Source organism: Sinohyriopsis cumingii, chromosome 7 (assembly GCF_028554795.1).
Source record: "Sinohyriopsis cumingii isolate HCF-2022 chromosome 7, ASM2855479v2, whole genome shotgun sequence".
NCBI classification, from domain to species: domain Eukaryota; kingdom Metazoa; phylum Mollusca; class Bivalvia; order Unionida; family Unionidae; genus Sinohyriopsis; species Sinohyriopsis cumingii.
This window is the reverse complement of record NC_142967.1, coordinates 32,830,066-32,953,419: the sequence shown is the minus strand read 5'-3', so window position 1 is coordinate 32,953,419 and position 123,354 is coordinate 32,830,066. Positions and strand designations below refer to the sequence as shown.

Sequence of the window (123,354 nt, the reverse complement as noted above, 5' to 3'; positions counted from 1 at the left end):
GTTGTTCGGTACGCATGTTGTCGGGGTCGTAATAGTGAGCCTCAGGCAAATGGGGTAGAACGGCGTGTTGATTGGCTTCCGTATTGAAAAAGTGAGGAAAGTACCCTTTAGCCATTTCTGTCATTCCAAACGTTTTAGGCATTCGGCTCAAAGGCATGGCCAAGTAGCTCATCGAATCTTTAAACTGTACTTGTCCCACTTGCATGAAAATGATTTTGGCTCCGTTCAAAGTCACTTTAGGACGCTCGGTGCCTTGTTCTGTATAGTACCTCAAAAGAAACTGTCCATCGTATCCGGAGAAATTGTGAGCCATCACCGTGGCATGACGATGACAATCTCCGTAACGTTCGATGTCCTCTTGGCTCCACGTCTTGTCGATGGGGTCTAAGACCCATTGGGCAAAATCGGCTAACGTCTTCGGTCCCCGAAAGATTTTTTCACGTCCTCCAGGAATCTTGCTGCAGTGAGGGCAATGACTGAAGATAGGTTCTTGAATGCACTTCTCGCACGCTCTATGAGCCACGCAGAAATTAGGAATGTGAATGCCAGTCTCTTGCATGCATTCGAAATCGAAAAAGATGAAATTGCCTTTCTTCTTGTGACCGTCCTCTTTCTCTGGTGGGGGTTGGTATTTTTACACGTAGCATTGGTGTTCCAAGTCCACGATGTGGTGACAAATGTGACATTTTTTCTTTCCTCGACATACGTGTGCCTTGGCATTATTGGTAAGTATGCCTTGTCCACAGGTAGGGCACAGTCTCAGGAGTTGACAAGCACATTTCTTCTGTGAACCTTGCGTCTTCAGATGTTGTTGGTAACAGGTAGGACTGACAAACGTGCGCAGACAAGTTGAACAAGGCACTGGTTCTTCGCTCAGACAGGGTGGAGAGGCCAAACATCCTGGGCATTTCCATCCACAATGCTTGTGTTGCTCTCGATTGTTATAACCATAATCACATTTCTCACAGTAATATCTGTATCCCAGGAATCCAGTGATAGTGGTAATGGTATCGAAATGGTCATCGTGATAATAAACATGAATGTATTTTCCGTCCTTAAAATCTTGACCTCGAAACAACAGAGGTCCGCGCATTTCTTGAGGGTGCACTTTCAAGGTGTATCGTGGAGCTAGGACATCTTGCAATTTCTGCATCTCAGGAATGCCACAGGGTGTGTCTTTGGACAGGCCAGCTTGTTGCAACAGGAGTTCTGCTTCGTTTCGTTGTTTGGCTCAGTCCGATTGTCGAATAGTTTTCCAGGCTCTTTTCCATTCTGTCGTGTCGTTCTTGTTGGCATAGGTTCGTCCCACCACGATGGCACGGGCTAAACACATCTGGTCTTGAGGGTTGTGAATTCGGACGAGACTCTTTTTGGTGCTGCGAAGGTCGTTCACCAATAAGACCTTTTTGCGTCGTGTCCCTTGAGGAAGAGAAACGTGAGCCATTTTAAGTGTGGCTTTACCATCGGTGATGTCAAACTGGTCATTAGATTGTTGTACGTGTTGAATCTTGTCCATGACTTTGGAAGGGGTTAGTTCTGCGGGTCTGCTAAACTCGATCCAAACAGGGGATTTCAAACCGTCGTGATCTATGGATAGTGTCAAGCGATCGTCTTCTTTGGGTTGACATTGTCGCTTGAGTGCGGTGAGCAAAGAATCCCACACCCCAGTGATGAACCCTTCTGCTTTCTCCAAGGGTACGTCGGCCTTGAAATCTTTAAACTTCACCGTGTAGGTGTAAGCCGTGGTTCTAAATTTTCTAGAGGAGCGCTTTTCCGTCTCTCGAATGGAATAGTATTTTTCAGGGTTGACTAAGGGTGGTGAACTTGGTTTAGAGGGTTCGGATTCTGGTTCACTCATGTCCTCTTCAAAATCACTGGCATGAATTTGTGCCAAGATTTCAGCCCTGGTACGAGGCGATAGATCACGTTTCTGCCTCTTACTTTCTTCTTTCTTCTCGAATGAATGGGATCGTTTCATCTTGAGTGCAAAACGTCAAATGACTCAAGTTTAAACACCATAGACTAATTTATAGTCATGGCAGACCAGCGTATATAAAAGGGTGTGTGTCTTGTTCTTTCACTATTCATTTCACCCTCAAGCCGAGCACAACGATGGAAGAGACTAACCAAATCGAACGTTTCGTCAGAGCTTTGCGAGGGGTCATTAGAAAATTCTCTTCAGACCAGCCGACGGACTACTCTTCTTCCTTTCGAGATAAAAGTCAAGATACTTGCTATATCTGTAAGAAGAAAGGGCATTGGTCTTCAGAGTGTCCAGACCGTCAAAAAAGAAAAAAAAAACAGGGGCTAAAAAAGACAAAAGTCAAGATACCTGTTATTATTGTAAAGAAAAAGGACATTGGTCTCCAGATTGCCCAAAAAAGAAACAAGAGGAATCAGAAGAAAAGAGGAATTCTTCAGAAGAAGAGAGAGATTCTTCAGAGGAAGAGAGGGATTCTTCAGAGGAAGAAAGAAGACAATTCTATTTACAAGAGGCAAAGAAACAGGAGAAGAAAAGAAGAAGGGAAGAAAGTGAGGAGGAAGAAGAGGAAAAGACGGTGAAGAAATTGAAAAAACAGAGACTAAATAAGGAGACAGAAGAAGTCAATGAACTTTTAATTAAAGTGTTGTGTTGTGAATTGTGAATTGGATTGTAAAAAAATGGAGAAAAGAATAAATTAATGATATAAGGTAAGTGTCTTTGAGTTATGATTTTAAAATAAGAACGTAAACTCACGCACTCATACACAGACACGTACTATAAGGGTAAAATGGGCTGTTTACTATTTTTTTTTTGAGTTATTGGCAAATTGAAATTGTATTTCTTTTCGAGAAATGTGGGTGGCCCTGAAAAGGGCCTTTTTTATTTTGGTGTAAGGGGTGAGTTTAAGCAATCAACTTTAACTGCCTTAAGCCTTTGCCACGGCCAAGGCCTACTTCTGGACTGCGTAATGTTGATGATGATTGGGTTGAAATCACTAAGGGTGGTACGGTAGGCTTAGTCACAGGGTTGACGTGTTTAGCTCGGGAAGGTCGTATTCTCTTCGGTCGTAATAAAGAAATCTGATACATTTGTTTCAGACTTCTTAACTCTGCTAAACTGTCCAACAGTACCGTGACCGTTTGATTTTCACCCTCTTGTTTCTTTGCTGCTACTTCTTCTTGCTGTTGTTGCTGTTGTTTTTTTCTTACCTCTTCTTCTTGCTGTTGCTGTAGGAGAAAAGCTTGTTCCGCTTCCTTTTGTCGTTGCATAAATTTCTCCAATTCTTCTTTCTGTCTCTGTCTAAAATTCTCCACTTGCGGTAATGAAGAAGGTAACGAAGGTTCCGGAACAAATTCTTGCGAGGAGAGAAAATCCACAAAATCCCAATTCACCTCTTCTGAAAGTATGTCCGGGTTCCCTTGGACAGTCTCCCCTGTTGGTGCACCCCAATGGATCGTTTTCTGAGTTTCCGTCATGTTGAATCACTGTCGCATAGACTGACTGCACACAAGCGCTAACGAATCTATATAGACCACGTGACGTCACAGACTGTTCTCTTCGGATTGGATGCGAGCTGACTGAATTTTGTAACGCGTGTTTGGATTGGTGAATGAACTCAATCCGTTTCAATCCTACCTGTACCTATAAATAAGCGCAGTTCACTGCAATGATTCACCTGTTCTCGTCGCTTCAAGATGTGGACCACAGTTGAGTCATCCACCCTTGTGTCTTCCATGATGTTTAGGACGGACATGCTCATGTATGTCCGATCCAAGTGGACCGTTGTTCACAGGACAAACACCAGCCTGTGGATACGTAGGATCTACGTTGAAAGACAAGGATGCCTGAAAAGAGTGCTGATTTACGGGCCAACAGTGAGACGCAGCCTAAGGACAAGAAGAAGACCAATGCGGTGCCATTTATGTTAATGAATACATTAACATAAACCCAAAGGCCCTTTTCAGGGCCAGCCATATTTCTCGAAAAGAGAATGACTTTTCAATTGCCTACCCTTTTTTAAATTTAAATTTAAATTTAAATTTAAAAAAATTTTAAAAAAATCCCATGTTCAATTCCCCTTGAGGCTAGAGTGGCCCAAGACTTTTTCTCCATGTTAAATTCCCTTGAGGCTATAGTGGCCCACGATTTTTCTCCATGTTAATTTTCCATTGAGGCTATAGTGGCCCAGGGGTCTCTGCAATGCTAATTCCCATTGAGGCTATGGTGGCCCACTTCACTACTTATGAGTAGTTGCTATGTTCTCATGCAATAATTGTTTTTTCTATGGAAATTTTAACAAGTTAAAAATCTGTACATCAAACAAATTTCCTTTAGAACTTCTTAGCTGCACATATAATTAATAAAATATGTAAGTCATTTTATCTTTCTGTTATTGCTCTTGCATTCGGGCCTCGTTTTTGCCACCACGGTATCTTTGCGATTCTCTTTGCTTTATTTGTCACTGTAGTTAAAATGTCTCGTCTGCCGAAATTGCTTCCTCTGGTCGTGCTTTGCGTTTATTGTATTTTAAGAAATTCCTAAACAAAGTTTCTTTTTGTTTCGAAGCTTTTGATCTCCATGACTGCACTGGCACAAAAGTTGTTAAAGTTTGCTGAAGGTCTAAATATAAAATGGTCCCATCTCTAGCAATATACAGGCCCGACAATGATAAGATTCAGTTATCTCTTCAAGAAATTTGAAGGTTTCTCTTGGCAAATATTCACAGGTGTAATAAAAGCATTTCTGGCAGGCCTCACACACAACGGTATTAATTACTGCATACTCATTTTATCCTCCACGTGGCTAGCTTGATACTCTTGATCGTTTGGACTAAAATTTCTACATATGGAATATATAAGTGATTTATTACTGTCCAAACAAAATAAATAAATAACTAATGAAATACGTAAAACTCATTAACAAGATATGCGAAAAGCGAATACGATCAGAATTCGCAAGTTATTCGGAGGTGAAAAACATGCGCCAATCAGAATTCGCGTCACAACAAGAAATTAAGGCTTCACTGAGAATACTTCGCTCATTGACAACAACAAGTTCTATAGAAGTTAGGTATTCATCCAGACAACTAATTCATCTTCCAGCTAAGTGTTTAAGTCCGAATATTGAGGTTAGTTAGTTTTCTGAGACTTTTACTCGGTACTAAAAAACCTATGCTTTAGTGTTTTAATTGTATTACTTGCATGATGTTATATCATCACTTGATTAAAAAAGAAAGAAAACTTAATTACAATATGCTTAAGATGTTAAGTTAGTCCAACTCAAAGATTTCATTACTTGCAATTATTATTCTAAACTAATAAACTCTCCTTTATATTCCTTATATGTTTCAAATAAGGTGCATTAAAAAAGTTTTCCTTCCAATTTAGTCTTCTGTATGCCATTTACAGAAACAACGAGTGTCCAGTCCATTTTGAATGGTTAATTAGATGTTATTTTCTTGTAGTCATTGATAGAGTGGAGAACATTCATGTCATCCGTAACAAAGAAACTTGATGTTTAAAGTGGTTACATTAATCAACTATCAATTAAAAACTTTTCTGCGTATATAAAAATAGCTTGTCACATGTACTTCATGGGTCAATTTTGAGTATAGTTGAGCAAAAACGAAAAAAAGAAAAAAAAAGTGCCTGTATTAGAGAACTATAGGACTCAAGGTACTATTTATGTTGATTAACAGGAATCAGTCAGGAAATGAAGGAGGAGACATAAAAATAGATTATATATAGGTTTCGCTATCCAGGACTGATCGATCATAAAAATATGATTTTAGGAAAAATAATCTTTTGAAAGCTTATCTTAGTTGTAACTGGAATAAAATAGAGGCAATGTTTTATTGATAAAATGTCAGTCCTTTTAAAGACTTGAGTTTGGAAAACGCATTACCGAAATTAGTACCCGACTCTTTGGTGCGGAATTGAAATTATGTTTCAGATAGCTGTATAACCAGAAAATGCTACGGCTCATATTGTTTTCTCTACAAAGAAGCTTTCATGAAGGCTGTCAATACTGATAAATAATGTTATTTAATTTTTAATGTGGTGTTTGCATATGTTTACTTTTAGAGCTGAATTAGTACCGTGAGTCTTGTTTTAGTAAATATACACAAAGATGTCTTAGATTTCCAGAGTAGATAATTATTTATCTCACTTTTTGGAGATATTCTTTTCCACGTAATATTTATAAAAATTTTTTTTATTTCACACGTACCTTTTATCAACACACATCTCTAGTTAACTATTTTGTATGTGCCTTGTATGCATATAAAGTACAAGTCGTGCAGGTTATGTAGGCGTCAAATACCGACTGTTTCACTAATGGATGCAAATTTTAGGGGGCGTGTGTCTGATTATACATACTTTAAATGGCGAATCTTTACTTAATTTTCATCTCCATTCTCCAGTTTTCTTTAAAGGTTATTATATACACCCTCCGTAAAAATGCATACGGGAAAATCCATGTTAAAGTACTTAACATTTTGGACTAGGTCAATCTGATGGTGTGATTTCGTACAAACCGGATTTAATGTCGCGCGCTGAGAGGTCATAACGATTGCTGCGTGTGTTGGAGAAGAAGGTACAATGTACTACCTCGTTATTTGTCGATTTGACCCGACATTCTTTTTTTGACCTATTTTAGTACCTGGCCATGTGGGCGCCCACCCAATTTCACCTCTAAACATGTTTTGGCCTACATCCATAATCTCGGGTAGAATGTGTGTACAATTTGTATCATGCATTCATTCACAGACCGATTTATTCGATATGGATTGCATTGTCGTTAGCATTTTGTAATATTTAGATGGTTAGCATACCTTTTAGCATAATAATACATTTAACAGTAATGCCGATAACTTACAATTTCACTTGATTGGCAACTTTTAAATACAATGCTGTCGAGCATTTCTGCGCACCTAAGGTTTCCGTCTCCAATATTGAAGCAAAACGCTTACCGAATTTGATCGTTTGACGAAAATAAAATACTGCAATGCTTACTATTTGAAAAGAGGCATTTTTCACCAGAATATTCTGTTCAAAATAATATTAATTTTGGACACACGGAATACCACTCCTGTGTTTTCATGACTCGCGATATGTCGGCCTATTCTGCAGACGGCTTTGAAAAGATGTAATGTTCATCCACCGGGCTATAGAAATGAAATATATTACTGTAGACTGTTTCTGTCGGCATTTCAGTCGAGTAATTAGGTCAGGTTTATAGCTAGTTTTACACAATTCAACGTAACAATGCCAATAAATGGCGAGAGATATTAAGCAAACTAAACCGATATTTAAATTTTTTTAATAGTAAAGTTCAACATGTCATAAAAAAAGAAGCTGTTATGTGGAAGAGGAGCAACAATGAAAAGGATATAATGCGTTTTTATGGGGAAGCATTAATAAAAAGTTAGAAACAGACTATAAGCTGGAGAATTTCTTGAGAATGCCGTTGGGTAGCAGACGATATTGCATGTGTGGGGCAACTTGCAAAATCGGAAACTTGGATTAAGATGCAGAATCTTTTTAAGGTATACATTTCCATCTTTTATATAATGTATTTATTTGTATGATTTAAAAAGATACATAATAAATAGGATTTTCTGGGTTACAGGTTTAAGAATGTCATGGAGTGAGTCTTCAAGTTGACATTTAGAAATCATATTTTCATATGCCTTTCGAGTGGAAATGTGGGATATTTTTGTACACTTTATGAATATCACTTTTCTTAATTAAAGTGCGATCATTTTTTTCTCAATACAAAATGGATTTTTCACCCAGAATAGCACGTGATCCAATGTTTATAGAAATGACGTATCGTTGCGCAGAATTACCCGACGCGCAGAATTTGGCCGACATGATGGTGTTATATGTAAATTTTGTAATCATAAAATTCCACACCTGGATGAAATCAACTGTTACTTACAGCGGTCAGTAGGTCAGAGTTTAAGAGTCTGGTAAGCAATTTTGAATGGTCCTGATGTTTTAGCAGACGAGTCATCGTTTGGCACGCTCGACGATAAAGGTAAACATTACTCTTGTAAAAGTGAAGTTTTTATTTTGTATTTTGTACACTGTCTTCATTACATTTCTTAAACAGATACAGTTTGATATAGTGTGTTATATTAGTCAAACTTCGGCACACTGTATTATGGTTTGTGAAAACTTTATAATTCGAAACTAAGTTTTGCATATTATTTTATACAATGTATTGATTATACTCTAAATACAGCGTTTTTGCACGCTAAAACACATAAAGTGGCGTACGTAACACGGCTGGAATTCCTGAAGATAACCTGTAACATGGTACAACAAGATTTTGTCTCTCGTAATTATCCTGACCACTGTTATTAGCTTGTCCAACTACTAACTGCAGAAGAGAACAAAGGCAAACGATAGCAGGATACCTATGACGCAATAAAGATTATGCGCTTATCAGCACGTAAACGGTGCGCGCGTGGTGTGATGTTACGATCCGCACAAAAACGGCACAGTGTTACCTCTCTTGGTTTTGATCATGGTCCAATCAAACTCAAGGATGAGTCATGTGACCATGACGCAAGGTAAATAAACTGAAAACGACAACAAAGTATTCTTGCCATTATTTGACGGGGAACTGCGTCACAGGTTGAGTCCCAACTACAGAAGACGGAATGGCTTCTACCCGCACAGGAGAACAGAGAGACGAACTGCAGGGTAAGAAATTACTGAGAAAAATGTGACATCAAAATCGCACGCAGATGAGAGTAATTGCTCATGCAGATGGAATGAATGAACTGGGTTATACGTCTTCGTCAACATAAAAAGTCGGTCAAACGTGTAAATATCTGGTTTTCATTGTTTCGTTTTGCCACCTTTTTTTCGAAAGTGAAAATGCAGTGTATGACGATAAAAGATTTTGGATGAATTTATGGAGCGTTATGGTTACACAAGTGTGTTATTTCACAGACTAGGCATTTCATGTAGCTTTATAAATTAGCATGGAAGTGGTATTTCCTTATGGCTGTTTTTGTCGGGATAATTAATGTGTTACAATTTTTGGCCTCAAACATTCCAAATAAAGAGTTTTAGAATACATGTACTGTATGTGTATACATAGTTAAACGCAATTTTTACTTAAGTTTTGAAATGTAACATCTTGCTGAAACTTGTAAGAAGATATTGTTAATTTGAAAATTACAACATATTCTTTAAAGTTTAATTGGGAATAATACTTTAGATAGATAATTTTATAATTAGTGGGGTGTGTGTGTGTGTGTGTTAAAAACAAATGGGACAGTGTTCGAATACTATTGCTCCTTGGCCCCCAGTTTGTCATGTTAAACAATTGAACATACTGTGCAAAGTTATCATACTTTAGGAGACTGAGTTGTGTAAAAACTGTGCTAGGATACATTTATCAGGCACTATCTAATTAAATCCATAAACAAGGAAATTCAAATGATTTAAATGGGACCCTTTTATTTGCCCATGATAACAAACATACTCATAAAAGAGCATTAACATGTCTTGCTTTTTGCACATACCCTCTCTTGTTTGAATCTGGAATGCATAATAACTTGATTATTAAAGAACCTTTAATTTAAGTTACCATGAAAATGTTAAAACAACTTTTTCATAGGTATATGAGTTATATGTCAGCATGAGGCAGACCTTCTTTGCAGAAATCAGTTTTATTTTTGCTTCATTTGAATAGGGAAATGCAAAACCATTACTGTGCACCACTCTTTTGAGAGTACTGTAGTATCACGTGGCAGATTTATTGTCTTTTTTGACCTAACAGTGTCAGTTTATAGAAAATATATTCAATATTGACATTGACCTTTTTACCTATATATTTTCTGTTGTATACCTTTAGAAATGTTTAATTATTTTCATCTTCTTTTGTAATACTACATATATACATTAGAAGGATTTATCTTCGTGATACTTTTTGTGGTGGTGAGGTAGAGGGACAATTTTACTGTTATGAAGTAGATGTAAGCTATTGTACTTCACAAGGCATTGACATTCGCACAGACACATGCATATGTATACCCTCAATGAATGTGAACCATTGTTTCTTCCTATATCCTAGGCGACAGCAGGGTTTTCAATAGATGTGTACCCTAGAGTTTTGATATGTGGAATTTAAAAATGATCCATTTTTGATGCACAGAAATTTTGACATGTAGGTTTTGGCTGGAACATCAATCTTAATTACCCATGATTTGTTTCCAGCTTAGTTTCTTACCAAGAGTATGCTGTCCATAACAAATTTAATGTAGGTGGCACTAATTGACATCTGCTTGATGATAGTCTAGATCTTGACGGCCAATACTATTGTACCGGTGGAAGATATACATGAACTGGGCAGAGCTAACAATTCACTGAACTCCGGATTCAACTGATGTAGGTTCGATTGTTTTGAGATTGCATTTGAAGTTTATGATTGAGGAAGAGGAAATAATTATTACACAAATGGACAGCCTTTTGATAAAATATCAGCATTGGTATGTTTGAACATCAAATTATAATCAACTAATCAAAACTGGAGCATATTATTATGGCAGCTTGCAAAGCTGGTTATCAATGGAAGTTGACCAATTTTAATTGTTTTATTGGCAAGTTGCTTTATTTAGCAGGATGTTTAAAAGTTCAGACTGATTTATGACTTCACTTGATTCATTTCTGATAAAATATCAGCATTTGCTTGATTGTGCTTTGAACTAGAATCAGTTAGACAAAATGGGAATTATATGGCTTCTTGCTTAGCCAGTTTTAGGCATGGGTTTGTTTTATTGGCGATTAATTTGTTTAAATCAACAAATGTTAGGATCTCAAAGGTTTTAATTTTATTCAGAAAAAATTGAATGGGCATAACACTCAGTGCATACATCTGAACTTTACGATCACAGTGGCACACTGAAGTATATTTTCTTTTCTGTCTGTGTCTTGGAAATGACCTTTTGGTGATGAATTTTTCTACTCTGAGACTCCAAATTAACAGAAAAATAGTGTCAGCTCTGAGGATTTTGAGAGTCAAATCTCTGAAATTTGGTCCAGAATTTAAGAAAGAGTGGAAAAGTGAACTGACAATTCTGTGATGTACATCTTTGATATTTGAATAATATTTAGACCTTCATAGTTGTATCGGTATATTTTTTGCATATAAAATGATTTGAGCAGTTGACAATAGAATATGTTCAAAAGTTGAAAATATAATAACATATAAAATAATCCTCTGTCTGTGCTAAGGTCGGTCATGAAAAATAGATGGTTGGCTGGCTGGAAACACCTTTTTTTCTCTAATTATGGTGCTCGTTACCTGATGCCAAAAACTGAAAGCCAAGCGATGTGATCAAGCTGTGGCATGCTGTTTGACCAAGAAACAGCCAATCAGAGTCTGGGCCTTATGGACTTGACTCTTTTATAACTAGATCTGGTGGTTAATCAGAAAATTAATCTGAACTTTTAACGTTCAGAGTCTTTTGTTAAATACAGTTGGTATTGTTTTGATTTAATGAATAATAAATGTTGAATTATAAATTGAACTGACATCAATTTAAGTTTGGCAGGATCAGTGAAATTTTGGCAGGATCAGTTAAAAAAACATGGTGATCCTGTGGATTGGGGAATAACATCATTTCATGACCTGCATATACATTAGTTGTACATTCTTTTTCTTGTCTTGTTTAGCTCTGGTGTTTGGCACACTTTATAAATCATGTTTTCCAGGAATTGTGCTACTTGGTGAGGGCAGGTGATGCATCTTGAAGAGTTCTACATTCTTGTGACATTTGTAGATATCTGTGACCTATATTTTATACCCAACTGACTAGATTGTATTTCTTGTTTAATTCTCATGCTCAGTTCATGATAGTATCATCATATTATATGATTTTATGTATCTGAGTACCCCGATGATACCACAACAGAAGATCACTGTGACCTACATGCATTTCACATTTTACTGGCTTGCATTAAGTTTTTGCATTCATCTCATAAAGAACTTGCTTTTTTGGCACTCTGCATACCCAGATTCATGAATCTTATTGGGTAATACGCCCTTAACACCAACTTAGGTCACTATGACCTATATAAATGACTTTGGTTAATTTCTTTGTTTTAAGTCAGTTTCTAAAGTTTTGTTCATGGTAGATTTATCATACTGGATCAGGGCTTCTAGTAACCTGAGCTTCCAGGTCAAGTACTTCTGAAATTCTCTGAGGAATGCATCTCCATAGTGCACTTCATTTTTTCCCCATGATGCTCACATATTATTTTTGGTCAGCCATGGCCTATCTTCAGGATAGCTAATATATCTAGACTTGGGTACAAAGGCATGGAGCCAGTTAGATTAAAATTTTATCCTTTTCTTATGTGATATCTTGAATGTATGCGTAACTACCTGCAATTGTAAAACAAATAAATGATATCCTTTGTTGTTTCTGTTGTTGTTGATGACGTATATGAATCATGAAATTAATCAAGACTCTCAGAATGTTAGTTGGACAACAGTCTTGTCAATAATAATAATGATGATGATGATGATGATAATTAATACTTCCATAAACGTGATTTAGGCTTAGGCACTACGGTAGAAGTAGACACTTTTTAAAACATTTGACTCATAAAAATGATTCAGCAGAATCTGTTTTTCTTTTTTCATGAAACAGATTGTGATGAAAATGATATTGATTCCAATAAAAGGAATAGCCAGACAAAAGTGAGAGCATAAGAGAAGAAAACAAAAAGAATTTAAACTCAATATGTATATTTAAAGCTGATCATTTTGAAGGACGCTGATATCAATGTCGGAGAAGCAGTTCTCATGGCTTAAAAAAGTGGAATCTGATGGTACATCATAAACAATTTGGGGGTGTTGAACGACTGCTGAAAGCAAAATCCTTTCACTTGAAATGGAAATAGAAGTTTGCATTTATCAGCCTTTAGCCCTTATGAATTTAAGCTGGATCAGTTGTTGAGGGTTGCCATGCTATGTAAACAAGTCATACAATGCAAAGCTCACACAATTGGTATGATAAATGATGACTGCAAAGTGCACAGTACCATACAGTTAAACTATGAATGAATAAATCAGAATAACGGAGGAATGTCCTTTACTTGAGGATTTTGATAACTTGTTTGGTCAAGGAACAGTAAAATGTTAGGAAACTAACTGATCTGAAAAGTTAGTTTGCAAAATAGTATACATTTTTGGGATAATTACTGAAATTTAGTTTCAGCCTTGTGTGATCTTGTGAGACTGAGAACTGAATCCACTTACTGTATGTGATCAAATAATGATCACATACTTTTTCAGTTTTCCTTTCTCTCCTCATCATGTAACTACTAAATATCTTGTTTATAAGAGGTCAGTCCAACTGCAGGCTGCAAACACCAAGATCTGCCATCACATAATTTGCCAGCAGATCTGGGTCTATGCAGTTTGTTAGGAGTAATCAGTAAAAATCCCCAAAAAACAGCATATACCTGATCAGCAGATGTATTATGCTACAGCGGATCAGGATCTTTGTTGTTTACTGTTTGACTCGACTTATAAGCAAAGTATAGATGGTCTGTTGAGAGCCCCATAGATGAATATATGCATCTGTATTAGTACCATGTCCTGACCATGAAAGATTGTGACTGACCTACATTTCACATTTTACTGGCTCAGGTTACATTTTCCATTCAGCTCCTGAACAAATAGGTTTTAACATCCTATATACATGCTTCTGTAACTTGATTCATGAAACTTGGTGAGTGAGTGCATCACTGTGACCAGCATTTCATGCTTCACTGACTGTTTAAAAGTTGTTTCATGTTTATTCTTGGGATCTGTTCATGCTAGAATGTAAAATTAGATGATTGTATGCATCTCTATTAGTACTACATCCATACCACAGCAGAATGTCGCTGTGACCATAATTTCACAGTCAGTGGCCTAGTGGTCTAAGTCACTTTTTTCTTACAGATCACTGACATCTCACCTCTGCATGGGTTTGAATCTCAGGCTTAGCCAGTGTGGGGATTGGAGAAAGCTTGATAGCTTCCTGTGTGCTAGTGGTTCTTGGGTTTTACATGGGTTCTTCCTCCACCAGATACTCTGACCACCATGTATACCGCATGATTGCATTGAAAAAGGGTGTTAAATCCATGACATTAAGATATCACTATTTACTAACTTCAGTTTTGCATCTATCTCATGACCATATATAATTTGGCATCCTGTATATTTATACTGTTACACCTGGTACACAAATGTTGCTTGGGTGCACCTTGATGTATACTATGCCTACATAGCAGAAGTAGGTCACTGTATCCTGTATTTTATGATCATCAACTTTGGTAAACTTGTGTATTTTAAGTTCATTTCTCAAACTCTGCTTATGCTAGAAACACCACACAAGATGATTGTATGCATCTCTCTTAGTATCACAGCCTTACTACCACAGAATGCCTATGAGACCTACATTTTACAGGTTTAATTTGTGTGCTTAGCTCATGACCGAATAGTTTAGCATGAAAATTAATGAGAGAATTTATCTTGGCGAGTACTATATTCTTATCATAAACCAAGAATAAATTCTTTTATATTGGAATATTTTAGTGAAGGGCTCAGTTTTACCTTGTTTTCTTAATGGATTGATACTTACATTTTATTGTTCAGTTGAACTTTTAAGTGTTAACACAGATACAGCAAAAATCTTTTTATATATGAAAACATAATTAAAATTACATTAACACAGTTCTGTTCATGGCTGTTGCAATTTCAGTTTAAGCTTATAGTCTTTTACATATGGTAAATGCCTCACTCTCCCTTAAAAACCTAGACATTTCCAAAACCATTATCTAACTCTCCATTGATCTATTTCTGCATATGTACATGTATATATCTGCATTCTGTCTCTTCCTTCCTTTCTACCACTGTCCATTGTGGTTAAAGCATCTGCTTCAGATGATGGAAGTCACAGGTTTGAACTCCAGCTGGTTCGTACCAAAGACTTATAAAAATGGTACTTACTAGTACCTGCCTTGGCTCAGCATTAAGAGGTTATTGTTAAGACTGGTCAGACTGGTTTCAGGATAATGCGACTGGATGGGACATCATGCTACATGTCTGCGGCATGATGCTCCAGTGCTAGACATCACTATAAACTACCACACTGCAGACATCGTAGTGATATGACTACAATTGTTAAAGCTACATTTAAAATCTAACGCACATGTACTTATTTCTTCCGCATCTGGATATCTATCTGCATGCTTTATGCACATTATCTTTTTTGATGACTAACATAATCGACATATAGTTTAAAGGTGAAAACAAAGATAAAATGAAAATGTGTCATGTATTGTAAAAAAAATTGCAATTTCTTTAAATATCCTGTACTTAGTCATGTTTTGGAGCAGGATCAAATACGGCCAGTATTGCAGTACTAAAAGTGTAAAATAACTTCAGACGACTTCTTTTCACAACACATGAACAGAATTTGATACAAGTTGAAAGAAAGCACCCTGACAGGAAGACAGATGATAATGTACATTATCAAATACAACCATCATTGCTAACAATAGAACAGCCTTTGTTGCTAAGAATAGAAAAAACTTGAAACAACTTTTCTCTGTAGCAACTGATAAGAATCATATCAGAATTATGCTTAAACCTCACCTAATCAAATATGGCCCCAGTTGCTCCCCAGATCTGACTTTTCAAGTACTTATTAAAAATTGATGACAGACAGTTCTGTAGAATGAATGCCTTTCATAACTGTAGCCTATATACCATCAAATATAGCCCCTATTACTAACAGTAGATAAGAAACTATTATGTGACATGTTTGCCAAAATCATTTAACAGAATTTGACCAGATTTGACAGAAAGTATCAATGCATGCATGAAGGCCTTTGAAATTGGTACAGTTGAAACATTTCTACCAGTAAAATATGTCCATCACTACTAAATACAGACAAGTTTTAAATAGCTGCTTCACAAAACTACTCAACTTAATTTGTCCAAATTTTATCAGAAAGCATTATCATATCTATGACTCACTTTTACACAGTGATGCCATTGTGCAATCAAATATGACCACCAGTTCAAATATTAGAAAACATTTAAGCAGCAGCTTTTGAAAAACTGCTGAAAAAATTGGACTATAGAAAAACAATGTCATGCAGTATTACTCAGTTAAACTCCTTCATATTTTCCCATACAAATACAGTAACCTATATTTATTATTCAGTAGAGGTAAAAATGCATTATCTAGACTACAGGCAGAAAAGTGACAAGAATCTTTTGGTCCTGAAGCAGTCTTTGTAATCTATGGAAGGGATTTCCAACTCCTCACTGACAGCCCTTAATGAAACATTCCAACACCCAACTAACAGCCCTTGACTAATTAAACCCTGAAGGCTTATGCCATTTTCACCTGAAATGCAAATAGGAAAAACATTTTGGGGGCTATTTATGAATACATGTACATCCTAATGTTGTTGTTGTTGTTGTGGGGTTTAACGCCATTTTTCAACACATGATAGGCTATACATGGCGGCCAGTATTAATGGTGGAGGAAGAACCCGGAAAAAACCACCGACCCACGAGGAGCTACTGGCAAGCTTTCTTACATACCCACATTGGCTGAATCCGAGACTCGAACTGCTGCAGACAGGTGAGATGGCAGTGATCCGTAACGGAGAGAGCTTTAGACCACTCGGCCACTCAGGGCCCCGTACATCCTAATACATCGTCTTCAAAGAGACTTCTGGTTAACCTAATGTCTAGTTGTGTTAGAAACGTCGTTTTTCATTGGTTATTTTGCTCACACTTGAGCAGAACCACTTTTTATTCCAAATGCTCAACTTGTCCTACTTTTTGCAAAGGTTCACCTGTCTGTGTGTAGTTCGGACCAATCTGCCTTACAACTGAGGCTTAAAAAAAGTGTCTAAAATCGGGGCACAAAATCGGATTACGAACACAGGCGAATTTTTGGTGGGAAAAAAATGGGGTCCAAAAAATTACATTTTTCCCTCTGTATTTTGTAGTGCAACATGGCTCTGACCCATTTCTCTCTCTCCCTCCCCCCCCCATTTGATTAATGTCCCATTTGAAGCTGGATGAAGGTACATGTACATGCAATTGCTGTATGAAAGATTTACAGAAAATAGTGATTCACAGCCTTGTATGGGTAGTGGCAGGATAACCTAATGAGAGGTTTTCTTTGAATATATAACTGCTGTCCTTGATGTTCCTTTATTTCAAAAGACAAGGTGTTTGATATCTGTGGGAGAAGCTAACTGGCAATATTATTAGCAAAAAAAAATCAGCTCTAATAATTTACTATTTTAGAAAGAAAATATGAAAATGATTTTAAAAAGTCTATATAGGTTGTGTGCACATGTTGCTTGGACTGCTTCAGTTATTACCAGAATGAAACCTCTTTCTATTACCAATGGCAAAGACTGTAACTGATATTTCAGTAATATTTACACTTTATTTCTCCCTCAAGTTCTTCCACATTTTATGGGGTGGACTGTTGTCCATCATCTGTTTTCCACCCATTAGAATGTGACATTCAATCATATTTGTGCGAGATTACACCTTTCTTAAACCAAAAATGTCTAGTACATTAAGATTGATTTTGCCATATGTGTTTTAATGGAGCATGGGGATGAAAATGAAGTAAAGATATGCAATTTAAAGGTATATGTAATCAGACACCCCCACCCCCACCCCCCGAGGATTGGCATGAAACTTTACACACATTGTCTCATGGATTAAAAAGCCCATCCTTTTTGAAAATCCTGTTATTGCTACTCCTGATGAACAATAGGTCATACAGATAGGAGTTTGTTTTTGAGAAGGTTTCTTACAGTGTGTAGCTGGTCCTAAATGAAATGGTGCCAATCACATATCTAATATGGCTTGTACGGCTACCAACTTGAAAGTCTTGTAACTACTCCAGAATGGATGGCTAGATCTGTGAACAATGGGCTTTTACTAAACAGACTTCTTATGATGTATATGTAGCTGGTACAAAAATGAAAATGGTACCACTCATATAGCCATTATTGCCATAACACTTCCATCTTGAAAATCTTGACACTGTTCCTCCTCGGTGATCACAGTCAGGGGTTTTAAGTAGACATGATGTCTAGTTGGTTGTAAATGAAAATGGTGCCAGTATGGCCACCACAATGGCCATCAGAAAAATCTTATTGCTACTTCTCCTGTATGGCTTGTCATGTCAGCATTGTGTTTGACAAAAAGAGCTGTGATGTCTGGTTTGGTCCTTAATGGAAAATGCTAAGCATCTAGTACCCAGTATGACATCCATGGCAGCCAGCTTTACAAATCTTGTTACTGTTAATCCTTCAGTACTGCAAGTCATATCAACATACAGTTTTCACTAAAAGACTTTTTATTATGTCTTCTTGGTTCTAAATAAAATGGTGCTGCTGACATTCAATATGACCTCCATGATGACTGTTACACGGAGGGAGTGAATGTCCCTCCGTATATAGTTTTCGTTATCTAGGGGTTGACCGCCCTCGATGTTATTGCCCGGTTCGAGTAAATAGAAATATAAGTGGTGAAACTTATAGGTGGAATAGATAGAAATCTGAGCAGGTATATAGAACAAACCAACACGAGCCCCCGTACATGTAAACAAACAATTTAATCAATTACATACAAACACTGTGAAAATTCATTACATCAGGAATGTACTCTGCTTTTAGAAATTTAACTTTCTCCGAAATACAAAGAAAACACAAATAGATTTAAATAAAATAGCCGGTCTGTTTACTGATAGATTTATTTCATCATAGGATCGAGTGGACAATCGAAGTCAATGTCTTGTACGATTTCATAACCTGCTCGTCCTCAGTCTCTTTTGCTTCCTCTGTCGCTGTTCAGACCCTTGGATCTCAGGATGATACTTTCTAACATCTGTCTCAGGATATTCTCAGAATACGTCGCAGGATTGCATCACAGGATTATACATCTCACTGCACTCTTCTCTATACTTCTCCATATAGGTCTCAGAATAACATCGCCTCATTCGTCCCATACGTCTCTGGAACTATTTTCTCCCTGTTAAATAAATATAAATAGAGACAACCTAAATTTCCCGTTATTTATGAAACGGTTAATTCTTCATTATTCTCCCTCGTTATCAGATTTCACTATCAGTGCTAAACAGACGCTAAGGCTATCAATCGACTCCACATGTCCTATAATGACCCTAGTTAGTCAAATGGCTAATTCGTTACGCCTTGACCTTACACATTAACACATACGCGAGGCCTGGGGTTCTGAGCCAGCCTCAATTTACACAGCGAATAAATAGGATACATCACATCAATCAATTACTAGATCATTTCAGTCAATACACACTTATTCTTAATCATACGTGAAATCTTCTAAATTCGGTGAATACACACAGATTCTTGTATTCATATTAACTAATATAATGTATTAAATTCTATGTACATAATTCTTATGCAAACAAGACGACAAATTCAAACAATTCGTCAAACTTATCTAAAGAAGATTAATGTACAACTTCCTATGCATAAACTCAACACAGTTATACTTCATAAAGCAAATTATAACACACAAATGTAGAAGAAAGATTCATGCAGATACAAATAACACGCCCTCTCATTTAACGTAACCAATCAGAATCAAATATCTCTGCCGCCCTTTTTCTAGAGGCGCCAAAGTCAGGGTCAACTTGACCTGGTAGTTTGAGTAACAGAGTTTCTGCGTTCTCTCAATTGTGACAACTTTACCATGAAAATGAAGTTTACCTTGTCCTTAATAGTCCGTCTGGCTGCTGTATAAACAAATGTTTAATTAGGAACAAAATTCTCCCTCTAAAGGACATTACCGTACACGGTAGTATGGCGATATGATACGCGCCTGTCTCATTAAATCTAATTAATGGTTGTCTGGTCTGAACTAATGTATTCTTGTTAGATCGACATAAAATTTGCCACTTCACAATGACCATGTGGAATTTTTTTTGAATGCTACACCTCTTTAATGGAAATTCATATTGACATGGAGATTTCATCAGAAGAGTTCTTTTGGTATCTAGTTGGTCCTAATTAATAATGATGCAAATTGATCTTGTATGGCTATCATAGTGACTATGACTATCTTGCAAATGTTATCTTTACTCCTCCAAAATGGATGGCTGTATCAGTGGTCACCAACAGACTATGATAACTAGTTCGTCTTTTGGCACAGTAGAGCATCATTGCGTTTAAGGGATTCTCGTTTCAATGAGGAATACTGAGAAAACTTAAGTAGAATCAAAACAAATATAATCACTGCTGGAAAGAACTTTACTGTCTGCTATCTTTATTGATAAGTATTTTCTCAATGATTTCTGAGGTACAGAAATATGTTATGTGTGTATTTGTCATGATTATCTGTTATTTCCTGATAAGGCTAGAATATTATTTTTTAAACCTGTCCATCCAACATTTACTGCTTGACTGTACATAACATTTGCAGGTGCGTTCATCAATCATGGCTTAATCTCCAACATTTATAGGACCATAATCACACAAATTTATGGTGGTATAATGTGGGTTCTATGTTGTGAATCATTACCACCTCCTTACAATTATACCAGGAAAGGTACATGGAATGACCCAAACATTGTAAATGTACCAGGAAAGTTACATGGAAAGGTCTCATCTTTACAGGTGTACCGGGAAAGGTACATGGAAAAGTCCCAGTTTTACAGTTATTCCTGGAAAGGTGGATGGGAATTTCCCATCCTTCAGGTGTGCCAGGAAAGATACATGGAAACGTGCCAGCCGTACAGATGTACCAGGAAAGTCCCAGTCTTACAGGTGTACCTAGAAAGGTAGTTTATTGTTTGAACAACACTATTCATTTGAGAAGCAGGAAGACAGTGCACATTATCCAAATTTATTGCATATTTTCCCCGCAGAGAAAACTCTGGAAAATAATTGACAATAAACTATTATTATTATTATTATTATTATTATTGTTATTTTTATCATTATTACTATTATTATTATAGGTCAGTCTAATGGACAATCAGCGAGAATTGAAAGCCGGTACTTTCAGCATTATAAAAAAGGGATGCATTGTGAATAGGAGGAGGTGGTTGTGGTGTTGAAGATAGATAAATTATTTGGAGGGGAAGAAGAAATAGCCCAGCTCACTAAGGAATGCTTACTGCATTTGCTGTCAGCCCCTCATTTTAAGAAAGGAGATTAACATAAGATTAGTGCCCATTATCTCAGAACTGTGAAGATTCCTGATTGAGTATAACAATATAATACCACATAGCTGTCTAAAGACACCCTGCTCTGATCATGACCAATCTTTGTACAGTACCTAAGGTTGCTGTGGATGTAGTGTTACCTGGATTGATAGCAACTGCTTGTATCAAGTCAAGTATCAGTACCTCCTTTCCAAGAATACATCTAGGATAGAATAGCTCAAGTTGAGATGTTCTTTCCTGTAAAATAGCTCAGGCTTTTATTCCATCAGCTTTATCTAATTTGAATCTTTTTTTAAACTTTTAAAAATACAGTTGCAACCTCATAAAGGCTGGAAGTTATTTTGGCAGATGAAACACAGCATGCAGTAATATGAACCTCTTTCAATCTAGATTTTTAACTGCTCAAATTACACTTCATACAATGTCTTTTTTCCACATACAAATTCTGAGGCTTGTTTTAACATGAATGTGCTTGCTGCAGCAGGTAAAAAAATGCATTGGAAGAGATTTGATGTGAATTGGCATTGCAAAAACTCAGTCATGTCTACGTCATACACTGTCCTTGTTTGCTTATATTTCTATTATTGTGATAAGTTTTACTAAAAAGAGGCAAGATATAGAGCGTGCCAGATCATTTTAAAAACAAAACCTAACCATCATCTTATTCATTTTTTAAATTTTAACATATATTTCTTTTATCTATTGTTGTATTATTATAATCTAAATATCCAGTTTTTACAATTTACATTTAATACCTTTTTGTTTTCTGAAAAGTCTATGAAATAAACATTTAGATTTGGAGCTTTAACCAAAGAATCTTTTTATCCATACCCATAAACTGTTGTTTGAATAGGTGACTTTCAAAATGTGAAACCTCTTTGATTATCTATATTATTGCATTTATTAACTGATGGGCCTGTCAGTTGGCAGAAATGAAAATGGCTCATATGCTTTCCAACTTGTGATTTGTTAGTGTTGAAATTAGATCCAGCATTGACTCTGTGGTGTGCATTCATACATTAACAATAAATTTATTAATTTTCTGGACAAAATGTCCAGGACAATACATGTAGATCATTTTCATAGGGGGATAAATAATCCAGACAAAGAAATGGAATTATTTGCTCATATCTGTATATTTACGTCAGTGTTAATACATCATGTTTACAATTATTGGAAGTTGTTTTTTGTTCTTCTGAAGTATTTTTCTTTATATTTACAATTTTAAAACTTAACTTTTTATTGGCACAGTACAGAACACATGCACTGACATGCCATTAACACATTTACCCGTGGTGATGAGTTTATGTGACATTAGGTAGTAGCCTACTGCCGAGCTCTGTAGCGTCAAGGTCATGTGTGATACACTAAAGTGGATGGTATTATAGAAAGGTAGACAGATGTAGCTCTACAATGATACCAAATAATCTGGAATTTCTAGTTGCATTACAAAATACAGAGGGAAAAACCTTATGTTTTGGACCCAATCTTTTTTCCACCCAAATTTTGCCTGTGGTAGGAATCCGATTTTGTGTTTGGATTTTAGACTTTTTGGTCTCAGCTCTAAGGCAGACCGGTATGAACTGCAAATGAACCTTTGCAAAATGTAGGATAAGATGGGCATTTGGAATAAAGAGTGGTCTCAATATGAAAATAATGGGTTTGTTAACCAAAAAAAAAAACCTCCAACTTTTACCCTTCTGCTCATGCGCGAGCCAAATAGCCAATTAAAAATGGTTTCCAACACAACTAGGCATTATGTTATATTATTGGAAGATCACCTGGAAGTTGAAATATTAGGATGTATTCAGAAATAGCTTTCAAAATGTGTTTCCTACTCAAATTTCAGGCAAAACTGACAAAAACCTCCAGGGTTTAATGTGTTAAACAGGAATGTACAAAGACAAGAATTTATAGTAATTTTATAAATGCATTGCAGATTTACAGTTTAAATTTAGAGTTTTCTGACTATCTGTAGTTATTTTGAGATTATGTCCTTTATCAGTATTATGTGGATCTGGAGACTAGGAGTGGATGGGTGCAGTCTGGAAATTTTGAACTTTATCAAAGGAGCTCAATAACCCCACAAGGAATGACCATTACTCTTGGAAATTTAAAATGAATATCATGAAACCATATACACGAATCTCACTGGCTTTGTGGATTCAGAGATGTGTGATTATAGTCTAGGATGATAAGATCAGACTTTGTATTCCGAAACTAGGATAGAATTTGTTACATTAAACAGTCAAATTAATGTTTAGAGAAGGGGAACATGTTAAGATAATTAGGAGGGCTAACATCCATTTGGCTTATGTCTGTGTGAAATAAGTGTATACATTTGATATCTGATTTTTGGGTAGTGATTTGGGGTTTAAAATGGTCTCATATTCAACAGAAGAAAAACAAATTGGAAAGAAAGCAAATGGGTTATTATACCATATTACATCTTCCTGATACCTGACACCACCAATCTATCATCACCTTTTACATGACTTGTGCATAGACTTTTATTTGATGAAACATTGTTAGCTGCAATTATACAGGTCCATGATGGCCATATGTATAGAATTTCCTGCATTATAAACTTGTGCCAACAAAAAAAAGAATTGTGGATATACATACAAATAAATGCAGATTTTTGCAGATAAAAATTCTGTTAGACCATATCTTATCAATAATAATAATAATGAGGACTTTGTATGGTGCCTAATCTTTAGAAGCTCTAAGCGCTTTACATTTGACAACACCTATAAGATAAAAAAACATATAATGATATGATTACAGAAACAAACACCATGAGATTAGAAAACATTAAAAAACATGCTGAGAATATTTAAGGTAGGAAACGTTATTAGGTCTTTAAGTTTGTTCTTGCAGTTGAAATAAGTGAGTTTTGAGAGCACTCTTGAATGTGATCATGTGTGTTTGTGTCTAAGTTCAGTGGGCAATTCATTCCACGTTGCTGGGCCCTGGTATGCAAAAGAACGCTGCATATATGACTTTGTTTTCATAGTGGGAATAATGAGTATATGATTGTCAGAAGAGGAGCGTAAGTATCTTGCTCATGTGTACACATGGGTGAGGTCGGACAGGTATGTTGGACTAGAGTCTGACAGTGAAACGTAGCACAGAGAACAAATTTTGTGTTTGATTCTGGATCGAATGGATAGCCAGTGTAGGGTACAGAGCAGTGGGGAGGTATGCTCTGATCATGGTACTCTAAGTATGATCCAAGCAGCTGTGTTTTGAAGTTTCTGGAGCAGATATTGAGATGAACCAGACAGAATTGAGTTACAATAGTCCAGTTTTGAAAGTACTAATGAACACACAAGTGTTTTAGTGGCATCACCTGAAAGATATTTGCAAATTGAGCTGATGCGTCTCAGCTCAAGATATGCAGCCTTGCATATGTTCATGACATGTTGGTGCAGTGTGAGAGTACTGTCCAGAATAACACGAAGGTTTCGTACTGATTGTGTGAATTTAATGTTGGTGCTGCTGATATTTATTGTTTGAGGTAATTTAGGATGTGAATGAGAAAGTCTTTATGTTGTGATCAGAATGGCCTCAGTTTTATCATCATTCATCTGCAGCTTGTTACATGTCATCCATGATTTCACATCAGAAATACACCTCTCTACACCTTGGATGGTTGCATCAACTTCAGTTGGGTGGCTAGATTTGTATATTTGGGTGTCATCAGCGTACAATTGGTGAGACTGGATGATGATCTATAACACTTGAGAGCAACTGAGTGTACAGAATGAAGAGAACAGGTCCAAGAAAGACCCCTTTGGAACACCACAACATATATCAACTGGACTGGAGTGTATTCCATTTGCAGATATAATTTGTATCCTGTTGACCAAGTAGGACTTGAACCACTGTAAGGCTGTATCATGAATGCCAAATACATGCTGGAGACGGTGAAGTAATATATCATGGTCTATTGTGTCGAATGCTGCAGACAAATCAGTGAGGGTGAGGACTGTAATCTTTCCGCTATCTAACGCAGAGAGAATGTCATTAACTATTTTTAGAAGAGTACTTTCAGTACTGTGGCAAGGGCGATACGCAGATTGTACTTTGCTAAAAAGTCTTTGAATTTAGATGAGATACAAGCTGGGATAGAACAACCTTTTCCAAGATTTTTTATATGAATGGGAGATTAGAAACTGGGCGGTAGTTCTTTAAATCGTTATGGTCTAGTGTTGGTTTCTTCAGCAGAGGCTTTACAATAGCAGTTTTAAAAAATGATGGGAATTCCCTGGATGAGAGAGAGGTATTAATAACATCAGTTAGTGAAGGCAATACTGGATCTAAGCACTCAAGCAGCAGTGATGTTGGAATTGGATCAAGTTCACATGACTATGGTGCACTCTTCTTCAAGATTGTACGTACGAAATCCATAGAGACAGTTTCAAATGCTGCTAATGGTTGCCGCTCAAATTCTGTATCCCAACTGTATGGTGACGACGAGTCGATTGAAATTGTGGTGTCAGGCTTATCTCTAATGGTTTGTACTCTGTCACAGAAGAAATTTGCAAACATGTCCGGAAGGTCAACTGGAGGGAAGGTAGTTGGAAGTGGTGTAGATTTGTTCACATTACATTTAAAACATGAAAAAAATTCATCTTTTTGGTTTCCCATTCCACATGCAAAACCTTAAATTGGCAATCCATTAATATCGCAAATCTTACATGTAAATATGAATTGCTCATAAATTGTGGAAACATATTTTCAGTACTATTGGCTGTCTAGTCACATTAATATTAACTGGCATATTTTTGCTTCATGACATAGTACCCTTGTTCCAGGGTCTCTGTCTCTTACAATTCAAGTAGGTGATATTAAATAAAAGAAAAAGGAGTAGCTTTACAATGATGCCATGTAATCTAGACATTTTACAAGCATACAATGACATCACCAAAAAGGGGGTTATATTTTTTAGGCCTGATTTTTAAAAACAAATGCATATGATAATTGTTTCCAGAGCTGGATTAGCATCCAGAGTTTTGGACTTCATCTGCTTCAATCTAAAACAGAAAAATTCAGATGTTACAGTCAGATGAACCTTGGCAAAAATTAGTGTCATTTTGAGATTCACAGAAAAAGGACCCTTGAGGCAAAACTCTGGAAGTTGGGCATGTCCAGTAAGCAAAATAAAAATTTGCTCACATGCTGGTGAGAAAAGCCAATGCAAAAAACAGAACATATCTAAGCATCTGATTCTCTGTAAAACATACTTGCTTGGATTCAATAGGAAGTAGCAAAGAAATGTTCTCTTGTACATTCATCTTAGGTGGAAATAATTAAAACGAAAAAATTCCTGGCTTTGATGAAATAAGGGTAATGAAAGGGTGGATAAAGCAGCCAATCTTGTCCAGCAGTCCGCTGTTTCTGAAGGGAAGATTCCATATACAACTTCAAGTATTATATAACGCAGTATGAATATGTGGAATGAAACTCCACAAACAAGCTTTGAACAAAATACCACCACTGGACAGGAGCATCCCTCCCTCATTCAGAACAGATCAGCAGAGATTAGGTGGTATGGACCTTTTGACATTTCAGTGAACCTTGCTTGACTAACTCTTTATATTATTGCCTATAACCCATCGACTTGTCACCACTTGTCTATCATGCTAATTGATTAACCAATCATCAAACATATTTAGGCATTGTTTACAGCTACCATTTCCCCTGGCATGCTGACTGTAGTGATAATGAATTTGTTATTTGTAAATATTTTTTATTGATATTGGTAAAAAGGTGTCAGTCTGAGTTTCTTAGTTCTGACAGTCAATATCCAGGTCATCTAATGGAGGAGTAGCATTTGTTGTTTCCCAAAACCATGACTAAACATGGATGAAGGCTTGTGGTCTGTCCAAGTTTAGGTCTTTGTTTATCTGCATCAGCTGACATGGATACATTTGTTTGCAATATTCAGGTTTGTTTACATAAAAGTATGTAGAAGAAAAACGTAATAAGAAAGTGAAAATTTAAAAAAAAATGTTCAAATGAACTTATGTAGAATAGGGATGGAGAACTACCTAATCTCGGGCTCTTTTTTTTGTAGGACGTACCTGACCCAAAATTGCTTTGTCTTAAAGTTTGAGAATTTACAATTTATTATTGGTTTGCCCCAAAGACAATGTAACATAATTTTTGTGGCTCTTTACTTTCAGTAAAAGAGCTGAAAGAGGGGTGGGTGATGAAACTTGTGATTAATCATAGATACCCCAAAATTGGTTTAAGATATTTGTGTTTATACCAACAAACCTCACTGATCTTTAAAATTGTCTACAACAGCATACTTCAAAACTATAACCATTTTTACACTGTTGCTTTATGTTTTAATTCATTTATGTCTACGGCAACCTTAACAAAAGTCCATTAAAAATAATAAGGATATGACTTAAACAAAATACAATCATATCTTTAGTCGTGAGTTTTCTTTCACATGAATTTGTTCTCTAACTGCTTTTAAAACTGATTTTTATGATTAACTGAAATTAAACATAGGTTATTGCTGTTTGAACTTACAAATATAAACATTGTCTACTGCAGTATCATTTGCTTGGTAATTTGACATTTTCAAGAATAAAAAGCATCACTGAAAATGAAACAGGTTTTGTTTGCCTAATTCTCATTGTTTGTTCAAGGTAGAAGGTTAATATTTAGTCATGTCATGAAATTCTGTTGGAGGGGATGATCCAAAAGGTCAATTGGAAGGATGTAAACTGAACTCTGGATGAGTAGTTACATAATGTTACATAAATAATGTTACATACGGTTATGTAAACAATGTTACATAATGTGGAACAACACATGGGAATGATTTCCATAAATTGAGCAAGAATTGCAGTATAAATAATTGAAGTTATTACTTTCATTTAACTCAGATTGTTTAGATTGATCTTTTACTTTGCTTTATTAATCTGTACAAAAAATATTGATGCATTAAAAAGAAATAGGCTGAGAGCAAATTTTCCTCTCATGAATTGGACACACGCACAAACACACACAATCTATTGCTTACCTTCTAAAGGGTGGAGAGGTCCAGTTGGTGGTTAAGTGGTTAGCATGCCTGATTGGCACCCAAAATGGTGCATGTTAAAACCCCTTTATGGGTTTCCTTACACTTTGGATGAATTATTGAGCTAAAATAATTCATTGCATGACACAGAACCATTTGACCTTGTTATCATGCTCAAGTGTTTTACATTAATGCATAGATCGTGGGCTTGACGTTGTTTATTTCAAAGTTTAGTTTAAGTTACACATTGTGATATATCAATGTACCTTATGCTAATTGTAAAGTGTTCTTTATTTAAATGTGTCCTCAACTTAGAGATTTAATACTACCCTTCTTGATTTCGTTAAAACCATTAGGACACATTTAGCTAATTGTTTAATGCAAAGCTGCACTAATGCATTGATAAAATAGGCAAATGTTTCTTCTTTGCAGGGGCTCCAGACACTGGAGTTTGATTAATGTTAACATTTATTTCTTATCATTGCTTGGGTCAAACCATATATAGATTGCATTGTCCTGAAATGACAAATAACACTAACTTATCAATAATGTCAGGCTTTATTTTTTGGTAGAAATTGTAAAATTGCTTCACATTCACCAGTGATGTTCATCAGCTGTTCATACGGATCCCTTTTCAATTTCAGTTTTCTGAGATTAAAATTAAAAACTTGGGGCAGTGGTTCATTTCTTGTAGAGTATGCAAGTTTTAAGTGCAGTGTTCATTTCCCACAAATTAATACATATTTATTGTTTTGTAAATATTGTGTACATATAAAGAATATTGTGTCTTCAAAGATCTCATGACAGGTTAGTGAATATTTATCTAAACAAGTGGTACTGCCTGAAATAAAATGTTGCTGATTGTGATGATGACGATTATTATTATTATTATCATCTCCGCTGGTCATAGATGGAAGAGCTTATGGGATGGTCTCTTTTCCATCTCTCCATTAGCACAAGTTTGTTATGACTATTATTAAATTACATGGAGGATTGCTTGAAACTTCACATACACATTCAGTCGGTCTGAAATGAAAATGGTGCCAATCCAACATTCTGTATAGTTGCCATGACAACCATCCTGAAAATCTTGTTACTACTACACCTACATGGATGGTTCTATCAAGATGGGGTTTTCACAAAAATACTTCTTTAGTTACTAGTTGGTGACAAGTAATATTGGTGCTAATCTGAAATCCAGTATGGCCACCATGGCATTTTTTTGTATCACTACACTTTCTGAATGGATGGTCATATTAAAATGGAGTTCTCACTGAAAGACTTCTTATGATGTCTAAGCTGGCCCAAAATGAAAATGGTACCAGTGTGATGCCCAATATGGTTACTATAATGTCCATCTTGAAAATCTTGCTTCTCCCTCATGGATAGTCATTACAACATGAGGTTTTAATAAAAGACTTCTTAAGATGTCTAGCTGTCCCAAAATGAATATGTTATTGATCTGACATCCATTGTGGCTGCTGCAGCAGCGATCTTAAAAATCTTACTATAACAACCAGATTTCAAACTGAGGTGTGGCTATCACAGAAAACTTATTATGGTATCCATTTTGTCTTCAATGAAATTGGTATTAATCTGATGTCCAGTATAGCCAACACAGCAGCCATCTTGAAAATCTTGTTTTTGCTATTCAGAATGGAAAGTTGTATCTTGAAAATAGTTATCTTTACTCCTCTCAAAATTGATGACTATTATCAACATGTGGTGTTATCAATAGACTTCTTACGATACTTGGTCCAAAATGAAACGTGTCAGTTGTACAGCCTGTATGATTTCTATAACAACTATATTAAAAATCTTTTTTTTTTCCCGCCCCCAACCGCTTCAGTGGACTAGTGGTTACAGCTTCTGCCTTGGATGCAGGAGATCGTGGGTTCATTCCCCAGCCAAGTCATGCCAAAGACTTACAAAAATGGTACCAACATCTGCCTCGCTTGGTGCTCAGCATTAAGAGGTTATTGTCAGGATAATGTGACTGGGTGGGACATCATGCTACATGTCTGCGGTATGATGCCTCAGTGCTAGACATCACTATAAACTGCCACACTGCAGACATCATAGCGATATGACTGAAATTTTGTTAAAGCTATGTTAAAAATCCAAATCACACACACAATTCACCTCCCCCCATGGCTGATCCTATGATGTGGGTTTTTTTTTTCTTCACAGAAAGACTTCCAGTGATGCCTACTTTGTCTTGAATGAAAATGGTACCAAGCTGACATCCATCATATATACAACAGCATCAAATTTGAAAATCTTGTCATTGCTGAAAAATTTAAGAGATAGTTTCAACACTCAGTTATAAGGAAGAAATGGTCTTTTCTTGAATTCCTGGAAATCCTTTTTGCCCATTAGAGCATCAGTCCTTTCAAGGGACTCTTGTTCTTATTCTTATTTATCAGAGCTGTCTTTGGAGCAACATAACGTATGCACTGTAGTTAGACTTACTATTTGAAATACCAAGCATCATTGTCCTAAATGGCCTTCCTTTAACTGTTTTTATTACTGGCCGTTTAATATGCTCTCATTTCAAATAATGCCCCAAAGCCTTCACTACCACTTTACTGTTGTTGTTGTGGGGTTTAACGCCATTTTTTCAGCACAAGATAGGCTATGCATGATGGCTATTATTAATGGTGGAGAAAGCACCCGGGAAAACCCCGGAAAGAACCACCGACCCTCGAGAAGCTACTGGCAAGCTTTCTCACATACCCACATAGGCCGAACCCACGACTTGAACTCACACAGACAGAGGTGAGATGGCAGTGATCCGTAACGGTGAGTGCTTTAGACCACTCGGCAACTCGGGGCCCCCTACCACTTTATGAAAAGCTTGGTAAACACTTGTTTAATTTAGTGTTCTTGTGTTATTGCATGGTGATTGGTCTTGTATACATCAGTTAGATTTACCTTTAATGATTAGAAAAGTTGAAGACTTCTGATTCATTTGTAAAAATTATAATTCCTTTTAGTGTGAAAGATCTAATAATAATAATTGTATCACTTCATGTGTTCATACATGCAGTGGGGCAGTTAGTAGCTGAATGGAGTAATAATAATAATTGTATCACTTCACCATGTGTTCGTACATGCATTGTGGCAGTTAGTAGCTGAATGGAGTAATAATAATAATTGTATCTCTTCACTATGTGTTCATACATGCATTGGGTCAGTTAGTAGCTGAATGGAGTAATAACAGTAATGTATCACTTCATGTGTTCATACATGCAGTAGGGTAGTTAGTAGCTGAATGGAGTAATAATAATAATTGTATCACTTCACCATGTGTTCATACATGCATGAATGGAGTAATAATAATAATTGTATCACTTCACCATGTGTTCATACATGCATGAATGGATTAATAATAATAATTGTATCACTTCACCATGTGTTCATACATGCATGAATGGAGTAATAATAATAATTGTATCACTTCACCATGTGTTCATACATGCATGAATGGATTAATAATAATAATTGTATCACTTCATGTGTTCATACATGCATGGGCAGTTAGTAGCTGAATAGAGTAATAATAATAATTGTATCACTTCACCATGTGTTCATACATGCATGAATGGAGTAATAATAATAATTGTATCACTTCATGTGTTCATACATGCATGGGCAGTTAGTAGCTGAATAGAGTAATAATAATAATTGTATCACTTCACCATGTGTTCATACATGCATTGTGGCAGTTAGTAGCTGAATGCAGTAATAATAATAATTGTTAATAATAATTGTATCACTTCACCATGTGTTCATACATGCATGAATGGAGTAATAATAATAATTGTATCACTTCACCATGTGTTCATACATGCATGAATGGAGTAATAATAATAATTGTATCACTTCACCATGTGTTCATACATGCATGAATGGAGTAATAATAATAATTGTATCACTTCATGTGTTCATACATGCATGGGCAGTTAGTAGCTGAATAGAGTAATAATAATAATTGTATCACTTCACCATGTGTTCATACATGCATGAATGGAGTAATAATAATAATTGTATCACTTCATGTGTTCATACATGCATGGGCAGTTAGTAGCTGAATAGAGTAATAATAATAATTGTATCACTTCACCATGTGTTCATACATGCATGAATGGAGTAATAATAATAATTGTATCACTTCATGTGTTCATACATGCATGGGCAGTTAGTAGCTGAATGGTCTAAGTTACTCACCTTTACAGGTCACACACACATCACATCTCATCTTTATCAGTGTCAGTTCAAGTCTCAGTATGACCAACATGAGATAACATGAGAAAGTTTGCCAGTAGCTTCTCATGGGTTGGTGGTTCTTCCTGGATTCTTCCAACATCAAAATAAACTGGCCGCCAAGCATAGCAATTATCATGTACTAAGAAATGACATCAGAAGCCTCACAGAACCATACCAAAATCATATCAGCATTGTCAAATATTTCTCTTTTTGGCCATGTTTATTATCACTAATTCTGTCATTTGACTGGATAGGCAGCATTTTTAGGGACTGGATGAAGTGTCTGGGATTGTTGAATCATTTGGTGAGTTTTGTCTTGACCTTGTTTCAAATAAGGCTTTGTGATTGTTCGTTCATTTTCTTAAGTCAGCTGGTTCATAGGAGATGGGATGGTATAATTATTGCACATCGGGAGGTAAATGGCATTTTTATGAACAAATATCCATATACCTTTGATTGACATTGTACTTTTCTTGATTAACTATTGAAAAAGGTGGCCTCTTGCATTTGCTTACAGATTATACATGTTTGTTGACAAAGATATAGTACTAATTCATTAGTACACCGATATATTTGAAACTTTCAGAGTCATGGGTTGACCTTCACTATACTGGAGATGATCGATGTGTACCACAGGCACAGTCAGCATACAATGGCAGCTTCGAAAAGCTTTTGCTTGAAGCCCAGAAAGAGTCCAGATCTCCGTCAAGAGCTAACAGTCGTGAGACCTCTGGGAGAGGAAGGTAAGGATGCATGCAGTTCTTGGATTGTGAAAGTTTTAATTTTTTCTCCACCAAAATTAAGCTTTCTGGCAACACAGAAATTACTCTAATATTTCAGTTGTCTGTCTTTATAGAAATCATATTACATTTCATTGTTTATTGTCATTGTTCTAAAATTTTAAAAATGTTCGAAAATTATTAGAATACTCAAACTTCACAAAATGCCTGTAGCCTGTTTTTCAAGCCCCATAATAACATTACTGCAGAGAGAAGGAAAACCATATAAAGTAAGTTGTGTAATTCATTAGCTACATTAAATCACTTAACATTCATTGGTATCAGATTTTGTGGTTTCGTTAAAAAAATTAATATTTGTGGGTAATTAATTTTGTGGATTTGTCATTTAAAAATAAATTAATTTATGCATTTTTACATCAATACAAGTTTATAGTTTGTTTCACTTCCCAGCATTTCCAAGTTCACAGAGACAGTCCATAGTGCATAAATTGGATGCATTTGTTAGTTCTTCATTGCTGTCACTTGGCATAGATGTAGAGATCTGAATCATAGAAGGTGCCGAAATCCTTTCACATTTATTTCAAGTCAAACAACCTTAACAACACTGATGTAATTATTCAATAGGAACAGAAGTTTGTAGCGCTTTTTGACATTTTCAGTGCACCTCACAGGGACAGACTGTAGTCTCATTGAAAGGAAATAGCATCATACCTATGTTTCAGTCATGTGCATGCAACCTCAAAATTTTATCCGTTAACAAATTCTTCAAGGAGGAACTGAAATCACCATCTTATGAGTGCTATTTATTCCATGTGATTGCTCAGTTACATGAATGGGAACAAGAGGGCAGTGGGGATATTCTGTCAGATAAAATCTTGATCAACCTGAAAATTATCTACCCACATGATAAAATATCACATCAGACAATCAGGATTTAAATGGTCTTCCAGAAAGCTGATTTAGTTGCATGAATGAAATGTTATTACAACATGCACTTATGTTCCAAATGCACAGCGGAGTAATGATTTGTGCTTTGGATCAATATAATAATAACGGTGAAAACTTTTTGTTCATGAAACAACTACTTTTTTAATCCGACACACTAATTGCTTTCAAAATAATATATTTACTCAGTGTGGAAAAGTTTTCCTTTTTTGAACATTTAAACCTTTGACATTTCCTGCACACTTTTTTGAACTGTTTAAAGTTCTATTATGAATTTGTTATTATAAATGCACATGAGCTGTAGTTTGTGAAGTAAAGGATTCAAGCCATGACTAATTTTGCATTTGTAACGTGTATAACTTTAGAGCTATAATGTTTATGAAATTTTGCAAGAGAATTAAATTATAATTAGTAAAGGGGTCATTACCATAAGGCCTCTTTTGGGCCCAAAAATGTGAAAATTTTAAATTTCTTTAGCAACATAGAAAATTTTTTAATCGATGTTTACAATGTATTTAGATATATTATCGTACATATGTGCTCAAGATGTCCTATTTGGCTATAAAATAGCCATTCTTTGCTTTCTTTGGAGCTTAAAAAAAAAAAAAAACATCAAGTGGTCCACAGGCAACAACCAGTTGGCATTCATTGATATCTTGCATCTCATTAATGATCTGGCATTATCTACAACTAAACTGATGTAACTACTAACAAATAAAATGATTCTGGCTTTAAAAAAAAGATGTTGTTACAACTACATCTAAACTGACATAACTGCTACAGTGAACAAATAAAATGATTCTGACATAAAATAAAGACTGTTACAGAATAATCAGCATTACAGAAGAATTCGTTACAGAGGAGAAATTTTCCCAGTGTGTTTAAGGATTGCATGGAGACAACAGGTGTTACATTGTTTACAGTTATCTCATAAAAGTTTAATGGACAAGGTAGGATAACAGTTGATGTTGGCTCCCAAATTAGCAATTAAATTACATGATTATAAGAGCATTTGTTATGATTTTTCTACAGTGACTATATGCTATATGTCAACTATATAGTACAGTTGACATTTCCAAACCTACAAATGATTAATTATTTTGTATGTTTGCATAAATTTAGTCTCATTGGTCATTATTTCAAGCACAAAATAAATTAAATCTTCCTCACTGTTGGGACAACTTTAACCTTCAGAAAACGTTACTCTAACAGCCATCATACAGTTTACATTGCAATTCAGCCAACAACCATAAACCTTGAATTCTTTCATTGCCATTTTACCATTTTTGTTGCTTTTATCAGCTTTGGCCATTGCTAGTGCTAGCATTGGTGTTGATATACATCCGCTAATGACGAGTTGTAAACATGTTTATTTTTCAATTTTGTTTCTTACAAAAAGTAAACAGGCTCAAGATTTGTGGTAGATAGGGAAAAAAGGGAAACCCACAAACCAGCACTCAATTTATTGAAGATAGAGAATGCATTGTACAGTTATGAATTTTATCCTTCCGGTAATTTAAAGACATATAAAGTATTTATGTATGTATTTATTTTTTGTAAAGGGAGAACATAGGTTTTGGGACATAATTGATATTACCCAAAGGAACTTCATAAGGAAACATGCTCCCTCTCTATCTCTCTTTGAATGCCGACCTTCCACCCCACTTAAATGACCTGGCTGAATTGTCATCAGTGAAAAAAATGACTGTTACACACAGGGGAATGTGAAGTATACTTGTGGACTGTTCCTCATGACAAATCTCCTTTCCATGGAAGGATGTATTCACCCATGAAAATGGACACGATTATTTGTTAAAAAGAGCATATGCTGCTAAAGAATTACAGAATTAAAATTAGTTTTACACAAAAAATAAATTTGTTCTCAAAACATTTCATCTACATAAAGGAGAATTTGGCATGGGTCAGGCTTATAATCTGAAATTCACTTTATTTCTTTATTCAAATTATCTTGATCAGCCTTCTCACTTATAGTGGCATTCTACAACTGAAAAGAATATGGTAGGCTGCCATTAATCACAGCAACTGGGAAAATGATCTTTAAAATAAATAAAAAATAGTCATCTCAGCTGGAAAAGTAGACAGTAACTTAGCAACTGCAAGGCTAGAATGACTGAAAATTAAAGACAGATTTATGTGTGCTGGTTGAGATCAGAAAAGCAACACACAGACATGCACACAGATTAGGTAGATTGTGATGGGAAAGATTGTTGGAAATGAATACAGGCTTACTTAAAAAATGAATGCCCCAACTATAATTATCAAATTGAATATTCAGGTGCTGTACACAACATGTAAGACATATGAGATGTTGATATCTTATCAGCTGCTTTTGGAACATCAGAGTTTATATCTGAACACAAACTCACTCCATGAAAGTAAAATAAAATTAATTTTAAGAACTTTTCCATCATTGTATGGTCACTTTAGTAAAGTCATAATAATAAAATATACAGTCAACCACATTTATGTTGAAATATAATAGGAGATATTGCTTGATTGAAGAAAAAACAGCATTTATGCATAAAGAATTGTATTGCTTTACAGAAGCGTCTTTGCTGATTAAATTGGTTACCTCTGTTCTGTATTGTCTTCCCATCAAATAACCAGTAAGACAAGAAATTTGACTTCATTGTTTTGATATGGTATAAAAAGTTATTCTCAGAGTGCTCAATCCACTATTATTAAAAGTAAGAACAACAAGTTACATTAAAACTTTTTTTTAAAAAGAAGGTAAAAACAAAAAATATACACAGTTGTTTTCAAAGCAATCCAGGTTGAATAATAACAAAAAAAAATCTGTATAAAATGTTTTTCATTCATCAACTCATCTGGGAGTAAGCAATATATCCATACTTTGTTTATTTGTGTGCCTTTGCATTGTGGTCATGGATTCTCTTTAGTACCATGTGTTTTCACAATACCCCCACCCCACCCCACCCCAAATATTCTCAAGACTTGAACAGCCATGGATCATGTACCACAGTCAAAGATGAAGCTAACAAAATAAATTTGACAATAAAGTCTGTTACAAAAATCACCACAAAATATAATCAAATTGATTAAATTGAAGAAAATCACCGTACGCAGACCCTGTGAAGTGTCATGAAAGTGCAACAAACTGCTACACTAATGTTCTATATGTTCAGTGTATCACTCCACAGTGTTGATAATCTTTATGCAGCAAATTTGTCCCAGGCAAGTGCAGTGGATGGGGTGGAGGAGATGCAGACTTGGGACACTTTTGTCAGAACTAAAGAGAGACTACTGAATCCTTCACATCCATCTTAGAAGGGAGTGGCTATTGCTTCTGGTCCGTCTGAGCTGCAACACCTTGTCATTGAATACCAAGGTCAACAAAAGAAAATGCCAAGACAAGTTGAGATAAGAAGAAGGAAGGGAATGGAATGGCCAAAGAGGGACAGTAAGAAGGCCTGGGAAGAGTTTGAGTGACTTGGAGAACATCTGTAATGCTGCTCTGCACAGCAATGTCAACAGGAGGAACCAATTCCTTTCTTTGGTTGCTTATACTCTAGGAAAGGAGAGGTTTGGTATCCACAAAACAAGATTGCAGCCAACAGCCCCTAGATCCAGTGGATAACAAGTCCAGCTATAGAAGATACAGCAGGAGCTTCTGTCACTGAGAAGACAGTTCAGGGATGGTACAATAAAAGAGAAGGTGGGACTGCAACAGTTATAGAAGGTCCTCAGAGAAAGACTGCTTAAACTTAAGAAAGCAGAACAACTGCAAGAGAGAAGGAGAATGAAGAATCCATACAAATGTGCTTCCTCTCTCTTGGGAGAAGAGTGGTCAAGCCATCTGGAATGCCGCAGAGTAGAATAGTTTCTGAAATAAATACATCCTGACCCTCACAGAAAAGATGACTTGGGAGAGTGTCCATGGATCATTTCTGTAGAGTCACCATCTTGTGCCTTAGAAACAGGAGAGCCTACCAGGGGGAGAATTATGTGAAGTCCTTAGGATCTATTGTTATGTGTACAAGATGTGCCCTAAATTACTTAGACATCTGAGGAGACTGATGCGAGTGATATGCAGTAAAAGGATGATCCCTGCATGTTTGCTGAGGACTGCTTTGTAATGAGGATTCCAGAAATATTTCCGTTCCCAGCAATATTGCTACTGTGCATAGAAAGAAAGATGTACTCAGTCTTGGCAAATAGAATAAACAAGAACATGATAAGTAACATTTGTATTGATACATCAGTGCAGAAAGGAGGACTCCCAGGATTATTTTTTTTTTGGTGTTTCAGACACACAAGTACCGTAAGTCAATTTGTCAAAGAAGCCAGGATTGAAGATCGCAATTTGACAGTTGTATGGTTGGATCTGGCCAATTCCCCACAATCTGATTGAATTAGCTCTTGACCATTACTGTATGTGAGAGTGTACAGCAGTTAATCAGAGGTATTACAGCAACATCCAGCAGCATGTTATGGCAGAAATGTTCACCATTTCATGGATACTGCTGGAACGAGGGATCATCACAGGCTGCACCATCTCTGTTATACTATTTGTTATGGGCATGAAGCTCATAATTATATCAGCAAAAATACAATGTCAGAGATATGCATACCAGCCAACAGGATTCATGGATGACATTATAAATAACCCAACACAAGATGGGTGTTGACAGAACTGGAGGAGACTGGATCATTGGTTCACATGAAGTTTAAACCAATGAAGTCAAGGATCTTGGTGTTAAAAAATGGTCTGGTTATTTCCCCATTTGTGACAGAGATCCTAGATGAGTAGATCTTGTCTATTATGGCTAATCCTATTATGGCTAATCCTATCAAGTGCCTTGGCAAGTGGTTTGATGCTATGCTGAAAGACAAATGGCTAAAGAATGAGGTAGAAGAGGTATGTGGAAGACTGACAGATCTGGATCTATTATGGCTAATCCTATTTCAAGTGCCTTGGCAAGTGGTTTGATGCTATGCTGAAAGACAAATGGCTAAAGAATGAGGTAGAAGAGGTATGTGGAAGACTGACAGATCTGGATCTATTATGGCTAATCCTATCAAGTGCCTTGGCAAGTGGTTTGATGCGCTGCTGAAAGACAAATGGCTAAAGAATGAGGTAGAAGAGGTATGTGGAAGACTGACAGATCTGGATCTATTATAGCTAATCCTATTATGGCTAATCCTATCAAGTGCCTTGGCAAGTGGTTTGATGCTATGCTGAAAGACAAATGGCTAAAGAATGAGGTAGAAGAGGTATGTGGAAGACTGACAGATCAGGACTTTCTAGGAAATTTAAGGCATGAATGTACCAGATACTGCCTAAGACTGATTTGGCAGTTGATGATGTATGAGATAGCAATGACTACTTTGGAGAGCTTGGAGAAAGCAGTCAGGAAGTATTTGTACAGATTACCTAAAGCCCCATATCATTCACTGTAGGTGGGCTCTACTGCTATCATCAGTGGTGGAAATGTAGAGTACAACCTCTGCTGCTGGCACTGGGTCCTCCATGATAATTCTATATACAGGTGACAATTGATTTATAACAAAGATGCATTTGTGAGATTATGGTTTAAATTTAAAATAATTTTTCCCATGGGATGAAAGGATACTAATAATTTAAGGAAGTTCTTGGGCAAATTATACCTCTACGTTTTCAAGTAAGGATTATTTATGCATAATTTTCTTGGTGAACCATGAGATGTGCACACATGCAAGTACATGAGCTGCATGCTAGTCACAGCACGTAGCACAAACAAAAGCAAATTGATGCAAAGTGAATATTTCTTGATTACAAATGATGTTAAAATGAAAATGCATAAATCGTATAGAGACATACAGTGAGCATCACCTGTAGTCACTGAGAATACCTGCACTATTAATGTTTGTTATATTTTCTCAAGAAACATTATTCATCTCATTTTCCTTCTATGTACATTTTTTCCATATATGATTAAACAGTGTTTGAAATGCATCTATTCATTACAACATTTTCCCAAATAAATATAAATATTTTTCATCAAAACTGTAGAACAAATTGGTCAGTGATAAACTAACCCAAGTTTTGAAAAGATGGATACTTTTGAATGGACTTCTTCAGTTTGTACTGGACTTGATTTTTCAAAAGATGTTATTTTAGTAATTTTTAGACTTGCTTCTTCACATCAAGACTTTGTCTTTTAGTTGCTAATTTCCTTAATCTTACTAATGTGGTAGTACATATTATGCCACGTAATAACCACTTAATTCTGAAGGTCATCACCTGGCACAGGTATTGGAACTTTACATTATAGTTTTTACCAATACATGTGATGTCTTTCATTTTTCTTTATCACTACATACAATGTCCCACACTGACCCTCTGATTCTGACACATGTATTTTGAACTCTTGACCTTTGTTTTTATCAAATTGCTTGAGGTTACAGTACATTGTAATGTGCACATTAATTTACTAATGTTTTTTTTGTTGTTGGTGGAGTTGAGTTCTGTTCAAGGGAAGATATGTAAACAGAAGGTGGGGGGGGGGGGGCATTATGAGCCCAGAAGTAAACTCTGGTCATAATTTTTGCAGAAAAATATTATTTTTGATGGTATTTAAATTGGTAGATTGGTGAAGGGGTTTTATTGCCACCACAGATGGATCATTGTTTGTTTGTTGGTTTAATACATGGTTTATAACAAATGCAAGAAGGAAATTGGTACAGCATGAACAAAAGTGAATTCTCTGTACCATCCATGTTTCATTACAAGTGAAGTATTACTGCAAACGACATAGACCCTGATCTGCTGATGCATCCTGCACCAACACATCACAGGCTATAGTGTTTGTTCTTTTGATTACTCCAAACAAACTGCACAGATCCAGCTCACCTAGCATATTTACCAGCATGTCTGCATTTATGCAGTTTGCAGTTGGATTCAATTTACAAGGGCTGTATATGGTATTCATGGTGTGGCGGTTTTTGAGTCTATACCTTGTAAATACTGTTTAGGTCTTCAGCAATATGAATGTGGGTTTTTTAATTCACATTATTAAAAACACGAGGACCAATTACATGTATTTTACATTTGATTACTGATGTTAAAATTTTAGACAATATGACGTTTGTTATCCATTTAATTGTATGTATGACCGCTATAAAACAAGCTGACAAATAGCCAGTATAGTTCTGAAATACGTCATTTAGACTGTCATAACTTATCTGCCCAATAAAAGGTCAGGTATATTATATTATGATGTCCACCTATCTGTCCTTACGTACATCTTCTGTTCATAACTCTGTATCTGTAAGTGTGTCTGTTACCTTTTTCTTTGGTCATAATAACTTTAAATTTACACTATCTGCTTGGATGAAACTATGTGGATGGTCTGCACTTGGTGTAAGTTGTTGTTGTTGTTGTAGGGTTTAATGACATTTTTCAGCACATGATAGGCTATACATGGCGGCCAGTATTAATGGTGGAGGAAGAACCCGGGAAAACTCCGGAAAGAACCACCAACCCACGAGAAGCTACTGGCAAGCTTTCTCACATACCCACATTGGCTGAATCTGAGACTTGAACCCACGCAGACAAAGGTGAGATGGCAGTGATCCACTTGGTGTAAGGAAGAAGCCAATCCATTTTAAGGCTGATAGGTCCAGGGTCAAGGTCACTCTTGGTCAAGGAGAGAAAATAGTTTCTGCACATCAAGTTTGTTTTTGCATTCCAGGCCAGGACTAAACTTATAAAATTTAGTATCAGTAGCAAACTAACAGGTCTCTTTAAACTCATTAACCCTCAAGATTATTTTCATTTTTGGGGTTACATCTAAATACATCTGCTTCTGAAAGAATGTCTTTTAGACAGACACCTAGATGTATTAAAAACTTTTCATTGGCTATTTCAATGGTACATGTGGAGAAAGGCAAAAAAAAGAAAGAAACATTTTGGTGTATTTTGCCTATGATTTTCATGTTCTGGGCACTTTTTACTCCAAATCTCAAACTTATTCTACTTTTTGCAAAGGTTCATCTGTCCATGTGCAATTTGGACTAATCCACTTTAGATCTAAGGCCAAAAAGCGTACAATCCAGGAGCTAGCTCCTGTTCCAAAACTGTTGATTTGGGTCTCAAAATTTGGTTTTCCTCACTGCATCTTGTAATGCAAGTAGAAGTATACATCATTTAGTGTCATTGTATAGCTTCATCTGTCTACTATGCTGTAATACCACCCAGCTTGGCCTGTCCTAAATGATTTTACCAGTACTGAGCTTGGAAGTGTGGTACAACCTCATTAAATGTAAATGTGGCATGCAGGGTTAATGAGGTCACAAGATTTTCAGCAATTTATTACAAATTGTCAGGAAAATGCTATTATTGAAAATGTGGTGTGCAGGGTTAAGGAATTAATCATCTTACATTATATAAATTTAGACTTGATTATAATAATTCTATTTGGTTTTGTTGCAGTACTCTATAATTATATGACACCTTTAGTCAGTTCCACATGGATTTAAAATTCTGTTCATTTCTGAAAGGTAGGAATTTTAACAAGCAGATATATGACAAGACACTAGAATCTTGAACAGCATTAAAAACTAATCCAGTTTCAGTAAAGAAAATCATGAAATAGAATATCATAAAAATTGTGTTTCATTGAGACCCTTTATGAATAATCTACAGAATGAACCATGCCCTTTTAGAGTGTACATGGCAGACTTGTAAGCACAGACTGGGCATGTACTAGGCTGTTCAGGATGTTCTTGTTCCAGTTATAATTCTGTTTCAGTTCAAGCCCTGACCCATTTCCAAGCCAACATATCCAGATTGTACCTAAGTAGTAAGGTGTGTGGCAGTAATTGGCTCTAACACTGGACCATTCTTGTATACAGTTATTTGGGTTTAGTTATTTCCCATTTAGCTATTATGTACCAAACTTGACCCTGTATTTACCTCAGTGCTATGTAGGTAAGACCAGTATCAATATGACCCAGTTGAGTTAGGAGCAGTTAAGTGATCAGTCTAGGTGAGCTGTTGACCCCAAACAGGCCAATCAATTTACAAGGGCCAAGAGCTCAAAATAAGTAGGCATGATAGCACAGGCACCTGATTCTGTGGAAACTAATGTGTACACTCACCATAGTGTACATATTAGTTACCACAGAATCAAGTGCCTGTGCCTGTGCATGACAGGCATTGTGAACTCTGGGTACTTTTGTTTTTAGTAGTCCCAGTGTTGCATTTTATCTTGGAAGAGTTCTTTTTAGCAGCGATAAGCTCTGAATGCCATTTTAAACTTTCAGCAGTATTAAAGTTTGACTGCATATTGGTGCCTGTATATCGGGATTTTGATCAGATTGACCAGTGATCAGTGTATACTTATAAGGGCTTTCATGTTTCACTGAGGTGATGTCATAATGCTACATGGTGTTGGAAACATAAATGGAAGCTGTGAAGGTGGTTATGAATTAGGCTCAAACGTTCAAAAACTGAGCCAAATGTTAAATCAAAGTGTCAGATTAGGATGTTGTGAAAGATATTCGGCCAAATTGAAACTTACTAAGGTATGTTAGTGTGTTAATGACATGTATTCCATTGTAAGGCTGTGAAACATCTTAAGATTTTGAGGAGAGCATTTGCTTTTTGTTTGAATTGTATGCACTACCTCAAGTCCACTAAATATTTTCTTATTTGTTGAGTCGGTGTGCTTTATGTTTACTGCCCTTCACTGATAAATATCTTGCCCAGTGTGGCATCCCACTCCAAGCATTATTGTCCATCATATCAGTAAGGTAGCTTGAATACTGTAGGTAGTGTTGTTCTGATTATCGATCATAAGTTGGTTGAGCGAACAAATAAGAGAATCGATTGTGAACTCCATAATCGATTTTGTGTACAGTGGTATATTGCCATACAAAAATTATTCAAGGTACCCAGCACTTTTGTTCCTGATCTTATTTTGCAATTCTTCATCTTTACATTTATAGAACTTAGCATTTAATTGGCACTATAAAGCCAGTATTGTGCTGACCACCATGTTGGCATACATGATGCATGTCAAATATGTGATTCAAGGATCACAAATATCATTTTTAATATTCCAAATTAATATCTGACAAAATAAATTTGGTAATGTTTTTAAAAATTGTATAGAATGTAATATGAGAACATGCCGTTAATATCACTAAATTCAACACAAGATTGGCATGGAATTTCCATATATTCTTTACTGATGGAAATGACAAAAATACTGGTACAGCGAACAAGTACCATGGTATGTACCACTGGAAGAAACTTGTACAGTAAACTCGTATACCAGTAATACTGCATACGTCTAGAAGATAAAAACTCCCCCATCCCCTCAACAAAAACAAATTAGAATTACAAGATATAAGGTAAAGATTTAAAATTTTTGAAAAGTACATGTTTATAAAACAAAAGATAATGGTAAAAAATACAATTCTTAAAATACAGTCAGTACTTATATAACCTGTATTCCCACAAAAAGTTTTCTCTACTGATATATCACAATAGAATATTCTCTTAATTGATTTCACATTTTAAAAAATTAATGGGTTGTAGGTGTATACACTTGACAAAAATGTTTTGCTGTGAGTGAACACTAGAAAAGTATGCAGTCTAATCAATGGTCACACTTCATGAAATTTGCTTTATTCCTAAAGGCATTTCATTCTACCATCACAGTCTAGATGGCTTCTGTCATGTACATGTCCTTGGACAAAGAAAGTGCTTGCAGGGATAGATAGATATACCTGCCATTCAGAGTGGTAATGTGCCATAAAACAACAAACTGGACAAATTGTTATATGCCCTCATATAATGTGCTGTGATGGACAGTGCATGTCATTGCTGATTGGCCTTCAGTTTTAAACCAGATCTGTTCCTCATCTGAGATTATAGCAGATCAGTCGGAATTGTCCACAGCTGCTGGTGATAAAATCATACTTTGAAGGTCTGCAGCAGTTACTGCATGGTACCATTTACTGCATAAACCTTACTTAGAGTTGTGCAGTAGGTATAAATACTAGCATAGTGGTCCCATTAAATTTGTATATGCCTACCTTCAAGATGCAGCATTCCCTACTTTACTCCACCACTTTAATTAATGTCTCTCCACTTTTTAAGAGCAGAAAATGTGAAAAATGCAATGTATGACATGCTTTTCAATCCCTGTCTTGAGATCCATGATTGCAACAAAATGCTGCAGTCTCTGTTAACCTTACTGTTACAATGTTTATATCAACGTATAAATGGCTAAAGTAACAGGCACGTATGTGTTGGACTTCACACAATAGGTGGGTGGATGGAGGGCAAGATCAGATTGATTGTGCGGCAGGTTCAAAGACTTTAGCTGGGAGGCAAGATCAAAGGCTTTGACTGTGCGGCAAGTTCAAAGACTTTAGCTGAGAGGCAAGATCAAAGACTTTGTCTGTCAAGTTCAGAGACTTTAGCTGGGTGGCAAGTTTAATGGAAAATGTAATACTCCAAGGGTGGGTGGGTATTACTTAGATAGTACACAGTATTGTTATAATGTTGGCTGTCCAGCCAGCAACCCACTACTCGAGTTTCCTCCGACTCTTGCCACCCCATTTTTGATATTTGGACATTTATGTTGGGGTGTAGGATCAGAGTCCATTCCCCATCAAAAAGTTCGAATTCGCTGACATTTGGTGTTGGCATGGGGTAGCCGTTGACTATAGTCTGACTATACCAACCCATTTGTTTGTAAAAAAAAATTAAAAACCTACCGTTTTCAATAATAAAAACCTTTAATGTGATAAAGTGCACGGAACTTAGTCCATTTATAATTTCTAACCTGACTGTGAGTATAGTGGCCCTAACACCATCATAATCTGTGCATTTCAGGCTTAACAGAAGTTTTCACTATAATAGATGGACATGCTCGAGATCCATTTCCAGTTCCTGGACAAGTCCATTTTCAGCAAAGGGGTGTGTACACAACTACAAATGTACATACATATGTCATCTGCTTCTGATATTTACAATATCGAATCAAGCAAAGGAAAAGAACAAAAACAAAATCAATTGCATTTAACATGGATTTAACAAGCAGTTTAATTTCTGTGTTTATGTGTGCAAAGGGATATAATTCCAAATTCTCAACGTTATGGAATTTACAGAATTATCTGGTAGATACTGAATAGGATGAGCTGCTTCATTATGCTGTCTGATGGAAATAAAGTAGCCCATATGGTGCGCAATATGGCGCCATGTTAGTTTGGAAAGTCAGTTAAGCATGAAAGGTGCAGGGGATGCCAGTATTAGTGCCATTCTTGTCACAGTCAGGTTATAAATTATAAATCAATGAATCATCTGACTATACTTTTTATCACATTAAACATTTTCGTTATTGAAATTGGTACTGGGGTACAAACAAGTGGGGATGTATAGTCAGACTATAGCCGGCCCAGCAAACTTGAACTACCTTCGTCAAAATATACCTACATGAAATCAATAGTAACATGATTTATTTTCTCAGAAATTGCAATCATAGCATTCGTTATGTCATCAATCTGCTGACAGACGAGATGAAAGTACATCATTGCTGAAATTTGACCTGGACCCAACCATTTGCATTCCTAGTCACGTGACGGTGATTAAACAAATCTCACAACCTACATGTCAATGGGAATATTTGTTTTTGCTTTAGATGTCAATTTTTTTTATATGTTAATCATTGCAATAAGAAACTCACCTATGTTTGATGCTGTTACAAATCATCAGTTTGAATATTGTGAGCATTGGTCACTTCAAAGGAATGACCAGTTAGTCAAAATTTCTGTGATCAGTGTTGGTGAAAATTCAGTTTTGCACCATTCAGACTGTTTTGGACATCTGGCTACAGTATTTGAAAACAGCCATGTTTTTTGCAAGACATAGAGTGAACAAAATAATCTTCCAACACAATCCAATGTTTTTACATGACGTCACAAAACGTGTTCACTTGTTCACTTACTTATCCGGACTGCTCTGGCCTAGTAGTTAGAGCATCCGCCTCAGATGCGGGAGGTTGTGGGTTCGATCCCCGGTCGAGTCATACCAAAGACTTACAAAAATGGTACTAACAGCTGCCTTGCTTGGTGCTCAGCAGTAAGAGATTAGTGTTAGGACTGGTCATCATAGTGTCAGGATAATGTTACTTGGTTGGACATGATGCTACATGTCTGCGGCATGATGCCTCAGTGCGAGACATCACTATAAACTGTCACACTGCAGACATCATAGCGACAAAAAGTATTTGTACATGAAAGTTTTGGCATAATACATATGCTATGAAATTTGAATTTCATAAGATCATTGTACAGAAATACTCTTTCAGGAACACAATTTTAGGGACATTAAACAAATGATTTTTAAAATAATCTCAATATCGCCTGTTTGTCAGAATTAACTGCATTTCTATTTGATAAAAATATGCATGAATACGGCTCAACCTTACTATTCTGTCTTTTGATATAAGCCAGGGAACTTCCAGCTTTATTTTTACTTTTGTGCTATAGAGGAACTTAATTTCAAGTATAATCTATGTAACATTTCAATGAAGGAAATATCTTTATCGACATTAAATCAGATTTGTATCAATATACTTGATGACTAATTTTGATGAAGGTTTGTTTGGGACTAAAAATGTCAGTGCAAGGTGTGTGCATGTTGCATTGTGGGTATTTGCATATACAGTCTGTGAAAACAATCCATAGGTGTATTAGATGGATGAAATCATAAAAAAATGCTGTACTTATTAAAGTACATGTTACATCACTAACCTCCTGTGCTTCATTTTCATTTCTGCAGCAATGTAGCATTTGTGTGAATAGCTGTTTAGGTACCTTGTATTTGCATGTGTGTGTGCATTTGTGTGTAAGCATTATTATTAGCTTGTATCTTATATATATATATATATATATATATATATATATATATATATTTGAGGGTCATAAGGTAGATTAGTTTTTCATATGTAACTAATTGAGTCTCCCTCTGAAAATAGTCTTTTATTATTATTATTATTATTATTATTATTATTATTATTATTATTATTAACATGTATTGTAAATGATGATCAGTTATGAAATTTTATCTGATTCTCCAAACTGCCACTTTTATCTGTTAGTTAGCTTGTTGATTTAAATGTGATTTTGTTTTTCAGTCCCAAAAGTCCTCATAGTCCAAACAATGAACCAGCCAGTGCAGAGGTGAGTCACACCTATACCATAGTCCTATACAATAAGACACTACCCAGTTACATGAACATTTAATATTTACAATCTGATATTAACTTTGACTACTGGTATTTATGGGATGCACCCACCCCCATCCAGATATCAGTATAAAAAATAAATATTGAAAGTTCAGAATGCAAAGTATAATGTAATGGACTTGGATACACAGCAGTCTGATTCAATAAGATCCTAATACAAACATCACTCTATGGCTGTATGATCTGAACATTTGCATGATAGATCATGTCTGAATAACATTTGAGTCAGCTGATTTACAACTCTTTGTTGAATAATGAAAAGTAAATTGATTACACCCTATCCCATTGTTCAGAAATGAAAGCAATTCAATAACAAAAAATGAGATGGTTATGAAACAGAAATTCTGATTTTTGTGAAAAATTTTCAGTTCATATCATTGCTTGAAATTAACATTCAGAACCTGCTTAAAGGGGACCAACATGCAAAACTGAAATTCGCGCAAACTTCATATATCATTTGCTATATGTATAAGGTTCATTTTCTGAAAATTTGTACCTTTTATTCTTACTCGTTACAAAGAAATTTATGAAAAACCGATCATCTCTCCTGATCCGTCTTGAATAGAACAACGCGCTTCCCTCCCCCTGTAAAAATAGTGGGTGTGACGTCATTTGAGACACTGTGTACATACTGACATTGTTGATAATAAATTATGGAGAACTCGCCCAGGTTGTTAAGGCTATATTTATTGTTGATTTTCTTCAACTAAATAACTTATTAAATCTATAAAATTTGCAACTTTTCAACTTTTCCATTTTGCTCTGCTCTTCAAATCATTAAATGCATTTTAATTGGAAAATTAGAGCGGGTGTAAGCATGATGTGACATCTGCAGTTTTATACATGAAAGGGCTCCAAATCCAAAGGGTTATAGTATCACCTCTCTAACTGAACAATTTAATCTCATTTTTCATTGAGATTTGCTAACCATTGACGAATGATACTTGAACTCGATAAAAACCATCATTGAAGCCTGCTCAGGAAATCCGGTCGCTATTTGAGTTCAACATCATGGCTAGTGCACAGAATTCGGATGGTTTCTGAAAGCTATCATGTACTATGCCCATCATTTAGTTTATTTCTTCTTTTTTGTCAGTGTTCGTAATTTTATTATGTCTCAATAAAACAAACTATTTAAAGTTGAACAAGAAGTTTAAAAAATATTTCACTATAAATTGCTGATGCACAATAAACATGATTACGTTATTTTATTATATATAACAATACCATGATCACTCATACTAACTGGATTTTTTTACTTTAATTGCATATTTGAACTGCTCAACGTACTTGGGACATAATGAGAAGATCATCTTTAAAAACAAATTTAAATGTCACATTTAAATCCTGGACTAAACTGAATAACATTTCACATGGTCCAAATCAACTTGGAAGTTTGGAGAATCAGCCAGATATATGGGCGATTTATACCGAATCAGCCTGGTCCAAGTTTGAGAGTAATTACCAAATAATGTTACTATAATAGATTTATCAATCAAGAAAGTTAACAGTAACATTTGTTTAAAAAATTGTTTCCAAAATTGTATTGTGGTGTTCTGGTGTGTGTAGTTATAAGAAATTTAACGAGTTAATATGAACACACAGACTCTCAATTATAAATTATTTATTTTTCTATTATCGACATTACACAAACAAGATGAATGCAGAATGGGAAGGAGGGGTTTATTATATAACGAGTGGAAAACAGTCTTGAACGTAAGTGTGGAAGAAAAATGCATATTCATCCGATGCAGTTACATACAAAATCAAACGTGCATACTAAATTGATGTCGGAAACATTGAATGAAAAAGCCTAAACATTTCTTTAATGCTATTTCATTTGGTAGATAATTTCTTACTTTTCAAAGATGGAGAAAAAAAAGTAAAATAATTGAGGATTGTTCCAAAACTGCTATTATTCACGTAATTTAGAGCTGCACAGAGAATTGAATACAAGTCTTGTACGTTAATCGTCTCAAATGACGTCACATCCTGTTTGTATGGAAGGGAGCTAACAAATTCGGGGCAGGTTTTTTCCCTTTGATCTCGGAATACAGGACAATATTTTGTATGAAATATTTGTGCAAATACAATAGATGCAAAGAAAAAAATAATCGGGATAGATTATATACACAAACAACTAAATATCCTTCTATTTACAATAAAATTGTGCAGGTCTGGGTTTTTGTCCCCTTTAAGGCCAGCAACTTTTAATATGAATGGCAAAATCATTAAATGAATTTAAACAATTGCTGTTGTGAAAATTATTTTGTGCTGCTGGGTTGGTGGCAGTTTAAAATTTTGATGCTAGTCAGCATTGGGTTAATGTGAGTAAGACTTATACTGTGTGACTGACTTTATGTTCTTATATCTAAAGTAGATGGACCTGTAGTGTTAAGATCGGATTGTATATAAACCATCTTACCTTGTACACTATATTGTGATACAGGCCATGCAACAAAGTTACGAAAGATTACAATGGTTTCTCCCTCAAATGCCCCCCTCGTGGCACTGCAGCCTCACTTATAATGAGCATGCGGTAGTACCATAGTCCCATTAAATTAGCTCGATTTTCTTGAAGTGTGTAAGAGTTGACTTCACCAGCAGAGGAGTATTATATAATGAATTATGTTTTTGTAGGGTAGATGAATTCTTATAACTATGTGTAGTTTTTCATGCCTGTAATTGAAAAACTGCTCCATGAGATTAATCTTTTGCTTTTGTTCATGACAGAGTTATTGTTCTTTGCCCCTTTGGCATGTCAGGAATCAAAGATGTTCACTTTTCAGCTTCTTTTAGACTAGATTTAATGAATAAAAAAATCCTGTTCTTTTATTAAGTTAACGTATTTACCCTTGCCATATCTATGGAGAGATCATGTAGCATTACCCATGTCATCTGGTCATGTCACATCACATTCCATCTGCCAGTATTGTTTCTGCTCTGTAACTCCGAAGGACAACTGATTGAAACCCACTTTGGTTTAGGCTGAATATGAAGAAGTATGCATGTGTTTAACAGCATGTCAGAATAATACTGACTATTTGGCAGATTATACAAATTTAAAGATAAAGATTTTATACAACAGTTGTTAAGGAGATAGAAACTACCAAATAAAGATAAACTTGCATGTTGTACATAATAATAAAAAATAAAAGGTTCGGGTTGTTAAAACATTGTAAAAGGCTAACCAAAGTGAAGTTAAGTTGTGAACAGTTTCTGACAGAATTTAATGGAATTATGGCCTTTTTCTGACTTGAAACTTTACTCCTCAATGACATTTCTTTGTTGGGGTCTTCACGCCATTTGTAAGCAACTTTTAGTTTCCTTTTCCATTTTCAGGATCTCAGAGACCCAGGTACAGAGTGGATCTGGGATTGGTCAAGTGGTCCAGAAGCCATGCCATCCAGGTAGGTACCATTATGCATTCAATTTTCCTTTCATATATTCATTTCCTAAGTGCATTACAAATGAAATTGATGAAACAAGTTATATAAATTGCCATTAGCTGTATACAGTGAGTGGCAGATTCTGTTATTACATCAGATACATAAATTCCATATCCAGTGACTAATAATGGGATTCCATAGAATAGATTCCATCTTAAATTACCATGAACTGTATACAGTGAATAGCATAGTGTTATGACATGAGATACATAAATTCCATAGCCAGTGATTACTAATGATAGATTCCATCTATTATGCAGAGCTGAAGTGGCCCAGTGGTAATAAGACATTAGACTTGTTACCATAATTATGATCCAATTTCCTTAGCCCAAAATAAACATTCATAGTGTTGCTGTGCCATGAAACACAAAAACACTAAATCTGTCAGTAAAACCCAGACTAATTGACTTGCCTTTGCACAATGTAAACTTCATAGTATTGGTGCGTTTTTTTTACACACACACCCTCAAGCAACACTTGATCAGTAACTACCAAAGTATTCGTTTTGCCTTGGCATGATATAACCTTCAAAATGTTACTGTGCCATAGAACAGTAAAACACTCCCATGTGTCCTTAATGATCAGACTGCCATATATAACACTCAAAACTCAATTTTGTTCTTCTTCAAAACCGTACACAGAATGGAAATTAAGTTACAGAGGGATTGAAGAAGTCCTTATATAGTGATTAGTATTCAAGTGATTGACATTTCAGTCATTGAAGTTTTGTTTAATTTTTATTTCTTGAAGTTCATAGTTCATACAACCATGACAGTCCTATGAAACTGACAAGTTGGCATGAAACTTTCTTGAATTTGTTGGTAAAATTCCTTGAATTATTTCCCTGAACTCCTTGATTTTATTTGAGGAAAACAAAACATTAAAATGTAAAAAAAATATTACTTATTTATTCAGAGTTTTGTTGTTGTTGGTATTTTCTAAAATAAATAAATATATAAATAAATAAATGTGTGGATCAAATGACACAACATTGGCACTTATGAAATGGAATAGCATCCCTTTGCTGTAGTGGAACACAAGCTTTTTCTTCTTTTTTACCTTTGTACCTATTGATGCAGTGATGAACAAAGTAACATTTTAGAGATAAGTTCAGTTTCAGTAAGAAAAAATATTCATTGGAAACTTCTAGAAGTTTTTGAAAACTCCAACAAATGTTCTTTAAAAACCTGTCTCTTGGGCTGTACACACAGTGGATACTTATACAGTAAAACCTGTTTTGAGTGATCTCTGCTATTAGTGACAACCTGTTATTTACAACCACAATCATAGTGCATGGGTTAGTTTTATTTTATGAACATACTGTGTGAGTGACCAGTTTCCAAAATTTCATTGGTCATGCAGGTAGTGTCATTTGTTATAGAACTCTTTCTAAATGGATGGTTATATTGGCATAAGGTTTTCTCCAAAAGACTGATGATACTATGTTTTTATGGAAAATGGTGATGATATTACATTAAGTAGGGCTGCATCAGCAGCTAATGTGAAAATCATCTTGCTCAGGTATATTGGAGGTTTCAACAATTTGGCACTTGAAAAGAAGAGATGGTGTCAGTCCTTTCATGGAACTCTTGTTCCTGAAAATCTTGTAGAGGATCTTTAGTGCCAGGATTATATATTTATGTACCTGGCATTTTCAGTGCTGGTTGGAATTGGGCTAGGTAAATGACAGTAAGAATCTAACACATTCTGAATAATATACCACCATCAATCTCGAAAAGTAATTGTCAAAATTGCAGTCTTGCACATTTTAATCCCATTTTATCTTTTCAGAGTATAAATAAACTATACCTTTCTTTGTCCTTGCAAATTTTTGAAATCTGGAATAGTAGCCACAATGAGTACAGTGTTAAATCCATACTATTGTTAAAAAATGAAGAAGCCTAATGTACATGATAAAGTGAGGTGTCATGATGTGTACATGTAGAAATATATATAAGTACATGTACATAATATAATATATACAACATGTAAGGTAACCATTGCTACAATTAAATTAAAATGGAAATGAAATCACAGTGACAAGATTCTCTGAACCTTCCAAATGTCCCATAAGCAGAGTGTAGGTTATTTTGTACATGTAAAACATTTCACAATAAACCCATCTCTGTAAAATTGGCTTTTCCCTAAATTTATTTTAAACTTTTATTTGGATGGTTTGTTGTTGTTGTTGTGGAGTTTAACTCCATTTTTCAGCACACGATAGGCTATGCATGGCGGCCAGCATTAATGGTGGGGGAAAACCAACAAGAAGCTGCTGGCAAGCTTTCTCACATACCCACATTGGCCGAATCCTAGACTCGAACCCACGCAGAGGTGAGATGGCAGTGATCTGTAACGGAGAGTGCCTTAGACCACTCGGCCACACGGGGCCCCATATTTGGGTGGTTTAATAGAGCTACCGTATTTGTCTACTTGGTCATGAAATTATATATATATATATCAGTATACTTGGTGGTGATACAATACAAACCATGATTATGTTTCATACCATTACTGGTGATACAGTAAACATTGCATTACCTATCCCTGTACACACACTACCTTGTTGTTTGTGCATGTTGCTGCTGAAAGGTTTGGCAGGCTTACAAGTATTACTCAAATATCATAAGACCATTGTGCAGATTCTGCATGTGGGTTTCTTAATAATTGGATAATATCTCTGTAAATATTTGCTCCTGGAAAAAAACCTGAATTATATTCAGATGGGCACCTAAAATACATTTGAGGATTTAACATGTACAATATTGTTTATCATTTTGGTGATAGCAGGCAGCATACAGTTTGAGGTTACATGTTGTAGTGACAGTAAACCTAGAAATAACATTTCAAAGCTGAATCATTAATAAATGCTGTACATACAGTTATCAGTTTACTTCACCAAATACAAGTAAAATACCATTATAATAGGTTTCTTTTTGCCTAGTGGTTTCCCTTGCTGGGTATAAGAACCAGTCTGATGACAATATCTAGCAGATGGTTAGTTATACACAAAAAAGGACAGTGCTGAAATATTGGATATTTTTATTAGAGACCAAGCTCTTCAGTTGTCCATTTTCTGGACCTTAATTATCGTAAATACATTGTATCATTATATTCATCGCCAAGTGCTACTGCATCAGTGTATTGTTGATGCTCACAGTGCACTGTGTATTATGGCATGCCAGTAGTAGTACAGATATTAAAGCACTTATATAATTAAAGAAAATATGATGATAATACTTAACGATGAATTCCCACCTTTGGCATTAAAAATGTTAGCATCTTGACTAACATTTAAAAAAAGGAATTATTATTATTATTGTAAAACCTGTCTTGAGAGATCACCCTTCTGCCAGGAAAGGTGTTGCTCAAGACAGGTGGTCATATAGCAGGTATAACATTGATAAATACCCATAATTACTATACATATATTTTCTTTATTTGTAGTTCTTGTTAAACTTTTGCATGCATTCACATAGATTTTTTTAATATTTTACTAAAAGGAGGCAGGTGTAAATGTTATCCTTTTTTTAAGTTCACATGTAGTCCGTAGGCATTATGGCATGTGAATTAGAAAGATAACTACGAAGTAACATTCACATATCTTGACTTTAAATTCTGCAGTTAGCTAAGCTATAATACCATTCAATAAATTTACTTATAGCAAAAGCCCCAAAATGACGGGTAGTCACTTGTGACGTAAATAGATGGATCAATTCAATAAACAAAAGAATGTAACAGATATGTTAGAGGTGACAGGATATGAGATCTCTAATTTGACACATTTGGCCTCATGCAGGTTTTATCAACAGGTCACATCAGGAAAGCAAAAACAGAATTAACTTGTTTGGAGAAGGCAAATAACTATTTTAAGAAAGGCAAACATCTTTTTCACACAAACTGGTACATATTGTAACGGTACAGACAAATGATTTATGGCAGTATCCATCATGCTGCATGAAACCAGGATGAGAAGATCTGATAGATTGTGTAAGGTGTAATGCCATTTTTAAGCACAAGATAGGCTATACATGGCATCCAGCATCAGTGGTGGAGGAAGAACCTGGGAAAAACCCCAGAAAGAACCACAGAACCACAAGAAGCTACTGACAAGCTTTCTCACATAACCACATTGGCCAAACCCGAGATTTGAACCCACGCAGACGGAGGTGAGATGGCAGTGATCTGTAATGCTGAGGGCTTTAGATCACTCTGCCACTCGGGGCTCCTTTGCTAGATTGTTATAATACCAGGTATTTTTTTTACTGAATAAAAGGTGGGATAAGATTTAGAATAGGATGGATCCTGACTACAGGTTGGAATATGTTTTTTGCTTGCTGATAAAAATGTGACATCATAATGTTTGTGTGTTGTCTTTTATAAATAAAGAAATTCTGGTTGCAATTTAAGTGTTTTTCATTTTTGTGGGTAAAACTATGTCAGTTTGTGTAGATGTAAGATCATTGGCAGTACATGTAAATCTGTACAGAATATATCCAATAACTGACCCTAAATATTATTAATTAATGTAAACTATGGACCATGACATAGGTCATGCTGCTTAATCTATTTTAATCTACATAATTAAACATAGCCCAACAGGACTGAATCTTAGCTGGAAATTGATCTCAGAACCATGACATCATCCCAGATTATAGTAATTTATGACTGTTGAAGTAAGTTGTAATATTGATATTGTTTCATAATGTAAATATTGTCAGGGGCACTAGAATGTATTACCAAAATGAAATAAATCTATTTGGATTGTCGCTTTGTAAAATTTGAAACACATTTTCTTTGAAATACATTTGAAATTATCTTGTCACCAGAGTTCCAAATATAGTATGGATGCCCCAAATATGCATTGAGTTAAATCACTTACCGTATATACAGTAATTTGATTATGAATCTAAATGCAAACTGCACAGACCCAGATTCTGCCATTGCATAATGTGCTGGCAGATCTGGGTCTGTGCAGTTTGTTTGAAGTAATCAGTAGAACAAAGACACTTAGACCCTGGTCTGCAGGTGCATCATGCTACAGCAGATCAGGAGCTTTATTGCTTGCAGTTTGACTCAACATAAATGAGTACATATGGGGACTGGTTCAGTGATTTAATAATACAGTTATCTGTAATGATTTATTAGGTCCAAAATGAGGGTATAAAGGGGAAATCAGCCATTGAATAAACTAAGTTGACAAGATGACAGTGGCCTGTGAAGCTTGTGTGTCATCAATTTGTTGGGGGAATTGCATCATCAAGAATTGTGAAATGTGGCAGCTGTTTTTATTGTTGCCCATTAACAACACCTTGATTTAACCACATGATAATAAGGGTTTCATGTTTTATTCAGTAAACAACGTTCAGTCACCTGTTCCTGACTACATTGAATGGAAATAATTCCTTAATACATGTTGCAACTTTACTTTTTTTATTTTCATCTTAAAGAAACTGACTTGATGTCTATAAATTTGGAAAGTGGAGGTTGTATGCACTGTTGAAAATTACTTGAAATGTTTATTGATTACCATATTCCTCTATGTATGTTTTCAGAATTCCATTATATTTTTTTTAATTTGTGAAAAAAATGTTAGCTTTAATCTTGAACACTTCATGTTGGAGAATTTATGGTTATTTTGTGATTGAATGATAAAGAATGTTTATTCATTCTCATTACTATCTCTTTTAAGCTTGGAAAACTTTCAATCCCTCCATGCCATATGACATAGTGTCCATTCTCTCTTTCCAAATAGATTTTGCATAAAATGTTATGGTCTTATCAAAATTAGTAACAAAGTATAGTTCCACTGGGCTTTCAGATAAATTTTTTATGCCATGGGATAGGTAAGTGAATTGAATTGATCAATTTTCAGGTTAGTCCTTGGACAACTGTCCTAAGTTAGTCCAAAGTTTAGGACAATCCAGAAAATTTGATATGTATCAGTGAATGACCATGGAATTTACATACATGACTCCTACTGATAATTGACCATTGTTTGTACATGTAATTCTTGACATTGTGAATTAAATGTAATTTTGTTCATATTTTACTTAAATAAGTTCAAATACAGATTCATTTTTTTAAAAAATTGTATTGATGAAATCAAAATCTAATTAACAGTAAAACTTTAAATCATATGATACAAAACATTAATTGTCTGTAGGATGTAGTAATTATTTGATTGCTTCTGTCACTAATTCCTTATGGGTATAATCGATGACTTAATTATTGTATGTACTCACTTATGAGTCCAGCTGCAAACTGCACAGGTTCTGATCTGCCCTTACATAATGCACTTGCATATCTGGGTCTGTGCAGTTTTTTAGGAGTAATCAGAGCAAACAATGTGGACCCTGATCCACAGGTGCATTATGCTATGGCAGATCTGGATCGTTGATGTTTTCAGTTTGACTTATAAGTGAAACTATACTGTACTTTCTTTCTTGGACGTGAAATACCATATATGGTAGAAATTTTATTTTGACCAGTTGTTATTCAAAGTGTTAAACTTAAGGCAAAGAAGATACTGATCTTGACTACAAATTGTGATTACCAATTAAAAACATTCAAAACGTGAAAGGATATATCTTCATGGTTTATCTTAAAAGGATCCCTTTATCTACAATATTAGTAAAATTGTTGTTTGAGTAAAACTTGTATATTCACCCAAGATATTTTTCTTTTCAGTGAAAAATGTCAACAAATGTTCAACATAAATATTGTTTACAAAATCCAATATGATCAAAGTTAAATGAAATAAAAAATGTATATATTTTTCATGCATGTGATTTATTTGATGCTGATGTACAGTTAGATGAATATAGTTAAGGATTGCATAGAGACCTTTTGCATATGTAGTAGACACATGTAAAGCACTGTCTTGGAGATATTGAATAATATCACATTATATTGATACCAAAAACTTAAATATCGATAAAATAAATGTACAAGTCATCCATTATACATGTAATCAATGTAACCAATAATCAGATAGTGATATTGGAACATTGACTAAGAATACTAACAGTCGTCTAGTATTTCAGCATTGAAACCCAATTAGTATATTTTATAGCAAGGAAGAATGCTAACCATAGTTACAAAAATATCCTAACTGACCTACTTTGTAGCAGACAACATTGCAACCAACAAACATACTTGCCTTATTCGTACATGCATACATTTTTGTTGTAAGTCATCAGTTATTACCAGTGTATCCTTTTTTTTCTCCAATAATCAGATTTTTCCCAATAACCAGGTAATGAGAACATTGGCCAAAAAAAAGTATGTTTGAGCCCATGATTATTTCAGGGTCAAAACCTAATTGATATATTTTAAAGCAATGATAAATGCTAATCATAGTTACAAATGTCTACACTGACATGGATCATAATCTAGTCAGTTGTAGCTCACAATATTGCATCCCATGTGCAAATTCGCATTATGTAAGCAAGGTTTTATTTATCTGTGTATGACTTTCTTCAGGAGATTAATTAGTTCAAAGATTTTAAAACTTATTCTGGCAGTTTAATTTGGGTGAAGACACTCTGAAATGTACTTACTGACATGCATTGCTTTTGCCAAGACAAAACACCTCATTTGTTAGGTGATGGTGATGATTTAGCAACCAAAAGCAAGTAACTGATTATGGGGGCATTAAGGTTATGCTGCACCAGGCCTACTCATGATTTATATCAAATAATTGTGATTCTGTGTGTAGGGAAATTTATTTGAACTCCCCAATGAAACAATGGCAAAAACATGTAACATAAAACTTGTCCAAGGACTGGTGCCCAACTAAAGCATTGTTGATAATATCTGTCTCCGTTGATATAGCTTTCACTTGTAATACTTTTGAACATAAGTAGAAATTACTTTTAAAAGAAAATCACCACAATAATACCTTCAGTACTGTTCCAGATGTAAATATAAATAATCTGATAAGCTATGAAGAAAAGAAAATGTAGAATGATATCATAAGTATTATTTAGAGCAGTGGTTCTTAACCTTTTAGGGTGCTGACACAGATTAGGTTGGTATTAGCCACCAAATGCTAATAAACCACCTGGGTAGGACATTTTAAATTATTAAGGTTGATCTCGGTGACCCACTCAAAACAGCTTGGCAACACAGTTTGGGGTTATGACCCATGGGTCAAGAACTATTGATTCAGAACAATATCTTTATCACAGTTAAAAGGATCATGAATAAAATCATCTCTGGCATTGTATTCCTCCTTCTGATCTGATGCAAGTTAAGTTTAATTTTATGGTTTATGGACCATCAGTAACATTTTATATTTTTCCCTCTAATATTTTTCAGTAATTTCAATGGTAAATTCAAGCATCCAGCTGGCAAAAAGTCTGGTGTGGTAAGCCATAAGGAAAGAAGAAAAACACTTCTCTCAAGAGAGAATATGCCAGTCTTGCTGCTTACACATACTTGTACCCTAGTACTTGGAATCTTGGGAGGTGTTGCTGTGTAAGTACTTGCATACAGCATTTATGAAATAAATGAAACATAGTGACTAACAATATTTTTGCACAATTGACCCATGTCCATGGATGACATGTGATTAACAATGATTATTGCACAGTTGACCCAGATAGCCATGGATGACATGTACCAGTCAACCATTGTCATGTAACAAATATTTTGACAGACAACTGACCTACATTCAACTTTTCATTTGTCATCTAGGAGTACTTCATTACGGTAACATGGACAAGAGCTTGCCCAAGCAAACAGGGTTCATGGATAGAATTTGCTTTATATGTAAATTGTACAGTTTTAACTCTTTGTAATCTTATATTTTTAATCTGATTTTCCAAGATAAATTTCACAATGCTTTCTTGAGGCATGTCTCAGTCACTTAAGAAGATTTAAAAAGAACAACCATTTTATAGAAATAATCAGTGCTGGACTAAACCCTGTGGAGGCCCTTAGGCAGTTGAAATCTTGGGGTCCCCCTCGCAAATTATCGACTGATATGTTTTATCAATATTATTTTGATCCGTTGTCACGGGACCCCTAGGCCAGTGCCTACTCTGCCTATTTGGTAATCTGGCACTGGAAATAATGCACTGGCACATGTGGGTCTTTGCAGTTCATTAGGGATAATTAGTAGAACAAAAATTGTTATGACTATGGTCTTAAACTCTGTAACAGAAAATAGCAAATACCAAAACGTTTTGTTGTTGTTGTTGTTGTAGGGTTTAATGCCATCTTTCAGCACATGATAGGCTATGCATGGCCGCCAATATTATTGGTGGAGGAAGAACTTGGGGCCCCAAAAGGTTTTGTAAAATTCAGCAAATAATTTATTTACCTAAAACATGAAGTAAACATTTTAAAAAACAGACTTAAGTATTGTGAATTAAATGCTAAATAGTACTCAAAGTTTTATCACATGTCCAAATGTATAAATTGAATTCCAGTGGTATTCCAAACAAATTCCAATATTGAACATGATGATGTGGCTCTTGCCTCAGATGTGCTGATGTGCCAACTGTCTTAATGTATAATCCAAAATTCCCTTGAATTAATTTACAATAATTTAAAAAAATAATGATTTAGTCCAAGAAATATTAAAGAGTACCTTGTAATTCCAGTGAATAATTTAGATAAAGAAATCCTCCCAAATTAAAAAATGAACACAGCAGTAAGATTGATTCCACTTCAGATGTTAAGGTGCAAATGAGCAATTTTAATATAATCAACCTTAGCATAAAAACGTAATACACAATTTAATAACCAGGATGAGGGTCAACTTCTTTTCTAAAAAATTTCCAAGTTATCAATAGGTTCAGGAATTTACAAATGAAAAACTAATGTCTTAAACTCAGATACCAGTAAACATGTTTACCTCCAATAATAATCTGAATATTCAATCTTTAATCATAGAGGAATATTAGCTGTATATTATGTCATTTAAAAAATAAATGTCACTAGTCAATGGTGGCACTTAGCTTGATTACTAACCAAGTTCAGTCATACAGTTTCGATATACATAACATAATCATTGAGAAAAGCCAACAAATAATACGGTATAAATATACATAACAATAATTACTCAGATAATTTGCGCTCATCAAGTGTTTCTCTTTACGCACATTTGTGTGTCAGGCATGCACGCTGGAGAAAATTGATGCATACATTTTGTTGCTGTGCATTTTTTGACGCAAAGACTCACATTAATCGATCCGGAGTTATTTGGTATCCAGTGCTTTGGATGAGGGATGGCATCGTGTATACTTTGAGCTTGGGCATGGTCTGATTCCCTTCTTCATTTGCTCCCAGCGTTGCACTCCGCTATTCGTATTGCTGAGTGCAGTGCAGGGAGCATACAAAACAGGGAACCAGACTAGCATAGGCAATGTTATGAGGATGTAGCTTCCCCTAATCTCGCGAGCTCTCATGCGATTCCATGAGCTCAGCAAGATGTCATCCAGATGCTTAACATCAATGCTTGTTGCACTAAAAAGTGATCACCAGATTAAAACAGCTTGGACTATGAATCATTAGCGAAGAAAGTGAAAGAAGCAGAACACAAAAGAGTAACTGTGGATCTAACTTTCATGAAAAACAGAGAAAATAATTCCCTTGACTGAAATGCGGCACATCCATTAGGATTACCAGTGCAACTTCTGATCGCATGATTGCAAAGACTGCAAAAGTGAATAATCCTTTCATGACAGGGTTTAAGAATTTAAAAAAAAATCTGCCCTTGTTCACCACAAGATATCTGGAGAACACAATATCACCCAGGACATTCTTTCACAACAAAGAAATCAGTGAACTTGCTGAGAAAATGCATTATTTGGATTACAAAGTCTGGGGGTCATTGCAGATTTTGTTTTCAACTTGCTGCAATAAAAAGAGATCGTAAAGTTCAAGTGTAACTTATTAGAAAGAAGATTAATCATTAGCCTTTTTGATTTTTGGATTAATGTATTGTAGGACATAGTACAATGAAACCGATGATAGTACACATTTTATGACCGGCAGTAAATTAACTGCCATTTAGTTAAAAAGATTTAATTGGTTTTTTGTATTGGCTTGTATGGAATGTGTTGGTCTATAATATTGCCACAAAAAGATTATAAGGAGACTGTTAAAAGTATGACTTTAAGCTAGAAGAAAAATGAACTAATAAAATTATTCTTTGTATGGACAGTGCATTTGTTTGTTAATTGTGCATGTTGGTTTATATATATTTTTAAAGAGAAAGAGTATGTTGTGCAAGTTGCAATATCCTATTTCAGGCTGTAAAAGTACGGGTGAGATGAAAATTTGTCAGTACATTTTTGACCCCTACATTTTTAATTTGACCCCCAGTTCTGACACATGAGATTTTTCCCCTCAATTTTACACCCCTGGGGGATACACTGCTCTAAGATAATTTGCTATCAACTTTTAGCTGACAGAAATTAGTGCAAAAGTACCCATTACTGGAACATGCTTTCATGTATATATTCTGTAGGTGCATGCAAATATAAACTGGCATAAATACTAAGCATTTTAATAAGTATAATGTTTAATACTGTTGCCTACAAACAAAATTAAAACTTAACTGGTATTATAATTTTAAAAAAGTCCAGAATTTGTTATTCCTTTTCTTTTGTCATTGGAAGAATTTCTATGATCAGCTGGCAAAAATGTTGGAGTCGGTTCAAAACAGGGTCCTGATCTGACATCCGTAGTGTATCCCCAAGGGGTGTAAAATTTAGGGTAAAACAAAACAACTCCTGGTGTGAGAACTGGGGGTCAAGTGAAAAATGGGGTGGGGGGCCAGAATGTACTGACAATTTTTCATCTGATCCATGCTTTTTTCAGCTTGAAATAGGAAATTGCAATTTGCACTACCTACTCTTTCTGTCTAAAAAATAAAAATAAATAAACATACACAGTAAACAAACAAAATGCATTGTCCATTCATAGAGTAATTTTATTAGTTAATTTTCCTTTCAGTTTATTGTTGTACTTTTAACAACATCCTTCATATTTTTGTAGCATTATTATAAACCAACACGTTACATATAACATATATAAGCCAATACCAAAAACCCATTAATACATCTCTTAAACAGAATTGCAGTTAAATTACTGCCTGTCATTAAATGTGTACTTGAATCAATTTTATTGTACTTCATCCTAGAACACATTTTTGCTAAAATCAGAGGCTAATGATTCATCTTCTTTTTAGTAAGTTACACTTAAAACTTAAAAGTCTTTCTCTTATTGCAGCAAAGTTACAAACCAACAAAATCTGCATTTACCCCCACACTTTGTAATCCAAATAATGCATTTGTCTGTGCAAAATTGCTGATTTCTTTGTTGGGTGATAATGTGTTCTCCAGATATATTGTGGCAAACAAGGGCTGATTGTTAAAAACATTCTTAAACCCTGTCATGAAAGGATTATTTTCTTTTGCAGTCTTTGCAGTCATATGATCAGAAGTCACACCCATAATCCCAATGGATGTGCCTTATTCCAGTCAAGGGAATTTTTTTGTCCAGTTACAATTCACAGTTACTCTTTTGTGCTCTACTTCTTTCACATTCTTGGCTAGTGATTCTGAGTACATGCCATTATCATCTGGAGATCATTTTCTAGTTTGACAAGCATCGTGGTCAGTTTGTGTGGATGACATGCTGCTCAGCTTAATGGAAAATCACATGAGAGGTCGATACTCCATCTTAATAATGCCAATGCTCCAAGTTTACATGATGCCATCCCTCATTGTATGCATTGGATATTGAATGAATCCTGATCGTATTATGCAAACCCATTATGTAAAGGGAAACTGCATCCATTATGTCCATTGTGGCAGCCATCTTAAGAATCTTGTTTGTCCTAAATGGAAAGACGTTGACATTGGGTTTTCACTAGAAGACTATGATATCTAATTGGCACTGAATGAAAATGGTGCTATCTTACCTTGAAATCTTTCTGCTATTTCTTTCTACTGGAAAGTCATATCAACATGGGGTTTTCATTAGAAGACTTCGTATGGTGTCTTTTTGATCTTGAATGAAAAGGCCACCTTTAAAATCTTGTTATTGTTCCTCTTCCAGAATTGATGCTCCAAGTATACATGATGCTATCTCTCATTGTATGCATTGAATATTAAATAAATCCTGATTGCATCAGGCAACTCTTTTGCATCAAGGGAAACATCATCATTAGCGGCTCAGTCTCGAGAGACCATGCGAGTAGTCCCCTTGGAGTGTCATCTGTCTCTGGGGTTTTGGCAACGTCTGCTGTGGCTGTGCAGGCCTATACGCAACAGTCCCTATTGCAGTTGGTGCAGATGTACTGGGAAGTCTGAGTTGCTGTGGTTGCTGCCGAGCTTTTTCTCTCTCACATTTTTCTGCCGCCAGCTGGCCTCTCCTCACATCAGCGACTACTATGTCTTTATGGACCATCTGTCTCCAGGTGCCTTGGTCTTTGGCCTGCACTTCCCAGCCATCGGGTGAAATGTTGTATGCCTTCATGTCCTTTTTGCATACATCCTTGAAACGGAGTGAGGGGCAGCCAACTCTTCTTGTGCCATTGGCCAGCTGTCCATATAGGATGTCCTTTGGCAGCCTCCCATCCTCCATGCGTCTGATGTTTCCCAGCCATCGAAGGCAGTGTTTGCTCAGCAGGGAGTAGGAATACTTGCAGGCTGTAGGATCTCGCAGTGTGGGACACGGTCTTGCCAGCTGATTTTCAGGATGTGTTTTAGGCACTGTATATCAAAGGAGTTGAGCTGACACTCTTGCCTCATATAGGTACTCCAGGTCTCACTTTCATATAGGAGGGTGCTGAGAATGCAAGCCTGGTACAATTGGATCTTAGTGTGCTCTGTCAGTGCATTGTTTTCCCACACCCTCTTCATTATTCGTGCCATGATGGTGTTTGCCTTTCCAAGCCTTCTGTCCAGCTCCACATCGAATGAGATAGTGTTGCTGATGGTTGACCCCAGGTAAGTAAAATAGTTGACTGCTTCCAGTGTGACACCATCGATTTTGATGGAAGGGGCGATGGTGGCATCTTGCACACTGATGTTCTTGTTCAGAGTGATGGTGAGCCCAAACTGCTTGCAGGCATCAGTGAAATGGTCTCCCATCTCTGGATGGCATCCTCGGTGTGGGTCACAAGAGCTGCGTTGTCTGCAAAGAACATCTCACTGATGAGCACCGACCTCACTTTAGTCTTCGAGTGCATTTGTGCCTGGTTGAGCAGCCTCCCATTGGACCTGGTGTTTAGATATATGACATCAGTGGACGAGTTGAAGACGTAGGAATAGGAGCAGGGAGAAGATCCGGAAAAGGGTCAGCGCTGGCATGCAGCCCAGCTTCATTGTTGATGGGGAAGGAGTCTGAGGAGGATTCATCGTACAGGACTGTCGGCATAAAAAGAGATTATTATACTGCAGAGTTTTGGGGGGGCAACTAATCCTACTGAGAAGTTAAAAAAGGCCCTTCCGGCTGACCAGGTCGAAGGCCTTAGTGAGGTTGATGAACATGTAGAGTGGCTGACCTTGCTCTATGTTCTTCTCTTGGAGTTGTTGGAACGAAAAGATTACGTCTTTTGTTGATCTGCCTGCACTGAGATTCTGGGTACACACAGTCCACCAGCAGCCGCAGCCTGTTGAGGATGATGTGGGCATACACTTTGAAAAAGATGCTTAGGAGCGAGATCCCTCAGTAATTGTTACAGTCACTGCGGTTGCCCTTGTTTTTGTAAAGGGTCACAATGGTGGTGTTGCTCATGTCTTGCTTGATTGCTCCTTCCTTTCAGCAGAGGCAGAGTAGCTCATGCAGTGGCTGAAGCAATGTCGGTTTCTCTTGTTTGATAGCTTCAGGTGGGATGCTGTCGCTACCTGGTGCTCTGTCGTTTAGGAAGAGTCAATAGCTTTGCTGAGCTACTCTAAGGTGGACACTTCATGGAATTCCACTTAGTGGGCAGTTTCTGTATGCTGCCAAGGGCCGTAATGGTGACCAACGTTTCTCAGGAGTATAGCTCTGAGTAGTGCTCCGCCCATCTGGCCAACTGTTGCTCACGGTCTGTAATCTTCTCTCCCATCAGATTTTGGGGTTGGGGCAACCCCTTTCATTGTAGGGCCTAGAGCCTTCTTGATGCCACTGCGTATACCTGCGTTGAACCAGTCCTGACTGGGCTGTTCCTTCTTGCGAGACATTGGCTGTGCTGTAGATGGCACCCTTCTTGGCATTTCATTTGGTTACATCATCGTGTTCTGGCAGGTCCTGGAGAGCCTGGTCCAGAGTGGACACATTCTCCTCCACCTTGTGCAGTGTTGATGCAAGGGCAACCTTTTGGTTTTGAGAAGTGTAGTGTGTGGCTGTAGGCACACCCAGCTGATCATGAGAGTGTGGTCGCAGTTACAGTCTGCACTGTGGTAGCTTCAGGTGGAGAGGATGCTGTTCAGGGCAGAGTGCATGGTGATGACCAAGTCGAGCTGGTACCAACGATGTGACCCGTGGTGTTTCCATAACACTTTGAGTTGTGGCTTACACTTTAAGGTGTTTGTCATGCACAGGTCATGGTAGGTGCACAGCTGTAGCAGCCTCTGACCATTTTCATTGGTCTTTCCAGTGCCATTATGTCCGAATCAGGTTGGCCATGACTCATGGTCCACACTAACTCAGGCATTAAAGACACCAAGGAGGAATAGTGGCTCATCTTTAGGGTATCTTTTGGTCTGTTCATCCAGCTGCCCATATAACTGATCCTTTGTGTCTTCTGAAGATGTGAGGGTGGGGGGCATACACACTGAGGATGTTGACAGGACATGCAGCAGTGACAAGGCGGATGGACAAGAGATGCTGAGTAACCCTTGATGGAGGCTCACCAGAGGCCAGGATGGTGTTTTTGATGGCGAAGCCCACTCCGTGCTGGCAGGGCTCCTCAGGTTCTTGATCCTTCCAGAAGAAATTGTAGTTTTCCTCTCTGAGGGAGCTGCTGGAGGTGAGCCTGGTTTCCAGGAGGGCAGATATGCTGACATTTAGTCTGGTGAGCTCTCTGTTAATGATGGGTATCTTCTGGTTTTCATCCATCTCCCTGAGTTCGTCAGAGATGCCTGGGCACATGGTGCATACGTTTCAGCTTGCGAATCAAAGAGCTGGAGTCTTCTTTGTTGGTTTCTTGTTTCTTTTGTCTGGTGCGGAATTGCCATCTGCTTGTCATGCTGAGCAACACACTGAGCTCCAGGCACCCACTGGAGCAGGCAGATGTTGGATGGCCAACACCTTACTGACTGGGACTGCCCAGCTTGAGGTGGGTGGTAGTCAGCTAGTGGGAAGCGATGATCCCTCACACCATCAAAGCTGACCCGTTTTGCCCCTTCCCTACGCCAGTCAGGTGGGACTTATAACCTCTAGACTACCAGCTTCTGTGTTGTTTCCTCAGGTGTGAGGCTGGAGTGGCATCTCCATGGCACAAGCCTGGGCATGGAGTATGGAGATCCTGGGCTGCCCAGATGTCAGGATCCCTGTCGCATCCTTGCTGGTGGGGTCCGAAGAAATGCTGAGCATGTCATTTGGCACCAGTTCAGATACAGGAGCTGCCAGAAGGAAGTCATAGTTGTCACCCAGCAGCCTTAAGGTCTCCACTCCAGATTTTCTGTCTGGGTTAACTCCTGTAGCCTTTCCTTCTCCCAAGGATATCCAGAAGGCAGCAAAGCCATCATCCAATGGCTGTGGCTTGGTGGGTTTGGCATCAGAGTTTCCGTCTCCTATATGAACTGTCTGACAGGGCTAATGAGCTCCATCTGCCTGGGTTTTGAGTTTGAGTTTTCCTTCTCTTAGACTGGCTGCCTGCCAACAATTCCAGTCTGCCCACCCAGTTATACCACTGGACACTCAGTCGTGCCATACAGCAGGCTCTGTGAAAACAGGGTGCCCCACATGAAGGTGCTGCTGTAGACACATTAGTGTAGGAGAGTCCATATGCAAGTAACCTCCTGTCCAGCATAGCCAGACGATGGTTCCATAGCAGTCACTGCACCTGGAAAGGAGAGGCTATGAGAGATGCTTCACATTCCTTTGGTGAGCCCAGACCTCGCACACACACCAAGGGAAACACTGCATCCATTATGTCCATCATGGCAGCCATCTTAAGAATCTTGTTAGTCCTAAATGGAAAAACATTGACATTGGGTTTTGACTAGAAGACTGCTTATGATATCAAATTGCCACTGAATGAAAATGGTGCTGATCATACCTTGAAATCTTTTTGTTATTTCTTCTTAATGGAAATTTATATCAGCATGGGTTTTTCACCAGAAGACTTCATACAGTGTCTTTTTTATTTTCAATGAAAAGGCCATCTTTAAAACCTTGTTATTGTTCCTCTTCCGGAATTGATGGTTATATTGACTTAGGGTTTTCACCCAAAAATTATTATATCTGACTGGTCTCGTATGCAGAAAGTGCTAATCTTGTATCAAACATGGGTGCCACATTAGCCATCTTGAAATTTTGTATTGCTACTCCTCCTGAATGTTGGTCATATTGTATGGGTTGTTCACAAATAATTTTTTCACAAATAGTTTTCAAATAATGTCTGGTTTTTCTAAATAAAAATGATGCCAATCTTACACATAGCTGCCAACCCTCACGAATTTGGTGTGAATTTCACGACTTTTTCAGCGAGTCACGAATTCACGCCGTAAGACAAAAATTCACGAATTTTCCGATCCTCAGTTATTTTAAATCTTTAATAAAATAACCGATTTCCCGTTAAGCGCTAGTCATGATATTCGCAGTTGCCGAAACGGTCCGGTACCGCTGGTCACGATATTAGTAGATCTACAGCCGATTAGTACAGTTAGCCCGGTCGCAAGCATTTTAGCCTATTTTAATCTATATGTATAAGAGTAGTTTTACAAATGCTTTTGAGAGAAACTGGGGCCTAACCGGAAATTTGCTCCGCGCATGCGTCAAAACACTGATTCGAGTTACCGTTCAGCATCGCATGTAAGATATTGAAAATGTCTTCACCGCCAAGGAAAAAGAAATGTATTACTCAAAAAGTGAAGTTTAATTTGGAATATATCAAAAATTGGCCGTGCATTCTGCCATTAAACATTGATATTCATTCATGCTTTTTGCACTCAGTGTGTCATCGCAGAGACGATGTGAGGAAGGATGTCGGTTGCAAAAAACACGTAGAAGTTGGGAAAATTAAGAATTCGCATATTTCAGCTCTGGAATATTTTAAACCATTGGTGGAAGACCCACAGGCTACCAACGCTTAAGCATTATTTGTGAGTTTTCTTGTGTCGAACACAATCTACCTTTATCAGCTGGAGACCATGCTAAACATTTGTTCTGACATGTTCCCGGACTCGAAAATTGCTTCCAAATTTTCCTGTGGAAGAACCAAAAATGCTGCAGCTTCTGTGCATTCCTCACAGCAACAGTGACAGCGAAAGAGTATTTTCTTTAGTGAGGAAAAATAAGACAGACTTTAAGGCCTCCTTAGCTGCAGAAAATTTGGCAGCAATTTTAGTCCCCAAGATCAACCAGCAGGCAAGAAGTCGGAACTGTTTAGAAAACAAATTTACGATCAAGCAGTTGAGGAAGTTCAAGTCTGCCACATTATCATGTCTTGATAAATAAATATTTCTGCATATATATAGTTTTATTTTTATTTTGCGAACTTGATATAGTGTAGTATTGACGGTCGGAGTAGTCAGAGTGGATGGAGTTATTGTCATAGTATTATTCACGAATTCTTGTCCAAATTCACGACTTTTTATCCCTATTTTCACTAATTATGAGCCTGGAAGGTTGGCAGCTATGCTTACATCTAGTATGGCCACAGGCACCTAATCTTAAATTTTATTGCTTAAAAATATTAGAAATGGCATAACTTATTTGGCACCAGAGACTTTTGTTATTTTTGCCTGAAATGGAGGTAGGAAATGCATTTTGGAGGTTAATTCTGAATGCATCCAAATACATCACTTGGACTGAGGCCTGGTGTGCTAGAAACATTGTTTTTCATTGGCTATTTGGCTCACGCATCTGCAGAAGGGTAAAAATTATAGTTCTTATTTTGTTTGTTTTTGGTGTTTTTTTTGGCTGATTGGACCCATCATTTTCAACTCCTGGCCACTTCTTACTCCCAGTTCCCAGCTTGTCCTACTTTTTGCAATGGTTCACCTGTCTCTGCAGTTTGGACTGGCCTGGCTTTTATCACGAGTCAAAAAGATTAAAATCCAGACACAAAATCCAATTCCAACAACAGGCGAATTTTTGGTTTAAAAAAAATCAGGTCTCAAAAGATCCATTTTTCCCTCTGCATTTTGTAATACAAGTAGAAAGTCCAAATTATTTAGTATCATTGTAGAGCTACATCTGTCTGCTTTTATTGTAATACCACCCACTTTGGTGTATCTTAAATGACGATGCTACAGAGCTTGAAAGCATGGTACTGCCTCATCACACATACAGATGGGATTCAGGCTGAATGAGTTAACAAGGTTTCTAGAAATTTCTTAGAAATTGTCAAGGAATGCCTAATTTTGTAATTCATGGACAGTATTAATGCACAAATGATGAAATAGATGAGGAATATTCAGATTTGGTGATGTCACCAAAATTCACCCATTAAACACATGGCACTTTAAAAAATAATATGGTTTTATCTTAAATTCCTGTACATTTAGTATGATCAGTAGATCATTAGAGCCTTCAAGGGAGTCTTGCTTTTAGTATGAAATGGGAAACATACAAAGTTTTAGGTTGTGTCTAGCTTTTCATAATAATATATATAGGTCTGAAAATTTTTGGCACATCATAGAAACAGATAATTTGTTTTGAATAATTTGGTGCATTCTCTTTTTTCAGGGTGTACATTTATGGAAAACTGCAACGAAACACACCCATTCCGTTCTCTTTGGAGTGAAGACCTTTGGTTGTATAGAAGATGAAACTTGTGGACAATCATGATAAGATTTCCTTCATGATTCCAGAAATATTATTGGAATCGTATTTCATTAAGGCCAGTCTCAGTGGTGTAAAAGGAATTATTATATCAGGATGAATTGCACATTGAATAAGACCAGACAGGGATAAAAATAATTCACTCTGATCTATTCTGAAGCATATTTTTTGATGTCCCAAGGTTAGGACTGCTATCTTTGGCTTGCACATATAAATATAGGCCTTCAATTGCTGATTAATTGTTTAAGCATTATATGATAATTGTTTCTGTAATTGATATGAAAATTTAATGTATGACCTGTGTTTTGGGGTCACTTGTTTTTTTAAACATTATACAATAATTGTTTCTGTAATTGAGATGAAAATTTAATGTATGGCCTGTGTTTTGGGGTCACTTGGTTTTTCATGTGTTCAGGTAGACCTCAAAGTAACTTTTGTATAATTTCTTGTATCATCATTTTGTACTTCAGAATTTTCATTAGCAAGCATACATATGGAAATAAGAGCACATTATTGGTATTTGCTGTGATGTCTGATTGTTTGTGGTAAATATATAAAATCTGCAATTATAGCATTGTTACGTGTTTCACAGTGAGCTTACATAGAAAGGTGCAAACGATTGCCAAAATGATTTGCAAAATAAACATGTTACTCAGATGTTTATAGTATATTTTTTCACCTTTCAATGGAAGAACAAAATCTGTACACAAGAGACTATAATATGAACACTCTTCTCTTTCAGTTCTGTCATTGTCTGTTAAAATCTGAAAATTTTATCAATTTCTGTTTAGATTGTTTTGTTTTTGGCATAACAACTTTATGGGAGGATATAGGAGTTAAAGGGAAGTAACTCTGGGAAATTAAACCAGTTTTGCAATTTCAGTTTGATAAGTCACTGACGAAGTTTGGTATTATATAAGAAAATATCTCATTATTCTTTGTAATATTTGAAGACTTTCAAAATGTACCCATTCATATTTATTTGGTATTGTTTTGAGAGGACATTGTCTTGTTAAATTACTTGGTCTTTTATTTTTGTTTTCCATCTATTTTACAGACACTCTAAATTCAGCCTAATGCTATTGAGTAGTGCTTTGAAACCATATACTTGTAGCACAAGAAACTTATATTTTTATGAGTCATTCATTTTTTCACAATCATCATGATTAAATGTTTTTAACACATTGTTATATGCATCTCAAGAATGAGTAATTTAAAACATCATGTTGTGAGTAAATCTTTAATATTAATTTATACTAATTGGAAGATAATTGCGCCTGTGCAACGAATATTATTAACTGTTTAGGAGGCAAAATGCAGTATCATTTAGTACACTTTCATATTTTATTTATCGTTGCACAGAATTTTAATATTCCAAAGGGGGGGGTATGGGGGGATATTTTTTTGTCTTGGAGCAAATGAATTTGAAGTCTTATGTGTTTGTTCAAGATTTTGCAGTAAGGCTGTGGATAAAAGATGGGCAGCACAAAAAGAAGTCAAACTGCAATTTTAGGGATTAAAAAAATATAATTTTCTTGATGTTAAAATTTCAAATTATGTACAATATAATATTAACAAAAAGTTCCATCTACTATTTTGGAAAGAGCTACCAACACCAGTTTTTGGAAGTTCACACTTCAAGCTATTAAAGAAAACCTTGAGGTAAATAATAATGTTCATTGAACTGTCTGCAAGTTTTAATAATCTGTCAGTGTTTAATAATTTTGTCAGTGTTGCAGTAATTTATATTTTTTTATGAAGTGAATAATAAATCTGGGTTATTCAGAAAAAAATTGCTTCACCAGGTTGTATGTTTTTTCTGCAATTTTTTTTCTCCAATCTTTTACATGCTTACCATATTGTGTTATGATGGTGTCTGTATTATCAGTTTCAGCTTTGCACAATAACTTGAGTCAACTTTTCCATTTATTATTTGAAGATTTATAGCAATTCTTAATGCAGTTAGTCACATTCCAGTCATTTTTATCACCAATTCAGTCTTGAAAATTAACTTTATACTCTCTTGTAGGATATTTAATCCAGCAAGTTCTAGATCTTTGTATGCCAGGTTGATATATTGCAGGGCTTGACTCACAAAATGTAGAGTGCATAAGTTGGAGAACCAGACAAATTAGGCTTAGATTATTTCATTGGTTGATTTGTTAGCATTCAGCCAATGCAAAGCTACCTTGGAACAAACATGTTGGTGTGTTTTTGGAAGGAAACTAGGCAGATGCTGAAAGTACTATGAATGAATATTGAACAGTTTTATAAGTTTTTCACATACTTATGCTTAAAATACCACTTTTGATTGCCCAAATAAAATTTGGTTGGTATTGAATAATGGTCCAAAACTAATTTCCAAGACTGTCCATTAAAATAAAGGGCTAAAATTGATTCATTGAAATCTGTCCATGAGAATTTTTTTCTTTTAAAAAGCATTTTTCTGTTTGTGAAATATCACTCTGAAGTTTTTTAGTGAGAGGCATTGAACATCTTATGGTCAGATTTAAATGCATTTATTTGTCAGGTAGATAAATAATTGTGCATATCATCAAATCAGCTTATAGTGACTATCAATTTAAATTTTCCTTAATTTATGGTTATATTAATGTTTGCTTTGAATATATTTCTGCAACTGCAAATACATTTTTGGGAGAATTTTCGAAATGGTTAGTTTTAAGAGAGACACTGGAGATCTCTTACATCTATTTTCCCTTGTGACTCATACTTTTACATGGGACGTCATGTATCACAGACAGGAACATTAAATCAGACATTACTCTGTACAAATCATTGTCCGACTTTTCTTGAAACTTTTTGAAGAATTTTCTTTTGGTTACAGTAGGTTTGTTAAATTTTGAAATGTACTTAGAATTTTCCTTCACAGTTTTTATTTTGTAGAAATTGTTATGTATAAATTACAAAAATAGCACGTCAGTTCCAGCTCATTAATACATTACACTATTAAGATACAAGAATCAAAGACAACTGTCAACTGCTGTTTTAAAGTTAATTTGGTACAAGTTCATATAGCACATGGTTAGTGTTTGATGAGAAAACAAATAAAGCTATTTGTCTAAATGCCCAGTAAATACCCTGTAGTGTACTAGTAGTATGTCTAATTGCCCAGTAAATACCTTGTAATGTACCAGTAGTATGTCTAAATGTCCAGTAATACCCTGTAGTATACCAGTAGATGTCTAAATGCCCAGTAAGTACCATGTAATGTACCAGTAGTATGTCTAAATGCCCAGTAAATACCCTGTAATGTACCAGTAGTATGTCTTAATGCCCAGTAAATACCCTGTAATGTACCAGTTGTATGTCTAAATATCCAGTAAATACCCTGTAATGTACCAGGATGTCCTAATGCCCAGTAAATACCCTGTAATGTACCAGTAGTATGTCTTAATGCCCAGTAAATATCTAGTAATGTACCAGTAATATGTCTAAATGCCCAGTAAATACCCTGTAATGTACCATAGTATGTCTAAATGCCGAGTAAATACCCTGTAATGTTCCAGTATACATGTCTTAATGCCCAGTAAATATCCTGAAATGTACCAGTAGATGTCTCAATGCCCAGTAAATATCCTGTAAGGTACTAGTAGATATGTCTAAATGCCGAGTAAATACCCCATAATGTACCGGTGGATATGTCTAAATGCTGAGTAAATACCCTGTAATGTACCAGTAGATGTCTTAATGCCCAGTAAATACCGTATAATGTACCAGTAGTATGTCTAAATGCCCAGTAAATACTCTGTAATGTACCAGTATGTCTAAATGCCCAGTAAATACCCTGTAAGGTTCCAGTAATATGTCTAAATGTCCAGTAAATGCCCTGTAATGTACCAGTATGTCTTAATGCCCAGTAAATACCCTGTAATGTTCCAGTAGATGTCTTAATGCCCAGTAAAAATACCATATAATGTACCAGTATTATGTCTTAATGCCCAGTAAATATCCTGAAATGTACCAGTAGATATGTCTAAATGCCGAGTAAATACCCCATAATGTACCAGTAGATATGTCTAAATGTCCAGTAAATACCAGTAATGTACCAGTAGACATGTACTGATGCCCAATAAATGCTCTGCAATATACCAATACATGTTTTACTGTAGCATTCTGTGGGTTGGTGGTTATTCCCAGATTCCTCCTCCACCAGATAACCTGGCTGACTTGTACAGCCCAATATTTGCTGAAAAATGGTGTTAAATCCCACAAAACAAACAAAAATGTATCACTCAAATACTAGACCAAACATGCATAACACAGTCAGACTTGTTATAATTGATTTTAATTTGAGACCTCAACAGGCTTGAAAACTACAGAAGTTCTGCAGTAATTAGGTGCAGTAAATAAAAATGGCCACCTAATTTAGAAATGTTATAGATGTGGGTAGTATGATTTTGGGCAAGACTATTTGTGTTGCACAAAGATTCAACTATAAAATAAAGAACATATCAAATTAAATAATATAGTTTAACTTGTGTAAGACGGCCTGAATATTTCAAAACCCTGATCATTGCAGACCCCACATAAAGGACAAATGAATAGCCCATTTAACACTAAAATATCTGGGTAATTACAGAGTTTGGACAAATTTGAGTCTCCATCCATCACTTGAATATACATGGTTTACAGTATATTATATTTATGATGTTTGGCCAGACTCCATTTGAAATATTTACAAAGGATACCTTTATCAGATGGACAGTTGCCCTACTTCTTAACAAATTATTTTGGATGACCTGCTGGTTTTCATGGGAGAAATACTGTAAATATTTTGTTATTGCAATTTTTTTTCTTGATATATTCACAGTGTAACTTCGTAAGAGAGAGGAGGATGTTGGCATTTTTGCATCAGTACACTAAATCCTGTTATGATATTGTGTTATACTAAATATCCACACAATTGGATAATGTTATTCATGAAAGGTTCATAGTTGTGGTAATTTATCAGATTTACTCTTTGAAAAATTTGTTTTAACTTAAATGTATCTTGTGAGAACAATTTTCCAATAATATCATTGGTGAATCTAGCAAACATATATCCTTGACAATTGATGGATTTTCAGTTATACGCTTTATAGTATACTTCTAAAGCTGAATGGAGGTTGACTTTTTGTAGATGTATACCATTCAGATACTTTTTAAGAATGTTATTCCTGTGGTTTTTATCATCAGAAGCAGAAAACTGGACAGACAGATTTACATATATGTATTATACACAAAATGTCTATATTTAATTTTGTTCTGACCACTTATTTATAACAATAATAGTAATAATACAAATGAGGGGGACACAATTGTGCAAACCTTCATTTTTCTAAATTAATATGTGTAAGATCCTAACTTGATATTGTCCAAAGATGTGTAGACATTTGTACATATTAGCATTTTTAGACATGGACACGTACAAATTTATCCATACCATATCTTGTAAGAAACATCAAACTGCATCTGTCATCATATAACAAACAAGCAGATCTGGGTCTATGCAGTTTGCTAGGAGTAGTCAGTAGAAGAATCAACATAGGCCCTGAGCTGCCAGCACATTATGTATTGTCAGATCAAAGTCTGTGTTGTTTGCAGTCAAAGCAGCTTATAAGTGTCTGCTTAAATGTTTGCTGGATTCATGAATGCAGAGATGTTGAAAATCCGGAGTGCAAAAACTGATCAGCTTGTGTTAGAGATCTGCATTCTCAACTGCATTCTCAACTAATTAATAACTTTCACATTTTTGTTCACTTTCAGTACTACTCCTTACTTTTTTAAATAACTTGTGGTTTGACAGTGAGGGAGCATTTGGAATGCATAGGAGCAATATACTTTTGCACTAATTAGCAAATTTTTTAAAATTGTATTGTCAATCTTTAACAGATGATGTTTTCATGATGTACATAATTTGTTGTTTACATTTGTATGCATTCATTTGCTCTAACAAGCCCCATGTGGGGTTTTTAGTGAAATAAAATATCTATAAAAAATGTCTCAAATGGCATTGTTCCAGCGAATTCCATTGAGTGAAATGCATGGATAAGCAATTAAATCAATGAATAAATGTTTCATTTTGAAAGAAAAAAAATTTGTTTGATAAATAAATTTGCAAAGAAATAGAGACAGGTACTATGGTGTAGTAAGTTTAAGAGAAATAATCTTTGTAACCTCCAACTTGGCAATTAGAATGATCGAGCTACTTGATCACTGGAAACAAACGTTTTTTATGCTTTTATTTACATAGTTGAAACAGACTTAAGTAACCCATTTTTCATCTTGTTTAAAAACCATTGACCATTGATCAATTACACTGGTCAACAGTGAAATCATTACTGACTTGAAAAGGCCCTAATCTGTAGTATTTTGGTGTGCCGAACACGAATATAACCGTGAAAAATTTGTATTGGCTCTCGTTTTGAAGATATTCATATACCTCATTTTCTATGTTTCACTGTGTAAATTTCTCCAGTAGGACTGCAGCAACATCCGGAATAATGATGTAACATTGCATAATACCATCATGCTCACATCATCCACAGTTGATTGCATCATTTTCTGATGCAATGCAATACTAATGCCATGCGGCTGCTGAAGTAAGTTGACGTCAGCAGTGTACTATACATGTGTAGGCCTATTATACTAATGCCAGGCGGCTGCTGAAGCTGACGTAAGCAGTGTACTATATAAAGCCCAATAAGATAGGTTCAGCATTTAAAATATTTTAGACGTTGTGCGAGACAGTTCAAGCTACTGTTACATAAAACTTATTATTTTATCCATTTACGTACAATAAAGAACAGTAATGCCTCGAAAGTGTGTTAATACCGCGGACAATTTTTGCTATATTTGTGGGGAAGTGACATTTGCCAACCAGAAGAAAAGTATCAATTCTCAAGTGAAGAAGGCATATCATCTTTACTTCGGATACAAGGTTGGTGACCAAGACAAGCCTTGGGCTCCGCATATATGCTGTGCTACATGTACAACACAGCTTTCACAGTGGTTGAATTGCAAAAGGTCATCAATGCCGTTTGCAGTCCCAATGGTGTGGAGAGAGCCAAGCAACCACCTAAATGACTGTTACTTCTGCTTGGTTCCTCCTCTTTCCGGCGGAATAACGAAGCGAAAGAAGTCGAGAATAGTCTACCCAAACATTCCGTCTGCATTGAGACCAGTTCCACATGGTGAGGGACTTCCTATTCCAGAACCTCCAGCAGAATATTCTCTTGATTCATCTGACGAAGACAAAGGTGAGTCGACCTGTTCTTCTCCTGGTCCATCAGCATGCAGTGATCCAGATTTTCACTGTGGTGCATCATCAACCCCACACAGAATAACACAGGAAGAACTAAATGACCTGATTCGTGATTTGGACTTATCAAAGAACAAGGCAGAATTGCTAGGATCAAGACTCCAACAATGGAATCTTCTAGAAGAAGATGTCACAATTACTGCATATCGAAAGCGCCACCAGCAATTGGAGCCTTTCTTCAGAAAGGAAAGTAATCTGATATTCTGTTCCGATATTGAGGGCCTCATGAATGCTTTAAAAATCACTCATGACCCACAAGAATGGAGACTATTTGTGGACTCTTCGAAACTGAGTCTCAAGGCTGTGCTTTTGCACAATGGAAACATTCTTCCATCTATTCCAGTAGCGTATGCTGTCCACATGAAAGAGACATACGATAACTTAAGGCAGCTACTGAATTCCATTGAGTATAACAAGTACAGCTGGCACCTCTGTGGTGATTTGAAGGTAGTTGCCCTTTTAATGGGACTGCAGCAAGGATATACAAAATACATGTGTTTCTTATGCGAGTGGGATAGCCGAGCAAGGGAAATGCACTACATGAGGAAGGAATGGACTCACAGGCAGAATGTAGCCATTGGAGAGAAGAATATCCAACACCCAGCTCTGGTTGAGGCTCAGAAAATCTTGCTACCACCCCTTCACATCAAACTAGGTTTGATGAAGAACTTCGTGAAAGCCATTGACCGGACTTTGCCAGCATTCCGATACCTGCATGAAAAATTCCCTCGACTCAGCGAAGCAAAGATTAAAGAGGGAGTTTTTGTGGGTCCTCAGATTCGAGAGCTTTTCAAAGATGACCGGTTCAACAACTTGCTGGAAGGTGACGCGAAACAAGCATGGAATGCTTTTCGCCTAGTTTCTACAAACTTCCTCGGAAATGTTAGGGCAGAAAACTATAAGGAACTAGTAGAAGACATGTTGATGAAGTATAAGAAACTTGGCTGCAATATGTCTCTAAAGATTCACTTCCTTCATTCCCATTTGGATTTCTTTCCTAGCAACTGTGGTATTGTTAGTGATGAACACGGCGAACGTTTTCATCAAGATATCGCAACAATGGAACAAAGATACCAGGGAAAATGGTCCACTACAATGCTGGCTGACTACTGCTGGACACTCCTCAGAGATGCTCCCGAACAGCTGTACAAGAGACAGGCGAAGAAATCTAAGATGTAGTCAATGACTTGATTTTTTATAGGTAGGCTATTACAGTTGACCTTTTACTATTGGAATGCATTTCGTTATGTAAACATTAATTTCTTGCAGATTACAAAAAAAACTAGAGCCAATTTTGCAATTTGACTGTCATATTCGTGTTCAGCACATAAAAATTGATAAGAATTGACTAATTTTATTTCAGTAACATGACTTTTGTAAAAATTTGTTGTCCAGTGTTACATGGATTTACAAGTTTTATAGAAGTCAGTTCGCACTGGGCAAGCTGGCTGGAACATTGAATTTGCCCTTGGAAATTTGTTTAGCGTGCACCAAACATGGTATCCCAACATGAGTAAAATAAAACAAAATATTGTATATTTTTAAGGAATTGCATTATATTTATTGAAACTTTTGTTTCCTTTATAACTCTATTGGCACCTTAAAACCATATGCCCATAGTTAATGTATACATGTAGATATGTAGAAAGATCAAATGTAGACATAGTTGGAAAAGCAAAAGCAATATATAAGTGTATATTGACAGATAAAGGGATAGGTAGAAAAGAATTTGGAAATAGCAACATTTTTAAGAGAGAGAGTTAAAGCAGGACCATTGTTAGACTTACTGATCCTCACGACTTGAGTATTTGTAAACACTTATTTTCTATTATGTATTTACCAATTATCATACAGTCGCCTTTAAATCAGCAACAGGAATCAAAATATTGGAGAATCTGACTTTTGAAAATGATCTGAGAACCCATTTTTGTCCATTTAATTGTTTTCCAAACAGTATGTATTGAGTCTCCTCAAAGAGACCAAACTGCCTTTCCATGATACGTTAGCACACTAAGATATTAACAGCTCGTACATTTCATTATTACAAGATAACAGGGTAGACTATTTTCTGATAGCATGTGATGATGATCCGACTCATTACTGTTCGCAAAACAGTTATATACTGAGAAATAATTAGAAGACGTTTATTTTAGTGTGAGTATTACAGGTGCGAGAGATTTGGTTTGGTAAGATTCTGTATGGATCTGATATTATTATTATTGTCAAGGAATTTCAAGTCAGTTTTTCATGTAGCAAGGCACACTGTTTATCCCTTACTGACATTACAACTTTATGGTCTCAAACTAAGTAATATAAAAGAGCAAAACCCAACAAGGTCTGTAAAATACATTAAATGATTTATTTCCCTGGAATATCTAGTGCAAACTTAAAAAGAGCTTAAGAAATTGTTAATTAAATCCCAAATAGTCCAAATGAATTATGTTCTAGTTAAATTCCAATAGTATTCAAAAAAAGCTTCAACGCTGAATGTGTTTATGTGCCTGTAGTGGCCTGTGATGTGCAGATGTTCCAGTGGTCTTTTGATGTATCACAACAATATGATCCAACATATCCTTATCTGAATTCACTAGAATTCCAAATTAATATTCCAGTCCAAGAATATTATTTATGAGCACCTTGTATTTCCAGTAAATGATAAGTTGAATAAATAAATCCACTTAAATGAAATACTGAACACAGCAAAATATGGTTGATTCTGCCTTAGATGTACATGTAAAAATGAGTAATTTCTCAAGTAAACAACATACAGTAATATGAAAAGCTAAGATATACAAAATTAGAACCACGATGAGGGTCAAAAGTTCATATCTAGAATATTCTAAGTTGTCAACAAGATAAAATATGTTACTAAATATGATAAAGAACATGGTACACATCAGGTACAAAAGGTGTATCTATGGGGAATACCAATGTCCTAGACCCAGACCAAAATAAACCTGTTTACTTCCATTGATAATGATCCTAATATTTAACCCACACATATAGAAATATTAATTATATATTATTTATTCACAAAATAAAAGTAACTGGTCAGGTACACAATGAACTTGATTTTGGACAAAGTCGAGTCCAAAATACAATTATAAAAAACATAATCATGGAGGAAAAACTAGCAAACAATGCAAATTAAATGTACATAATACTAATGTGTATTCCATGCACTGAGCGACTTTGTCTTTTTCATTATGCTTACTACACGATTGTACCCTTCCTCATCCTACCCCTACTCCAACCATTGAGATTGGGGTTTAAGATCGTCTGAAATGGAGTTGCATTTAAGAACCAAACTTTGGATATGGGTTCCATTTCTTTTAAATGACATGGATTAAAAAAGTGTAACATCTTTTCACCAGTAGTAATGTCTTTTGACAAGGAAAATTGAAGCCAGTGGTGAAAGGAATGAGATTAAAGGAGATGAAACACTCGTAATGACCAAATTAATTCCCCCATGTATAAGCCCAGGAGGTTTCTGTAAGCTTTTTGGACACCTTACTGACTGGAGTCCCGGAATATGGAAAGATGCTTGCATCCATTTTTCTACATTAATGATGCTTTCCTCTATGACCTTTAACCTTAACCCTCCCCATTTTTCTTAAAGCTAAACTCATTTCAGTATTTGTCACAAGTTAGTTGATCATGGATGCCAAGTAAATCATTTCTTCAAATTAAAAACAAAGTTCTAATTGATACAGCGGATGACGTCAATCCATTTTTCTTAATGAGTAGAGTGTGTAATACCTCCTAGTGTCTGTTTTGTATACATTGCCAATCTGATCGCATTACGAGTCAAACTAGATCTGAAGTAACGTTCTTATTTATTGTAAATAAACAGAAGAGTTCTAAGGCAATACTACTAACATTTTCTATGACGATTTAACTGTAAGAGGAGACGTGATTGGTTGCTTCTTTGAAGAGGAGACATTATTGATTGATATAATGGTTAACCTATCAATAATTTGATGGGATTGAATTGTTGGCCGTATTCGTTACAGTGTGTCACGGCTAGTAGCTCAAAGAGTCAGTTGCTGATTTGGTTCTTCCTTCTTGTACCAGTTAGTATTGATTGTCAAATAATAAAAATAACAAAGAAAACAAGAAAGAAAGAACAGTAACTAAGCAGAAGGAAATATAAAGATAAAGTTGCCAAATGGATAACAGTACCAATTAGTATGTAAAATCGTTACTTGTGTCATGAAGTTTCAGGCTTTTTATGCCTGCAATAAGTTGGAGTATATACAACTTATGAAAAGACTTTTCTCATAAACTTCTCACTACTTGCTATGAGAAGGATTTACTCACAAGTTAAGAAATGTCTTTGTCCATGGTTAGAAAGAGAGAGAGAGAGAGAGAGAGAGAGAGAGGAGGGAATAAAGAGTTCGGGCTCTCTTAACAAGAGATATAACTCATAACGGTGTAGATGTCTACATTCTTTGGGGAAGTCTATGAGAAGTACGCTGTAAAGAAGACAGACCTTCATGATTGTCGATGAATGAACTAACTTTATTTAAATTATATAATTACATTCTAAATACACATTTTACAAAAACAATGTATTTCAAATACAAGAAATACATATAAATTACAACTTTCCTTCGAGCTGACCAACGTAATACATTTGTATGATTTCTGCCTTTTAGAATATAATACAGATCGACTAAATTCACGATAGCCAAAGAGTATAAAATGTAACAGTTGCGATTAATGCACAACCATTTTGAAGAAATGTAATTTACTAAATTTAAAAGAGAATAATAATTTGGAATAGGATAATAAAACATTATTCTTTATTACTTAGAGAATATTTTTTTCCAAATGAAATTTTAGTAAACATGAAGTTGAAAGCGAATTCATCTTTCACAATAATCAATACTATAAATGGAAATGTATATAGTGTTTTTAAACAATTAAACATTTCAATACATTATAATATAACACAGAAAGAACGCACACAAATGTTGAAAAAATGTCGAGCCTAGACTGATTTTTTACTATTAAAATCTTGAATATTAAAAGTCCCCACACTCTATAGAAGTTTACTAACACAAACATTTGATACCTGTAAAGAAGACAGACCCGCGTGATTCTTGATAAATGAACTGATTGCAAAGCTTGTTCTCAATTTATACGCGAGTTTTGACATATCCTCAAGGCCAAATATGGACATTTGTCTAGCTACTTATTATATTCAGTTATCTCGAATCAGAACGAGGCTCCCCCCTCCGATATTTTCTGTGTCTGTGTATGTTATCAGACATAAAATCTGCTATAACAGCTTATGCTTTCAGAAAACAAGTGGAATCTTTCTGGTATACTCAGCAAAAAGGAATTTGCTTGCTCAGCACAAATTTGGCTGGTTTATAATAGAAAACAACTGTGACAAAGTGCAAGAGCTTTTCTTAGTTTAATAAAAAAAAGCATAATCTTTATTACAATAATATACACTTGTAAACAGACATAAATAAAATTGCTTTCAATATAATTTAGTGAAAAATTACTTTCAATACAATTTAAAGAAAAATTAATTTCAATACAATATAGAGAAAAATGTAATCCTCATAATTTTGCTGAAAATTCTATACTAATACAACTACGACATCCGTTTATGAATCAGTTCGTCTGTTCATCTTGTTAATTTTGGTTTCTGCACATTCACTTGAGAACTAGATGCTGCACTTTGACCAAACGTTATAAGATAGCTTCCATCTAGATAAATGCGAAGCCTTTGGACGTTTGTGGTCAGAATATTAAAGGCCAATGTCACTACGATCCTAAGTAGGAAAACACGTTTCTCTACAGTTATATTAGGTTTTGGATCGTGGACCATTGTGAAAATGTGTACACAGCTTGTACTAGGCATATGCGTGAATTCAATTCGGGTTATAAAAAAAGCTGAAGGGTGACTGAATAATGGAGAAAATGGACCATGTTGTGGTCTGCACACCTTGACCAAACAAGTGGATTGCTGACACAGTAGTAACGAGGAACCCTTTTGGGTTTGGATAATAAATACTGTTGTAAATGGTTTTGCTCAACAAACATTTATGGGTGGCTTGTACTTGGTGTGGTAAAGAAACCTTAATGATTTGAAGATGGAAAGATCAAAGGAAGAGCATGTCAAACAGATAAAAATGGCTTATGTTTAGTTTTTGGCCATTTATCTGGATCAAATCTGGTTTCAGGCTTGTACATAAAGCAACAAAGAAACCTGTCGATCTTGAATCAAAATTCTTTGCCATTTTGACATGCTAGGAAAAACAGTTTTGTAAAAGAACTTTAATTATACACCATGTAATGGCACCAAACTTTGAAGAAGAATGACAATATGGGAAGAAAATATTTTTATTCAACATATTATATTTTTATAATTCCTACCAAAGGAGTCTGATCAGTGAAGTACCTTGCAATCAATCCTCTATATGTACAAAAATATCGCTTTATATATGGATGAATACGATTTTAAATAATAATAAAAAACGTAGATTCCAGTTTGATATATGCGGAAATAAAGTAGCTCATAATTGTGAGGAAGTGTTCTTCATGTTTAGATATAAAAAATACATTTCATACTGCTAGAATTTATTTTCTTATATACTGAAATATGTTCATATTTTTGTAGCATACAGCTATGCTACAGTATATGCGTTGTATGTGATTGTCTTTGTTTCAAGGCATTTGCCTCTTGTTATTTTATTGGAATTGGAGATTTAAAACGAAATTGGAGATATGAGATACTTGTCACAGACAACCAGTGACAAATACGGCTTTATATATATAAACTGCCACTTTAAGCTCCAGATTAACAGTGAAAATTAATTTCATAAGGATGAGAGAATAAACAGAATCCTCATCTATGTAATGTACTCTCTCGTGACTAAACAAGAAAGAGAAAGTACGGTCTTGGGGTGCAACTATCTGCAATTTTTTTCAAACCATATGAGGTCTTTACTGATACATAAAGTGGAATTTTGCACGGCATTACTCTAAAAAAATAAACATGCTCTCAATTGATAAATTAACATTGTGAATGAGAATATATAAACAAATAAGGTCCTTAAACCATGTTTGGAAGCGGCTGCCCTATTCTGAAACCGTGCAGTACAGTGTTACACCTACAAAATATCCAAATAAAAATGTGGTGGGAAGGGTCAGCGGAAATATAACATTGTGTAAAAATTCATCTAATTATATACAATTTGATACATGTAATTTGTTTTGTGCTTCTTGCAGGCTGCCTCTCCTCCGAATGTGAATACCCTGAGAAATCAGCTGACTGAAATGCGGTAATATAATTAGAATGGTATTTGAAGTAAGACGCTCAAACATACCATAAAGTGGGTTAACCTCTTGTTGCTAGGTCAGGGGAGTAGTCGTATTATAAGAAATTGACGTGTCACAGCGCCATCTGTTGTCACAATGAGGCATTATTTTATGCTACTTCCGTGATGCTAACTTGCAACGTGCTTGATGCAACATTATAATCACAATTTTAAAAGGTGCAATCGGCGTAACTTGTGACATAGCAAGTTTATAAATAGAACATCAAATCTTGTAATAATTGACAGCATGTGCAATACGACAAACTGCAGAATCAGTTTAGTAATTGGCAATTTGCAAGATACAATGACGCAGAAGGAAAGCAGATCTAAGCACTTGCAAGCAGCGATTTACAGCTTGCATCAATGAATAATAGAAACTTCATGACTAGAATTATGAATGTAACACTTGCAAGCAGCCATCGACAATAACGCAGAAGGAAAGTAGCACTTGAAAACTGCCACATACAGTTTGCGTCAATGGAGAATGTAATATGCATGGATAGATTTATGAAAGTGGCACGTGCAAACAGCCATTTACAATAATGCATCAACGAAGATTAGAAAAATACACGCATATCATTATAGTGGTAATACCCCTCCACAGGGATCAAATCCGTTATTTCCGATATGCTAATCGTTGCTCTGTTCGCTGCCGAATAATGTAGTTAATATTTAGAGACGAGTGCCTTTTACTTCAAAACACACGCCAGTATAAATAAATGAGTTTTATTTCTGTTTACTTCTGGCAAATAACACCAAACTCTGCATACAAACAGCGACATGCAAACAAATTTTTGAAAATATCTGGCAAACTTCCAGAGGCTAACTTAAAACCTGAACGTCGGCGAATCTCTGATATGTACACATATTACGATTTGAATGTAACTGATAAGTCCAATTATAAATATTTACTCTTTATTTGTGAATACTTGATCAAGGCCAAGGCCTTTCAGTGCACTGTGTAAAATCGGCGCACTTATGGTATTCTCTTTTATCAAGGCCGACTTGGACAAAGTTTACCGATGCAATTCTCTGACACACCCTAGAATTTCTATGTAGTTTTTTCGTTTTAAAAATGTTCGCTAATCCGTGGAAGATGGCCCATGATGTGGAAGACCGTTGTCTGCGATTGGTGATGAGGACGTGATTGATCGGACGGTGGCAACTGATGGAGATGTTTGATAACAGTGGAAGATATTTTTGTCATCACATACAATAATTCGTCATCTGTATACTGAAGAATTAAAAGAAGTTCAGAAATGTTTGTGCAAAATGGGTCCTGCATTTGCTGACGATCGATCAAACAACATTATCATGATGAATTTTCCAACGGATACTGGCTAAACCGAAAAGAGTGAATGGAAGCGTTCGAGTTAGAATATCATAGGTGGTGAAACATGGATCGAAGAAAATAAATTGTGTACATGCCATAAATCACTCTAGGTGGTGGGTCTGTCAGAGAGCTTTTAAACGCATTATTTTTAGAAACAAAAATGATATAGTTTTTCCAAGTATGCCTGAGTCTACTTGCATCACTATATAGTTCTGTGATATCAAAGTGTCGCCAAAAGTTGTGAAACTAGACCAAATTACACGTCCTCCCATGGTACCGGATGTATCCTTCTACTCTACAAGGCAATGCACAAGGACATAAATCCACTGTCTTGCAGACTTCCTGAAGGATGAGAGTATCCAAACTTTGCTGTGTTATCAACACAGTCCGTATTTCGCACTGTGATTTTTGTCTGAATCAAGTTATCAAGATACGCTAAGAAGCAAACGACTTGAATGCCGCCATGTGTGTAGAAAGGCATGAACAACATGACAAAAATGTTAATGTCCTACGGCATCAGACTTAGAGGGTGTGTAGAGGGTTGGGTGGGGTTGAGAGGATGCACTGACAATGTTTTTACTAATAGAGAAGTATGTTCTACAGCGCACTTTTGAAATACCCCTCGTAGCAAGGATTTTCTTTAAGAAGAAGAAATGAACCAAAATATTACTTTAGTTCGCCTATTTTTATCCTGAATAAAACTGATCTCTTCACAAAGATTTCTCAAGCTGCTTTTATTCTTCAAAACTCTCCACATAAAATAATCACTTGATCACGTAAATATGTCTTGCCGTAGTTGAGCATGTAAAAGAAAATCAAATGGATTATTCATGAAGAAAACGTTTTCGTGAAGTCTATTGCTTAATTTACAAAAAAATTACACTTTTCAAGAAAATTTAGATTTTGCTCCCAAAGAAAAATTAATTTTTGTGATGATTTATAAACATTCCCGAGGAAACAACATGTTGCGCAAATATTACACTAAACAAACACAAGACTACTTCATGCAGGTTACACATTTTTTCGCGATAAATGTGACTTTTCGTGAAGATTTAGTGATTTACGTGAGGAAGTCACTATTTTTGCAGGACGCTAAATAACACAGGTAATGGAAACGGTTGCGCAAACCAAACGGATTTTTAGAAGGCTCATGTCATCGTGCGACATGTGAGACGAAGTTACAAGCATAATTTGAAAACACAAATATACGAGAACTTCGTTAAAAGGTGCGCAAATCCTGAAGCAGGAAAAATATCGGGTTCTGAAGGAAGTTTAAAGGTAAAATAAAGCGGAGTGCTTTGTGCCATTTTGTTTGGCAAGTGTTTAGACAAATAATATTAATTTTACTTAATTGAAACCTCTTTTTAGATTATATAAAAACATAAATACATGTACTCAGTTGACTTTATTATAAAAATTTTGATGAAGAAAATTGCCAACATCAGAACTGTTTCTCACGGAAATAATGAATTATGTTTTTAATTATTAATTCATAAATTATGATTTAAGTTTTTTTTTAAAAAAACTGTTTAAATCGCTATTTCAGCAAAAAATTATCCACCCATAGAACTGTGAAAAATGCTTCAGCGTAGACGTTGTTTTATATATTTTTAAAAAGAAATGATATAGAGATCATTGAAACTGGTTGGTGGCATGTGTTATTGTTTGGGGAAATTTCTTTGTAAAACGATATTTTTTAAAAATATTTATTATTATTTTAAAGGAAACATTAACTGTAATTTACATAACATTTTCAATGTGTGACCAATAAGAAAATGACATAAAAAGCAGACGGATAGATCTTTTGGCGCGTTCAACCACTTAGGCAAATTTTATATTAACAATATTTATTTTACTATTGAAAATTTTAAAAATTTTAATAAAAAAAAATTACTTTTGTTTAATAAAATATTTGAATACATAACCCCAAATAATAAAAAATTACTTTTAGCATGTATAAACTTAAATAACTGCTTACAAATCATTATAGTTGCCTATATATACGTCTTTCTTTGTTGCAAATAGTTAAATTAGAAACAAATAATAGCTTTATTTAATAATCATGTCGAACTGACTCAAGTCATAGTTAAAATAATTTTGTACGTATAATGTCTCATCCATATATATATATATATATATATATATATATATATATATATATATATATATATATGGATTTTCTGAAATTCTAATTGTCTGGATTACATACAGATCTAAAGGATATGGTGCGTTGACTCCACTCTATGTTGGCTAGTGATTTATATCTTTAAAAATTAAATTCTTTATAAAAAAAAGTATCTGTAAACCCGTTTTATCAATTCTTGCATTGGTCAAATTATTATGAAAAAGGCTTTGGGATATTTAATGTGTGAAATATTTGTTAAAACTAAAATAATCTTTGTTTTACTAATTGTAAAAATGATTGCATGTAAACGTGAGGTAAAGGCAGAGAGGTGTCACGTACTCTCGGGAGCTTATGCCAACCTGTCACGTAGTCTGTCCCTTCTGACTGGAGGTGGACTGGCGTTTAAACTAAGTGTCAAAATTCGCACCTCGCCCGAGAAGTAAATATTTCTTTTGATGTCGGGTTGTATCCATTCACATCTCAATAACAATTAACGTTGCGACTATAAAGGGTCAGTTTTCGAACAATTAACACTAGGTCTGACAGAGAGGTGCACTATGGGCCTGATACTTTCCGTAGAATATCCCGCCCGCATGTATTTAGTTGTGTATATAATGCACATAAGCGCTAATCGCAGTTGTGTCAGATCGGGAGATGTGTATTCTTTGGTGTATTAGGCCCAGGCGGCATATTTGATCGTATTAGTTTCTTCGTAACCCACATAGATAACCATGATTGTCTACTTTTCAATAAAATATAGTAACGATTTATGTACATATTGACTACTGCTACTACTAGTTAAATTAAATCTAGTGTTTACATATATTTGGGTTGCAGGGGCAGTCGACTCTGTTCTTTGTGTTCGGATGGATAAGTAAGTTAAAATTAGACGAACAACATCCCCTGTTTATGCATTCTTTTTCTAATAGCCCTTTGATTTGTAACATTGATACAGACAACGCGCAAATCACAAATTTCCACGGCACAATAGAGCTGAATACACCGACATGAAATGTTAATTACATTTTCCAAAAGAAAAAAAAGATGTCTGTACATGACAGATTCACCACTTGAACATTAACAACTGCTGTGGTTAAGAATGGCACACTCAGCCAAAAAGAAACTTTATTATTTACCTCAGTTATGCACCATCATCTAACAACAGAATACAAGAGTGAAATCAATGCATTGGCGACATGGTGTACTGATAACATTTGGAGTGTATAAAACGCATAATTTCAAGTTATCTTGCAACACTGAAAAGTGGTAGATTCTTGAAGTAGAATGACAACCGTATAAACCGGTTTATTGTGTATCTCCAAAATCTGATTCATCGTCATTATTTCCTATATGACACATGTGTCCTCTGCAATGTTTTAGCAGTTTCACAACAGACATTATGGCAAGAGCGGATAGGAAGACCAATATTTCAGCGATAGACCATATGTGACTTGGTGATGTCACAACCATTCCCTCATATGGTCTTTCTTAATACTATTATACAGGTTAGATAATTTTTAGAGTACGAATTAAATATTATCTAGCCTGTATGAGAGTATTATTTGAATTAAAACAATAATTCTACCTACTATTATCAAGCATTCTTCTATTGGAATCCAGGGATAGCACTTTCCGTCCTGTCTGGTACATATTTATAATTCTCTCTCTCTCTCTCTCTGGACTATTCGTTTAAGGAACAATTAAAAACATAAAGAGAAATTTTCCTTTCAACGAGCTAAAAGCATTACATATGTTAAAACTAACAAAATCAACATTTTGAACTTATTTTGACTCTTATAACAACCTAAATATGAACATTTGTCGTCTTGACTACATTACAATTGGTAACTCGTTTTGATGATATGGAAAACGTAGTCTTCGTCACGTACGCTATAGAAAGATCTCGTTTTTACAACATCAGCTTAAAACCTGCATACATAATACAATTTTAAAGCGTATCTTTGTGTGCACGCCTTTGGGGCCTATGTGCTGGCATGCATGTTTACGAGACAATGTGATGTCAACCTACGTTACATTCAGAAATGTCGGAAAGTGCAATATACCTTGATTCTTAATGCAATTCAATGCAGAGGCGCTGCCCTAGGGAATAACTGTCGTCGCATGTCATAGGCACGTATCATTTGATTGATGTTTAAAGGAAACAACTTGCAATCGCATTAGCCTGTTCAATCACATGTCTCACACAACTATTTACATTTACTAGTGTCATCATAGAAGTTAATTTAAAATAAAAATATGACAAATACATCTTTGCAAATTCTTACTGTACCTACGTTAGCAGATTTATTTCAAGACACACGCTATCCTAAAGAGAAAGACGTATATCATGCAGTTCTTTACTAAAGATAAAATCTCTAGAAATGTTCAGCCGTCAAAAATGCATGTAAGCATGACATTAAAATTTCAATTTTACACCCCACCCTGAGAAAAATAAATATGTATTAGTTTAGTAATCTTTCGCGAGTCAATACCACAATAATGTAGTATAATTATCTGCTAATGTCGTTAAAAATGATTATTAAAAAATAGTACTTTGGCTGTGTTGCATTCTTAAATAGATGGAAACATTTTTGTCAGCCATTTTGTGGCAGAAAAATCAGGAAATCGCATTTCATTGCTTATATCACACTATATGCGCATGGATGTTAATAGAGTTACACTGTACTTCGCCAGATGTTATCTTTGTGTAGTTATACAATCCTTGAACTGATATTTGACGATATATGGATTTCCCTATCCCTTGAAATACAGACAGGCTCAGCAATGATAAGCCACTAAAATTATTTTCTGACAAAGTTGTTTTTCTCAAACCCAACAGTGAAATGAATATAACACAGGCTTCAAGCTGGAAAATTAATAATGTGCCTTGTGTTGGCACATAGGACTGTATGTGCAAGACAATTGCCTTTGAGCAAAACCATCAGTGTGCTGCTGTCTCTCAGTGTAAAACATCATGTGTACAAATTTACCAAGAATTTGTGCAAGAAAAAAATAGTCTCTTGCGAAGAAAGGTTAATTTTCTTGTTTCATCTTCTCTCTTTTCAAAATATTTAATTCCCTATAGATGTAACATAGTACGAACCAAATAGACATACTTTTAGTGTTTTATAGATTACACGACGAAGTACTTTGTTATTTTCATTAGCATTTTATTGGACGCTTTATGAAATTTAATTTTAGTTTTGCAACCTATGAGTGTTAAAGTTGCGCCCAGAAAGAAGAAAAGACAAACTTTTAGCCAGCTCTCCAAATACAATAACTGAACTCACGGTATGGTGAAACTCAATGCGAGGAAAAGAAAAGAAACTTTATTTCACCCTTTGGTTGATATCGCGTAATTATCACTGAGTAATTCTTCGCATTATATGATATTAAGTGCTCAGTTGCCAAAGTACAAAACGGCATCTTTATCCTGTCCCCTCCAGCAGCAAGGAGGGTGAACAGACCATGTTTGGAGGGCCCGTTCACGAAAATAAAGGTTCCTACGAAAAATAAAATTATAAGGTCAATAACGCCAAACCGAAGCCTCTAACGAACCGAGATTTTTTCTAATTGAGCTAGCTCGTTTGGCTACTTCATTGTTGATATTTGTGTTTTCAAATTTTTATGCGTGTTCGTTTACCCACCCGAAAACTCAATTTTTGTCGTTTATGTCCCTGATGCTGTAGTTTGGTATAATCAAATCATTAATAATATCAATAATGGAATCTCATACGGCTAAATTGGGTCGAAAGCGATTAGAGGCAATTAAGAAATATCTTCAGTCTGTGATTCTGTCAAACAACAACTACAAAAACATCAATAAACACAAGAAGAATTCGCCGAAGAAACAGAACAGTTATTTAAGCCGGTTACGAAGGCTGCCAAAGATCTTCTTACCACGATGGAGCAAACCGTTAAAGCACCTAGAAAAAATAGCAGAAAGAACAACAGCAACAAAAAAAAGATTCTATGAGAACTTCCAAGTGAAATAGCTGCAGTTCAACCACAACTACAACGAGAAATACAACAAGTACTTGAGAGTATTGACAAAGTCCACGTGGATATCGGCGATACAAGGGATCTTATTACACCAAAACCCGATCCAAAACCAAAACCACCTCTGGATTTTCTGAAGAAGGTTGTATGATACTTCGAGAAAACCCTGATGTTGATCGGCTAGAATTTTTGATTGGCAGAAGACGAATCGGTAATAATTCCCCATAAATCATTATTGAAGGTATTTGTCAGAGGTTATTTACCAGCGGTATCATGGACACTAATGTTTATCGGTCCATCATTGATGAAATCGCTGGTGATTACGGCGACGATGAAATCTTTGATGATTGAGTATATGCAATTAGATACAATGACTAAAATAAGATGATCATACAGAATGCTCAGCATGGACATGTAATGGTCAGGGTAATAAATTCGTGATTACCAACATATAAAATGATCTACGGAGATGGACTCGGCGATGTTGTTCAGGGTCCATTTAGAAGGATAGCCCCAAAAGCAATACCGATTGTATGGCAACTGGGAATGAAAGCTATTGACATTGACGTTGTTGGTGAAAGTGTTATTGGTGCTGCTTGTGATGTTGATAGTAAAGCATTCTCGGCAACCAAGAATAGATTAGTACGATTAATACGACAAAAATCACAGCCAGTAAAATTGAAGTTATGTCTGCAAATGTCAGTAAAATAATAAATCAAGCTGCAAATTTTTTTTTTTAAAAAAAAAAGAGTTGGCTGGTGTACCCATGTCAGAAAAAGAAAAAATATAACTGCTGGTCTAATAGCGGGAAGTAGTCTTCTTGTTAGACGATAAGAATTATAATAAACAAGGCGACTTATCTAAATATGCAACCCTTAAGAATGAACGAGCTGATCTTACGAGTCTCGCAAATGAAGACCAAAATGAAGTTGTTGGTTTATCAGGATAAACAAGGACGATTAAAGGCGAGCAATATCCCGTTGACAGATATTATTCTGAAAGTTCCAGATGCAAAAGAAAATACTTTAGCCCTATTTACTAGGAACGGTAAAGCTAAAAGTTCACACGAATCAGTCTTAACACTCATGGGAGAGATTACTGGACGCATAAGAAAAATTGTGACTGTTATGTATGGCGATCTCAACATGAGTAAGAATACAACTATTAATGTGAGAGAACCAAAATCAGACGATGATGTGGCAACGAAAAGATACGTAGATAGCAACAACGCCACTGAGATCGATGATAGTTTACTAACCGCAGGTGATACGATGACTGGTTCTCTCAATATGTCTAATAATAAAAGTACTGGTCTTAGAGAATCAGAATGAAACGATGACGTTGCAACAAAGAAATATGTCGACAATAGCAACATCCCAATGATGACATCGTAAATGACAATCAATGATGGAATGACCACATTTAGATCTGAATTTTCTACTCACGTAAACACATTTTTAAATTATCACAAAAGAAAGAATGGAAACATTCATGAATTGTTTGAGAATCCAGAAGTCGTTGATCTTAATCTCTCTGAAATAAAATAAAAGATTACCGACAGTGCAATATAAAAAGTAGCTTCTGGATCAGCTATGGCCACCACTCAATAAATCCATTAAACATAGCGCTGATGTCGCCAGTATATACAGGTGATCAGTACTCAGTGTTAAACGATTTACAAATTCCACCACAATTTCACGGTGTTATCCACTAACTGGATCTTCTGTATTGTCAGCATTACTAGATAAAATCCAGAAGTAACATTTGTGGTGGAACCCGACGAAAAAGCCCCCCCCCCCCCCCCCGTGTTGTACTACTGGTGTCTTGAATTAATCTCTAAACTACCACTTACTTAAGATATAATGAATCAAAACCCAATCCACGTTCAGCATTACAGAAACGATCAAGTACGCGAGTGTCAGCGTCAACTGAAAAATATCATTGATGTGTATACAGTAAAACACAAAAAAACCACAAAAAAATACCGCAGACGTGTCGTTGTTACTGACATAATTGTATACTCTGCATCTGCGGTCATCGCTGAAACAGTAACGGTCATCGGTGCATTGTTAGCTACATATGTAATAGCACCAGTGATAGGAATCGGCTTCGTACTTGTAACAAGAATTACTAGTATTCTTAATATCACTGCACAAAAAACATATCCATGTGTAGCGAAAATAAACTGCACGAGTATACAATAATATTACATACAGCGACGCTAGCATACTCCAAATTATGTTCGCTGATATCATCAGGTCTTAGCGATGGAATAATATCAGATACTGTTTTCACAGAAATTATTAAAATTTACCAAGAATGTACAAATGTACCTTTGGGAATGACTGTGTCAGAATATACGAATGAGTTAGAATCAAGATTTAACAAATAATAATAATGTCGTCATCAGAATTGCTGCAACAAATCGTCATTAATACAACGCCATTGAAGACCACGATTATATTATTAAGCTCAACAAATTCTGAGTTTCCAACTGCCGTTCCAGTAAAATAAATCGCACTAGCACAACTGCAAGCATATCACAATCATCGATCAAAACTGTTGAAGGTGGATAGAGGTTACACCAGTTTATCAAGGACTACCAGAACCTAAATGAGTCTAGTTTGTTACAAGCAAGAGAATATTTTTAAAACGTTCAGAATACCGAAAGGAACATCTATGCGGATTTAGTGGCGAAAAAAATATTTTATTACGTTTAGTGGTGAAAAACTTCCTGTGGTACAAAAACAAATACATGATGAGAACAAAGATAATGAATAAAATATTAAATCCTATTCCGATCCGATTTATTCTGAACACACGTGTACTTGTTGATCTGCCAAAAAAATCCTCTTTATCACAGCATTATAATGCTGATATAAAACAGCAGATTACTGAAACAATACAAAACCTAAATCAGATTGCATCAGATTTCAAATGTTTTAATAAATTAATTATTGAAACAGTAATTTATGACGCCAGTTTTGTAACCTAATATAGGATTCTTTTTTAAAAAAACACTACAAAATAAGTGAAGAACAATTACCAAATTTTATAATACCAGGATTTAACGCAGATGATTTAGCAAATTAAATTGTTAATGTTATTGGTGAATATCTTGCCAAAGTACTTGAATCATGGAAACAAATAAACCCTCCTCCGAATAGTCTCAAACACAATAATGATCCATACGGGGAGGTCGTCATATATCACCTGGTATTGTTAATATCACATCAACGATCGCAGTCAATCTTGTGTGATGCTATCGATGGCAGCTATCAAATAGATCTTGAAAACTGCAGTCAGGCCCAGCAGAAATATATTTTATATAGATTCACACATCAAGCACCCCCTGCATATTGCATTGTGTTAGAACCCGTTAATCCAGTTTATCTGCAATGTCATAATCTGCTATTATCAAGGATACATTTCAAGCTTACTGATCAGACCGGACACTTGCTATATTTGCGAAGGAAGTTTTGAACATGTAGAGGATTTTGTAAAATTTGTTTCTGAGTCTAAGCTGGCGTTTTACAAACGCTACAAACAATTGTTCCTTGATTTAATCAAGGGGTATTATATAATGTACCAGCACGTGAGAGATTTTGTATACAACAAAAGAGATACTCGAAGTGCCGTCAAAACAATATTAACACTGTCCCCTGACAAAGTCAAGGCAGAACAATTTAGTGTTAAATGAGCTTCAGCGAGAACATATTATTACCATTGTGTACGAAAGAGATCAAATTCTGAATTATGCACATTGTTGCATTGAATTTGATCAGCTTAAACAAATATTATAAAATATTTATTTCTATTTTTACTATAGTCAGAAATGAATTATTCTCCCTTGACGAAGTGACAGCGCTTTTATTTTCACTTTCACCACTGACTTCGTTACTTGCAGACATCATCTTTCTCAAATGTCTTACACGCGTATTAACAATCTTTTTTGTTTCTTATTCGTGAGACAATTCTGATCTAATTTCCTCAATCGTGTTTGCGAGTGAAACGAATTATTAAATTTTTGTATCTTAGACTGTCGCTAAGGATCGTAACATAGACTGTTGAATCAATTTAATGAATCGTTACTCTGCTGTTAATGTATATCTATCTTCAAATTTCGTTGTTGTAATGATTCAAAATCACAAATATTTTATCAGGATTAAGTTGGTCATAAATTTTTATATCGTCATATTGTAATTTTTGAATTGCAGATTAATAGCATTAATGATTTCGAAATTCTTTGTATAATAAAAATCTGTTTAAATTAAAAATATATTCACACAACACCTCGCATATTTACAGCATTACATCACTATCAAGCTATTTATCGCATTATATTCAATCTTAGATCTAAGACGGCACAACACCCATGTGAAATCCTAGATTGCCGAACGACATTCTAACAAGTCCATAGGGTACACCCACCCACACCCACCCACCCACCCACACCCACACCCACCCACACCCCTATCCCCATATATATATATATATATATATATATATATATATATATATATATATATATATATATATATATATATATATATATATATATATATGCTTAAGTTTAAGGATGGCACACCATACAATCTTAACTATAGTAGCATATTAACAGCATTATATCATATCAAGCTATTTACAGCATTATATACAATCTTAATTCTATGCACAGCATTAACCTAAGTACCTTAATTCTATGGACGGCACAGCATTAACGTAATTAACTTAATTTATGGACGGCACAACATTAACTTAATTAACTTAATTCTATGGACGGCAAAACACTAAATTAATTCTAAGGACGGCAAAACACGAACGGTGGACTTTTCTACGTTCAACAGAAAAATGCAGCTTCCCCCAAAATCAACCACGGGAGAGTGCAAAAGAGCATCCACCACGTGTGCTTGTCTGTTGTAGTTCAAGTAAATGGTGCGGAACCCCATTTATTATGAAAAAGTGCGAAATTTTGGGCACCGTCGACATTTGTCAGTCACGGGATTGGAACGCCAGACCTCGAGTATGAGAATTCGTCACGCCAACACTGCACCACGGAATATCCTCGCGGATATGTTTTTCAGAACTTATTATGAAGTTACCTACACTGGATAAACAGGCAACCTACATGCGATCAGTATCCTGAATAAATCGCAATTATTGTAAACTGCACCGTGGATTTATTTAAATTGTCCAAACACTATATAAAATATCTGCATTTAATATTCCCACGCACATTTCTGCTGGATGTCATTGGGTGTTAAAGTATAAGATCAGTACACAGTTATATTACCTGGAGATCTAAAAATAACTGTATTGCACGCAGTTGAGGTATTCGTGTTGCTTTTCTGAATTCATCAGCGATGAAGTTGAAAGTGCGTAAATATCCTTTAACTAATTTAAACTGTTACAAATTACACTGCTCTACTGACAGCTAATTGCCACACAAGCTGTTAATTTACTGAATATAATAATTACGCTGAACATAACTAATCGCGGTAGTTATAAAATCTTACACAGTAACAAGCAGGGCAACAATTTAATTACTCTACCGGAGAAAGCGTTGCTTGACAGAGTTATCTCCCTTCATCCGGAGTGTCTGCATCTAACGTAATCGGGAGATACTGAAATGTTATTTCTTGATCATATTTCTTTATAAATGCTGATTTGGTAATATTATCTGCGACATATTGTACAGAACGCATTGAAATTTCAATATATTATCCAGCTGCATTCATTGATCGAAATATTATTTCCTCGCCAGTCTCCACAATGACAGATTTGATCGTTCTCCAAATTTACAATTCTGACTGTGCAACAGCACGTAAATTACTCATATAATTATCAATTTTTCTGCCGTTGATAATATCGATCACAAGACACTTTTCGATTAATCCATGAAGACAATCATACACGAATTTATGACAAAGATATATGTTTCCCCCAGCACGAAATTTGAGATACCCAGTATTAATGACAGGACCGACTTGTTTTTTTAATCGACAGTTCCTAATTACATCATCACATGATGCGTCATAATTCTTGATGATGGAATGTTTCACAAAATCATTTTGTCCATTTGCATAATAATATTTGTCTAAATAATTAGTTTGAAAGTCTGGCGAGACAGTCTTCGGTGCTTTTTGTAGGAGATTCATTGGCGTTAATTTTATCATAACATCGTTTCTGTAATTTTACCACCACATTTTACAAACAGCTGCGTTTCTCCTCTAACTCCTTTGCTACATTTTAAACACGGTTTTGGTCCTACACTAGCTCTTATATATTATATATATAATAACATGGTAGAATTTGATAGATTATCTACAATCAAGCCTTCTAAAACCATATTTGATCTTGACAGAATATCCTCTGACTTGCCGAGGTGATCTCTGGCTGATCCAAAGAATAAAACTCTGATTAAAAGTATTCGTTGCGCCAAGAAAGAACTTCACGACTATGGCGCTGTTCATGTGTGGTCAACATTCAGAATTATACACGCGACACCAATAGGTGATGTTGATGCTACAATGAAAATGATCAACGAGCAGCGACGATTATTAAGTATCTCGACAATCAAGACTAAACTGTGTTGCTGAACGAGTTACAGAACATTTCACAAACGCGATACGATGAAACGGTTTAACGGATTTATGACGGGGAAAAATAAATGAGTTGGCAGAAATAGTTAAAGATACCAGAGCGTCTCTCAAATACGTCGATGAATTGGGAAAGGTATTAAAATTTCCAATAATGATAAAAGCAATTACCGGAGAGATTTGTACGAATCGAAATATAAATCGAAAGGAGCTCCGATAAATATCATTGATCATAATGTTCCTGCGTAGACTTTGGCTATATCAATATTTCCACGAAATGAACTGTTAAGTTCTATAACGATGACATGTTTGATTTGATCAGAAATATCAGTAAAAGCGATCCCGTATCTGTGTGGTTGTTTCAAAGTTCAGAATCTGTAAACTACGATCAGCTTGTACGACCGAATGGAGAGATTTATCGTTCAGAATCTCTCCATAAAGAAACGAAGAATCTTGCGTTAAAATATGCTGATGATGTTGAACAATTACTGAATAATTGTTTGACCGTTCCGTCAGTTGCTGCTCATTTTGCTCAGAAAGAAAAATCATGGAAACCAACACGGTTGGAATTTCTTGAAGATATTCAACGCAGTTGTGTCGAATATGGACACAGCGGATTGTGGAATACGAAATATAATTGCAGAGACATGATATCGCTTGATATGGTTGCATGTTATCCAAGAAGTGTTCTTGGAATGGGAGAATTTCTACATATATTTAAAATATTTGGACATCCAACATACGAGATGACCAGAGTCTTGCCAGATTTTGACTTAGCTGGATTTGCACGCATTGAGTCATTTAAGTTTGCTGAAGGTCTTCGTCCGATTTGTTATGTCTGGTTTGGAAAACATTTTAGCGAACGAGGTTGGGGTCCAATATTTTTATTACGATATATGCTTGATGTACAAATATTGATATTGTTATTTGTAAGTGAAGCAGCGATGTAATATCGTTCGCAGAGGTAAGTTTGGTTACCACAACAAAAATAAATATTCTGATGATTAAAATCCTGATACAACAGATTTTGAGAATAAAATCGCAAAATATCTTGGCAGAAAAATAATTGGTAAATTTACGCAAGGAGGATCATATGATCAAAAATGACATTGTACAAGATTAATTACAGACGATGCTGAATTCGATTTTATAATTACTTATACAACGGAGAGAAGCACATTTATAAGTCGAAGTAATGTTAATTTATCAGACGGAACTAAATTAGGTTCAGTAGTGAATTATATTGATGGCGAATCACCACAGTCTACTCATTTAAGATCTTCGATTGTCTCGTACGCTTCGATAAATTTATTATCGATGATAAACAGATTTTCTGATACCGCAGTTAGAGTCTCCACAGAATAATTTTATATCGGTAAAAAAAAATACAGGATTGCTGAAACAATTACATGTAGGCGCTTATGCATCATGAGGCGAATTGAGAATAAAAGGAGAAAAGATACTTAATTATTCTGAATCTGCCGACTTTGAATCTAAGGAAACATATTATAAAAATAGACAGATGTCAGAATTGTCATCAGCACCATTGGTATATTGATCCTGTGACCAGGTATAAGACTGATTATCTCAATAGACTGGGAGGTTCTGGTTAAAAAACACGTGATGTTGAATTATTTCTAAATTTTGATATGGTTGTTTTGACACCCACACATAGACTCGCCAGAGAACTGAACGAACGAGGAGTTCAATCTCATACTTATCACAGCTTCTTCCGATGGAAGAGAGATATATGGACTCCTGAACGAATGGGTGAGAAATATATGATTAAGATTATTAGCTGGGATGAAATATGTACATTGTCGCTGGAGACATTACAAATATTTAATGATTGGTTACTAATAAAAATACTGCTGTTATCATGTGTGGTAATCATGGTGAACCACAGCCTTTTTTTTTTGGATCATAACCACATAAGTGGCTGAAAACGTTCGTCGATTATTATGAAGAAATAAATGATGATTATAGAGCACTTCGTCCAGAATTAAGAGAGGTTAAGAAATTAATTATACTACATTCATATATAATTCAGTGTGAAATAATGCGTAAGATAATTTCAGAAACTTCTACGAATGATTTTTGGAATATGTGGTGTCCTTCTTATTTGATAGTTGCAAGTAGAAAGATAGTTTGTGATACACTTCAACAGCAACTATTTCTGTTACATGACGAAAAGTTTCAAATATACCTGTACCATTGTGTTATCGCCCAGCAGTTACACGACGGCAAAATATCAATGTTGAAATTCCAGGAACCTAGACAGAGTCAAGGAAACAACATTTTTTGCTAAATGATATTGTTTTAGTTCCTGTGAGTGTTGCTGAGAATACGTTAACGGTGGATAAAACTCCGTGGACAGTAGGATGTGCTATAACGATTCATTCGTCACATAGATTATTTATATTTCGGACACTAATATTTGGATTGATGATGATCGTATTGAATGGTAAAATTTAGTTTATCTTGCAGTGTTTCGAATCAGAAGAATATCTCAGCTGCGAAGGGTTATCACAGAAAAAAATAATAAAAGTGCTATAAATGGCGGCGATGTAATAAGACAAAATGAGTTATAAACAAAGTGACAACAAAAATAAGCGCGACTTTGATCTCGATGCTGAATTTATTATCACACTGAAATAATGACATAATAATAGTAGTATATGGGGACGATTCAGCGACAAGTGGACCTTAATGCTAAAATAGTGGGGTTGCCCTTTTCGACAATGGGAATTTAACATGGGAGCACAGGATAGGCATTATAGCGACAAGGGGAATTTAACATGGGGAATACAGGACCGGTACTATAGCGACAAAGGGAATTTAACATGGGGAATACAGGACCGGTACTATATTGACAAGGGGAATTTAACATGGGAAGCACATGATATGCATTATAGCGACAAGGGGATTTTAGTGTTAAAATAGGGGGTTTGCCTTATAGCGACAATGGAAATTTAACATGGGAAAATTTTGAAGGCCTTATAGCGACAATGGGAATTTAACATGGGAATAGATTTTGGGACTGTATAGCGACAAGGGAAATTTAACATGGGAATATATTTTGGGCCTGTCTAGCGACAATGGGAATTTAACATGGGGAATTTTAACATGGGTGGGACTATAGAGGGACAATGATGGTAGAGGGCCAAACACAACAGAAACAGAGACAGACATACACTAGTACAAAACTGAAATTTATATATAAAGCATTACCAAGACCTGAAATTTTGCTGGGGTGTTCAAAAATTTGCATAATTGTAATGATGCTATAAATAGCTATAATCAAGGAAAAGCTCAACCACAAAATGGATGTGACTAAAAATAACGCTAAAATGACGAAATTGTCCCAGAATTTAAAGGAGAATAAACATATTCCCGAAAATTAAGTTACAATGGTATAGACTAAAATGTATAAACCTAGTAACTACATAAAATATCAACTTGTGTGACGATCGTGGATAAACACCCATGTATCTATTTATAGCTATAATCAGCTGAAATTCCTATGAAATCTCACTATCTATTTATAGCTACAACTTGTGGGAAATTCCTTTGGAAAACCCCACTATCTTTTTATAGTCTCAGCTTGAGTGACGTTCCTGTTTATGAACGCTAGTATATATGTATATCTACAACCTGTGGAAAAACCCCAAGTCCATATTTATAGTCTCAAAATTTCCAGCGTCAATGACGTCACTGTACTGGACATTAGGGGATACATGGCAACAGTGTTGCAAGTGGCTGACCTGAACACGCGATACTTTAGGTAGGTAGGATGTATTTGATAGGGATAAAGGGAGTTTTATAGCGACAAACAGAGACCAACACACACACACACACACAGAGACGTACGCGCGCAGACATATTCACAAACACACACACACACCACAGAGGGAAGAAGAAAAAACAAACCCAAATATACTATTCACACAAACGTACACGAACACATACAAACGTAATATCTACTATCCATACAAACATACGCAAACGCATACAAACCCCAAATATACTATCCACACAACGTCGCTAATGCGTACAAACCCCAAATATACTATCCACACACGGGAGGAAGAAGTAAAAAACAACAACCAAATATACTATCCACACAACGTACGCGAACACACATGTAGACACACACACACACATACACACACACAAACACACACACACAGAAGGAAGAGGAAAAAAAAACCAAATATACTATCAACACAGAAGGGAGATAATACAAACCCCAAATATACTATCTACACATGGAAGAGGAAGAATACAAATCCCATACCTACTATCCACTTAGAGGTGAGATGTAAAAAAATAAACCCCATATCTACAATCCACGCAGAGGGAAGAAGAAACAAATAACCCTATATACACTATCCTCAAAGAGGGAAGAGGAAAAAGCCATACTAAACTAACCACACAGAGGGAAAAATAAAACCATTATACACTATCCACACGGAGTGAAGAAATAACCCTTTATATATACTATCAACATAGAGTGAAGAAAATAACCCATTATATTCCATCAACACAGAGTGAAGAAGAAAAAGTTTTTTGAAAGCACCTAAGCCCTCACCTGCAATGACCAACTCTGCCAAACACCTACACCCCCACCCCAACACTACAAAACCCATTTAACCCGTTATTTTATGGCATCAGTGTGTGATTTTAGGAAACATCAAGACACAAAATGATGGATGAATAGACTGACTATTGTTTACCGACTTGCATGCCTAAAGAGCGTGCGTGAAGGAAAATATCCTTCCATTTCAATTCTAACTAAAACATGATCCAGAGGGATAGAGAGAGAGGTGAAAGAGCACAATTTCATGAAGTGTGAGTAAAAACAAAACACGCCATCCTTATTATAGAATGTCAAGACCAAGAGACACTTACGTTTTCTTTCTGGTCTATTCTCATTTAGAAGGTAGTATGAAATTTCACATCAGGGCCAACACATCGGCTCACATTGTCAATTTTTCCATTTCCATGTCTCCACTGGCACAAGTTTTTCCTCATCTTCAATTTCTTCTTCTTCTGAATCCCTCTCTTTTTCTTCTTGTTTCTGTTTCTTCTCTTTCCTCTTAGGGTACTCTGTATCCCAGTGTCCTTTCTCCCGACAACGATAATAGGTATCTTGACTTTTGTCTCTCTTTCTGGAGACAAATACCCATTTACCTTTGCAGATATAGCAAACTTCATCAGCACTTACACACTTTCGTATGACTCTCATCAAATCAACGACCAAAAGAGTACGTTTTGTTGCCACTTTCGCCCGTGAATTATGCTTTCGTATGACTTTTAGCAAATATTTGACCAGCAGGTCGATCTGTGCTGACTCTTCCATCTTCTTGATCGTTTGAGAGTGGAATGAATACTCTGACTCTAAGACACACTCCCAATATACAGGGACCTGCTGCGTATGAAACCTAGTCAAATTATAATTTTGCAATAAGATGAAACGATTTCATTGAGAAAGTAAAAGGCAGTGACGTGCCGTGTCGCCTCACACAAGAGCTGAAGTGTTAGCTCAAATCCGTGTCAGCGATTTCGAAGACGACATAACTGAGCTTTAATCAATGCTCTCCGTTTATGCCACAAAACCACGAGTCCTGATTCACGCCAAAAGAAATTTCGTTCGGTCCATAAAATTATAGTATCACATTTGAGAAACGCAAAAACGAACTTCCAGAAAACTGAGAACGACGGCTTACACCTACAACGTGAAATGTATGAATTCAAGTTGTGCGTAAAACTTAGTCAAATTAAATTTTTATAGTCAAGACGAAACGATCTATTTTCGAAGAAGAAAGCAGACACCAAGCAACAATGGCGATCCGTGTCACACAACACTTTTCAAAATGTATTATTAGAGGTTTGTTCTAGCGATCTGCACGGTTAAATTAAATGGTTTACGCCAATGGTTTCTATTTGTAATTAAATTTTGTACAAACGATATGTATGTAAGTGAAAGCTAAGACACACACACACACGTGTTACTGCAATGGGTGACAATAGAACGGACAGTACTTTAGTCTGGAGTGTTTTGAGAAATGGGCAGACTTAACATTACATTGGAGAGAGAAGGAAAGAATGGTAAAGAAAAAACGTAGGACACTATTTTTTTTTTTTTTTTTGCGGTATTATAGGACAAAGATAACTAAGACAACCTCACATTCTATGTGAGAAATGTTCATTGTTTTCATTTATTCATCAATTTTATCAAAAGGTATTGTGATATCTATTGTCAACTGACTGCTTAACATTTTGCTGTTTATCTCAAATTTAAGAGATGTCCTGTGTTTCGTAGCACACGCGACTAACAATGTTGAAGAGTTTTCACAAATCTAAGGGCGGGGTAAAAAGCAGCCCAAAACGCGCCTTGTTCTAGGAGTCACGGTACTAATTCAGTCCCCATAGTAAAGCTATGCAAACCCCATGATCTTCAAAGTTCAATAACTTACAGTTTTTGAGTACTCGTGATCAAATCTATATTTATCAGTATAGATGAAACCTGGATGTCAGCTTCTGTGTAGAGGAAAGGATATGAGCCGTGGCATTTTATGGACCTGCATTTGCTTGAAACATGTGCTTTCAATTCTGTACCAAAGAGTCAGGTGCTAATTTTAGAGATGAGTGTTCCAAACTCAAGAATGTTAAAGGACTGAAATTCCATCAATAAAACAATGTCTCTATTTTTTTTCACTTACAACTAGGATAACCTATCAAAAGGTTCTTTTTCCTACAACATAACTTACATTATTACCCAATCCTGGTAAGCCTAACCCATATAGGCAGGATGGTTCCCATTTTCCATCCTATTAGTACGTGTGTCCTCTAGCGACTGTCTAAACTGAGAGAAAATAGGTCGAACATTGGAAAATTTGTTTCTGAACGCATGTTTTGGTTTTAGAATTCAGAGTTAAACATAGGTAGGGTTATACAGTGCAATGGCACTCGCGTTTTTCTTTAAAAAGTCATGTGATTGTTGCCTTTCTGAGAAGAAAAAACAAACGGTAGACCTAATGTTGTAAACTTTTCCGTGACACATTGCGGTGCCAAAATAAGGATAAAGCTAAGATACATGAATTGTCCAAGCTCGTCAACTCAAGATTTTACTTCATCCAACGATTTACTGATAGAAAAAAAATCATCGTTATACAATTGTTAGGGTGTAAGTTTTTGGAGAGAAAAAAAATGACATGACAAACGGAACAGCTGACCTATTTATGGTGACTACTGATCACATTTTTGGAGAGGTATCTTCAAAACGAACAAATACTATTCAGATTTCAATAAAAAGTACTATGAGAGAGAGAGAGAGAGAGAGAGAGAGAGAGAGAGAGAGTATGTTATTCCTACTGTTAAAAAGAATTACGACAATTACGTTTGTTTTTTATGGCATATTTTCCCTATGAAATTTTCAAGGAAACACACATTCCACTTAGAAAATAAAATTCATCGGAAAAAATCCACCATTGTAAAATATCAACAGAGTGAACTGCTGACAAATGCGACTAAAACGTACTCACAGAATAATACTATTAAACATCATTCATTGATGTATTTTGCAATAAGACTGACGCAATTTCCATGGGATCGCCCATGGTACGATTGTCCGTGCATTACTTTAATTTTTTTAAATATTTTTTTTATAAATCGCCTATAGGATAGACCCAGTAAAGCATGTTCATTCTCCTCACTGTGTGAATAGCTACTCAAGTCAATTCGAAGTGAACGCGGTAAGAAAATAAGTATAGCCAATAAAATGGCTTACAACGGGTGATGCATTGTTTTGTTCTAAGGTTGTGTGGCATAATAATCCCTGCGCTCTTGCATTGTCACCATTACAGTGCAGACAGACTGGAATGTGAACTTACAAGCCCTCTTTGTGTATTGTACCATTTCTTCTTACCACATCAAAATACTGAGCGTCACAGTATTGGTTCGCGTTTTCAAGCTGACCTTTTTCTTTATAATCTCACTTAAACATTTTGACATAAACACTCACACTCACATCGGTAGAGTCAGAACAGACGTGTTACAGTATTGAGGGGCATGTTGTCTTTTTTTCTTTTTTCTTTTTTGGACCAAATCTAAGCACTGATATAGAGTGGAAAAGGGAAAATACACATAAAAGCTTTGATATTTCTGAAAAATAATGAGGGGATATTCCTAACTTTCTTAACCACCTATATATTGGACTTGTCTGTGACTTATCCACAAAACAAGATGTACAGATTTATGGTCAAGCTGCAAGTGTGTGCGTGTTTTGGAAAATGGTAAAAATTGGATATACAATTTTCTCGTGACACTTATAAAGTGAAGAGTCTGTGCAAGTGTCAAAAGCCAAAGTCATATAACTTTTGCATTTTGTACGGCTTGTAAAGATTTCCACTTTAGAAAATGTGAAGTATCACAAGTTATTATCACAAACAGAAGTGGAACATAGGGGCTTGCAAGAAAGAAAAAAAACCCAGACAGTTGGTGTCATCAAGAGTGCTAGAGACGGTACCCAAACTTGCTTGCTTGCTTACTTGAATTAAAGTGATTTTCGTTCCAATGGAGCATGTATGACTGGTTTAATCACGCAGCGCGTGATGGGGAAGGAAAGAGAGCCTTCTCCCCCAGGCTTTTATGTACTCACAGAGTACTTGCAAATTTAGCCAGCCCGTACTTATTTCAAATCAAGTCGTGTCACCAAAAAAGAAGACGTGTACGACATCGAAAGCATTCTCGAACGCAAACCCGTAAAGTTAGCATACGACGTGTCAAAGAAGTGAAAGTACGTTGGAAAGGATATCCACCCAGTTTTGATTCTTGGATCGATGCTTCGCAAGTCATCGACTATAAAAATAAGTGACCATCATGCCCTTTCACACAGACTCAGCTACTGCGACCACTCCTTCACCCAGTTCTTCTCTGCAAGATTTACAAAAACAACCCTTGTGGGTATGGTGTGGAGAACGTGTGCTTAAAACGAAAATCGTCTTTTTCTGCCAAATCTTTCTGGTGTATTATGTCATCGGGGCAGCCAATTTGAGTTTGCAACAAGGAGACAAACAATTGTGGACCATTTTATTGAGCAATTGCATCGGTTACCTGCCTCCTAATCCCTCCCTGAAATTCTCCTCGAATGGGAACAACGGGAATCTTGCGTCCAGTGTCAGTCATCACTCCAACAACAAAACCCCATTTTAGGGCGGAGACACTCATCTGACTTCCAGTAACCCCTTGGACAACCCAAAAACTCTGGAATTATTATGAGCCACACCAGCCAATTTTACTTAATCTTACTCAGTGACAGTTCCATGGACGTGTTTCCCCATAACACTTTGTGCTGTTACACGGTCAAATTACCTCAGACCATCCAATTAGATCACGAAGCCCATTGGGAAGTGGCTTTGGTGGAAATCATTCACCCAACACAAATCAAAAATATCACCGAAAAGCAAAACACTTTCCAGGTGGAAATCCTGAATGCCCAATTGGAAGAAGAAATCAATAAAATCGGGTTTTTAAGGGACACAAGACCAGCCAGCAATCCAGCCTTCATTATCTACACCTTGAAAATTCCTTCCGCTTATTATTTTAGTGGTGAACATTTGGTGGACACTATTGCGGACAGGTTCAACTTAGCCTTTGGCAAAGCTCTGAACAGAGCCAAAAAAGTGTGAAGATTGAGTACCATAAAGTGGCTCATCGTCTGATGATCAAATTTCAAGATAAGGACACATTGTCCCTCAGGTTCAATGGTAGTTTGTTTGAAATTTTGGATGGACATGCAGAAATGGTCGTAAACAATTTGAGCCCCAAGATCAACAGTAATATGGATTTTTACAGAGCTTTTGGAAACCCGGTAGAACTGAACCAAAGACTGATTTTTATCTTTGTGTATTCCGATGTGGTGGAGTACAACGTGGTGGGACACACCTCTGTGCCGTTACTGCGTGTCATTCCTTTCAAAGTGGATAGTGCAACGAACAATGACCAGGAAGGTGCAAATACCTATCAAGTACGCCGTGAATTTGTACATCCTCACTATTTGCCCGTCAGTGAGTCGTATTTGGACACTGTCAACATTGCTATAAAAGACGATCTGGGACAAAATATTCCATTCTCCAAAGGGAAAGTCACAGTGAAACTCCATTTTCGAAAACGGTTCTCTAATGAATTCTAAGTCAAGACAGCGAAGAGGGACATTTCCACCCTATAAAATCCGGCCAGAATCGTGTGGAAATTCAGTTTGCAGAAAATCTAAGCGCAGATAATACGGTGAACGTCGTCCTGTATACTGAATTTGACAATACGATAGAAATCAACAGTTTGAGAGAAGTCATTCTAGACTATTAGAAGTGATGGAAGATTTTATCAATGTTTATATAGTAGAGATTCTTTGGACATGGAATGTGAAGAGCCTGAGGAAGGAGAACCCCAAGACAAAGACGAAGAAGTCATCATGTTGAAGTCTAGATGGCCAGAACAAGAAGCCCATTTAGTTTCCTGTTTTGCAATAGTCTTGGCAGAAAAAATTAAGGAATTGATCAAGAAAGATTGCTATGGATGTCACAACGATCACCCCAGTCAAATTCAACACGATAAATGCCTGATGCTGAGTCAAGAAGAAAAATTGGACGAATATCTGGACGAAGCTTGGAGTCTCATTGGGAGACGAGGCGAAGAAACGGTTACTTGTCAGACATTTTCAAACAAAAAGTCAGATTTGAATTGATCACTTATCATTACCTGTGAAGAAAAAAACACACAAAACATGGATACCTGGGAACTTTATTATCTTTTGAACCACAGTTCGTACACTGCTTCTTGGAATCCTGTCGTATGTGCTAAAGATGAACTCCCTCATCGCAAACCTCAAGACCATCAAGCTTATGTGATCAACACCGACTACAGTCATCTCCCAGGAACCCACTGGGTAACCGTCTACTTTCCTCAAGAAGGATGTATGGAATATTTTGATTCGTATGGATTGCCCCCTTTGGAAGACGATATCATTGACTTTATGAGAAGAAATGCTCAGACCACACGATTCAATAATGTGAAATTACAAGGCACAGATTCCTTGGTGTGTGGACAATATTGTGTGTATTTTCTGCATCATCGCAGTCTGGGCTATTCTTTAGAACATTTAGTGACTTATTTTGATCGTCATTCTTCTAGAAACGATGAGAAAGTAGATCGATGGTTTTGTGACCATTATGCTTATCTTTTGTCTCTAGCTTGGAAACGTAGTGTCCATTAATGGCCTAATGACTTCCAACAGTGGAAATCACAATTTCATTCACAACGTTGTCAACCCTGTCCAAAGAATTGTTAGTGAGTTGGAAAAAATGTTTGTTAGATAAATTAGATAGTTATTGTTGAAAAAATGTGTTACTTGTTAGTGTTAAGTGATTTGAATAAAAATGTTGTGTTTTGAAAAGAAAATGCCTTTGTGATTTGTTTTGCTATAGGTATCGTGATTCATGCTCTTTGACTTCTCTCTATCCCTCCCATGACACTCATTGAACGTTCCGACTCGAAAACCGTGTAGGGATGTTTTCCTTTGCGTCTGCGCTTTGACCATAAAAACGGGGTAGTCTCCATTCTGATCATCCATTGTCGACTCATCTTCCTACAAAGATGTGCTCAAGATTAGCCAAGTTGAACGAAGCCTATGTGAATTTGCATAGGGTCATGACAAGTCTGATACCGAGACCTGAAGAGATAGACAATGTTAGAATGTTGAAAGTCACTGAAGACCTGAAAGAAGAGCTCTTCAAAGAGGAAATCAAGAAGAAGAAAGAAGAATGGACGATGAAGTACAGACTTCAGAAACAGCAGAGAGAGCAGCAACAGCAGCAGCAGCATGAACCTGACAGAGGCTTTGTCGACTGTCGTACCGACACCAAAGAGTTCTTCTTCTCTTTCCGAAGAAGCAGACCTTATCCTGTCAGAAAGCCTGTCGTCATAGGAGACCGCTATCTTAGAACCTAAAAGAGCCATTTTCAGGGCTACCCCATACTCTCAAAAAGAAATAACATTCCATTGCCTATGATATGTTAGTCAGTTAGAAAATAAACAACAGAAGTGAGTCTATAAGCACATGATTTCTTTATCTTGGTTAGAAAGTGTGACTCTAATCCCTTTGTTTCCGTCGCTTATCAAAATGTTTAAAATAGTTATGGTCAGTAAAAAGTGAGTGAGTGTTTCTTTTAGGTCTGTGCGGTTGCTTTTTTTTTTTGGTGATAATATGGATAATGTAAGTTCGGGTACAACGAAATTAAAAGAATTAGGCCCAGAACTCGGCGTGGAGGGAAGAAATATACGCAACAGCAGCGGCAGCAAGAAATGCAGACCCAGCCAGTTAGCACTCCACCCACCTCGAGACCACAAATAACATCTAGTCGACAGCCGACTATACCTAACAAACAACCCACCCCGGAAAGAGTGGTGGCAGAACAAAGGGCCAACTATGTTAGACAAGCGGTATGGCAAACTCAAACTCAATTATCGGAGGCACTACGTTCTTCTCTCACTCCGATACTACAGGCAATCCCAGCTGAAAGAACAACCACAACAACAATAACAGCGACTGACACCATAGCAGCGGATTTGAAACTATCTACCTCAACTGAAAAATTAGTGTCAGAACCAGAAGAGGAAATAGAGGCGGTTGAGGAGGAGGAGGGGCACACTGGCCCTCGTTGAAAAGTACACTGAAATGGGGCTAGATCAAGCATTGTATGACGTCAACAAAGCAGGGCAGTTTATAAGAGCCATACAATACGTTGCCTACAAATCTCTAGACACCTTTAAACCATGACCTTCTCAATGGGGATTTGGGGTCAGAGTTCTCCCCCAATTCTACAGACAAGCTACACTGGATACCCACTCAGTCAACTGGTAGAAGCCGCTGCTTACATTGCCGCCCATCATGGCTACGCATTTCCTGATATCAAGAATCATGAGACTAGGAATGCGGAAAAGATCGTGAGGGCGAAAGAGAGACGTGGTACCTTCTAGCAGAAAAAACAGCCCTTTTTAGGGCTCCAAAAGATTGCCTTTTATTAAATAGGGAACCATATTTGGCTTGGTATCCCTCCTTAACTAAACTATTCTCGAAACAAACTTGACCCATTGGAACACCGCAACAAACTTGTTATACCTAACAGTGACAAAACTTTTATATGTCGCTTAGACATATTAATTTAAATAAGACCGGTATGGCTATTTTTATGTACACTAAGTACTAATATTAGATAGATACGTCAGGAAGTAGGAAATTTAACAAACTCTTTAGATTTGAACTAACTGCACAGGTGGCTAACACATTATTGGTACTTTTTATTGTCCATAAGCAAAAACTGGACTTGATTTGAAATAAGTACGGGCTGGCGTTTTGGGGAGTACTTAACACCCATGGCTGGCTTGCTGAGCACCTTTTTCCTCCTTTACCACGCTCGGACATCGTACACGTGGCAGAATGTGGAACAATTTCCACACGCCCATGTGTCCTAATGTGACGTCATCGCTGCAGACCAATCGTAGCGGGCGTTACGTACTGCTTGGGTTGACACCTGAGGCATTTCAATCCAACTAAGAAAAATGAGTGTGTGGTGAGACTATTCCCACTCATGTTTAAAGCCTTTCAGTCAGGTTGTTAAGGACTAGTTAGTCCTACACCTGAGTGGCTAAATTTGCAAGTACTCTGTGAGTACATAAAAGCCTGGGGGAGAAGGCTCTCTTTCCTTCCCCAGGAGTAATTAAAAATCACGCGGTGCGTGATTAAACCAGTGATAACACGCTCCATTGGAACGAAAATCACTTTAATTCAAGTAAGCAAGCAAGCAAGTTTGGGTACCGTCTCTAGCACTCTTGATGACACCAACTGTCTGGGTTATTTTCTTTCTTGCAAGCCCCTATGTTCCACTTCTGTTTGTGATAATAACTTGTGATACTTCACATTTTCTAAAGGGGAAATCTTTACAAGCCGTACAAAATACAAAAGTTATATGACTTTGGCTTTTGACACTTGCATAGACTCTTCACTTTATAAGTGTCACGAGAAAATTGTATATCCAATTTTTACCATTTTCCAAAACACGCACACACTTGCAGCTTGACCATAAATCTGTACATCTTGTTTTGTGGATAAGTCACAGACAAGTCCAATATATAGGTGGTTAAGAAAGTTAGGAATATCCCCTCATTATTTTTCAGAAATATCAAAGTTTTTATTGTATTTTCCCTTTTCCACTCTATATCAGTGCTTAGATTTGTTCCAAAAAAGAAAAAAGATAAAAAGACAACATGCCCCTCAATACTGTAACACGTCTGTTCTGACTCTACCGATGTGAGTGTGAGTGTTTATGTTAAAATGTTTAAATGAGATTATAAAAAAAGGTCAGCTTGAAAACGCGAACCAATACTGTGACGCTCAGTATTTTGATGTGGTAAGAAGAAATGGTACAATACACAAAGAGGGCTTGTAAGTTCACATTCCAGTCTGTCTGCACTGTAATGGTGACAATGCAAGAGCGCAGGGATTATTTTGCCACACAACCTTAGAACAAAACAATGCATCACCCGTTGTAAGCCATTTTATTTACTATACTTATTTTCTTACCGCGTTCACTTCGAATTGACTTGAGTAGCTATTCACACAGTGAGGAGAATGAACATGCTTTACTGGGTCTATCCTATAGGCGATTTATAAAAAAAATATTAAAAAAATTAAAGTAATGCACGGACAATCGTACCATGGGCGATCCCATGGAAATTGCGTCAGTCTTATTGCAAAATACTTCAATGAATGATGTTTAATAGTACTATTCTGTGAGTACGTTTTAGTCGCATTTGTCAGCAGTTCACTCTGTTGATATTTTACAATGGTGGATTTTTTCCGATGAATTTTATTTTCTAAGTGGAATGTGTGTTTCCTTGAAAATTTCATAGGGAAAATATGCCATAAAAAACAAACGTAATTGTCGTAATTCTTTTTAACAGTAGGAATAACACACTCTCTCTCTCTCTCTCTCTCTCATAGTACTTTTTATTGAAATCTGAATAGTATTTGTTCATTTTGAAGATACCTCTCCAAAAATGTGATCAGTAGTCACCATAAATAGGTGAGCTGTTTCGTTTGTCATGTCATTTTTTTTCTCTCCAAAAACTTATACCCTAACAATTGTATAACGATGATTTTTTTCTATCAGTAAATCGTTGGATGAAGTAAAATCTTGAGTTGACGAGCTTGGACAATTCATGTATCTTAGCTTTATCCTTATTTTGGCACCGCAATGTGTCACGGAAAAGTTTACAACATTAGGTCTACCGTTTGTTTTTTCTTCTCAGAAAGGCAACAAACACGACTTTTTAAAGAAGAACGCGAGTGCCATTGCACTGTATAACCCTACCTATGTTTAACTCTGAATTCTAAAACCAAAACATGCGTTCAGAAACAAATTTTCCAATGTTCGACCTATTTTCTCTCAGTTTAGACTGTCGATAGAGGACACACGTACTAATAGTATGGAAAATGGGAACCATCCTGCCTATATGGGTTAGGCTTACCAGGATTGGGTAATAATGTAAGTTATGTTGTAGGAAAAAGAACCTTTTGATAGGTTATCCTAGTTGTAAGTGAAAAAAAATAGAGACATTGTTTTATTGATGGAATTTCAGTCCTTTAACATTCTTGAGTTTGGAACACTCATTACTAAAATTAACACCTGACTCTTTGGTGCAGAATTGAAAGCACATGTTTCAAGCAAATGCAGGTCCATAAAATGCCACGGCTCATATCCTTTCCTCTACACAGAAGCTGACATCCAGGTTTCATCTATACTGATAAATATAGATTTGATCACGAGTACTCAAAAACTGTAAGTTATTGAACTTTGAAGATCATGGGGTTTGCATAGCTTTGCTATGGGGACTGAATTAGTACCGTGACTCCTAGAACAAGGCGCGTTTTGGTGCTGCTTTTTACCCCGCCCTTAGATTTGTGAAAACTCTTCAACATTGTTAGTCGCGTGTGCTACGAAACACAGGACATCTCTTAAATTTGAGATAAACAGCAAAATGTTAAGCAGTCAGTTGACAATAGATATCACAATACCTTTTGATAAAATTGATGAATAAATGAAAACAATGAACATTTCTCACATAGAATGTGAGGTTGTCTTAGTTATCTTTGTCCTATAATACCGCAAAAAAAAAAAAAAAAAAAATAGTGTCCTACGTTTTTTCTTTACCATTCTTTCCTTCTCTCTCCAATGTAATGTTAAGTCTGCCCATTTCTCAAAACACTCCAGACTAAAGTACTGTCCGTTCTATTGTCACCCAATGCAGTAACACGTGTGTGTGTGTGTGTCTTAGCTTTCACTTACATACATATCGTTTGTACAAAATTTAATTACAAATAGAAACCATTGGCGTAAACCATTTAATTTAACCGTGCAGATCGCTAGAACAAACCTCTAATAATACATTTTGAAAAGTGTTGTGTGACACGGATCGCCATTGCTGCTTGGTGTCTGCTTTCTTCTTCGAAAATAGATCGTTTCGTCTTGACTATAAAAATTTAATTTGACTAAGTTTTACGCACAACTTGAATTCATACATTTCACGTTGTATGTGTAAGCCGTCGTTCTCAGTTTTCTGGAAGTTCGTTTTTGCGTTTCTCAAATGTGATACTATTTTTTATGGACCGAACGAAATTTCTTTTGGCGTGAATCAGGACTCGTGGTTTTGTGGCATAAACGGAGAGCATTGATTAAAGCTCAGTTATGTCGTCTTCGAAATCGCTGACACGGATTTGAGCTAACACTTCAGCTCTTGTGTGAGGCGACACGGCACGTCATTGCCTTTTACTTTCTCAATGAAATCGTTTCATCTTATTGCAAAATTACATTTGACTAGGTTTCATACGCAGCAGGTCCCTGTATATTGGGAGTGTGTCTTAGAGTCAGAGTATTCATTCCACTCTCAAACGATCAAGAAGATGGAAGAGTCAGCACAGATCGACCTGCTGGTCAAATATTTGCTAAAAGTCATACGAAAGCATAATTCACAGGCGAAAGTGGCAACAAAACGTACTCTTTTGGTCGTTGATTTGATGAGAGTCATACGAAAGTGTGTAAGTGCTGATGAAGTTTGCTATATCTGCAAAGGTAAATGGGTATTTGTCTCCAGAAAGAGAGACAAAAGTCAAGATACCTATTATCGTTGTCGGGAGAAAGGACACTGGGATACAGAGTACCCTAAGAGGAAAGAGAAGAAACAGAAACAAGAAGAAAAAGAGGAGAGGGATTCAGAAGAAGAAGAAATTGAAGATGAGGAAGAACTTGTGCCAGTGGAGACATGGAAATGGAAAAATTGACAATGTGAGCCGATGTGTTGGCCCTGATGTGAAATTTCATACTACCTTCTAAATGAGAATAGACCAGAAAGAAAACGTAAGTGTCTCTTGGTCTTGACATTCTATAATAAGGATGGCGTGTTTTGTTTTTACTCACACTTCATGAAATTGTGCTCTTTCACCTCTCTCTCTATCCCTCTGGATCATGTTTTAGTTAGAATTGAAATGGAAGGATATTTTCCTTCACGCACGCTCTTTAGGCATGCAAGTCGGTAAACAATAGTCAGTCTATTCATCCATCATTTTGTGTCTTGATGTTTCCTAAAATCACACACTGATGCCATAAAATAACGGGTTAAATGGGTTTTGTAGTGTTGGGGTGGGGGTGTAGGTGTTTGGCAGAGTTGGTCATTGCAGGTGAGGGCTTAGGTGCTTTCAAAAAACTTTTTCTTCTTCACTCTGTGTTGATGGAATATAATGGGTTATTTTCTTCACTCTATGTTGATAGTATATATAAAGGGTTATTTCTTCACTCCGTGTGGATAGTGTATAATGGTTTTATTTTTCCCTCTGTGTGGTTAGTTTAGTATGGCTTTTTCCTCTTCCCTCTTTGAGGATAGTGTATATAGGGTTATTTGTTTCTTCTTCCCTCTGCGTGGATTGTAGATATGGGGTTTATTTTTTTACATCTCACCTCTAAGTGGATAGTAGGTATGGGATTTGTATTCTTCCTCTTCCATGTGTAGATAGTATATTTGGGGTTTGTATTATCTCCCTTCTGTGTTGATAGTATATTTGGGGTTTTTTTTTCCTCTTCCTTCTGTGTGTGTGTGTTTGTGTGTGTGTGTATGTGTGTGTGTGTGTGTCTATATGTGTGTTCGCGTACGTTGTGTGGATAGTATATTTGGTTGTTGTTTTTTACTTCTTCCTCCCGTGTGTGGATAGTATATTTGGGGTTTGTACGCATTAGCGACGTTGTGTGGATAGTATATTTGGGGTTTGTATGCGTTTGCGTATGTTTGTATGGATAGTAGATATTACGTTTGTATGTGTTCGTGTACGTTTGTGTGAATAGTATATTTGGGTTTGTTTTTTCTTCTTCCCTCTGTGGTGTGTGTGTGTGTTTGTGAATATGTCTGCGCGCGTACGTCTCTGTGTGTGTGTGTATTGGTCTCTGTTTGTCCCTATAAAACTCCCTTTATCCCTATCAAATACATCCTACCTACCTAAAGTAGCGCATATTCAGGTCAGCCACTTGCAACACTGTTGCCATTTATCCCCTAGTGTCCAGTACAGTGACGTCACTGACGTTGGTAATTTTGAGAGTATAAATATGGACTTGGGGTTTTTCCACAGGTTGTAGATATACATATATACTAGCGTTCATAAACAGGAACGCCACTCAAGCTGAGACTATAAAAAGATAGTGGGGTTTTCCAAAGGAATTTCCCACAAGTTGTAGCTATAAATAGATAGTGAGATTTCATAGGAATTTCAGCTGATTATAGCTATAAATAGATACATGGGTGTTTATCCACGATCGTCACACAAGTTGATATTTTAAGTAGTTACTAGGTTTATACATTTTAGTCTATACCATTGTAACTTAATTTTCGGGAATATGTTTATTCTCCTTTAAATTCTGGGACAATTTCGTCATTTTAGCGTTATTTTTAGTCACATCCATTTTGTGGTTGAGCTTTTCCTTGATTATAGCTATTTATAGCATCATTACAATTATGCAAATTTTTGAACACCCCAGCAAAATTTCAGGTCTTGGTAATGCTTTATATATAAATTTCAGGCTTGTACTAGTGTATGTCTGTCTCTGTTTCTGTTGTGTTTGGCCCTCTACTATCATTGTCCCTCTATAGTCCCACCCATGTTAAAATTCCCCATGTTAAATTCCCATTGTCGCTAGACAGGCCCAAAATATATTCCCATGTTAAATTTCCCTTGTCGCTATACAGTCCCAAAATCTATTCCCATGTTAAATTCCCATTGTCGCTATAAGGCCTTCAAAATTTTCCCATGTTAAATTTCCATTGTCGCTATAAGGCAAACCCCCTATTTTAACACTAAAATCCCCTTGTCGCTATAATGCATATCATGTGCTCCCCATGTTAAATTCCCTTTGTCGCTATAGTACCGGTCCTGTATTCCCCATGTTAAATTCCCCTTGTCGCTATAATGCCTATCCTGTGCTCCCATGTTAAATTCCCATTGTCGCCAAAGGGCAACCCCACTATTTTAACATTAAAGTCCCCTTGTCGCTGAATCGTCCACATATACTACTAATAATCAATGTGCGAACTGTAACACAGTAATGTTGTGGCAATATTCAACTAATAATTCAAGACAGTTTGCCGTAAATAGCATTAATAGTAGTCTTAGTAACACACGCGAAAATGTGATGCTGACCTGCCTTGAATGTGAGTGACATCGAGTAGCCAGGTCACAAAGGTGAATGCGGTGGTAATTGTGTGTCTTCTGGAATTATTTCTAATTGTTCACGTATAAATCCACGTTGAGGAGCAGTTGAATCTAGTTTATAGATTGCTGGTTTACCAGTGGACCTTACCACACTGGAGATTTTATGTGTGGTCACACTCCATACAGGATCAGTTGATCTTTTTTACCACCTTCAAGTTCACCAGGTTCATATAAATATTTTACAATCACATTACCTAGTACTGGTTGTTTTGAGAAAGAGTCATGTCACTGTACTGTTATATGTTTTTTTGTGATTGCATTGGTAGGTGTCATATAAATTGCACGAGTAATTTCATTATTTAACGCAGTTATTATACTTGTTAGTCTTGCAACCCATTCACAAGATCTCTTGTCTTTCTGAATGATTTCCTTCGCATACTGATATCCAAATAACCGCTCAGCAAGTGTTCCATTAAATCGTTCAGCAATTGCATGATCGCGAAACACCGATATTATATATATTACTCAGCGATATACACAAAAATACCTAAAGTGATCAGAGATAACTGCGATCTTTTAGTTGTGTTTAATGGAGTTGATACACATACTCTGCGAAACATTCAGCTGACTTGGTGTTCAGGGGATATGGATATGATTAAGTGCAAAAATAATTATTTTCAAAAGCACTAGCTACCGCACACGGATTTATCACAATAAATCTACATGATCCTCGGTCGCGATATCGTGTAGGTCTTTGATAACATTTCGGTTGAGAGACAGCAGCAGGCAGATGAACGACAAGCATAGAAATTTGAAAATACAAATGTCAAAAATAAAGTAACAAAATGAGCTAACCAAATTAGAGAAAATCTCGGTTGGTTAGAGGCTTTGGTTTGGCATTATTGACCTTGTATTTTATTTTTCGTAGGAAGCTTCATTTTCGCGAACGGACCCTCTAAAAATGGTCCGTTCACCCTCCCTGCTGCTCCTCCCATTTGTTAGCAACAGCAGCAGAGGCGGCGTTATGAGTACGCGAAGCCTAGGGCCGACCATGACCGCGCGGGGCCAGAGTATCGATATCTCGATTGGTATGCTACTGCAAACACTAAGTCTAGACTTGATCAACTTTCGCGATTTGCGTGCATTACGTGCTGCCTGTATCAGCGTTTCCAATTTACCGGAGAATATAGCTTGACAAACTCATAAGGACGACCTTAGGCCTGAAGTGAGGGGCCACCCCCAACGCCGGTCCTGAACAGCAGAAACGGCAATGTCTAAAATCTTTCCCAAAGGCATGATCAGGTTATGTGTCGGCGAGGGTAGAGTGGAGATGTGTTAGCATGTTCTCTGACCTCTCTCCACTTCGTTATGAGTGGAGAGAATTCAGGGAACCAGACTAGGGATGTGCGAGGTTCCAAAATTTCAAAAGGGCCTTGACTTCCCTCGAAAGGCCACCAAGGCAAAATTTTAAGTATCCTAAGCAATCTGTTCTCCTTTCATGGGTCGCACGCTTCGCTTTGTGCACATAGTTTACAGCTTTCGGTACGATAGTTAATAAGTAGATGATCTTCATAAAAATAAGGGGTATACATGGGGATACACAATAATTTACTAGTCTTTCAACATCTTATAAACAAATTCCGCATTTCATCAGCACGATCGATGTTTTCTCAGGCAAATCAGATTGTTTTCTACAAGCCCGATGGGTATTTCACTTAGAATACAGGTGGGGCCAGACCTAAAATTTGAGGGGACTAAGGTGCCGGGATTTTAGAATTTGTAGCATTGCGTAGGATATTGATTCCAGAATTTATTGAATTTGTGAACAAATTAGGATTTGACGATATTCACATAAAGAAAACTTGACATATTTAGCATTACCAGAATATACAACTTACCGTATTCGAGTTTTCAAAATAGAAAACTGGCAATGAACAGAGATTCTGATTTAACAGGTGTATTGTATAACGATCCTTTGTTAGAATTTAAAACTATAATACAAAACGTAAACGTGTGTGTTCTGTGATTGAAATCATCAAACGATTATACAATCACTTGCAGTAATGCTGACCTTGGAGGAATTTATATAGTCCCAACCCATGATCACCAAGGGATATCGATTTGTGAATGAGTAGTTGTTACCAGAGTGAGAAAGAGATGAGTAGACATTTCAGCATAGTTCATTTTTCATTGATGACTTTAATAGACATTCTTCTGACAAACCAGGTCATCTTATAGTTGGTTTGGTTTTCACGTAATTAGTGCTAACTCGTTAACAGAATCCACAAATGTACCACTTTCTTGTTTCTCACAAGAGACGTAAAGTAAAACATTTTTGAGTGTAGACTGTTGGAATTATGTAAATCAAATCAGATTTTTGTTGCCAATCGTAAAGTGTGTACTGACTATAACTGCAATACGTAAGATGTTCCGTCATTATCTTCCATCCAGATATCTCTCAGAAGTTGTTGTTGTTGTTGTTGTAGTTGTAGGGTTTAACGCCATTTTCAGCACATGATAGGTTATACATGGCTACCAGTATCAGTGGTGGAGGAAGAACCCAGAAAAACCCTGGGGAGAAGCACCGACCCAAGAGAAGCTACTGGCAAGCTTTCTTACATACCCACATTGGCCGAGCCCGAGACTCGAACCCACGCAGACAGAGGTGAGACGGCAGTGATCCGTAACGGTGAGCGCTTTAGACCACTCGGCCACTTGGGGCCCCCCTCCCAGAAGTAATAGTTACTTTACCACAAAAATGACAACACATCTAATTTACGCAATCGCTTATCTTTCGGGGACAAAATAATCAAAAACAACAACAACAAAACCCCAACAATAATCTATCAAATTTGTAACTTCTTTTGAAATTGAAAATGTCCTTTTA

General features: G+C 36.1%; 1 protein-coding gene across 1 annotated transcript; it reads left to right on the top strand.

Moving 5' to 3' along the window:
* Positions 1–8,536: 8,536 nt before the first annotated feature.
* LOC149794986 (BCL2/adenovirus E1B 19 kDa protein-interacting protein 3-like) lies at positions 8,537–78,040 on the top strand. The gene is made up of 6 exons (XM_089964647.1): positions 8,537–8,694; positions 33,152–33,308; positions 48,425–48,470; positions 51,878–51,945; positions 60,307–60,465; positions 71,848–78,040. The coding sequence occupies exons 1-6, from the start codon at positions 8,652–8,654 to the stop codon at positions 71,903–71,905; spliced, it is 531 nt and encodes a 176-aa protein (XP_089820773.1). The 5' UTR covers positions 8,537–8,651; the 3' UTR covers positions 71,906–78,040.
* Positions 78,041–123,354: the final 45,314 nt, after the last annotated feature.

Bases quoted from the DNA above. Each gene is read 5' to 3' on its own strand.
- LOC149794986 (XM_089964647.1), top strand. From the start codon at position 8,652: ATGGCTTCTACCCGCACAGGAGAACAGAGAGACGAACTGCAGG. The intron at 51,946-60,306 runs GTAGGTACCATT...AATATTTTTCAG, and splicing joins CCAGAAGCCATGCCATCCAG to TAATTTCAATGGTAAATTCA. The intron at 60,466-71,847 runs GTAAGTACTTGC...CTCTTTTTTCAG, and splicing joins ATCTTGGGAGGTGTTGCTGT to GGTGTACATTTATGGAAAAC.